Below are 139094 nucleotides of genomic sequence, written 5' to 3'. Positions count from 1 at the left end.
TCTGTGCTTGTGGATTGGTAAAGGCCTATAAAAAGAGAGGGGAAGCACCACTGCGCGGGTCATTTGAGGGTGCCGCACATTGTGTGTTTGCCGCCATTAAGCCATTAGACATGCTTGCGTTGGCTCTGGGCAGATGTTATGTTTTGCTTTGTGAGGGACATGTTGAATTCCTTGCGGGACTGAGTCGCTGTGTTTGCGATAAAGACAGGTTGTTATGACTTTCAAAGGGAATTTTGTCTCTGCTCACGCCAGTTGGGGGTTAACTGATAGAACAACATGTACAATTCAAAAGCCTTCAATTTGACAAGGAAAATAAAAAATGGATTTTGACTCAATTCTCAACAACTAACAACATTTGATCTTTTCCCAAGTTTTTAAGGACAATATAAAATCGCAGTATTTTGAATATACTTACTCTACCTAAATACCTGAAAACATGCACTAATGCTATCAACTGTGTTCTTCTCTGTGTGCAGTGGAGGACTGACTTTGTAAATGGTTTGGTGAAGATCCCAAACTCCCATGAGACTCAGGAAGAGTGCCTGGGCATGGCGGTCCTGGACATGACCAGAACGGCCAAGGAGAAACAAACATCACCGCTCGACATTTACCACACTATAAGGTACAAGAACAAAGACGGTTCCATTGGAGGAGACTTGCCTGCAAATATCTCTCCTGCTTAGCACTCTTTGTTGTAATGGTGTTACTGTTAACGTTACAAAACAGATTTTCCTAATGCTTTAATTTAGTTTTGTATTATTGACACATTTTCTTCTCATATTTTTTGATTTGTTTATGAAACCAAACCAATCCTCTTTAACACACAAATTAGCAGTGAAGGTATAACTAATACAGCTATGCATGAACTTTAATGATGACTAACAAATTGCCTATTTAGGCTTCTTATCAAAGTATTAGGTCAGAGAATAAGTTAGCACAACTAAGAGTATTGTAGAGTGTTTTTTACTTCCAATCCTGGTGACTTTTGTCTTGTTAGTCCAAGCTTGAAGTTTTTGGGCCTTAAGTTTTATGCTGTAACTTTAAAGATTTACCCTCTAACTTATCTCTAGCTATAAGTCCTTCTTGCCAAAGGACGTGAAAGCGCAGATCCAGGACTGCAACTTCCTGACCCGCAAGCGTATCCGCTTCCGCTTTAAGCGCTTCATCCAGCAGTTCAGTCAGTGTCGGACCACGGCACGAGACCTCAAGCTCAAGTACCTCATCAGCATGGAGTCCCTGGAGAGGGCTTTCTATACTGAGACCTTCCAGGTCCGGGAACCGTCCAGTGGACTGCACATCATCCTGGTGGCAGCGGACAGTGGCATCCAGTGGTGCAGAGAAAAATTAAAAGATACTGGCCAGGTTCGTAACAGTACCTTTACTCTCTTTATTCACATTTCTCTGCAGTGATATATTTAATGTTTGATCACCAACATTTGGCTACATCAGACAGAGGATCATTCTAGTTCACTGAGACCATGAATCGTATCTGAAAATGTACAAAGATAAAAGGAAGACCAACAGAATTACAGCATTGTGTTCCTGGGCATGCAGATTAAGTCAAACTTCACTTCACAGACTTGTGATGTGGGACTATGTTTTCCACCATATTTGTGTGTATGTTTTGAAGGGTAATGACACAACATTGTTGTTTGTTTGGTTCCCCAAACACCAAGTCAAATTCCTTGTATGTGTTAATATACTTGGAAATCAACCCGATTCTGATTTTGGGGACACGCGGGTAAATGTTGTTTTATATTTTCTTCGTTCAGGAGCTACAGACCTTGTGTGACTTTCCTGATGTCACTGACATCAGTATCAAACAGGCCAGCAAGGAGGGTGCTGCAGAGAGTCGTGTGGTCACAATCAACAAACAAGATGGCAAGATTCTGGTAAACCTCATTTTTGGATAGCTGCCTTTTACTCTGTTGTAACCAAGCAAGGAAACCGGAAAATCTCAACAGCCGTGGGCAAAGAAATACCAGAAATGGATTTCTGCATGATACAAGGAAATCTCAGCAGCTGTGGGCAAATAATTATAAGAATTAGGTTCCCATGCAAGCTTTTTATGCAACATGAGTTTTATAATACAGAGTTTGGGGATAGTTGGAGAGTGGTTAAGTTCACTTAGAAATAAAACACAAGATACTTGTGCCATAATGAAAAGGATAAGCCCTCAGGGAGGAAAACCCTTCTCCCCATGCTCTTATGCCCCACTGATCCGTCCATAACCTACCACATGGTCCTTAGTGACCAGCATAACTCACATAGCATTGACAGCTTCAACAGACCCGGGCTCTGTTCATGCAAGTTTCAAAGTAGAGACCACACAGATACTATCTACTCTGCCACCACCCAATGGGTAGATCCTCTGGAAGTGAATTCACCTTTTGTTTTGCCAAGTTAGGCCTACGACACCTCGTGGAGGCGTAACAGTTAGCTCCACCGTTCTGGAATCAACTCCCCCTGACGCTAGCCCTCACTGCCAGTCACACCCGTGTGTGAAATGGAAAAGAGAAACACAGAGAGAAGAGTCTGTGCTGTTAGAAAGTTCATTGAGTAGTAGTAGTTAGTTGACCATGCCATGAACCCTTACATCGCCCTTCGCCGTCCAAACCCTTACTTCCCATGTCTAACAGTTGTTTTTCTACATTTTAGGAGCTGGAATTCTCCAGCCTGTCTGAAGCCCTCTCCTTTGTGTCCCTCATCGATGGCTACTATCGTCTGACAACAGATGCACATCACTACCTTTGTAAAGAAGTAGCTCCTCCTCGGCTTGTGGAGGCCATCGCTTCACATTGCCATGGCCCAATCTCGTGAGTGAAGTATAAACCAAGCCCTTTTTATATTACCAAAATGATGGGGAAGTTTTTCTCCCATCTTATGCAGGTTTCTTATGCCCTCACCAGCTTACTTGTCTGACAAGCTAATTTAATTTTCCAACACTGTCAAACCAGTCGTCATACTCTATTGTAACAGTGATTAGCAAAGCTTGACAAATGGTGCAAACTGGCACAGCCACGAGTTATATGTATCATTATTCACACTCCTACATCTAATCTTTACAACTTAACTGCACCTCTTTTCAAATAAACAAGTAAGTCACCGACCTCAACTGTTACTGCATGTTGTGTTTTGTTTTACAGAATGGAGTTTGCCATCAGCCGGCTTCAAAAAAGTGGAAACAAGCGAGGATTATACATTTTGAGATGTAGCCCAAAAGACTTTAACAAGTATTTTCTGACTTTCCCTGTTCAGGTAAGTCAAAGTCAGCACTGGTATCTGCCATATCTTAATGTGCATTAATACATTAGAGGAGGATGAGTAAGCCTTGACACAGTTTTTACTTAAGCTTGAAATTGTGACAAACAGAAAACCTTGGCCTAAATTAAATAAATATCACAAAAAAATGTCATTGAAGTCAGTAGATATCTGATATATGAATATGTACAAGACAACAGGCCATACTAAGGCTTACAGTATTTTTACATACGTGCTCCTGAAAATATCCTGAAATGTTCAGACAGCCTGCCCCTGAAATCTTCCTGAATTACTTTACTGAGTGAGGGTCTCAGGAGGCAAGCCATGTCGTAAAAATAAAACGGCAAGATGTCAGACGAGCAACAGAGTGCGATGCTATGATGGCAGTTTTTGCCTTTATATCAGTGCTATGTGTAATTGGACACATTTGCAGTGTCAATGAAAGAGTTGGAAAGAACATACTTGTGAGCAGAAAACTAAGTGAAGCTGTTTCAACACATGCACAAAGATCACACAGGTCACGCACCAGTCGCGTGATTTGAAAAGTCATAACACCCCTCCCACTTGCATGCTGGGAATTTTCCAGTATATTACTTTCTGCGTTCACATATTTGTTGTGCCAAAATTCTTGTGGAAATTTGACCAGGGGGATGTAAGGAAACCTTTTTGACAAAGTTGGGGAGAAACATTTGGCTGTTTGTGTTCAGACATGCAGCTCACACTGAGAATTTTGGCAAATTCTCAGGAGTTGTGTGCATGTGTGAATATATTAAATAATAGTGTATAATTTAATATATGTATATTTGAGCTCCTTTCTCATTTTAATGACAAACATGGAGAGTTTTGCTTTAAAATGTGCTTAACTGTTGCGATACGTATGTGGCAAAAATACCTCCTAGTTTGTAGCAGCAGCTTGTGTATTAACCCGCATGCATCACTATGGACATTTTTGTCCATTTGGTCAAATTTTACCTCTTCATCTGGCCATCATTTTGTCTGTGTCATTGCATATGGCACCATTTTTTGTAAGAAAGACTCTCTTGACAAATTTTGGAATGCACATTTAATTTGTTTAATAGATCAATAGAACACTGAAACATTTTTACTACCCTCTTAAGTCATTAAGGACAAAAATGTCCACTTACAAAAAACTGCTATAAAAATAGAACAGATTGATATTTTTTTCTGCATACATCTCTCATCTCTCTGCAAACAACTTCAGCCCTGCTCAAAACTACCAAACATTCAATCATTTTTAGGAATTTAACCCTTTAAATGCCAGAATCATGTAATCAAACTGGCATTTAAAGGGTTAACTTCCTGATAATTACACAATATTTGATATTTCTGAGCAGGGCTGGAGTTAATTAAGAGATTTATGCAAAAAAAAAGTAGAAAAAAATATTAATCTGTTCTATTTTTATAGCAGTTTTTATAAATTGGACATTTTTGCCCTCCAATGTCCAAACAGAGAACTACATTTTAAATCTGATGCTACACAAAAACTAACAATGCATTGAAGTCAATATTTTGGATAATCTTTGAAATATCCAAGACTGATTTGAAAAAAAATCCCCCAGCCACCAAATATTTTTTAGATGGAAAATAACTAATTTTTGTGTTTTTTTTCTTAAATAACAACAGTGACATCAAGTAATCAAACTGGCATTTAAAGGGTTAAATTCCTAAAAATTATTGAATGTTTGGTAGTTTTGAGCAGGGCTGAAGTTGTTTACAAGATGTATGCAGAAAAAAATATCAATCTGTTCTATTTTTATAGCAGTTTATTGGCATGGACATTTTTTGTCCTTAGTGACTTAAGAGGGTAGTAAATTAAACTGATGCTTGAGGGTTAAATATTAAGTGAGTCTAAATAGAAGTGCTTCGTTCTTTATAGGCCTTCAGACTCGGCTCCCTGGTTTGTGTTTTACTTCGTCACCTTCAGAGTTGCACATGCGTATAGCAACACGCTTTTTCGGAAAGGAGTTCCTTTTTTAAAATTCCTTCTAACTGATTTCATCATTGAACCGACACCAGCTGGATTTAAGTCACTCTTAAAGTCTGCCTGTTTGTAGTAGCATTCTAATTTTTATTGATTCCTTAAATGAACCTCAAATGATTTCATTGTAATCTCTGCTCTCCTCTTTGTGTGTGCTAGGTGTATGATGCAGTAGAATACAAACACTGTCAGATCACCAGGTCTGAAAGTGGGGAGTTTAACCTCAGTGGAACCAAAAGAAACTTCAGCAGCCTGCAGGAACTACTAAGCTGCTACCAAAAGGAAACTGTGCGCTCTGAAAGCGTCATTTTCCAATTCAGCAAGTGCTGTCCACCTAAATCCAAAGGTAAAGCAGACGCTGGAATAAGTTTAAGAGATATGGTATACGATAATAAACGATAGGAGTGGGCTAAGCTCTGTTGTCAAATGCAACCATTGCTTCTAGCTCAATAACGGTTAAATTAAAGTTTGTTGCATGTTATAGATATACACAGGTGTCCCAGAGATGCTGTTTTGAGACTCTGCGTTAAATATGGCCGTAAACTGTACTGCATAGGGCAAAGAGGAATTGAAAGGGCAAAGAATCAAGCCAGTTCTCTGGCCAGCCTTTAACTTTGATTGAGAGTGTTAGTGAGTGAGTGTGTAAATATTGATTGAGTAACAGAAGCACAATGTGTATGAACTAGACACTTTGAATGTGGTGATCTGTTTTCTCTGTAAATGTTGGAGAAAAAAAAATGCAGACATGACATGTGTCTGCATTGTCTCTACAACTGTGGCTCAGTTGGTAGAGTCTGTCGTCTCTCAACCGGAAGGTTCTGCAGCCACATATTTCAATGTGTCCTTGGGAAAGAGACACAACCCCGAATTGGTCCCGCTGCTTCGTTGGCAGCGTATCAGTGTGTATGAATGGGGTTAGTTACTTCTGATGGTCACTTTACATAAAAGCCTCTGCCGTCAGTGTGTGAATGGGTGTGAATGGATAGGTGTGACATGCGGTGTAAAAAGCGCTTTACTAGCTCACGTCGATTTATCATTTAAATCTCAAACCTCAGAAACTCCTTCTCAGCTTCTAAGACTATTCCCACTTATCTTCTCTCAAACAGAAAAGTCTTGCCTCCTGGTGTGCAGGAGCAACAAAGGCTCTGAAGTGCCTCCATCTCCATCACTACATCGACACAACATCAGTCAGATGGTGTTTCACAAGATCAGGAAGGAAGATCTGGAATTTGTAAGCTCAGTTTGCCGGTTCTGGACAGTCTCATAGTCTTTGTCTTACTTATCCAAATATTCTGTACATGAAAATGTACAACACTCTTGAGTTATCTTGTAGTTTTGAAATACTATTCTTACTGTTCTTCCCTGCTTTAACAAATGCTTTAAATCCACTACAATAATCACTGGTGAAAGTTTAGGATTTTTTAATGTTAGAAAATGAATGACAACTGAAATAATGTCCTTCTTTTCAGATGGAGAGTTTAGGTCAAGGGACATTTACAAAGATCTTCAAAGGGGTCCGTAAAGAGCTGGGAGATTACGGACTGGTCCACCAGACTGAAGTAGTCATGAAAGTCCTGCACGAAGCCCACAGGAATTACTCTGAGGTCTGAAGCTTTGAAGCTCTTTCAAATTTGATTTCTAAATAGCAATCAGTATTTGGTAAAGAAAAAGGATATTTGATTATGATTGTGCATTTTCTCTGTCCTCCTACATTCAGGCTTGAAAAGCTTAAGCAAACTGAACTACAGCGCAAAGGCTGAGAAGTCATAAATTGCTATTTCATTCAGACAGAGGCTGAAAATGTATTTGAGATTGTTTTAGAAGAAAAATTCAATATCTTGGATACCACATTATTGTACAGGTGAATTACTTGTTGAGTAATTAATCAGTTTATTGACAAAAAAGTGTCCACAATCGATAGATTATTCAAAACTTTTTTAAAGAAAATTTAACATATTGACACTCTGGGTCTGATTGAAATGTAACTTTGGGCAGGACATTTGAATCCCTTTAATTTTGTGCTAAACATTTGGAGGACATCCACTTGATTGGTCAAACTGAGTCTTTTGAGGTTGTGGATGTGTTCTCCCTCACATGTATTAGAAGCTTGTTGTATTACTATTGATGATGATGATGGTAATGGTAATGACGATTGTTTTTGTTTGATAACGACGACTTATAAGATGGTTTCTATACTGATTAGAGCTCTCAAGAACTGCCGTCAATGTTGTGACTCTGGTCACTTCCTGTCAGCACCTGTGTGTCCAATCGGACTCAAAGCTGATCGTTTGCTCTTACTGACATTGTTCCCTTTTTTCTAGATCCTTGCTTGTGTTGTACTTACTCTCTGATGTACGTCGCTTTGGATAAAAGCGTCTGCTAAGTGAATCATAGAATTGTATTATAACTGCCAGTATGAAAAGGGAGAATGATTGCATCTAGGAATACCTGTTGAAATATTTGTTTGGGCACCTTGTCAGTATCTACAGTGAAAATATCTTATATGAATAAAAAACAACATTAATTGTACCTAACTAGTTTTTATAATGTAATTTATTTTTCCTGTACAGGCGCACAAATCATGTGTTTATCTTTTGTCTTCTTTTGTCCTGCAGTCTTTCTTTGAAGCTGCCAGTATGATGAGCCAGTTGTCACATAAACACCTGATCCTTAACTACGGCGTGTGTGTCTGCGGAGAAGAAAGTAAGTCAGCGTCAGAGAGACACTCACTGTACGAATAATGTATGTCCTCACACACACACACACACACATAGACACACTCACAACTCACAGTACGCATTCATTTGACTCATATTATAAGCTTATGTCATTAGGTTGTAATGATGTCAAGAGTTTACTGGTGACACTATAATCTTGACAAGACTCTCTTAGGCTCAGGGCAGTCAGTGATTAAAACCGTGGGCATGGTGGGCTATTTTGAGAAGGATTACAGTCCCCTACCCAGAGGCTCTTTGACCGGCCTCACCGACTCTTCACCTCAAGAGACTTCTGGACTGTAGCCTACTGTTGAGGCAGCTTTCTATCACAATGATCAGAACTGGCAGTGATCAGTTAGGTTATGTAGTAGATTGGGAATTATCTCCCGTTAAGTTCCTGTGAGCTTTTTTTGTTACCCTGAGTAAGAATGTGGGTGTAATATTTGGTCCTGATTGCCTTAGCTGTCCATTTTATTTGAACTGCACTTTTAGAGATACAGTCAATGTAAGGTGACATTGAGATACTTTCTGTGTAATTATTATAGAAAACATTTGACTGCTGTCTCGTCTTTTGCACAACACAAAAGAAAAAAAAAGTGTGACACAATACATTGATGCAAGTTCAGTGGAAGTAAGTAAACTTAAGAAAATAAGAAAGCACTTAAATCCATCAGTGGAAGATTATGTAAAAATTGAATCCAATCATCAGTTTTCTTCAGGGACTTTAAGCGTGTCACATCTATCCTACTGTCTCCAAAGTGGCTTTGGTTAACTCTTACAAAGTGGCTCATAAATATAACTTGCTGGCTGAGCTGAAATTTATATGTTTTAGAACGGTGGTAGTTTTCAAAATGTTTCAGTCATTTTTAACTCCAACTAATAAATGTGTTCTTATAGATATCATGGTGCAGGAGCTTGTGAAGTTTGGGTCTCTGGACACCTACTTGAAGAAAAACAAGAACTTGATAAACATCCTATGGAAGCTGGAGGTGGCCAAGCAGCTGGCCTGGGCCATGAACTTCTTGGTAAGAGTCTGTGTATACTGACACATTTACCTTTTAAACATTATTTAACATTCATTTTCTGATTTAAGGTCAACACAAATGGTATTAAAGGAGAAAATATTAAGGACAAGCTTATTTGTAATAGAACTGACTGAACAGAACGTTAAATTATACATGTGTAAATAAAGGGAATGAAATGTAACATAAAAGAATGATTGGACAAATGGAAAAGGAATAATTTCTCCCTTTCTGAACCTGCAGGAAGAAAAGAATCTAGTCCACGGGAATGTCTGTGCTAAAAACATTCTTCTGATCAGAGAGGATGACCGACGGGCCGGCAACCCCCCCTTCATTAAACTCAGTGACCCTGGCATCAGCATCACGGTCCTGCCGAGAGAAAGTGAGTTTATTTTTTTACCTCCATTTAACCTTAGTACATCTCTTTAATCAACAGGGGGCAGCAGTTCAACAAGGATGTCATTGCAACAAGCTTGTATGTCCTGGATCTCACATTGAATTGGATAACTTCCTTTTTAAATAATGAGTTTAATTTAAAATGGGTAAAATTGGTGTTCTTTAAATCATTTGCAATATGCATGCATTGCAGGAATATGTTCCATTTGTGCGTGAGAATTCGTTGAACCAGCTGATCTTCTGCCTGAAATTCTAGGGAAGAAATGTAAACTTGAAATCAGGTCGAGTGAAATGTTTGTGTTTATGATCAGTTCTGATTGAGAGGATCCCGTGGGTGCCCCCTGAGTGTATCGAAGACCCTGCCAACCTGAACCTGGCTGCAGACAAGTGGAGCTTTGGCACCACACTATGGGAGATCTGCAGTGGTGGGGAGAAACCTTTAGCAACACTTGACAACTCTAAGGTAGGGCAGAGTGTCATGAAAAAGAATATATATTGTTAAAGATATATTTATTTATGCTGTGTAAATCATGGTTAGTGATGTATTTAATAAATGTGTTTCCTGATTGTGTTCAGTTAAAAATAATTGTTGATGCAGCTTTGTTGTAACCTGCTATGCGTCTTAAGAAAACCGAAGACATATATTACATGAGTAACATGCCTGGGCAGGCAGGTTCTTCTGCATTGTGTACGCAGCCTCAAAACTTGAACTGTACGTTGTTGTCCAAACTCTGTGGAATTAACACACGAGTTAGGAAGCTGAAACTATTTTCCCTTTGCTGCAACATGAAATCCAAATATATACTTTCAACTGAATTTAAAATTGCCCATCCAGTTTTCAAAATAACAAAGCAAAATGTATTTCAATCATTTTGTACGTATCAATGTGACAATCCGGCGTTACGTTGTCACATTAAGGGATTAAACATTCTTGATCCAGATGTGCAAAGAAGCCCTGAATATTTTTGCACCTGGAGTAAATTGACGAGATATATTTGGTTAATTGAGATGAAAGGCTAAATGTGCATGTTTCCATTTTCCAGAATTAACCCTCAATTTCATCTTTCAGAAAACCCTGTTCTATGAAGACCACCACCAGCTTCCTGCTCCGAAGTGGACAGAGCTGGCTAATTTGATCACCAGCTGCATGGACTACGAGCCCACGTTCAGACCCACATTTCGTGCCATTATTCGTGACCTCCACAGCCTCTTCACACCAGGTTAGTGAAAACAACACCCATCAGCAGGCCAGCAAAACCACTGCTAGCATTGTCCCAACAGTGAATCTAGGTCACACCAGAGTAGAATCTCAAACGTCTTCAGACACACACATGTTGATCATGGTGTCCCGAGAAACTCCTCAGTGAAAAGACAGACTGAGCTTCTGCCTTCATCAGGCGACTCTTTGCTGCTTTTTTAAAGGACATTTTTAACATTTTGAGGATGTTTTTCTGTTGGGAGTTGGATCACAGGCTCATCATTAATTTTATACCTGAGTGATTGCTGAATAGAGTAGTCCAATACAGGAGCGAAGCTTGGGTAGTTCCAGAATACAAATCCAATTGTTTAAATGTTGACTAACTAATTCCTGAGCGGTCCGTTTCTTTCCTAATTGTCTGTGATTTCTGCAGACTACGAGCTCATCGTGGACAGTGACATCCTGCCCAACAGGACGGCTGGCACAGGCTGGGCGACTGGCGGCTTTGAGAGTCAAGAGCCTGCTCAGTTTGAAGAGAGACACCTCATATTCTTACAGCAGCTGGGCAAGGTATCAAAAAGTGTAGAAACTATGCTTTTGAGAGAAATCTTTGTGTTGGGCATGTTGTCAAGATGTAGACCTTTCTTTAAGAGTGTAACCTGAAATTAAGAATTTGTCAAACTGATTATTTGAAGGAAAACCACTTTTGAAGAAAGATTTAATATCTTAGAGGACAACTCCTGTGAAATGTTACCTAATTTTATTTGCAGATGCTTCCTTTCTGAAAATCAAGGGCTTTACACACCATTAGCTTTTTTCCCCAAAGTGAACCGAACCTGAAATCCCAGACTAAGACAATGCTGTACTTGCTCACTCAAGTTGGTTTTCTCTTCTCTTTAAGGGAAATTTTGGCAGTGTGGAGATGTGTCGATATGACCCACTTCAGGACAACACCGGAGAGGTGGTGGCTGTGAAGAAACTCCAGCACAGCACTGCAGAGCACTTACGAGACTTTGAGAGAGAGATCGAGATCCTCAAATCTCTGCAGCACGAGAACATCGTCAAGTACAAAGGAGTTTGCTACAGTGCAGGTACAGCTCACCTGTTGTTGACACTCTTACAACTACCTACTGATGTTCCTCAGATGAAAATGGTGCCTAATTTGGAAGGAGATTTTAAAATCAATGTAGCGAAACTACTTTTAATATATATATATATAACTTGGGGCACCATCCTTGTTAAGTAAGGAAACTAATATTACCTGTAGTAATTGATTAATCTATAAATCTGTCTCATATCATTGGGGTGAATTCTCAAGCAGTGAAACCATAAAATTACACAAAGTACTGAAATTTTATATGGAAGTTTAATAAAGAAAAATGATGAACATAAAAATGTTTTAAAGGAAATTAATAGTCAAAGAATATAATTACGACAGTGATATAACGTGAATAATAATATTGTGTTGTTTCTAAGTTGCCATGGTGAGATCCTTGTGTCAGTTTTGGAGTTAAAAGCGATATTGGTTGAGGGATTTAACGAAGTGGGATTCGAGAAAGAAAGTAAAAAAAAAAAGGGGGAACTTAATAAATTTGATGAAAGTTGACTTTGAGGCTTTGATTCGGATACGACAAGCTTGACTCAACACCCCAATCTCATAATCAGAACGCTTCCTTACTGAGACGTAGTGTTCAATTGAACTCCGCCGAATGGTGCCAAGGCTACCCGTCGAGTTCTGTCGGATCAGGAATGCCGGTGGCCCACGATAACCGCCGTAGCAGGTCTGGTCGGAGTCGATAATGAGATGGGTTTGAAGAAAAACACAGCGGTCCAATCAGTCGTCCGTGGGTCCGTCTTTCAGCGGCTCAAAGAGTCGTAATTAACGTTCGTCAGGATTGGATGATCGTTGATCCTCACTTGACTTGAATGGTCACTTGTAGTCAAGTGTGAGAATAGGAAAAAAATTATGTTCTGGAAGACGAATGATCAATACTTCAAAAACGGAAAAAACGAAAGCGGCGCTCAATCTTCCTCAGTCCTGAAACTCAGATCGGCCCCACTAGGGGGCAGTAGTGCTCCACATAAGATTCAGGGAGAGTTCATCAGGTAATGTGATTTACTCCTTAAAGGCTTTATATGCGATTTTTTTTTTTGATCCAGCAGATGTCGCCCTTGAGCACCAGCATGAAACCAAAACAACTCTCGGTGCATTGTGGGTTAGCATGCTAATGCTAGCGATCTTTATTATGATCGTATCTTCACACTGCATGTAAATTTACCCGAAATAAGCGTGATCTAGAAACGCAGTTAAGCAGTGAGTACAGTATGTTATTTTTCTTTTCTCTAGTCCCTCAATTAAACAACTTTTATTCGTGAGGGGAGGAGTCAGCCGTCGGGCCGGCTATGTCAACAAACAGAAAAAAAACTCTGAAAACATCACAGACAGCGGGACTCGGTGTTACACCCATTGTAGACAGTCATGATTCACAGAGTTATTTTCAGAGGATATACTTGATTTATATTATATTTAAGTGTGAAAAATCGCATATAAAGCCTTTAAATATCTAAATTCGTCATAGATGATCGTAGCGGAATCTAACTTGCATGAAAGTGTTAGTCTTGATGTCATGAATACATATATCCGATTCAGGGATTGAACCGAAATTCTTTTATATCAGAAATGGATTATGTTGGTTAAGACAGTTTGTTCAACAGTCTTCATGGATTGTTTATTGTGAAGTTGTTCACACGTATCCAAGTGGTCTGGTTCACCAACGTAGATTAAAGGCTTATTCCGAAAAGGTTTGTTTTATTTACCACGTCCTGTCCTTCACATTTCGATGCAAAGTCTCTTTCAAACAGTTAATCAAATGAAAGGCTTTTGTTATCAGTAAACAGGAAGAGTGTGGGGTTTTCATTTGTGTCCTGTGAGTTTGGGTTCCTTCAGGTCAATACATTACATCAACAAAACTGCCATCTTCACTTTCTCTACACTTTTCGCTACAGATTTGCAACCTTCAACACAAAATTCTGCCTAAAGCTGTCATTCTCTGCAGTTTCCTGACAAGCAAAACAAGAATTTGGTTTTCTTAGATATGACAGAATTGCATTTACTGAACAGTATCTTCATAAAAAGAGTATTAAAAAGGAATGTCCCACCAGATAAATATCATTTAAGTTTTGCAATTTGGAGCATGAAACTTCATATCTGTTCCTACATGATGATAAGCATGTTGTATCAAACAATTATAGTTTTTTGCTTCATCGTCTCAGTATCAGCCTTATTATGGGTAACCAAAGACAGTTTGAGCTGTACATCATTTTTCAAACTTTCAAATTCTTTGCAAGTTCAACGCTGTTGTGGCTTTAGGTCCAACAAATAATGAATGAGCTATTTTTGCCTTCTCAGGGCGACGAAATCTCCGCCTCATCATGGAATATCTGCCTTTTGGCAGCTTGCGAGATTACCTCATGAAAAACAGGGAGAGGATCGACCACAAGAAGCTTGTGCATTACACTTCTCAGATCTGCAAGGTAACTTCCCTTTGCTGGTTCACTAACATCCTTTCTGCGGCTGCTGACCGTTGGAAATATAGATGGAAAAAAAACATGTCTTCGTGTCCTTTGTGTTCACAGGGTATGGAATACCTGTCGAGTAAGCGGTATATCCACAGAGACTTGGCAACACGAAATATCCTTGTGGAAAGCGAACTGAGGGTGAAGATCGGAGATTTTGGCCTCACCAAAGTTCTGCCTCAGGATAAAGAGTACTACATGGTCAAAGAGCCAGGAGAGAGTCCCATATTTTGGTAATGCTCTGATATTTGTAAATCTTTCAATCAATTTTTCTTCTAATACACATTACCAGTGCATATTGCAAAATTCTTGTAATATAAACCGTACATTCATCTTTCTGTCTTCTAACCTAAACTGTTATTCATGACCTCTAGTTAAAGTCTATGGGAGCATGTTAAACTGACTGTAAGCTTCCAAATGAGAGACAACTGACTCCACCATTGAACCACAGCTGACCCAACCTACCTATAATCCCATAACTTTCTTACATACAGTCATACAAAGTTTGTTGTTTTGTAGGTATGCCCCCGAGTCGTTGACTGAGAGCAAGTTCTCCGTGGCCTCAGATGTCTGGAGCTTTGGAGTGGTGCTCTATGAACTCTTCACCCACAGTGACAAGAACAGCAGCCCTCCTGCAGTATGTGATGACATCACCTCACACACAAGCATACACTCTCTTTTAAACCATGTGTTTACTTTATGTTCAACACTTTTTTGCACACGCCAAACGCATGAAAAACAGCAGATTGAAGCAAAAGTCTCTTTATTTTCATCTCGCATACAAGTAATGATTCTGATGTCAGAAGACTGCGGGTTATATTCTGGGAAAAAAAAAGAACACACAACCTTGATTTTGAATCCTGCAGAATTCAGCTTACTGTATGTTTACTCCAGAGGAGGAATCTTTTTTCTCCCTACTGTTTTTGAACCGTCACACCTCCAGATGTGAACTTAATTAGGTTTAAGGAGGTAACCTCCTCTTTGCTGAACGCTTTATTATAGGCAACATTTTTCTGTGTTTGTTTGTAAGCTGTGGATATTTCTGATTTCAAAGAGCTAGCAGAGCCAGAAGTCTAGTGTGATTTATGACTGACAACACAACTATACATCATTTATTAGCTGCCATATTTTTGTCTCTGTGTTTTCTCAAACATAAAAGATTTATTATGGAGTTTTCAGGTCATAAATTGTGCTACATTTACCTGTTGAGATTTGTATCCAAACATAGAACATATTTTGGTTCTCTCTAAATCTAAAGTTTTTTTTAAATGTCTCTTTGTCTTCTCTGTCATTATTCTTTTCCTCAGGTTTTCATGTCCATGATGGGAAACGACAAGCAGGGACAGTTAATCGTCTATCACCTCATCGAGCTCCTCAGATCAGGCAGCAGGCTGCCTCAACCTCTGGGATGTCCCACAGAGGTATGAACATGTCACTGTTTTCTTTCTGATCGGATTCATGACTCACATGCGTGTACACTTACATACTTTAAACATATATGCTCACACTTATATTGTATGTTAATGCAAACTCAGTCATTTACAACATATGGGCACGTAAACCCTCTTAACTGATCTGTTGTTCTTTTCTAAGTAGTTTCCACTTACATTTGATCATCTTTCTTCTCGCTCTTTTCCTCACAGGTGAATGAGATCATGGAGGAGTGCTGGGACAACGACCCTGAATTGCGACCTTCTTTCAAGGAGCTTGCGCTGCGCATCGACTTGTTCAGGGACAGTAAAGAGTTTTAGACAAAAAAAAAAATCACCAAGTGCCCCGCTCCTTTTCAACCGAGTCGCTCTTAAAGTTATTGTCTTGTTTGTGACAAAGGGACAAAGGCCAAAAAGAGGTTCTTCTGCTTAGTGCCAGCGTGTGGCGTGTGACTGGAAGAATGGTGATTCAAATTTAGGACCAGATGAAAGACTACTGCCAAGGTGCCTTTTAAAGAAGGCACTTACAAGCCATTTCTGCTGCTAATTCACTTACAGCAGAATAGAAAATTGAAGCTTGGATGGAAGGAACCATTGACTGTAAATGTTGCTGAAAAAAAAACATTCTGTCAAACATACTGGATTAAGTTTTTTTTTTTTTTTTTTAAACAGTTTGTGGAGACCGAGGATAATATTGCCAGGTTCTGAAGCTAGACACTTCTGTCAAAGAAGTCCTCTGTGTGTGTTTAAGTGTATTTGTGTGTTAGTGAGAGAGAGAGAGGAAGAGTGTGTGAGTGGGTGTTGAGTCCATACAAACAGCTAGCCGGGCTAGCTTTCATCATCCCTTTTCCCTTCTTTTTCCGAGAAATGGACTAAATAGTGTTTCGTGTTTTCTATGTATGTGTGTATATACAAACAGTATATTTGTGTACATATGTCCAGAAATTTTTTATAATTTTATAAAATGAAAATACAGTGAAATACTCTATTTGAACTGCCAGCAAAACGTCAGTGTTAATGAAATTCAAACAAAGGTGATTTAAAAATCTGTTATTGTTTTTTGTTTTCATTGTGAGAGGTGTTGTCAACATAAAACTTGTATTCCAAAACGAAATCTGAAGAGCATTTTTGTATATCCATTTGAAACTACACTACTAAACTACTAATATCCTCCTACTCCATTAGTACACAAAATAAAAGCATAAATTGGTGTGATGTGAATACAGGATAATGTGACACCAAAACCAGCCCGGATTCAAGGTTTAAGGTTAATCTAGCAAAACTGATAAAAAAAATACATTTTATTTAAAGCGCTTTTTAAACACTCAAAGACATGTCAGTCTGACATGTTTAAACATTACTGAAGTTAAAATGTCCTTGTGGGAACATTTGTTTTTTAGACAGTTGAGGTGCCTGACCCCCTAAAATATACAAAATAATGAATAACTTTATAATAATACTAATAAAACAATACACCGTGAACTCTACCAGTGAGGGAGACTACTTGCACATCTTTAATAGTAGCCTACGGTAGGAGTCTTTTGATCATAATAATAAATAAAATAAATAATAAAAAAGATAATTTGATCTTCCTTGTGCTTAGTTATGTATATTTCTTAATAAAATCTTAGTATTAAACTATTATATTCTCGTTAATAATTTTAAAGTGTATTTCATCCTGCATAAAGACAAAAAACACGTTTTTTTTTTTTTTTTTTAACAAGTACAAAGTTTGTTAACACCGGCATAAATATGAGATGAATCCCTAAACTTAACCTTTGATCTTTCAACATAACAATTTGCTTTTCTTAAAATAGGCTCTATTTAACTAATTCACTTGCATTTGTGGTCAATTAACTTATTTACAATATCACTCAATTCAAATAAAATGCCGTTCATTCAGTAAATTATGGTCAATTCCGACACTTTACTTTGAAATCCGGATATTGCGTGCGCAGCGGCTTTCGTCGAAGCCGGGGAGGTCTGGGGGTTTGACATTTGACGGGTGGACGTCGGGTCCGCCAGTGATGGTAATATCTCACAGCTTAAGGTCGTGGGCGATGAGCGGCTACAACTCTGGGTTGATAAATATGGAGAAATGGGCGACATCACACCGCAAACATCGATGTTAATGATTGCTTGTTTTCTATTTTGTCGGTTTAATTACCGTAAACTTCATAATAAGATTGCACTGTAAGTATTGAAGAGTCTAGCTCGCTTCTCTAACCTCTCCAACTTGGCAGGCTCGTTACAGTAACCTTTGTATTGGCTTAATTTGAAGAATACAGGGTAGCCTAACTCCAGGGAGCATCTGTAAATAAAATAAAAAAAGGCAGTTCATGCTGTCTAATGTTCAATTGTGTAGGCTCAATTATTCGAGGCTGTAGTTACTGGTGCTTTTGTTGTTGACTAGTGTCATTGGAGTATTTCACAGGGAGGCAAGGCAGGTTCATTTATATAGCACATTTTAGCAACAAACAATTCAAAGTGCCTCATAAAAGACATCAAAAGCACCACGACAAGCATTAAAAGAACACTAAACAAATGTTTAAACAAACAATAAGCACTTACAGAGACGATTAAATATGAAATAAGTTAACATAGGCTGGTCTTGCCTCATCGAAAAGGATCCTGTTTAACAATCCACAATACAAGCCTTCCTGTAATACAGCTCATTAAAGCCAAAGTAAACATATTGTCTTCATTTTATTGTCAAAAAAAAATACCATGTAAAGACTAAAAGCAACAATGTTAGGTCATCCCTCAGTTCTGTCCATCTTCAGAACATTGTCTCTGTTCCTGACTCAGTTATGTGTCTTTTTTTAAATACAGTTTTTGGTCCAAAACAGAAGGCTCACTGTCACTCTGTCAAGTCACGGCTTGCAGTCTAACTCAGTCGGTGTGTTTGATCTGTAGACCGGTTTAATGGCATAGTCAACGTTTTAATTCCAATCAAACAACATGCTAGAGGCATTCTTTCTTAAATGAAACAAGTGTTTCCTGTTTGACACTGTTTCATGCAACAATGTGCATTTTGCATGCTCATTTCCATTGTCACCTTTTGACTCTTATCAGTTTATTGCATGACAACCATTCAGCAGCACACTGAGGAGTGCGGCCTGCAGGGCAGCAGCAGGAGATGAAGTCCAGGGGAGCTGCGCCTCCCGATGGGGGTTATGGCTGGGTGGTGGTCTTCTCTGCCTTTCTCATCATGGGCCTCACTGCAGCAGTCCTTAAGAACTTTGGCCTCTTCTTCCTGGACATCCAGAGTCACTTTGGGGTCCCGACCAGTACCACCTCGTGGGTCACGGCCACCACAATTGCCACGTTTCACCTTGGAGGTAGAGATTTGGGTTTCGGCTGGAAGGTTTAAGTCGTCTTTGTCCTTGGATGTTTTTATCGTGTTTGTTTTTTTTTCTCCCCTTTTTTCACAGCTCCTTTGGCCAGTGCACTGACATTACAGTTTTCCCAGAGAGTGGTCATCATAGTGGGGGGCTTGCTGGCCTCCTCTGGGATGCTGCTGGCGTCTCTGGACCTCAGTCTGCCCTGGCTCTACCTCACCATGGGCATACTGCAAGGTAACACACTCAGGAAATGCTGAACTCCAGGAGGCCTTGCTTCTCTTTTTCATTTTTAAAGTTTTTCTTCTCTCATTCTTATTCTTGAACTGTTATTCAAATGAAATATTTGAGATGTTTAGTGGATATTTCAAGCTTCTGAGATAACTACCCGCAAGGATTAAGAAGCAAAGCTGCAATGTTTCACTGTAATGTGTTTATTTTGACCCTGTTGTCCTCCCTCTTCGTTGCATTTTTGGCGGTTTACATGATCAAAGAGAGAGTGTGTTGTTAAAGGTTTCTATGCTCTGTCAACAGGTCTGGGCATTTCCTTCTCGTGGATCCCGGCCAACAGCATGGTGAGCCACTACTTTGTGCGATGGCGTCCCATCGCCTACGCCATCGCCAGCTCAGGGGAGTGTGTCTTTGCCGTGATGTTCAGCCCCTTCTTCCAGTGGCTGATCGAGATGTACACCTGGCAGGGCTCCTTACTCATCATCGGAGGCCTTCAGCTCAACCTGTGTGTGTGCGGCTCTCTCATGAGACCCTTGGACGCTGTCCAGAGGTCGCCGCGGGAAACCCTGGATGGCGATGCTGCCGCGCTCCCACAAAGAAGGACGTTTTTCTTCAAGTGCTCGCTTATGAGGAAACCTGAATTTTTCCTCTATATTCTGTTTGCTATCTTTGCGGCTGCGGGTTTTTTCATCCCTCCTCTGTTTTTAGTCCCCTTCGCCCAAAGCTTGGGGATGGATAAGTACTGGCCAGCCTTGATCCTCTCCACCCTCAGCCTAGCAGACCTGGCCGGGAGGCTGATCTGCGGGTGGATAGCTAACATGAGGCTGTTGAGGAACCTGCAGCTGCTCACCATGGTGGTCACTCTGCTGGGCGTGGTGCTCCTGCTGCTGCCCGTCAGCCACAACTTCTGGGCCATGGTGGTCTTTGCTCTGCTCTATGGCTTCCTGTTTGGTTGTGTGGTGGCCATTCACATCACCTCCATCGTGGACATCGTAACGCTGGAGGGGTTCGACAACGGGCTCGGGCTCTTCATGCTTTTCAGGAGCATCGGAGGCTTTGTCGGTCCACCTGCTGCAGGTGAGGAGTCTGAACACGTGAACTCATGAGCATGAGTTTACGAAAAGCAAAAACTTCTCGTCACTTAAATTATATATTTTTTGGCTTGTTTTGGGGCTACAAAACCAACAATAATAGGGAACAGAAACCCACACATTGAGGATATTAATTGGAGAAAAAAATAATTCAGACTGATACTAAAACAGTATTTAGTTTAATATCATACTTTTGGGGTTAAATGTATTATTCAATAGATTAAAGAAAGATCACGTGTTGCACTCCTCACCCTGATACCCAAAGCACAAGCCTGTCTCAGTAGTAGGACCTACATTCATATGCTGAACTATGCCAAATGTTCTGCACAAAAAAAAAAATCCCTGTACTATCATTTTTATGAGAATTCCTCCAAAAATATGAAAAAAAGTGTCTGTTGATTTTCTCAAAGTTTAATGAAGAGTCATTGCAAATCTGATGAAGGTTCTGACTCAGCATTTGTTGTCACGGTGCAAAAGATTCCTGTGACCTTTACATACTTGATGCATCAATGCATTTCTCCACTGTTTTGTTTGTTGTTATTCTTTGTGAAGTGTCTTTAAGTACTCCGAAAAATGCTACAAAAGTCTAACGTATTATTGGTAACCCAAACCTGCACACCCTGGTTTAGAGAGGGAAAGATACTGGTTTTTCTGACAAAGACATTTATGTTGACCTCCACATTGTTAACATAACTCTGCAACACAAGGCAGTCAGTGTGGGAGGCTTTTTCATTTTAGTTGCCAATAGAAAAGCAGACATTGATTTTTGTAAGCTAGATGGATTTCTGTGAAATGTTGTACGTACATTCAGATCCACCGGATCACTCTGGCTGACTTCAGGGACTCCCTGACTTTTCATCTCACTTCGGCATGAGGGTGACTTTAGTGGTTGTAACCTTGACCCTTTCCTGCAGTTCTAGATGCTCCTAAAGGAAATGTACACCCCTGTAAATTATTCATTCCTTGTTGCATCCTGTAATCACATTTCTTGTGTCTTGTGCAGGCTGGCTGGTGGACGAGACGCACGACTACAGCACCGCCTTCTACCTCTCGGGCCTCTGCCTCATCTCTTCTGCAGTGTTTGTCGTCCTGGTCGACCGCCTCGTCCAGAGGAGGAAAGTCTTGGAAGCTGAAGTTGATCAGGTGACCAACAACGAGCGGGAGGAGGGAAATGTCAAGTGAGATTCTGTTACATAACAGGCGACGAACCAGAAATACCCCTTGTTGGCCTGGTCAGTGTTTCACACATACAAGCTGCTAGTTGGTTTGACTGTTGTGTGAAAGCTCTATGACAAAACTACCGCTCCAGAAACTGTACCGTTCATACAAGCAAAATTAGTTTTGTTTTTCCCCCTTTGACCCCCTTTTTCTGTTTTTATTCCAATACAATCTCATGTGCACATCAACGTTTGTAGAAGAAAAACTTTTATTAATCTGCAACCAAAAGAAGATTGACCCTTTTTTTTACTTAATGTACGCCACATTACGGAACGTTCCCTTTGTTTTATGTGGACAGTTTTCTTTTATTTTGGCTCACTGGAGGTCAGGCTTTATGAACTCTTTTTTTCCTCCAGTGAAAGCTGTTCTAGAAAAGTTTTAAATAGATTAACTTTGCTGGTGTTATTGACACAACAGGAGAATGAGCATGTACATTTGTACAGTCAGGGCCATGTCAGCCGTTAAAGCCCGAAAGATTCTCCAAGGAAATGTGTGATCCTGTACAGTTTCCACAGCATGCTGTTATACATGTGTAACACTTACACAGGAAACTTACATAATACTGTCAGAAGCTCAACTCCAAACTTTCTTATAGTTCTGGAAAAGCTTCTGAATTGGTGAACTGTCAGCCATGCCCATCAGATTACAATAATACAGCTAACTATAGATACAGCTGTGTCACACATGTGCAGCAGGCCAAGCAAGAACATATTGTCTTAATTTTATTGTCCAAAAAAATACCATGTAAACACTAAAAGCAACAATGTTAGTCCAACATCCGTACTGTGTCTGTGTGCCTGACTCATTTATGTGTGTTTGGTTTTTAAATACAGTTTTAGTCAGAAACAGAGCCAAACAAAACAGAAGAATAAGCTACAAAAAGTGCCACTTTTTATATGGAGGACTCTGCTGAATCAACATGTAACCTTAAGTCAGAAAAAGTATGTGCATTAGTCGGTGGCAAAAGGAAAATATTTCTGAATCCAGTTTTGACTTCCATGAATCAAACGTTTCCTTTTTTACAATAAAAAAAAAAATGATTCAAGTCAAGCAAGAGGTGCTTATCCTAGTGTGTCGAGCTATAGGACTGAAAATAAATGATAAGACAACACACCCAAATGTTGCTTAAGTGATGAGAGTTTGAAAGGACTAGGATCCCTCAGGATAACTCTGCTTCCTAGCTTTAAAATCAAATTCAAAATGTGTCTCTGTCAATCATTAGATGTGTAATTCATGGTTCATTCAAACAGGCTTAAAAGAGAGATATATAGATAGATAGTCATTTACATTTTTTTTATTTTTTTTTAGGCATTTGTTTACAGTGAAGTGTTTGTGAAATAACTTACCATTGAACTCTTTTGCCTCTTCTGCAGTATCAGAAGAGATACTTTCAGGGTTTTATTCTTTCTTTTAATTTTTCAGTTTTCAGCAGGGTGAGGGGTTCCATTGGTTTTCTCAATTTGTGTAAGAGAAATTGGAACTTGTCATTTTTTTAGGAAAAGAAGGTTATTATTGATTTGTCCACTTTCTTGGAAGCTGTAGGAGTCGATAATAACTCAAGCGCTGTCGGGGCCTCAGACTCACCCCCAAATAACTCAGGTGACATGTTAAGTGTAGCCTTCTGATGTTACTGCTGTGTTACACAAGACTTGTGGCCTCATGAGTATGCTTGTTGTCACAGTCATGGTGCAGCCCTGTACAATCAAACTGTTTCTTTATGTGCAATAGAGAATAAAGAATGGTGCTGTTAAACCAATCACACCTTGCACCTTTGTATCTTCTGGTTAAATCTACTTTTTCAAGTCATTCCATTTTTTTTTAAGTTTTCTCACATTATCTTCAGGTTACTTTGTGCCTTTTTGATGTTTTCAGTGAATTATAGTTACGTGTGTCTCAACATGAAATGTTTATCATATCACCTGTTGTTGTAGACGTTAAAATGAATTTAACAAATAAATGACTGCACTGATTGTTTGAAAGCTTCAATCTCTTCCTGTCATATCTTATCTTCATCAAACTCTTCTAAAGAGTTAAATGCAGATCTCAACAGATGGCTAAAACACTCAGGAGCGGGAGCACAACACCTCAGAACACTGATGCTAGGATGAATATTGTAGTTTCTCTAAGAACCTGCAGTGTGTATTCTCCAGATTGCTGGGGGTTTAAAGTGCACTAATGTATCACAATCTTTATTTCAGTTGCGTTCCTCACTCAGAATATATCCATGGGGGAAAAACGCTCAAGCTCTTCGTTTGGTGAAAATAAGAAGCCTGTTTTTCCAGCTTCTGAGAGTAAATCTTTCTCAGATCTGAGCTTTAAGTCAAACAAAACAATATATATTTTAATGTGCCAGCTTTGAGAAACTATGATTTCAATTCTTTTTCATTTTTTTACGACTTGTTGTTGGGCAACGAAGTTTATAAAAGAAATAGAAGTCCCCAGTAGGTGGCAGCATTGCAAACTTGTCTTTATACATCAACAAATTTAATGACAAGCGTTTAATACAGAACCATTTCTAAAGACAACAATGTAGATTAGAAAAGAATTAATTTAACATTAAATCTATCTCCTATTCTTACAACATATGTCACAATGAATATTAAAACATTTTCAGAAAACAGATAACATATTTTTTTAAAAAGGCCTACAGTAAAGTACCTCCTATGATGTCAAGTTTTGGGGAAAAAAAGGGGGAGAGTCGAGGCAGTTTGACACGACAGAAACTGAGGCACTGAGAGCTTTTTTGATGTGGAGTCTAAAATTGATCGGTACCCTGCTTAAAGCACAGTTTTTCTGAGATGTGTTACAAAGCTGCCTCAGTCTGGTAGGGTGCACCTACTTAGTAAAAGTAGCACCTTTTGGTCCATTGAAAAAGTTCAAGGAGGGAAACCCCATAAAGCCTGGTCTCCATGTCCACCTCACAGACGTTAACACCCATTTGTGTTAAAAGTTTCCTACAGGCTCTACATGAGGGGATGAATCACAATTTATTGGGCACTAATATTAAAAAACAGACAAGTCTTAAATGATCTAACGAACTGACTTTGACAAAGCTGGAAAAAGGGAATATCAGCAAAGACTGTCTATTTTCACGACACACTAGGAGCATGAGAATATATGTTTTGAGATATCTGTGAGCAAATGTCAAAACAGTTTGACTGAGCTAAAAAATAAAGTACGAGGATCACCTTTTACCTAGAACAGTTCTGAGCTCCCACTTTCTTTTTACGGAGTAAATGGATGTTGAGTCTGTGAGGTTTTAGAGGTCTACGGCCAGACATCAGGATGTGGAGCTAGGGGAGCGTCTACGAGGAGGCTCTCTTCTCTTCGTACGGAGACTCGTAGGCCTCCATGGGCGGGCAGGTGCACACCAGGTGCTGGTCTCCGTAGATATCATCAATCCTGGAGATGCTTGGCCAGAATTTGGTCTCGGGCCTGATGAAAGGCTGGAAAGAAAGGAAGAATAAATGTAGAACGGTTTTGTAATTGGCCTGTTTTTTTCCACTATGTAGACACATATTATACTTCCTTGAAAAAACACGTTTTAAAAAACTGCTGGTCAAAAAAAAAAAAAAGACCTTTCTGAATCCGATCATCACCAACGTGACCCATTTACCATTATTGCTAAACTTAATACTTAAAGATATTACTAAAATAAATACTTATACATTGTTTCTTTTAAACTTTTTGTCTTGTTGAAAATAAATGAGTTGCTCCAACTTGAGCAGGCATTCACGTGTATTTTACAACTTGGAAAGTCGTTTTTTCCGATGTGTCCAACAATACATGAATGCACCATTAGAAATGAATGCGAAGGGACACATGTAGCTACTAGGGCAGGTAAGTATTAACATTTAAAACCCCATTTTCACCTCAAAGAAGTTCAAAACTGGACCCCAAACAAACGATCATGAGGAATTAGAGGCTGTTATAAACCCAATAAATCAACTCAGAAATCAGAAAATCATCATTGAAAACGATTATTTGACCAGCTTCATGTAAAGCTTTTATTTTTCTACAAGTTTTCCAGGAATAATATAAAGTTTAGTTTTGTTGCTGTTCTTATTTCTCACCACTAGAGGGCAACAGAGACAATGAATTGTTGATGTTAAGCCTCTTCAGCCTGCAGAAAAGTGGCAGCAGTGAGTAGAAGTTAAAGACCACACTCACCAGGGGGAAAGCAGCGTGCTCCCTCGAGTAAGGTCTGTCCCAGGTGGAGGAGGCGATGCAGGCCAGAGAGTGAGGAGCCATCTGCCAACAAACACAGAAAGACCTCAAATATCTGCTGCTACAATACATCCCCTCACCTCATACAAACTGAAAACAAATCAAAAAGAGTGCTGTACCTTCAGCGGATTCATGCGGGAATCCATCCTCCCTTCCTCGATGTCTGCAATCTCCTGTCGGATACCGAGCAGGGCGTCACAAAACCGGTCCATCTCTGCCTTGTCCTCTGACTCTGTGGGCTCAATCATGAGGGTGCCAGACACCGGCCATGACATGGTGGGAGCATGAAAACCTGGACACAAGAAATAAAATCATTAATAATGTGCGATGTCAAAACAAGACGAGACTCCGACACCAGAGACTAGAGCATAATCAGCCTATTCGGCATTACAATTACATGGAGAAATAAATAACACAGCTGACCATAATCCTGCAGCCTCTTGGCCACGTCCACAGCCTCGATATTAGCCGTCTTCTTGAATGGCCTCACATCCAGAATGAACTCGTGGGCGACAAAACCTGCCCGGACAAACATCAAGGAAAACATCCTCAGATTTGAACATAAGCTCATTTCATGTCACTTTATTTATTCCGATTCAGCGCTTCACACGGGATCAGTGTGACCACAAGTCTGTTCTCACAACATTGTGTGCATTTAAAACGGAGAAAATAGACTTCAGACCTCCCTGAGATGTTTTTGCATCCGTACCTTTTGTGCCTCTGAACAGCACCTTGTAGTGACCATCTAGTCTCTTGGCCATGTAGTTGGCATTGAGGATGGCCACCTCTGTAGCGTGAAGCAGTCCTTTGGAGCCCATCATCTAAACACAGAGCAGAGAATTGATGTTGTTAGCAATTTTCAATATATCTCCTACTTCTCCACAGTCTCTGTCCTTCAAAGAGATTACGTAACATCTGGATCTAGAGAAGAGAAGATATTCTCTCTGAGGCTCTGCTTAGACATTTTATGCAATCTGGAAAGTAGAATCCAACAATGTAAGCCCATTATACGTATGTTTACACTTTTGTTTTGTCTCTGTCTGCTTTGGTTGTGTGCTTCCCCCTGCCTCACAAGCCTTTGAAAAACACTCAATACAATGATTGGATACAGGTCTGGTGGGCTGGGTGGGCATGTGGATTAAATAGAGTAAAGTTGACCATCATTTGTGACAAAAAGAACCTCAATAAAGAAGATGAATCATCCAGTTAAGAAAAATTGAATCTGCTTTCTCTTAGCAATGATCTTGTCTTCTGAGTCCTGAAAACTTGTGTTGATAATGAGAGGAAGCCCAGCTGCTTCAAAAGAAGCCAGAAATATGCACATTGCTGAAAACACCTGCCAACTACAAGATTCTCCTGACCTTCACTCACAGTGAGTTTTAAACTCATTTACCGTTTGTGTGTGACTGCCGTGAAATTGATTTTAAAGCCAGGTTACTTCAATGACTTAAAAGTGAGGAAATTAGGTTTTAATGGCTGAAAATATGTACAGATCAAATGTCAAGAATCAGTTTACGTTAGATTGTTTTTATATTATCAAGATCACAACTCATATTTTTGTTAAACTAATTAAACAAATGTTTGAGATTTGATCTTTCAAAAAGCAGCAATGCTTTGATAGAGGTTGTAGAATTTTGATAACTTCAATAAAACAGTAACATTTTATTTTCTCAGTTGATTCAACAAACCTGGCAAGAACTAAGACTACTTCACTTCAGGGGATCTTTTTGAGTTTTTTCTTGATACCAGTTGTATATTTCCGCTCCTTATCGTCCTCAGTCAATCTGCTTTAGTTTCAGATTTAATAAATAAACCAAAAACTACCTTAACCTTGTCACTTATGTATATTTTTTGGCACATTTTAATGTTGCCCTGTGGGGATACAAACAACATTAACATCACTGATGATCAGTACTAACCTTGATGTAAGCCCAGGAGATCGGCAGGATGGCGCTGGAGCCCCAGGGGGCGGCGCTGATGGTGCCCAGCGAGCTGCCGGTGTTGACAGATTGCATGGCAACCACCGGGTGGCTCGGCAGGAATGGGGCGAGATGGGCCTTCCTGTTGAAGAAGACGGATGTTGTAACAAGTAACAGTTAAGTTTCAAACTCCAAATGAAGGAAAAGTATGACGCTGATGTTTTGCATTAGCTTGCTTTTACAGAATAAACATGCAGGTTTGTGTTTTTTTTTTTTTTTTTTAAATACTATCAAATTGTGGACTAGCGCAGAAAAGTTTGGATGGCCCTCTTTAACAGTGTTGGGCAAAATAGTCAAACTTGGGACTTACACTCCGATTGGCCCCATGCCGGGCCCTCCTCCACCGTGAGGGATGCAGAAGGTTTTGTGCAGATTGAGGTGAGACACGTCAGAGCCGTAATCTCCAGGACGACACAGACCCACCTGAAAACAGGATCATTAAACCTTATTTTATCCACAGAAGCTGGTAAATACATCTATTTTCTAACCATTTTGAAATCAAACTAGATTACTAAATCTGCTACATGAAAGTGTGAAATTAGTAGATGGTCAACGTTCTACTATATTCAACATTTGTCCTGTAATTTCACACCATGTAAATTGCTAATCTGGAGTCCAGAACAGCTCACACATTACAGAATACAGATGGATGCCTTTTAAAACTTAAAGGGTATTTGCTTTATTCATAGGGTTGTTCTCTATTCTTCGTAGAAGAAGGTACTGGATATTTGAATTGTTTTACTTGATCCCTTCAGTCCTGTTTGACAAATAGCTGCAGTGACTGCAATGCAACCGACCAAAGTTCACCAAATGTGCTTGGTTTAGCCTCCCATAGACTCAGACTGTTCTTGTAAGATTATGACAACATTATGAGTTGGACCCCTACTAATAAATACTTTTTCTTCAAGAGTTTGTTAAGACATGAGTTGATGCCGGAAGACGAGGATGGAAATGTGAGTCAGAGCTGGAGAGATGAGTCAGACTGAGGTCACAGTATATACATGGAGCAATGACCATTTATGTTATTTAAAATAATTTCAATATATAAAATAATCTAATATTCTTTCTAAGTTTATCTGCCCTCTATTCAAAAGTCATGTGACTGGATACAACCAGCTAAAAGAGAAGTCAATTCAATCTTAAAGGTTGATGGGGGCAGGGTCTCTAGGGCTGTCAGTGATTGGTGGAGGTAGTGTTGGTGTAAAATCTACCATCTGCATATTACAGGGACCAAAGGTTATCTATTTACAGCATGATAACACACATCTATAAACCTTTATCCTATTAGCCTTCAGTTTTTTTACAGACAAGAGTTCAGTGAACATTTCACTGCTGTTCTAGTTTTCTCACCTGAGCATTCATGTTAGCACCATCCAGGTACACCTGGCCACCGTTCTCGTGAATAAGAGCACAAATATCTCCGATACGCTCCTCGAACACACCAAAGGTGGACGGATAGGTGATCATCATGGCTGCCAGACTTGCCTTGTGTTTATCCACCTGGAATAGAGGACAGGATTTAGGACATAAGGTCACATTATGGAGTGATGGGGACAGACGAGCAACGATAAATATGATCGGACAAATAAAATAAAGCATAGTAAAACTAGTTTTACTTTAACTCCAGTTTTCAAACTCAAAACAAAGATGGTTAAGACTTAATGTCTCTGAGCAAACAAGTGATCAACCTGGTGATGTCATAAGGGTTATTAAACTTAACATTCAGCTGTTTTCACAGGGATGAAACAAAATAAAACAAAATCCTGCTCTCACCAAGGCCTTGAGGTGTACCAGGTCAATGTTGCCGTCCTTGTCCACCTCCACAACCTGAACCTTCATGCCAGCCATCTGAGCGCTGGCTGGGTTGGTGCCGTGGGCTGATTTGGGGATCAGACAGACCTGGAGTGAAAGAATGAAACATCACTGTAGCAGCAAAGTTTGGACAATAAATACCTTGAGGAGCCAAAAATAGAAATATAGAGGGTGAGGAAGTTGTGAGGTGTTGTAGCCTTTTTATGCAGGTTTGATAAAAACATTTTTTTTTTTAAACCAATGTCCTCCACATGGCAGGCCTAGTACCTTCATGTGTTATGACAGGGAGGTGATATATTAAAGCCAAAGGAATTATGAACCCATGTTCAACTGCATGACTGATGGTTAATACTACTAACTATTTAATTAGAATGTGTCTTTGAGTGAGTCTGACTTTATCTTTGGAAAAAAAACTAGGTTTCTTTACTGTAAAATAAATCACTTACAATAGTATTCATTGTTAAAAGAAAAGCAGGGATTGCTTAATTTAGTTAAAGGGAATGCTCTAGCTCTAACTCTCCATGGCTGATTTTTCATCCAGCCAACACCCACCACTGGCACTAATATGTAACCTGCCAGCAGGTCACTAATTGATTGTATCCCTTATTAGGGTGACACTTATGACATTTTGCAACTTAGTCACACAAGAAAACTGGGCACTTAGTCCTGTGTATTGGGAAACATTGACAAATGACTGACTGGGAAAACACAGAACAGCAAGTCACCGGCTCGGCAAAGTCTTAAAACCTCCAAATATGGAATCTTGAAAGCAGGCAGCCTATGGTGGGATCACAGCGATTTCAGCCCCTCTGTTTGCACATGCCGTTGTTAGTTTGGACCTTGACTGTTTCTAGAGATCAGGTCACTATCTAAGATGTGTCTATGAGGTAGCCATTAAAAAAAACAAGTTATCGTCTTTAGTCAGCCAGTATTTAATCAGCCTTATCTCTCTGTGTACTCATGCTACTGCAATAACAAAGTCAGGATAATTAAGGATTTTTTTAACCAAGATAATTATGTGGGTGTCGAAGTGACCTGTTGTAGCCTGGGAACAATAAACCTGACTGTCAGGCCCTCAGGCTGTATGTGCTTTGTTAACCTCTGTCAGCCTGAAGGTGAAGACAGCCAGCAAAATCAGACACTACTGGTGATAAACCATTCTTAGATATAACCCATGTATCCCAAGGTCATAATAATAGATAATACATTTGAGAAATGCAATGAAATGATTGCTTTATTGCTTTAAGAAGGGCTTTCATCGTCTCGAGAGTTTCAGTTTAAATCAGGATTGTTCACCAGCTGAGTTTCATTGATTTGAACTTCTGTTGATATTAAGGATTATTTCAGGGTTACATGATTTAGCTCCTTTAATTCCTAATAGTTCTTTAGATGAATACAAATGAGAAGGAAAATAGAGTGATCCTTTGAAATCTTAGGAGGGGGAAAGCTTATTTACTTTTATTGTTGTTGCCAAAAGTATGATTAGCTTTAGCACTCTAATGTGCAATCATGAAAGTCTAGCTATAGCCTGAAGAGAGTTAGCTTAGACTAGCTTAAGCACTGACTAACCTGACTCTCTCCAGTAGTAACATTATCTGGTTATTAGCTAGTTACTATCTGGTTAATCAACAAGATATTGGTCATTTCTTTATTTTCAAAAAAGACAAGTTGTGGGTTGTATGTGTGGAACTATTTTCTGGACAGGAGCTACTGTCATCATAGGGTTAACTGCAAAGTATCAAGAAAGTCTCTGTGCTGGGCAAAGACACAGTCTCACACATGATTGTATAAAACCAAGTCCTTTCTTTCTTTTTTTTCTTTTACTTTTTAAGTATTTCAGCTTTTATGCTAAGCAAGCAGCTACTGGATTCTGATTTATATGTCTTTCCCAGGAATGACAGTGTTTTCTTGTCAGAGTATTTCCTAACAGTATTTTTCTGTAATGCGGATAATGTGGAGACTGAAGCATAATCAATCAAACCAATTTATGTAAGGTAACACGATAAGATAAGCCCTAGAGTTTTTTTTTTAATACTGTTAGCTCTTACAAATAGCTCCTTAACATAAATGTAATGGTAGGGGTTCCAATAAGGCTTTTGTCTTTTGATAGCACACTTACACTTCTTGCACTCTCTCCCTTTGAGTTCAGGTAGGCTTTTATGGCAGCCAGACCGGCGTATTCTCCCTGAGCTCCACTGAAACACAAATCAAACACAAAGAGAGTATTACACACCTACACATGTCCTTACCTAAGCACAGTTCAAAGAGCAGCGCACACATTACCAAAAGGGGACTGCTTACAGCAGGATGGAAAACTAGCAGCATGATAACTCTTGGTCAACGTAGCATGGTGTACTATCATAAAGTCTCGGCTGCTGATAAATGGTGATAGACAGCAGAGGTGGGTGTGTGCATTATCAGCTAAAAGCTAATAAATGAAGCATGAAGTGCTAGATACGGAGTTTAGTCTGAAATAAACTACAAAAAAGTTAGACACCAGGGGAAAATCACAGTTCCAGTCTAGTGTTTCCAAGAAAAGGAGACCAAAGTGATTGCCTGTCTTCAGAGTTCATCTATTTAAAAACATAACATTGGTTTAATGTTAATGTTCTAGGAACAAATAAGGAGGGTAAAGATTTACATTAACCCCAGGTTTATGGTGGAATATTCTCATAATTTGTACAAAGCAAACAAATATAAGGAAAAAGGGGGCTTTAAGCAGCTTCAAAGCTTCTTCAGAGCTGCTTGAAGAAGACAAAAAACTAAAGGAAGAACCATTATTTTATCGGGAACATTTTCCCCAATGTTTTATAGCTGTTAATGAAATCTTGGACTAATGACTTCTCGACGCCTTGGTGTCGTTAACACCGCCGCCTGATGTGTGGCAGCATCCAGGTGCAGGTCTGTGATATGCACGTCTTGGCTTCAGCAGTTTGTTCTCACCTGTTTGGCTGGAAGGAGATGTTGTCGTAGCCCGTCACCTCACAGAGGTCCCTCTCCAGCTGTCTGAACAGCTTCTGGTAGCCGTCAGCCTGATCAAGAGGCACGAAGGGGTGGATGTTGGCAAACTCCTTCCAGGTGATTGGCTTAAAGAAGAAGAGGAGAACAATGAATGCAAAATATCTGAAAAGTAAGGTTTAACTCTTGACCATGAAAGAGGGGTTGTCATGTTGTAACTCAGACAACATGATATGAAATACTTACCATTAGCTCTGAGGAACTGTTCAGCTTCATCGTGCACGAGCCCTAAATAAGAAGAAACACATTGTAACACAACGTAACTCTCTGATATGGTTTGATGTGAGTTAAAGTTGTTTGCCAATCTGAGTATGCTGTCTTTGACTTTAGGTGTTACTGACCAGGGGGATCATGCTGTGCACCAGGGAGATGTCCTTGTTCTCCAGACGCTTCATGTATCGCACAATGTTGGTTTCAGAGTGATAACTGGAGACAAAGATTCATCAGACAGCAGTAGGATTACTTAAGGGCATAATATTCTCTAATCACAATAACAGATATTTTACAACAACAATGAAACATAACAGAAACCTGCGCACTGAGTTTGATCGTGGGAACTTTGAACACGCTTTTCTTTTTTTTTTTTAATGTCACAATGATTATGTCAGAAAGTAAACGGAGGACTTGGGACATTAGAAGCTTGGGACACTTGACTGTTTTTACAACACTAATAAAAGATAATATGCTCCTCAAAAAGGAGCCAAGGGATATGGCTGTGTTGCCACCATGGCTCTAATTGCCGATTTATACAGGACAAAACTTTCAAGCCAGATTTTGTAAGAAAGCATAAATGGGGTATAAAGACGATCATGAGCTCCATGTTTATGAAGAGCAGCAGGAGTTATTGGCACTCCTCTTGTCTAAGAAATGTAATGTTTAAGGACTTTTCAAACCAAAAAGGAAATAGCTGAGTATTTTACAAGCCATGCTCTAATTTATGTTTTGAGAGGCAACAAACATAAGAAATGTAACACCAGAAGAAAAACAGCACAGCTTCACAATAAATATTCAGTACTGAAAAAGCTGAACACTTCACTTCATCAGTTATGGAATATGGTAATAATAAAGTACAGCCACAATCAACATGGAACATGAGATTCTAAGATTTGATGCCAAACATATCATAAAATCATAAAACGTATCTTGTCTGGGCAGTTTGTGATCACTGGAATAATGCAACGCTGTGTGCTTAAGGAGTGGACACTTTACTGAATGTACCAACCTGTTGAAGACCTGATGGGCCAGGTACTTGCTGGTCCTCTTGAAAGGACTTCCCATGATCCCCTTCACCCGCTCGCCCATCTTCTCAGCTATCAGCTCCTGAAAAGCAGCATTGCATAAAAAGGAGATGACCTTGTTACTTTCAAGCAGCTTTCATAAACTATCACTTTGCAAACTTGAAGACAAAGACAATAATTCAGCTAAGGAATACATTTCAATGGCAACTGATAGAGTGTAACCACCAGGAAGTGAACATTTACACACGACTTACAGCTGAGGATTCACAGCCAAAGACCCAGAGCAAGTCATCCAAGTCCCTTTCAGTCACTGTCTCATCCAGAGAGACACCCACCTGTCCACAGAGAAAGTGGGAAAACACATTTCAACAACAGAATGACTCTGATATTTAAGCCTCTCGCCTTGCGATGCAGACTGTTTCAGATGTTAAACAATATTCAGGTGAAACAACAGCTCGCTTGAATAAATGGCAAAAGATAGATTACAATGTTTTGACTCGAGGCTATAATCTTTGTTCACTGTTTTTTTTTTTTTTTTGTTTTTTTTTGTTTTTTTTTTTAAATGGTAGAAGTTCTCACCACTCCCTCGTTGTAGACTCTCAGGTTAATCTCTCTCTGCACAGCTCTCTCATAGATGTCTTTGGCTGCGACGCTACAGTTGATCTTCAGAGTGTCGAAGAACATGTCACTGTGCAGCCTGTGTCCTGCTCGCTTTAGACCTGAAATGAAGAGTACAGTTACCTACAGAAACAGGGCATTCTCGGAGTGGATGAAAAAGAAAGAATGAATAAAGGAATCATTGGTCACCAGTGTGTCACATGTAGTCCAATGATTTCAGGTCAAAACATATATATATGTATATTTACCTTCTGCAAGAATTAGAGCAGCATTATGAGTCCGCTCAGCGATGTGTTTGAGTCCTTGTGGACCATGATACAGTGCGAACATAGCAGCCATGTTTGCCAGGAGAGCCTGGGAGTCAGAGGTTGAACAATAAGGATCAAGAATGATTAGACAAAATAACCCCCTGAAATAATAAATTATCTGAAATGAAGAAAAAAACCTCAATGCTGGAACATCGATTCATCCATTATTTCAGTATTTATTTAAAAAAAAAAAAATGATAGTATGTTAAAAGTATACCTGTGCAGTGCAGATGTTGCTGGTTGCTTTGTCTCTCCGAATGTGCTGCTCTCTGGTTTGCAAAGCAAGTCGATACACTTCCTTACCAGTTGCATCTCTGAAATAAAAAAAAATGATTTAGACTGCCTAAAGGACTTTTTTGAGTAACTCATATACATTACGTATAAATAACCTCTCAACTCTGTCTTACCTGGTGACTCCGACCATTCTGCCTGGCATCATCCGTACCAGGCTGTCCTTGACAGCAAAGAAAGCAGCATGGGGGCCACCATAACAGAGCGGAACCCCAAACCTCTGGGAGCTGCCCAGAGCGACGTCAACGCCGAACTCACCTGGAGGACGCAGCACACAAAGAGCCAACAGATCTGTGGCACAGCAGGCCAGAGCCTGGACAGAGAGGGAACCAGAGAATAATAAAGTCAGTGTGTTAAAAAAGACTTTTCTGTCCCATGAGCAATTCCTTTAGAGGAGCAGTACAACCCACAGTGGTTTATTCACATCCAAGCTCTGCACAAAGGAAATTCTTCTCAGTAAATACACCTCAGTGTCATCAGCATAGAGCTTTAAGTGGAGCTTAAGTCCTTTTTTTATTATTATTTACATCTGGCAATAAGAAAAAAGACAGTTTATTAAAATGTTTCCAGTGAACTTGCCATTTTCAGTCACCAAATTTCACAGTAGGCGGATAGCCAATTGGTTATGCTTGTACTTGTTTTTGCTGTTCAAGCTCTCTTACCCCTCCTTTGTGTGCCCGGTCCACGAGGGCTGTGAAGTCTTCAACCTTGCCATCAGTGTCTGGATACTGGAAGAGCACACCGCTCACATCCTTCCCACTAAAGTCCATCTCATGAGGCAGCTTCAGCACAGTTTTCACTCCAATGTAGCTGCAACATGAGAGTGAAAACATTACATTTTGTTGATCTCTGAGATATATCTATGTCATTTCATTTTGTTTTATTTTATTTCGAACATGTTTTAAAAATAAAATAAAAGTATACATTACAAACAAAGCAAACAGCAATCAAAGCATACTTTCTGTAGTGGCTCGATGTTCGAAAAGGGTGTAGGATGAGGTTAAATAATTTATCGAGTCCTACCCCTTTTATGGGGTAGGACTCGATAAATTAATCCAAAGCTAAGCTTTACAACATAAAGTCAAAGAATACAGATAACTAAGTAACAAATATAATATATTACACACATTAATTGGTAGATGGTACAGACCTTACAACTGATATTGATTCCATTTTTCTCACTGACTGTTAAATTTTATATTTGTTAAATATGTTATTCTTGAAAATGTGTTAAAACTGTCCTAACGTTTAACATGTTTTCATTTCATCACTGCAGCTGTTCCATAAAATTAAAACCCTTTGTTGTAATACAGTGTAGTTTCATGTTAGTCCTTACTGCTGTTTTTTTTTTTTTTTTTACATAAATATTCCTCTGAGATTCTGTTTACTTTCCCTCTTCTGAAAAAACTTTTGGATACTGTTCAGTATCTGATCATTTTTAACTTTGTACATGATTTGAATGGTTTTAAAGTTGACCAGGTCCTTCAGTTTCAGTGTTTTCAGTTTGATGAAGAGTGGGTTGGTTGGTTCTCTGTAGTTGGAGTTAGTTATAATTCTTATGGCTATTTTCTGGAGAATGAAGACTGGTTCTGTAGGTGTTCCCCCACACTTCCACACAGTTTGTCAGTGTTCAGACAGTTCTATTTTAGGTTTCATTTCAAATCCGGCTTAATTGACCTCTTTCGACAGAATCTGTACATTCTGTCTCATAATGCTCATTTGAGGCCTTCTTTGTCAAGGGTGTACAGCATTTTGCACAGCAAGCGTTGTTTTCTTCATGTAATATAATGATACTAGTATTGAGAAAAGCTGCCTGTAGTTATCCTGTCCCATCTCGATATCTTTATGTGTGCATAGCTGTGCTTGGATAGGAAAGCTCCTACATTGATTGCGTACGAGTATAATACATACTTGGCTCTAGTCTGCACCACAGCAATGGTCTGAGGATGGCATCGTGGGTCAATGTAGAACGTCCTTTTTTTGTTCTGTCTGTAAGGTGTAAACATGAAATAATAATTAAACTCAGTGAATAATTAAATTGCGTGGCAAAGATTTCTCTCCACCTCACGGATTAAGCGTGTCTCAAGTTAGTAAGCTTGTAAACACCTGTGGCAGAGCTGCATGGCCTCAGCTGCGGCTGTTCCCTCGTCCAGCAAGGATGCGTTGGCCACAGGCATGCCTGTGATGTCACAGATCATGGTCTGGTAGTTGAGGAGTGACTCTAGGCGACCCTGGGAGACCTCGGGTTGGTAGGGTGTGTACTGAGTCACCCTGAGGACATGACCGACACAGTAAATCAATAGAGTGTCTGGGCACAAGAACAATAGCACAAAGCTGGTGGTATTCAAGGAGTAGAGACAGGGCAGTGGAATGCATTGTACTACTCCCACGACCCCGGGGTTCTGGAGAAAACAAGGGTAAGGATGGTTGATTTGGATAAGGGGGAAGGAAGCTCTTGTGCAGCAGAAAGCAAGAGAGAAACACATCATCTGTTTCCCTATTAGTCAAGTCACAAGACCTACTATGAAGGGAATTTGATTCTGCATAACAGTTTTAAATAAGTACCAAACCTTCTGAATACACCTGATTAGTTATCTGTGATGGAATTAGAAAGTAAACCAGCTCAGCGCCCTTTCAAATTTATGTTAAGTCTTCCCCGGGGAAGGGTCACCTGAGGGCACTCACCAGCCTGAATTCTCCAGGAGATTACGCTGGATGGGTGGTGGTACTGAGCAGTTGTAGTAGCCCATCCCGATGTAGGACCTCCATACTTTGTTCTGTGCTGCAATCTTCTGTAAAGACTCCAAAATCTCATTCTCACCTGAAAAACAACATTTTAATTCTCATTATTATACCTTGGTCTTTTTATTGTCTGCTTTGTGTTGTTACATGGGGAGTAAGAATGACTAAACAAAATATTCCTAAAAAAAAAAAAAATGAAGTCTCCGGGGTTGAGAGATCAGAGAGAAATAGCCTGACATCACAAACCCTTTGCTTTAAATAAAATAAATTACCCACATTTCTGTCAGACACAGAAAACTATTGTCAAACAAGATTCGCAAAAAGATCTGATGACAGGCATTTTGTCTCATGTGATAAGCGTGCTGTAAAGAAAATAGGATAATGAAGATAAGTGAAGCATGCCACTACTTACAGTACACAATAAATCCTCACAACTTGAGCTTTTGACACCGAGATTTTAAAAAAAAGACATCAGAAGGTCAAAAGGAAAGAAAACGTAATAAAAACTAAGGATGATAACACAACGCAAATATGACATGTTTCTGTCAACACATTAAGAGGAGAACTAAATCCACGGTTTCTTGTCTTATGGACAGTTATTTAGCCCCATTCCCCGGTGCTATGAGGAATGTCTGCCAATGCACAACCAGCCTCTCAGATTCCTCTGGCCTTCCTGGCTGCCTAGCAACTCCAAGGAATGGACAATACCGCCCGTCTGAATCAAGAGTCCTGACAACTCCTGTTTTAGGAAAAGAAAGACACCTCTGAGCCTCTGGTGGTGAGAGGGACTGCAGCTAGAATACAAGTTATTACAGCTTCTTCATCAGCTTTAGTTTTGCAAAAACTGGTGAATTTGCAAAATGTGGCATAGTGGATACAATCTGTGCGTAGGGATTGTCAACAGGTTCAGGGTAAGCTGTTAATGTGTGTTTCTGTGTGCGTGTGTGTGTAGTTGTGTCAGTAGGGAGGACTGCTTTCCCATGGACTCAGAGTTCTGCGGGGCAGCAAAAAAAGCCTGATTCAGAACCATCCAGGAGGTCTATTGTTGAAGAGAGAGAATCCCTCGCTGGCTTTGCAAACTGAAGCCCTCCAAAGCTGAACAAGCAGAAAACCAGCACTGCCTTCAGTTTGTTCCTTCAGCATGGCTTGTCGCATTATGAAACATGACAGAATCGGGGAGGAGGGGCTGACACGAGGGCAGATCAGAAGGACAGGTGATATGGAAAAGCCAAAGTACCCGAGGATTTCTAACTTCTTTGCGAAGTGTTGGATCTTCTGGTGTTGAAGATGACTGACAGGTTTTACGGTTGTATTAGTTTATGGTTGAAGAGTCATGCACAAGTGCAGTGTCAGTGTTTATTTATCACCATGTGGTGTCTAAGGACATCTTAAATCTTTGCAAGTTAGTTAATAAACATAATAATTGATTATCTTTCAGTGGTTTCATGATATGGTATCATTTTATTAAGAGCTGAAGCATGTATTAGTCTATCAAAATAAAATGAATCCATTTTAAAACACAAGGTACATTATTACTTTATAGTTTTGTTTTGTATTTCCTGCAAAAAGGCAAAACAATACATGCTTTCGGCTTATCGGTTGTGAAATTATCTGATTTTCTTTGAATGATGTGATAGGAAACTGATCATGTAGAAGGAAACTTTTGCGCTTCAGCCACTCCACAAATGTAGACAAAAAAGTGCTCTCAGAGAAGGACTTCAGGTGTACAGCAAATAATTCAGTGGATACCTTCTTCAAGACAGGAACCAAAGAAAACACAGGAGCACATGAATCACTTAAGTGATCATTTAATAAAAAGGTGCAAAAGACTAACGTTATGACGCACTGCGTCTTCTTCAGAGTCAAAAAACAGATTATCTTTTCCTTTTTGGAAAGACTTTCATCACCATCTTTGATGTTTAAGAAAGTGGGACAGGCAATTCTTTGAGCTAGTAACACACACACACACACACACACACACACACACACACACACACACACACACACACACACACACACACACACACACACACACACACACACACACACACACACACACACACACACACACACACACACACACACACACACACACACACACACACACACACACACACACACACACACACACACACACACACACACACACACACACACACACACACACACACACACACACACACACACACACACACACACACACACACACACACACACACACACACACACACACACACACACACACACACACACACACACACACACACACACACACACACACACACACACACACACACACACACACACACACACACACACACACACACACACACACACACACACACACACACACACACACACACACACACACACACACACACACACACACACACACACACACACACACACACACATATATATATATATTGATCATCATTGATTTCTACAATGTTTACTTTTACACATAGTAGTCTCTCCTCCAGCATAAATCTATTTGCATTTTTTGTTAGTCATCAAATATTTATATTTCACCAGAGCTGAAAGATGACAGAAATGAGACTGGAGTTATATCTGCTACCTAATTCACTGCCATATCTGCTTCTTTGTTTGCTGTCAATCCCCTCAGATTAACCTGCGCCTATAGCTGGAATTTTATCAGAAGAATAGGTTAAACGGGATTACTGTGTAAATGCTGCTCTGATGTAGGACACACAATGCATAGTATAAAAATAACATCTGGAAAAACATCCAAGCAAATCCATGCAAAACACAGTGAAGTCACCTTATTAGGAACCCCCTCGGCTGTGATGTAATGTGAACGCTGTAACCAGATTGAACTGGACTTCAGACCGGAGCTCAGGGCTCAACTTTACACTCCAGTTGCCATGCTATGAGCATCGGCTTCCCAACAGGAGATTGGTGCCGCTCGCCGAGTTTCGCAAAAACAACTCCTAATATGTTCAAAGGAAGACTTAACAGAGGGGAGAGCGCTCCGCGGCACACAATAGAGGTGCAACCTACATTTCAGCCACTCACTTGTCTCCGTTCAACGCCTTACTCAACATGCAGAATAGATGGAGACGACTGGGATGAATATCTTGTATTTTGATGGAAAAAGGCCAACATGCAGCATTTTAAGATGGCCCTGTAGAGGTTTATCATGCCGCCCTTTCCATATTACAATGTAGCCTACATTTCACATAAAGAGGATTTTCTTTACAGGCTTTAAACATAATGAAGATAAACTTACAGACTGGATCATCCATTTTCATACTCCGCTGTATGCGGATGGATGCTGGAACTGTGTTTTCGATCAACTGGTCGATCGTCTGTGAGGAAACAAACATTTCAATACAAACAAGAAAAAAGGCAAAGAACACACACAAAAAAAATCTACATTCTGCTCAGAGAAAATGTGTTTATAGTCGAATATCTTTCAATGACAAAGCATGTTTTGCGTCCAATTTCAGGGGGGGGGGGGGATGAGTAGTAACTCTTACCTCAAGTCCCAGAACATCCAGCATTTCTCTCTTCTCCCTCTCACCTGGACCGATATGCCTCTCTGCAAAATCATCATGTCTGGGTAAAATCCTCTCTATCTGTCTGGAGGAGACGGTCGCAGACGTCCGAAGAGCCCGGGCTGCTGTTGTTACGGATGCCCCACTGTTTCGGATCCTGCTCTGAAGTTTCCAAGCCACGCGGCTCTTGTCACTCAGATGCCTGCACGGTGCGCTGGGATTCACCGACTTGGCCAAGAAGATCCCCCAGGACTTGGCGCAGCTCTGCATCTCTAAATCACTTTCCAAGACAAGACTACTGCAACAACAACAAAACAAAAAAAAAGTGACGCCTTGTCCTCCCCTCGCCCAGCACAGTTTACCCCCACTGAGGTTGATGCGATCCCTGCAGGAGGCTCTGCCAACTCCTTCAAACTGCAGAGTTTATACAACTGCACAGTGGTTCAAGAGCGGACCAATCAGAGAGGAGATGCTGCGTGACGCGGTGAGGAGCCACGGTCAAACAGCTGCTAAACTTTCTCACGTGCCCACCCTCCACTGACTACAAAGAAGACAAAAAAAAAAAAAAGAGAGCGGCAGAGAAGTTTCTCTGATTTATTACAAGAGCAAGGGTCAGCGTCAAAGTCCACTCTGAGCATGTCAGTCTCAAATTAACATTAAGGTGTGCTCAGTGTTAATGAGTGCATGTGGCTATAAAGCTGCAACAGACATGGGAAAGTATGACACAACACTCAGCGCCTTGAAGCATGTAGGCCTACCTAATGATTATTAGGGCCCGAAGCACTGACAAGTGCGAAATTAGTCGAAAAGTGGCTCCACAGCGCCCCCAAACGTCAGCCAGGGTACTGCGCTTAACCAACACGGACGAAAAATGGTGAGCATTGTGCATCTTGGTGAGACAAACAAAAAAGGTAAATTATGACCGCACTCTAAAATGTACAGGAAGTCCGCAAATTTCAGTTGAATTTCAAAATTAGACGATTTTTGCGCGACCTATCGAACCAGCCTTCATCCGATCATCACCAACTCAGTGTCAGTGTGTTCTACACACATTGAAGATCTCAGCTTGTGCGCTACACGATTCTACATCGTTGGGTGTAGGCGTGGCCTGCTGTCAAACTTTCATCTTTTTTTTTTTTTGGCCAATTTCAGAATCACTAAATGCCTGTATTTCTGCCATGCAAGGGTCAATCACCACCGAACTACTTATGCATGAGGGGAGACCCGCCCTGAACACATCCATGTTGTTATTTTCGCTTATAGTCACAGCGCCACCTGTTGGCAACAGGAAGTTACTGCTTCTGCATTATCACTAGCCATTGCTACACAGTTGATCGGACCATCCCAAGGCCTTGGCCATACTACCTTTTCAAGGTCATACGTCTGCCTTAAACGCTGTCACCATACAGATGAGGTGTCGCCATGAAACAGGACTATTTTCAAGGCCTAAACATAGTTGTACAGTCACAAAACTTACATACATATGGGGATAACATACACATTATCCCAGTGGAAAACTTAATAGTTCCATTATATGGGTTAACTGAGTGGGCGTGGCTAAATGGCTCAGTGGTGCCCCCTTGACATTTTCAAAAAGGCCTCCCCATAGGGGTTTTTTCACCTGCATGCATGAAATTCTTTCTGTATATTTAACATGTCAGGCCCTACATAAAACCCGCTGGCACCTATTAGTCAAAACCCAACAGGAAGTCCGCCATAATTTCTTTAACCTAAAAAAATGGCTAAATTTTGCTTTTCATAGGTTACCTATTTGAAAGAACTCCCCCGAGTTCGTCCATCCGATCATCACAAACTCAGTGTCAGTGTGTTCTAGACATGTTGATGATATCAGCTTGTGCTCTACACAATTGCAACCATAGTCATAACGCAAAAGGAAGTCCGCCATCATTTTTTGAATTTTGAAATAATGGCAAAATCTTGCGTTTCACAGGCTACCTATTTGAACGTACTTTCCTGAGGCACCATTCATCCGATCATCACCAACTTAGTATCAGTGTTTTCTAGACATGTTGAAGATCTTAAGTTATGAAAAACCAAGATGCTACATAATCTACTGTCAGCTGCGTACTGTCAAACTTTGATGTCTTGGTGCACCCTCATGAAATTATTTCAGAAAGCTCTGATGATGATGATTCTACATAAAAGGGCGTGGCCATGGTGTAATGTAAAACTTTGATGTCTTAGCGCGCCTTTCAACCTTACAAAAAGTCCTCCCCATAGAGGTTTTATTTACATACATGCATGATAATTTTTATGTAGGTCCTGACATGTTTGATGATATATGTTATATGCACCCATTGTCAAAACCCAACAGGAAGCCCGCCATCATTTTTTGAATTTCGAAATAATGGCCCAATTTTTGCGTTTCACAGGCTATTTATTTTGACAAACTTTTTCGGGCCCCGTACATCTGATCATCCCCAGAGTCAATCAGTGTACTCTAGACATGTCGATGATCTAAAGTTTCGATCTACACGATTCTACATAAAAGGGCGCGGCCTCGGCATACTGTAAAACTTTGATGTCTGGGTGCGCCCCTGTAATATCTTCCAAAAGGCCTCCCCACAGAGGATTTTTTCAACTACATGCATGACATGTTTTATGTATGTTAAACATGCCAGGAACTACAAAAAATCCTCTTACACCTATAGTCAAAACCCAACAGGAATTCTCCCATAATTTTTTTTAATTTGTTTTGAAAATTATAAATGTCAAGAAAATTCAAAGAAAAGGTAACAAATATATCAATTCAAAATATACATATCTTACTGCTTTGTAGTAATGAATTACTATTACCAAAACATGCATTTATGATGACAGTCTATCAAAATATTTACTAAAAAGGGTATTTTACATACAAATTACAAATTCTGTCCAAAGCTCTAAAATTAAGGCATGCTGCCATCTTGTGGTGACTAGAGAGGCTGATGTCAGTCAACGCTCCTTGAGCCCAGGAATATCCTTGAAACATTTTTTCAGAGAAATGAAAACAGAAAAACTCAAAGCAGTTATTTTAAAAGGACAGAAAAACCTCCAGAGGAAGCTAAATAAAACTTTAAGCCTGCGATTGAGCTCATTATTTATCACGAACGGCTGTTTTACTCCAAACTATTTTACTGTAAGAACCTGGGCTTTGTGTGTAACAGCTGACCCCTTTAAGCATACAGAACATTATTTTAGATCATAACTAATCAGTATGTCAGGAGATTTAAATAATCAATAACATGCTGGTGTGTCATATTCATACATGCACCCAGCACACGCACTTACAGTAGACCAGGCTACATGTGACATTAGAAAAAAGTCCTCTGCGAGAAAGCATGATGATCTGACTTTAAGATGCCCTTCCAGTGGAAAAATTTAATAAAGCTGCTCATGGTGTGTCCTTAGATAAAGCATGAATATTTGCCCTCTAAGAATCTCTCTCAGTGAAAATGAGAGGACAATGTTAAAATGTGCCTTCTCAGATGCCCTTGCATCCAATAAGGCAGGCTGCAAATCCTGCATAAGTTCTCTCAAGGTGGAGTGAACATGACCTCTAGGATGATATACCAAAGAAAAATTGTCATACATTTTCCTTCAAGTGTAGAAAACATAGTTATGCCCTGTGCCCCATCCAGTGGAGAAATGTAAACTTGTTTGATCACTGACATGACACTAGGATGTCATTATGGGACCAACCAGTTATTTTGAATTTAACTTTGGCTGAACAGGTTAAGAGTATTGAAAGTTTCTCTGTTTTGTTATCTCCATATTTGTGGTATCCGTAGCCTTACTGTATTATTATCTGATTATTAGGGCAAATTTAATCAGTGTGTTGTTTATTGTTAGGGTACAAAATGTCACCAATCAGGGGCTGTCACTGTCTTTTTATCTTTGACCTTTGTAACTTGCGTTGTTTACATCAATGCTGTTTTGCAAAGTGTTGTTATCACTTCTATTTATTACCACTGGCTGTGTAATGGGAACACCTAAGTATATATAGTACAGACAGACCTGCATTAAGCTGTCTGCATAATGTTCAACAAATATTCATGTTTTGCTAGAACATTACATACCAATAAAGTCTTAAAAAAACACCAAAACCAAAAATATATCCATTTTGGGAAAAATAATATATTTAATTCCTCTGTGTGCTTGAGCAAGATTGAACATATACTTAAAAAAGATATCAATGCCATGTTTCAAGATGTGATATTTTGATTTATTCCACTGTCCTGATGCCAACTGAATCACCAATGCACCAAAAAGGCACTAAATTTTCCTGATAGGAAAATAAATTATTTACTTTATCTTGAAATTTGGGGAGGTTTCTGCATTGGATGCATATATTTCTCAGTTTGTGGACAAAGATCAAAGTTAAACAACAGTTAATATCTGTTAAATAGCTGATGGCTTCTTTCTGCTCCCTAGTGTTGAAAATTGCTCAATTCAGCTTTGAGTTGTAGCCAATAAGTACCAATATCTATACACAGTATGGTTGTCCTTATTATGCATGTTTGTTCTCATAAAAACTTACTGTTACTTTTTGTATGTTTGCAGATACTGGAGCTCCGCCTGGATGACAATGAATCAAAGTGGACTATTAGTTTAAATAACACATAAAATGTATTTTATTTTTCACATTAATTTATATACTATCCAACAACAGTAGATGATGTAAAGTGATAAAAGACATGTATCAAATACTGTCCTTTGTGGGTTAAAATCATGAATTTTACAGTCTTCGTTTTGCTCCCACATGAAATCTTTAAGAACTCAGAAGAATCTCAATAGTGACAGTGCAATGTTGGTAGAGCGTTCCAGTGATATGAAATGACATTTATGCTGATCATCTCACTTATCTGGGTGCTTCCTCGTCTTGCAGCAAAGTCTCTTGTCTTTCTTTCCATAAATTGCCAGCAACTATTCCTAAAAATAGCAACAGTCCAAGGTTTCTGTTTGAGACAAACTTCTTCCAGCAGTCTTCTGGTTTGTTAATGTCCAATGTGTAAATCTATAAGAAAGGAGGAGAGATGTCACATTTGAATTGAAAACATGATTGAGACTGAGGATCATAACTAAGAAGAACTGTCACTATTCAAAAGATTTATCGTATTTACTTATCAAAAATTCACTCAGTTGTTTTTAACATGTTACATATTTGAAAGAAATAAAACTGTGCACTGCAATAATTAAACCTTTGACAGTGAAAATGCTACTTGTTCATTACCTGATGTGTAAGGTGAATGGCCACAGCAGACAACACAGCATAGTAAGGAAGAGTCTGTTCGGCGTTGACCCCAGCAGCAACAAGTCCTGACATCATGGCGACTGTAAAACCACCGAGCCAAGTTTTCGTCTGCTCCTGGAACCTCAGAGCAGTAGATTTGACTCCTACCTTAACATCATCTTCCTTATCCTGGGTATCAAGAACAAGACAAAGGGAGGCCAGATTCAATAAACATTATCCATCTTTAAATTGCATTAAGCTAACGATTAGCCCCAAAGTGACTGAAAGTTAAAGCAACATAAATACAACTAAATACAATACAATATATACAAAGTTTAAGTTTCACTGTTTTTACCCTTGTCTTTGTCAATCTTACTCCAGTGTTTACACGACTAGAAACTGATAGATAGATAGATGATAGATCATTTATTGATCCCGAGGGAAATTCATGTGTCTCTTAGATAATCAAGAATTTATTTTTTAAAATATGAGCTCACTACACTGCCTGTCCAAATAAAAAGTCGCCACCTGGATTTAACTAAGCAAATAGGTAAGAGCCTCCCATTGGATAATAACTGCATGGGCGATTATCTTTCAGCTGGCAACAAGTTATTTAACCCCAACTGATGCAAAGAGTAGCTTCTCATTTCTTAAACTACTATGTTGAAAGACTCATCCTGTGGTCATGTAAAAGATGTTAAGTCTGTTTGAGAAGGGTCAAATCACTGGCATGCATCAAGCAGAGAAAACATCTAAGGAGATTGCAGAAACTACTAAAATTGGGTACTGGAAGAACTGTCCAACACATTATTAAAAACTGGAAGGAAGATTTACCCTGTTCCAGAGTGATCAGGGTAAGAAGTGAGGCAGATGAAGTGATGCACCCATCATGCATAGTGCCTACTGTACAAGCCTGTGGGGGCAGTGCTATGATCTGGGGTTGGTCAGGTCTAGGTTCAGCAAAAATATGTGCCCAAAGAATGAGGTCAGCTGACTACCTGAATATACTGAATGATCAGGTTATTCCATCAATGGATTTTTTTCTTCCCTGATGGCACGGGGCATATTCCAAGATGACAATGCCAGGATTCATCGGGCTCAAATTGTGAAAGAGTGGTTCAGGGTGCATGAGACATCACTTTCACACATGGATTGGCCACCACAGAGTCCAGACCTTAACCCCGTTGAGAATCTTTGGGATGTGCCGGAGAAGACTTTGCGCAGTGGTCCGACTCTCCAAATCATCAATACAATTTATTGGTGAAAAATGAATGCAACACTGGACGGAAATAAATCTTGTGACATTGCAGAAGCTTATCGAAACAATGCCACAGCGAATGCGTGCCGTAATCAAAGCTAAAGGCGGTCCAACGAAATATTAGAGTGTGTGATCTTTTTTTTTTGGTGCCGACTTTTTTTTTGGCCAGGCAGTGTATGTCTATGTCAAATGCTCATGTGCTTTATACGAAACAAAAATAATATCTGTGGAGATCGATGAAACCCCTACTTCACCTGATGTGCATATATTGTGTCATATATCAGCGTCCACATCACTCCTGAGAAATACAGAGGGAGGCACACCGACCAATCACAGGAGCCCTTGACAGCCGCCCAGCCGAGAAGCGCTCCCCAGTTAAAGGTGAGACCTGTAAGCAGAGGTTGTGATAGGTACATGAAAAAAAAAAAAAAAAAAAAAGCACATCTGGTTTGAGAAGATATTACTTCAGCAAGTTAAACATCACAGGATAACATCATACATACCCAACACTAACTGCGGCCAGTAAGTGATTCTCTTCATCAGAGGGTAGGTGAAGACAAGAGATAGTGAAGCAGCACCCAAAGCTATGCTGTGATAAGCATTATGAAACAATGACAATCAATACATGAGCAACTTTCAAATTGGTTATTCTCTGTCTGTGCATTAACACAGATCCCTTTCACTTCCATATCAATAAAAAAAAAGAGGTAAACACTTTAAATCAGTGTTTGTTTGAAGAAGAGCACATTTTCAAAGTTGTCTTTCAGTTGTTAAATAATAGTCCGCTTCCCATATACACATCAAACAGTGTTTTCTTGCTATGCTTATGGGATGTGATTTTAGACAAACTTTTTAAAAAAAGGATTGTACCTATCCTTTAAATTGCACCATTCATCCATTCTCTCTGCTCAAACAGAACTTCATACCAATTTAAAGAAACGGTACCTGTAATAGTTCAGACACAAGAGCACGCCGAGAGCCAGTGAGAGCTGCCCTCCAAGAAAGACGAGCGCCTGCATGCGAGAAATCTCCCCTGAGGCAATCGGCCGAGTAGCCGTCCGGGCGACCTGCACAGAAAATATCATCACTTTCTATCGGGAAGAACAGAAACCATAATATGAATGTATACCTCTTGCAGTGATACTGTTATAAGCTTGTTTGTTATTGACAGTGAGTGTGCAAGCAATGGTCACAGCATCTCATACTGTGTGTGTATTTGATTTATCGTTATATCCACACGTGTGGTTTTCAGATACCTTTCGGTCAAAGTCTTTATCCCACATGTCATTGATGGTGCAGCCTGCTCCTCTCATCAGCAGAGCGCCTGTGCCGAACAAGGTGAGTATTCCCAGATGTGGGAGGCAGCCAGGGTCCGCAGCCAAAGCGATGCTCCAAGTACACGGAAGGTACAGCAGCCATGTCCCTATGAAACAAAAAAACATACCATAACTTAAAAGGTAAACCAGACATGTCTAGGTAGGACTATTTGATTTATTCCAATTGGTCTTTATATGCAACTGGAATGCTGCTGTGAAAACCGACGATAAAATCAACGTGTGGCCTTTTGAAGACCAAACAAATACATGTTCATGAACAGTATCAGTGATAAGCATTAGAAATGAATGTACGCACCAATAGGTTTGTCCAGCCTCATCAGTCGAAGGTATGGTCGAACAAGTGCTGGCGCTGAGTTCACAATTGTAGCGGCTGATAAACTAAATGACCTCCTCCCATACCGCTGTGTGTCGTACGGTCTGTGCATCGGGCAGATTGCACGCCGCTTTGGAAACACCCTTGTCGTCAGGGTGGAAACATCGCGGCGATCACCTCTCGTCCTCCCTCCATCCGCGTGCATGAAGCAGCTTGGAAGACCAGCTCCGAGGTGAGTCGTCCTCCTCAGGGCATTCAGAGTTAACCGGCAGGTCAGGTGGGCAGGTAGCATGGTCATGCTTTAGGTCAGACTGACATGATCCTTTTTTTGTCCACTGAAAGAGTCAGCTTGAACACACCACACACACACACACACACACACACACACACACACACACACACACACACACACACACACACACACACACACACACACACACACACACACACACACACACACACACACACACACACACACACACACACACACACACACACACACACACACACACACACACACACACACACACACACACACACACACACACACACACACACACACACACACACACACACACACACACGATGGTTTGTCATTGCCTTTGTCACAGAGAAGGACTGATTTGCTGCTACAGGCATTCCTTTTGTATAGATGTGAATCAGCTGCATAAAGACTGAAAGGTTCCTGTGCTGCAGAGCCGCAGCATTAAGTATTACTACAAAGTTTCGGGTTAGAATAGCTGCTGTTGGTAAAGTAAGTCAGCTTGTGCATCGACAGAAACAACTACATGAACTGTCAATAACTTCAAACTGAACAGCTCATGACTCAAGACACAAATCAAATCTGTTTCTAACTCTCCATCATGATCTGTTTCTGATGATCTGTATCAACAATGTGATGTTTCCGTGAGGCAAAACTTACCCTTTAGGTTACAGTAGATCCAACACGTTTACTAAATGAGACGAGCCACTGTGTGCCTTTCCTTTTGGATCACAGCTGGTGCTTTCCTGTTGTAGTACGACGGATAAATGGCTCCGGAGGAAAGTGTAACCGTATGCGGAACCAATGATAGCGGCGGTGGGAACTGAAAATGACCAATGGGTGCGTTTAGATCATAGACTGTGAAAATATTTTTTAAGATTAGTGTGTTGAAAAACACATTTCGCATGTGTTTTAATTATAATAAATATTGTTATTGTTATTATTATTTTTTTTTTACTTTTTTTTTAAATGATCTAATATTTTGCAAACTGGATTAGAGCAACCTCTTATGATATCTGCACTCGTGTTTTTTTGTTTTTTTTTTTAGCAGTTTTTAATCCACCTACAAGATAAAAGAAATCTTCAAAGGATGCCTCTATTATCTTCTAGAATAAACATCGATGCCAAATGACTAGGACGTTATTCAGTGTCTTAGTAAATGATCTGTTATGTTCTGCCAATGCTTTCCACTTGCAGTCTTGCAGATTAGCAGAGAGAGAGAGGGGGTTTAGAAGAAGGAGTTTAATCTGATAGATCTGGTAATGCAACACGTTATCTTTATAACTACATCGAGCCACTTTCAACCATATAAAACATTATAAGGCATATCACAATTTGTGGAATTTAGTAAAGTTACGCAAAAAGTGTTTATTTATACAGATAATAAGGATGTGAGGGGGATTCAATGTATTTCCTGCAAAATTGGTGTCGGATTTCAGAGTAAGAGCACGTGTTTGGTTTTGTTGCAGTATAATTCGCATCATCGGTGAAATAATCAAACCAAGCGTTATTATTTTATGAATAACAGTAACTCTATTATTTTTAAGATAGGCTTTATTTACTGGATTATTATTTGTATCAGCAAGCCCTTTGTGTAATCGTTTCTACTGAGAAATGGAAAAAAAAAACACATCACGTTTGACACATCGACATGTTGTACTCAACATTTACTTTTTAAGTAAAGTTTTAAAGGGACTCCCGTTAAGAAAAAGGCTGAATAGGACTCGGTGTCTTTGACTGACTGACAAGCTGCGAATTATTGAAATAGAAACAATTCAGTGACAAAGTCAGTGAAATGACAACGTGTTTATTTATTGTGACCAGTGTGGCTACTACTACTACACGTGTATTAATACGTCTACGCGATCTAACCTTTTATTTTGAAGGTTTAGAGACTATAGGCGGAAGTCAAAGCGGAGCTGAACCAGCACTAGCTGGAGAGAGTGGTACTCGCGGGAAAAATGGCGGAAACGTGAAATGCTCTTCACGTTATCAACATCAGTGTTTCAAAACATTGCCTTTAAAGACGTCCCCTGTGCTCGTCAGTACACGTGAGTACAATCGAGTTTGTACACCGACTATTTGATTAAATCTTGTTCGTTTACTCGTAGATTGCACTGTATTTTAGAAAAGTTCGTGCCAGTGTTGTCCGCAAAGGGACTGTAGTCGTTTTTACGCTTCCTGTTGAACGTGCCTCACTTGGAGTTAAATACCGAAGTCACGAAGTTCTTACCTTTACTACTAAATCTCTGTTGAAGAGCAGTTTATGTCTTGCTGTCAGTATTGAATTGTTTTATAATTTCCGTGCTGATTTGGTTGTGCACATCATTGTGACACTGTTCCAGGTAACCACATTCTGTAGTCTACCTTTTGTACCTTGTGACAAAATGTTTTCAATTTTCCAGGTGTGACACACCTGCGTTATTTGAGACTCTAAATAAAAAAAGAGATGCAAGATGCAAAAAGGTAGTTATAAGTGCACTTTCTGTACAGTAAAATATTGTTTCAGTTTTGTTCATCAAGTTTTGTTCTCAGCATTTTCTTATACTTGTTATTTATCCCGTTAGATTCAGTGCACATCTCCACCTCAGGCACCTTGACACACCTTCAAGCCGCCACTCAAGAACCCCAGCTCAAGTCTTTACAGTGTAGTCACTGTTCTCTCGTCTTTAACTCCAAGGTCTACCTTTTCGAACACCTCAACAAGGTTCATGACTTCAGTGTAGATGCTGCTCTCACAGATGCCAGTTTAAAACAAGCTGGGACTGACCAAACCGAAACTGACATCAAAGGCAACAATTCAGGAGAATATTTTGAATGCCAGCGTTGTGGTTTTAAGGCTTTTAGTCTGGATGTTTTAAAAGAACACGAGAAACGGTGTCAAAGAAAATCAGAGAATCAGAATCTAAGTCAAGTCATTTCTGAAAACCAAAAGTGTCAAGTTGTTCTGAAAAACCACACAGACGCTGAAGGAGCTCAAGAGATTCCGTCACTTAATCCAGTGAAGTCCACCGCAACAACCAAATGCACACCAAACTCATCAAAGGACCTGAAAACATACAAAAGGCCGTTGCAAACCATCACCAAGTACTTAGTGGCGTCTTCTGGAATTAAACGGGAATCCCCAGTACAATCAGATGATTGCTCAATGTCTCTAGATGGCTCAAAAGAAACCCTCCTTTTGCAAGAGTCTCCCTCAAACTCCAGCCCAAACAGCAGTGGTGTGTTTAAAGTCACTGCAATGCCCACGATTGATATCACGGAAAGGGATTCTACCCGGTTCTTGCTCGATGATCCCTTTCCTGGTGCTAACCTGAAACCGCCAAAGCTTCAGGGACAGTTAAAAAAAACAGTCTTGAACTATGTTGACAAGAGGCCCAAGAATGGAAGCTCGGGAGGCCCTCCTGTGAAAAAAGCAAAGTCAGACAAAAACCTTCCAGAGAAAGCAAATGCAAGTAAACATCAGTCATCAAGCAACAAAGAACTGTCACTGGAATTCAGCGAAGGTGAAGAGGAAAGGAATCTGGAGGACATGGATGTGGAAACCTCAACAGTTTATAACTGTAAGCGTTGTGATTTCTGTGCCGTTGGCATCAGACCTTTGTCCACCCATTATCAAAACAGTCACCCTCACATAAGATATAATGCTGTCTACCTCAAGGACCCAACTGATCAGAGTGCGACGTTTCGTTGCCTGGAGTGTCCGATTGAGTTTTCAAATGAAGCTGAACTCAAAAGACATTGCACTGAAAATCATCCAGAGGCCTTGCGTGCACTCACAATGCAATCACATGGCCACAGTTTGGTTTTTAAATGTTTTGTGTGTTCATTTACCACAGATGCATTGAAGGCCTTAAAAGAACACTACAGGGAAAAGCACCCAACACAGGAAGTGGATAATTCTTTGATGTACTGCAGATATTCTGCAAGTAGATATCAAGAAGAGGATGAATCTCGGTTGGTTGAATGTGAAAAAGTACCAAGCCCTGAAAGAACAGAAGACATTTCTGCAGAGAGTGTCCATGTACCATGCAACAAAGTCAGAAAAACACCCTCGCCCCAACATCCCAACTCCATTGAAGCAGACATGTCATTGTATCATTGCAACAACTGCAAGTTTAGTCATAAGTCACTAATTGTGATGCATGTCCACTACCAAAGAAGCCACCCAGATGAAGCTGTCACAATAGACACAATCAAGCAGTCAGCATCCGTCTCATCGCATACAAAATTGCAGATGACTTCAGGTAAGTCTCCGGACTCTGTGATGGAAAAGTCTACACCCACAAAGAGCAACACAGATTCTGAGACACCAAAACATAAAAACAAGCTGTCATTGAAAAGGTTCAAATTGTGTTTGAGAAAACCTATGCGCACCCAAGAAGCTTCCAAAACCCATTCGGAGTCTCCCAAAAGCACGAAAGTGGAATCTGCAGAGGACAGAAGTAAGGGAACAGTATCACCTACCACACAAGACACAGAAAGGTCTTATGATTTGGATAGTTTATCAGTTGGCAATTCACCAGAGAAGTTGTTCTACTGTCAGCGTTGCTGCTATTCCAGTACCAATATTAAAAGTGTTCTTGGACATCATAACACAAAACACTCTGGAAGTGAAAGAACAGATATTATAGAGATTGCATTATATAGTACTGAAATGCAGAAAAGGAAGCAAATTCAGTTAAGTCCAAGTTCAATCCCCGCTGATTCTGAAGTCTGTGAGCAAGTTGAGGTTTGTGGTGGAACAGAACATCAGCACATGGAGGGGAATTCAACGAAGATATCAGTGGTGGAGTCCAATGCTTATGCACACCCGGACAACTTGTTCTACTGTCAAAAGTGCAACTTAGGAAATCCAACCATAAAAGGAGTACTGAACCATCAAAACAAAGCTCATAGAAACATTAAAACCAAAAGAGAATGTATTATTAAACACACAGCTTTGGTCCGTGATCAAATCCAAAAGTCAAAATCCCAAGAAAATGGCTCTGCTTATCGTCTACCTCTTCCTGTATTAAATGAGGGGGAAACAGATGTGTTTTTCTGCCACTTCTGCAATTATAGACACCGTTTTTTGAAAGAGGTACTGCGTCATTATGCCACCAGACATCCTCGATTTAAGGTAAAGGATGAACGAATTCGCCGGTATTCTTCTCTGATCCACGAAAAGATACAGAAATCGCCCCGAAAATCACCCGAAAACCAAGAGGTCGCGCATGAATCCCTTGGTGCAAAGGAGGAAAAAAAGATCAAAACAACGGAGGGTAGCAAAGTGTCAGAATCACCATCAACGACGGCCTCACAAATACTGAGGACCCTAAAGTGCCGTGCATGCCAGTACAAAACTCAACATGTGTATCTTTTGAGAAGGCACTTGAAGCAAATTCACAAGGCAAGCCGCACAGTCACTGAAATTTTGAGAATGTGTTATAAACAAGGAGCTATACCGGCAGGGTATCACTGTGACATGTGTGTATTTTCTCACCAAACAGCTAAAGCAATCTATGAACATTACAAGGACAAACACAAAAAACAACCAAGCCTTGAGTTTGTCAGTACTCGGTTACATGTAGGCCCAAAATCAGGCCTATCTAAAAGGAAGGAACAGCAGATTGAGGGAACTGATATTTTAATAGATGGGGATGTCACTGATGACAGTTTAGCACCTCAAAGATCTAGACCTAATGAAAACAGGGTGTATTCCTGCAAAGCATGTTCTTTTAAAAGTCACTCAATGTCAAATATCACACAACACTACCGGGCGGTCCATCCTTGGTCTGTGAAAGAGGATGGCTCAGTCCTGGATGTCATCGACAGCAGGAAGCCTGGTGCAAACAGGCAGGTGGAAGACCCCAGTGACATACCTGTTGCTCTCGACAAGTACCAAGTGCCACTTGAATTTGACAACTCACCTGGTACACCTAATAAAGTGACAAAATCTTCCAAAAAGATCATCAATTATTGCCCTGCAAAGTTTCATACCCAGCTCCGCCTTGATACCCACATTGGACTCAAACACCGAGAATCTGAAACTGAAACTGAAAATTCAAATGAACACGGAGAAGAGCAAATGCAAATCCAAACAAGTTTCCATCTTTTCTCATGTCCACATTGTCCCTATGTGAACACCATTTATCATGGAGCGCTCAATCACTGCCAGATGAAGCATCCTGGCGCTGAATCCAGTGCAGGTAGTTTTCTTGTGGATGGCGATGATTTAAAGAAGTTAAGGGACTGTTTGAAAAGAAAAGGTCCGGGTGTGAGAGTCAGTGGGTACATGTGCAAAACCTGCCCACAAATCTATGCAACACTGGAGAAGGTGGAGAGGCATTTCAGGAACTTCAATCATGGAAATGTGGCTAAAGCTGTGCCAACGAAGCTCAAACCGCCTCCTAAACTATCAGCTGTTATGAAACAAACAAAGGCTAAGCTCCGTAGCAATAAGGGATTCATGTCGAAAGCCCCATTTTTTAAGAACAAACAGTTGATGATAAAGTGTCATCATTGTGCTTACAAGTGCACCACAAAACTTGGGCTTGGTCGACACGTTCTTCTTAGCCACAGTAATGAATCTGCAGCAAAGGCAGATGATCCTCCCTACAAGTGTGCCCTGTGCTCCAATGCCTATTTCAGAAAAAAACTTCTTGGAACCCATTATGCTAACAAACATGGAAAAGAAAGCCTCGTCAAATACTTTGTACCGCTAAACAAGCAGGTTGACATGAAGCCCAAGCCAGCATCTGCGGACTGCTCTTTAACCCAGCATCAACAAAACGATGTCAAAGCAAATAAACAAAGAACAACGACGGAGGAAAACAAAATATGGATGTTCAAGTGTCCATACTGTACCTATGTGAATGCAAGCTACTTTGGAATTCTCACTCACTGCCAAATGAGCCACCCAGGCTCCTCAGCCAGGGCAGATGATCTTCAGGTGGAGGAAATCCTTGTTACCAACATGGTTGGTTTTTCAAAGGGAAAAAGCCCTAATGTCCGAGGTTACAGGTGTAAACGGTGTCCACAAATTCATGTATCAATGAAAAAACTAAAAACCCATTGTGAGAGCGACCATGGTACGACTGAGACAACGTCTTCCAAACTTGTACTTACAATAAAAAAAACACAAAAACAACAGGATTACAGCTTCCAGCATTCGGTATTGGAGGCTTTCTCTTTAAAAAATGACACATCAGCTGTGAGCATCATAGAAACTGACCGCAGTCCCCAACTGGACGCTCCTGAAATCGGTGACGCGAACACAACATCAGTTCAGAACAAGGAAATGCCATACGAGTGCCACATTTGTTCCTATAAAGGCAGCTTTCGAAGATACCTGCAAAGTCACTACAGGAAATGTCACAAAATTGATGCATTGACTACACACAAGCTGCTGCAGAAGTATAACAAGCGCACACACAAGACGGAAGACCAGTTGGAAGCTCGACCTGAGGAAACTGCCGCAGTCGAATGTAAGATGTGTCCAAATGTAACGTTTGACTCCCCTGAGCTGCTTATTGCCCACTTTAGAACCGCTCATAATTCAGATCGCATTCTGGACTTCATTATTTTATCAAGAGGATCAAAGAGGACCACTGGGCTTTACAAATGCCTCCACTGCAAAAAACAATTGAACGGAATTAGTAAGATGTGCTATCATATGGACCGCCACAGAGAGAGGGAGAGTATGAAGTCAAAGGATGCAAAGATGGAGACATCAGATGTCGTAATGACGATCCCCGAGGACAGAGCCGTCGAAGTAAGTGAGCTCTACCAATATACAATTATATACAAATACAATTAATATCACTTTGCTGTACTTAAAAGTTTAAAATTTGTTTTTGATTCTACTTTCTCAGCAAGGTGAACTGCCTGTAGTGGAAACTTTGGAGGAACTTGAGTGGGATGGGGCACCAGTGGAGATCATGACTTTGCCAACAAGCCCTCTGTCGTCACCGACAAAACCAACAGATCAGGAGCAACCAGAGGAGGATTCAAGAGACGACCTCCCTACCTGCCAACAGTGTGGGCGGACTTTCATGTCAGTGAAAGGTTTGCGCTCACACGAGCGTAGCCATGCAGCATTTGCGGCCATCAAGAAACACACACTGCCTGCGTCAGTCCCAAGGCACAAGTAAGGAAAAACATAGATCATTATTTTTTAAAGTCATGTTTGCACTCTATGTCTTCCATATGTGAAAGAATATTTCCATATTTTCCAGTCCAAATCACCAGAGTCATTAGGCATTTAAAAAAAGTCCCAAATATCCTCATGTTAAAAATTGTTTCTAATAATTGTATAGTTGGGCTTTACAAATGGTCTTTAGATGTCTTCCTTAAGCTTCACAAATCTGATCAAAGTATTTGTTTTTACAGCATTATTGGTACTGCCTTTTAAATATATATATATCTGACTGTATTTTTTTTTCATTCTTTCAACAGAATTAACAAGTACATCATCTATAAATCTGGTACCACAAAGCCTTTTGTGTGTAGTTTCTGTTCTTATCGGACAAACGTCATGGGCCTGTGGAGAAGACATTTCATGAAAAGTCATCAAGGTGAGTTATTTTTATATTATAATCAACATACCTCGCAGTTAAATTAGCAATAGTATCATGTTGCTGAGAAATTAACAAAGATAATATTTCATGAGTCAGGTCTGAGAAGACTGGAGGGGACTGAGATTTGACCAAGGCAGCACTATGTATGATCTGAAAGACAGCCTTAAAAAGATCAACTCTTGTGTGACAACTGAATTTAAAGAGTATCTTTATATAGAGCTTTTATATGACAGTGATCAGTCAAAACATCCTCCACAGCTTTGATACTGATCACTTGGATTTGATGGGAAAGAGTGACGGCACAACTCAATCAACAACTCACACTGTACTCTATCTTTCTGAATATTACAACTAGCCTCAGTCCAGATCATTTTCTCTTTGATAGAAACTGCATTTTTATTAGAGAAAAACTGAAAAAGTTCAAATCTGCAGACAGCTATTAGGATTTACTAGAACTAGTGTCCTTCCTGCCAATAATAAACTGGTCAGATTAAACCGAGCTTGTTACTTCATATTTTAAGTGGTGATCTGTCATTCCTTTCACATATGTATATTTACGCCATGCATGTGCTGAATGCCCAGATATTCTTGAGGATCCGACTGACGCTGAAGACCAGGATGAGGGCGGCGCTCAGAGCGACGTGGAGCCCAATCCATCAGAAGAATGGAGCGATATTCCTACACATGATGAAAAACCTGAAACGAATAAAAGCAAGTCCAACCTGTTGTTCATTTTAGTCAATCATATTTCATGTAGCTGTTGAAATGTACATTAAACACACTTTTTATTAACTTCACCAGGATCCCTGTACTCGGAGCCTCCAAATGTGCAGCAGCAGTTGAACCAATATAACTTAATGGCACAGGTCGGTGCGTCATCAAAAGTGACCATGAAGGTAACCAGGTTATCTAACAGCAGCGTGCTTTATTGTGAGCTCTGCAACTTCAACACCGAACACCTGAGCAGTATACGACGGCACTACTCAAATCGCCATGGAAAGAAGCTCCACAAGTGCAAGGACTGTGAATTCTTTACTTGTTCAAGGTAACAACCGCTTTGAGCATTTTTCTGAATACTTGAAAGAATGTTGGATTTTGAAAACATCTATAACTATTTTTCTTGACTTTTTCATGAACTGAGGAATGCAGTGAATTCAGTGCATTTATTGAATCTGTCAATGTCCTCTACATAACATACAAATATCAACATTTGTAATATTCCTTTTTTTGTACAAATAAAGTTAGATATAGCACACAGAGCAGGTTCTCCCAAACTAAATTGGGTACTCAGATGTTCCAACAACAAAAAAAGTGGAGAAAAACCAAAAAAGATTTCTAGCTCTATGAATGAATGGCCTTTTATACTTTTCAAACCATCCTGAGTTCCTGTACCCGGATCATTTATACCAAGGTTTTATTGGTCTTAAGTTTTCCTCCACTTATCTTTTTGAAGTAGTCCCTTCCATGATGGTTTTGAGGGACACCAGCAGCGCTCCTGATTAGATTAGATTCTTGAGTTGTTTTTTTTTTTTTTTAGGAAGAATTCTAAAGCGCACAATGTAGGAAACATAATTAGCACTCAGAAGTCAAGTTTTTAATGCAGCATGTTTATTTTTGTTCATTCAAAATAAAATGAGCAAAAATATTTCTATGGAAGTTTTATGTTCATAAAAGTATATGATATTACAGTATGTTATCCATGCAGATATAGTGGGACATGTACGGTATTAAGGATGTGGAGCTCATTTTACTAGTGTTTTTTTCAAGTGCCAACAGTTGAGTCTGAACTTTGTTTCAGTCAGAGAAGTACATTTAAAATGTACTTTCAGGATTATGTCGGGGAAGCTGAGTCATCTGTTCCAAACCCTTTGTGACTAGAAACATTCCTCCAATTCTGTCACTGACATGTTTGGCTGTCACTTCCTTGTCCTGTCCGTTAGGAAAACCCTGAAAGTGCACATGGACAGGGGCCACTCAGCATGCCCGTCAGAACCTACTCATCAGAAAGACATCTGCTGCCCTTTCTGCCTTTACCAGACCAAAAACAAGAACCACATGATCGATCACATCATCTTGCATCGGGGTAGGTTAGACACTCGGTAGGATTAAGTGCTCCTACACACTTTGACCCTTTCCTGTCACGGTGCGTCATCCTCTTTGTTTCTTTCTTTCTCAGAGGAACGCTTGGTGCCAATCGAGGTGCGACGCCCGAAGCTGTCGCGTTACCTTCGAGGCATGGTGTTCCGCTGTCACAATTGCACTTTCACATGCGGCAACGCTGAAAACCTGCATTTGCACATGATGAAGCACGATGACGTCAAACCCTACAAGTGTCGACTGTGCTTCTTCGACTGCACTCAGCTCAGCGACTTGGAGGCACACCTGAGTGATAAACATCAGGTGAGGAGCCAAACCCCCTTTATGCTTCACTGGAAGCCCTTTGTGTCTGAGGGAAAGATACATTATCTACTTACTGCTGGAATTTGCAAAGTGAAGAGAACTATACACAGATTCTTTGTTTCACATTGTCAGTAACTGATGTAGAAATGCATTTCAGAAAATAACAGAGACAGTGAAGGAGTGACACTATAGCTCCTTTTCTCCAAAGAGTTTCTTGCACCAGAAGAACAGAAGAACAGAACTCGACACTTATTCACATTTGTTTACAATATGAGGTTTACAATATGAGAAATGTTTTAAATAAGATGTTTCGGCCACAAAGTCTGTATAAATACGATGCTTTCTGCACTACATATTTGATCCTAAATGATATTTGTTAAATGAAGAGTGCTGCCTTCAAAGCAGGGAGAGGAAGGATCGAGAACTACATTAAGCCTCAAAATTAATTTCTTAGTTCTTCCGATTAAAAGACTGGTATCTGGCATGGTTCCTGTGCACCTTTTTAAAGTTCTTTGGGGTCAAAATTGGCTTAAAAGGTTCCTGTACAGTGTTTCAATTTGTTTTTGATTTTATTTCTGCAGGTCATAAGGAATCATGAGCTTGTCGGTCAGGTCAGCCTGGATCAGCTAGAGGCGAGGGGGAGAAGGACGCCAGGAGATGAAGAGGAGCTCTCGGATGACTCGAAGCGACACAACAAGGAGACGATAAAAACGGAGGAGATCGGCACAGACTATGATGAAGTTCAACAGCAGATGCGAGCTAAAAATCCTGGAGAGAATGAGATGATGGAGATAATGACCTTTAAGATCGAGGACGATTACCAGCAGCAGGATATGGATGGCACCAAAAGAAATGAAGAAGGACCTGAGAGTTTATTATCAGACCTGGAAAATACTGTGGACCAAAATATTGGTGAAAGCATGGAATTTGAGGACTGCAAAGGTCCAGAGAAAGAGATGCAGACGAAGGAGAACACAGCCCGCACCTCACTGAGAGATTGTGGAGGCAGCAGTACGAGGAGCACGCATGAAAACAAACAGGATGAGAGCTTGTGGGTGAATGTAGCCAAAAACTCACAACTCCATATTGAGGGGCTTCAGAAAAATGTGTGCATCACCGAGGACAGTGTAAAAAACAACACACTTGACGAGAATCTTGAGATTCACATGATGGTCGATCCGGAGCGAGAGATCAAGACGGAGCAGGAGATAATGTATGCAGAGAGCACCATCGGCTTTGCCAACAACCAAAACAGTCGGTTTAATACGGAGGCAAACAAAAGTCAAAGACCAGAAACTACCGCCAGGGCTCAAGAGAGTTTTACGTTTAATAATGATCTGCTACCTTCAGTGTCCAACTGTGCACAGTTCAGAATAAGCCACCAGGAGAGCTTAGGTGTGTCATTGACACAGTGCAATGAAAAGCAAATGCGCGAGCGGCACAACAGTGAGCAGCTCGGAGACCAATATGGAGAAATGCCCGTACTTAAGAAGGAATATCTCCGAGAAGAAATGGACCATGTAGGCTGCTACTTGGCTGGAGATCACAATTATTATCGAAAGCAAGAGCAGGACAAAGAGAAGATGATCCGTGAAGATGATGCAGATCAGGAACATGTGGAACGTGATGGGATAAAGGATGCAGATAAACCCCATGTGCCCAAAGGTGAGCCTGATTTTTTTTTTTTTTTTAAAGATTGTGATGGAGATAAGCTCCAAAAAGCAATCACTTCTCAGGATGACTGCTGGATATATTTTAGAAGCAAGTTCATTCATAAATATTTTTCAGCCTTGCATCAGCTCTGTGTGTTCTCACACGAGACAAAGGTTAAGAGAGACCGAAACATTGTGATTGATTTTTTTCTAATAAATTGGTGATGCCGAGCAAGAATAGTGTTAGATTGTTTTCTTGTCAATGTGATAGTTAAATGTCCTGGGCACCTAATTCATGAGAAAGTTGGATGTGCTATCACCTCCTTTAAACATTGTATCCCCAATGTAACATCTGAAGGTCTCCTCCTAGCCTTGATAGGCATTTCTCACCAATCTCAACCATTTTCCAGACTTACTAAATGATGTTTGGGAACCTTTGTTTTGTCTTGAACTTTAGGTGCACTTCCTGTCACAGATGGAGCTGCTGAAGGCGGCTGCCCTGTAACCACAGAGGACAAACGGTTTACCTGTGAGCTTTGTGGACGAAACCTCATGAACAGCTTTGATCTACAGCGACACGTGCTGCGACATGGAATATAACGTCTTTCTTTGTTGTTGACAATAAAGAGGGCTGTCCACTGTTGTTTATGTGTGGAGAGCTACATCTTTTAATAAACAGTCATCTGCATATTTACTCTACTGTTTATTTCTGAGCAATCCGGTTTAATTTTTTTTTTTTTTTTTATGTCTTAGATTATTAAACCTTTTCTAATTATGTATTTTACGATAGCAAAGGATCGTAATTACGTGATTCAAGGAATGAGCTTCAGAACCAATATGAGGGGACTGTTAAATGTGTGACACATTGTCATTATGATCTTCTGAGTTATATTATTTAAAGACACTAAGGAAAATCTTTGAATAACCATGATGCAAAGAATGTCATTTTCTACTCCTGTACTTTGTTTGAAGGGAGAGATGTGATAGTGTTCATTCTGTTAAACATGCAAAAAAAACAAGTATTTACACTGAATTACTGTTTCAATGAACTGGACCAACCTCAATACCACAGATTGTGGAAACGCTTATGCTGCATTCAGGTGCTGTTGGTTATTTGAATACAAGTTGTCTACTTTGCCAGGGAGCAAGTATTTTTTTATTTTATTTTTTGCCCAGTGGCACAATGTATTTAGTCTTATTCATATCATGTAAATATTAAACTTCTATTATGTTTTTAATCTTTTCATCCCAGGATAACATTTTATGGTTCTTGTATGTATAATTAAAGTGTTATTGTTGACTGACAGATTTGCGTCTTCATTCTGACAGTGAGACAAGAACAAGACGAGACATAATGAAGCTGCCACTACTCATATTTACAGCTAATTGTTAGGTGATCTGAGGACTCAAGATTGCTTTGATAGTTAGAAAAAAGGTGAGATTGTAAACTAATAACAATTCTCTAAAGATAACTTGTATCTTATTGGCATCTGTAAATTATTAGTAGAGACTAGTGTTCACAGTTAGTGTTTACAAAGAATGTCCTGGTTACTGTAATGGTTTGCCTTATACTCGGGTTAAATAGTTTTCTTGCAGCTAAAATGTTTAATCGGGACAGACACTAGACCCCTTGTTGTTTAACAGAATTCATCTGAAATTACAACCAGCTGCTGGATAACAAGACTAAAATAATTTTTTTATAACCTATATATAGGTTAGGTAAGGTTTGCAAAGGGAGAGCTATCCAAAGTAGGCCTCTGTAGGATATGGGGGGGGGGGGGGGGAGCTGAGGTCACCCACGGGGAGATACTTGAGCCAAGCAATGAAGCAGGAGGGTGGAACGCGGAAATACGAGCTTACGAGAATCACCCGAAAGCAGCATTTTCTGACTGTTCGCGTTGCGGTTGCTTACGACACATCTTGTCATCCAAGTGTAAGAGGACACCGCTTCCTGGTGCGGACTAAATATAATGGGCTGATGATAAAGTGAGAAGGTGGAAGAAGTGTTCGAGTCGGGTAAGTCATCGCCGCGATCTCTTTGATTTAGAAACGTACGGACGTAGTGCCAAGTGTAGAAGCTGGAGCATTGTTTTCGCCTGGTTCAGTCCGGCACTAAATGTCCCACAAGAGTTGATGCTGATAAAAAAAAAAAGAGACTGAATTTACAGTCTATCATACTCTGCTGGACTACCTGTAGGAAATATGATTTATGTTGTACTGTAAGACACACAGTTTCAGACTTAGTGCCAGTTCAAATGTGTGTGACAGTTTTTACCTTTACTTTACTTTACTGACAAGTTCACACAGACAGTGAACAGGTTTGATTTGAGCTTACATGTGCAGCTCAATGTGATGTTGAAACAACTTCCTCCTAAGCTTTCTGAAAGAAAAATAGGCTGTACTTGATTGCACCTTTACTTGGACACATTTACCCTTTTTTTTTTTTTTGGCTTGTGGTGAATTCCTATATCCACGATTTGAATATGTGATGGATATGCATGGAAAATATCTACAAGGTGAGTATTGGAGCTACTAGATTTCCCCATCAAGCTGGGATTACTAAATGATTGCCTGTTCAGTGGCCTACTTTTTTGTAACATGCGCCATGGGTTCTTGGATTTTATTCTGAAGTGAGCATCAGGGAGCCGTTCATATTTTGAAAGTGTTATGGAAAATGTGGTTCTTATTATCGAGAAAATGGATAGCATAACCTACACAGTAAACATCTGTCCAGTGGAACAGTTTTCAGATGCAAAAGACTTGCAATCGAGCAATTCAACATGTACTGATACCACAGTTTGATTATACATTACTTAAACACCTGGACATGTAAAAAGTAGTTTAATGAAAGTTGAGGGAATTTACAAATTCTAACTAAAATCTGTCATCTGTCATAATCTTATCCTTAATTCCACGTAATTATTTCCAAATATCACATTTCTTCCAGGAAAGACTTTCAAGGACAAGAACTATTTGATAAAAGTGTTTACCTTAGTGCTTAGCTGGTCCTGTTTCTTGAGTGTAGAAGTCTTATTTATTGGTACATTTACTGTTCCTTTAATGAGTTTTTAAGTTTAGGTGGCACTCTTCTAACCTATGCTACGTGTGTTTTACTGACAAGCAGGAACAGAAGAGGCACCGTATTCAATTGAAGGAATGTCAGCTGTAAACAAATCTGCAGAGGATGACGGCTCCTTCTCGTCGAAGGTCATCAACATTGTGTTTCTCCTCCTGCTGTTGGACCTGCTGGGATTTACTCTGATCCTACCTCTGCTGCCTTCCATTTTGGACCATTATGCTCAGACAGGGGTTAGTGTTGGCTTTTAGGTTTTCAGAGCACATTTAGATCTGAGATATATATTCATTTTTTAAATAGGGAATTAAAAAAAAAAAAAAAAAAACTGATTACATGTTATGTCACACAAGACAACATGTAAAAAAGAATGCCGTTATTGAAAGACAGACAGAATGACACATGTTGAAAACTGGTAGTTATATAACTTTGCTGAAATCGAGTGAAAGAAAACTTAAGTAAAATCTTGCTCGTAAGTATTTTACAGAATTATTCAAAAGATAACTAAACCCGTTGGACTGTAAAATAAAGAAATACAAATTATTTGATATGCTAGTTTTATCATTTAGAATCACAGTACTTGGTTTGAAATAGTTGCTGCACATTAAACTCTGTCCCATGTGTCACAGGTGGAAGCAAACATATTTATTGTTTCTGACAACAGAAAATGATCGTACTTCTAGAATAAGAACATTTGAATGGGACGTATTGAACTGAAGATGCGCTGTTGAACAAAGGGATGCTTTGTGTGAAGAGTCTGTTCCAAAAAAAAAAAAAACTATAAGAAACTTGTGAGTGGTTAGATTAGACTGTGTGTGGGACTCTGATTGCTGACTCATGCTGAATTGACCTCTTTGCTCCAGGTGTCTCAATGTAAATATGTATTTTCTGCTTTGTGTTTCAGGATGTTGTCTACGAGTCCCTGCAGGGTGTTGTGGACTGGTTCAGGGACGCTGTGGGGATTCCTATGGAAAAGAAATACAACACAGTCCTGTTTGGAGGTGATTGATGGTTAATGACTAGACTGATGTTTTTCGTTACACTGTGAGAACATTTTAGCATTATTCATTTTGCAAAGACACTGCTTTCATTTATTGTTTTTGCCTTCCAGGTTTGATTGGGTCGCTGTTTTCCCTGCTGCAGTTCCTGGCCTCACCCATAACGGGGGTTCTAGCAGACCGTCATGGCAGACGGCCCCTGCTCATCCTGACCACAGTAAGTACCACTACTTATTTGCAGCTTTATATTATATATATATAACTATCATTTAATATTAAAGGACATATTTTATGGGAAGCAATTAGACACAATTTTCCTGTTGAATCATGGCGTCTTTCTTTTTGTACAGTTCATTCACCCTTCCAGTGTTTTCAATCAGCGCTGATTCATCAGGGTTTAATTGGGTGCCTTATTTTCCAGTTAGGGCTGATGTCCTCCTACGCTGTCTGGGCAGTTTCCCAGAGCTTCAGCATGTTCCTTTTGTTTCGAGTAATTGGGGGCATTTGTAAGGGAAACGTCAGTCTCTGCACTGCCATTGTGGCCGACTTGCCTTGCCCAAAAGCCCGGAACAGAGGAATGGTAGGCACACATTCTTCTTGGACCATTACTTTGTTTTTAAAATGTATCATTTCAAACACCATAATGGGATGCATGCTTTATCTTCCAGTGAAGGTTCATATGTGAAAACAGTCTCTGTGAGTTTTGTGTCTTCCTCTTTTCAGATACCCTATTTGATCAGAGTGAATTTTTATCCTGATCTTTTCTCAGGGCTCTGACCCTCACATTGTTTTAAGTTGTGCATAATACTGCTGACAAGCCTCCATGTAAAACAAAAAGTAACTAATGTTATCATCTCCAGGCTATGATCGGCATTGCCTTCTCTCTGGGCTTCACAGTGGGACCTCTGATGGGTGCTTACTTTGCCATCCGCTCCAGGACAACAGGAGGCGTCTTCTACCAGACTCCAGCTCTGCTCGCCTTGGCCTTTAGTGCTGCTGATCTGCTCTTCATTTGGCTCATGCTGCCAGAGACGCTCACAAAGGATGTCAAGGTTAGATATAGGAAACCTTCAAGCTGCCAAATGATTTGCTTATCTGCAATATGTTTCCCAAAACTTTGATTTCTTGCTGAGTCCTGGTACTTTTCAGCAGCTACAAGTACCAGGTCTCTAAAAAAAAATGTTGGACATTTAAGGATTTTGGTTTCAATAAGAAGATTGATATACCTCTGTATGTCTGTTTTGTAAATTTGAAGCTACTGTCAGTCGCCAGTTGGATGAACATAAAAAACTAAATTAGAACGCAGCATGTCTGACTGTAAAAATGACTGGGTGTCGTTTTTTATTAGGATATTCACCAAACTAGTTCTTGGCCAGGAGCTACACTTCCTGGAGTCTTCTACTGATTGCCTGGCAACTTCACAGCGAGGATATTTAGCCCTCTTGTTGGGCTGACGTTGGATTGAGCTTTTCTAGGGATTACATTTAGGTGATAACAGTGATAACCGTGTAAACAGACCTGATGTAACACTTCTACAAAGTTAAGAGTTAAAAGGAGCTGTCAATCAATGCAGTGGGGACACGCCCACACAGAAGAGGTCTTATCAGGCAATATGAATGAAAACATGTACGGGCGAACTTTGGGCGTGTAGAGACTTTAAACTACGCTTTAACACAATTCAACACAGATCAAGTTACAGTAGGGCTGAGTATCAATACTCAATACTGTTTAAGGTGTTGACCAAAATAACTTAGTAGTAGTTGAAAATCTACTCTATTAAATATAAACTTGCATTCAGTCCTTTTTGTATCCAGATATTGAAGAAAAAAAAACTGCACACCTTTGGAGTTTTGATTTAATGCACTTGTATTTGGCGCATTAAGCCATATTAAGTAAATGCAGCTTCATCACCCCCCCCCCCCCCCCCCACGTAAAGCTAGTCTTAGATTTTATATGTTAAAGATACATGTATGTTTTTTTCCTTTGCTTCCAAAAGCATTGCTGTTATGTGTTTTTAACATTTTCTTTCTTTATTCAAAAAAGCAAATTCTGGTTTCCATTGCCTATAACCTTACTACTTTTTTTAACAGATTTTTCTTCACCAATATGTAAGTTATTTGTCCATGGTCTGTCCCCCTTTCTGCTGAGATTTAGGAAAGGTGGTTTCAAATAGTCTGAGTGTCTTTGTCCATATTGCTTTTCCAAGACTTTTCTTTTGCAAAATAATTCATTTACTATAACATATGAATCGTCCAGACATCAAGCAAAGAGGGGGGAAAACAAGATGCAGAGGACATTTACGAACAAATTACAAATAGAATCAAGTACAATCCAGTCTAGTTTTTATTTGATCGGCATCTCTGACAACAGATATGTTTTCTTGTTCTTAATAGGCTTCCTCTTCAGAGTGCGGGGACTCCAGAGACCTTCTGAGTCCATTATCTCTGTTCCGTTTTTCAGCTGTTACAAAGACAAAAGATTCACCTTCAAAAGAAAGTGAGTATGGCACATCAGCATAGATTCCTGGCAGGAACGTACACCTGTTTGACCCATTTATGAAGTGCAATTGACCTTTGGCATACTGAAAAAAGGTCTGTATTTATTTACAGGAATGAAGAAGCTTCAAGTACTGGGCCTGGTTTATTTCTGCTACCTCTTCCTGTTCTCTGGTCTGGAGTTCACGCTGAGTTTTCTGACTCATCAACGCTTCCAATTTACAAGGTGTGACTGACAGATAAAGCTGTCTACTCTGTGAGGTAAAGTCAACGCACCTGAAAATCATCATAGTCTTTCTAACAAGCATTTCTTCTTTCACTAGTATGCAGCAGGGAAAGATGTTCTTTTTCATCGGTGTCATCATGGCTTTGATCCAGGGAGGTTATGCTCGCAGAATCAAACCTGGGCACCATATCAGGGCTGTTCGTATGGTATGAGTGCACACTATTTACTTTACCAATAGTTGTACAACAAAATACTCTTTGAAGACATGATGTAGCACTGCATAATTATCCTTTCTGATAAACCGTATTTCTCATTTTTAGGCAATTGTTACATTAATCCCTGCATTTATTCTCATCGGACTCTCGTGGAATATGACAATGCTGTATGTTGGCTTGGCGTTGTACTCATTTGGTGAGCTGACTGAACACTGTATGATATCTGAAGCCCAGTTAAACCCTTGATTGTACACAGGGTTGTGAGAAATGTGTGTAACATTGTTTATAACAAGTGATATGATGTATATTAATACAACAGAGTAAAACCAGGGCATGAGGGATACAAGGAAATGGCTTGTAAACTTTTTTTTTAATCTATATTTAATCCACAGATTTTAATGACTTTGCAAGTAAACTAGAAATAGTAGAAATAGTGCTCTGATTATGTTTTAAATATACCACCTTCAAGAGCCAAAGGGCTGAAAATGCAGAGTCAAAATGTAAATAGGAGGACTTGAAAAATTAGACTGTGTCCAATAGTGTACCCATGTTTTATGATGTGCATATCCTATGTTGTTGTGCTATCTGTAGAGTCAGTTTCTATATTCTGATCTTGCATTTTTTAGACAATTTATACTGAATGTGGCTCTCGAATTCTTCTCAATTTGTATAAGGTTAAACTTCCCCCAAAAGTGTGACTAATCAAAACTGGAGGTCACCTTACAAAAAAGTAACTATGGAACCATCTCACAAGAAGGCTAGATGTCGTGTGTACATGATGACCATGATGACTAAAGACCCCATATAACACAATATTGCTGAAGTGTTCATTACATAAACACTTCCACATAGTTGGGGCAGCCATTAAGTATATAAATAAACTTTCTGGTTAAATAAATTTAATAAAAACCTGCATCCTCAGGCAATGTACCTTATGAAAAATGTAAAATATGCATCTGTATAACGAATGTATTCATTCATTTCTGTTGATTTGTATTACATGTTCACATATTTTCCAGCGGCTGCAATAGTAGTTCCATGCCTGTCCACTCTTGTTTCTGATCATGGTGAGCTCCTAATCATTTTTATAAATAAAAACATACTATTTTGAATATATAATTATGAGGACAATGTTGCTTATTATTGACTGTGTCTACTCCTCCAGGCTCTGCTGCTCAGAAGGGCACAGTGATGGGAATCCTGCGTAGTTTGGGAGCTCTAGCCAGAGCACTGGGACCAGTGGTGTCCTCCTCTGGTAAGAGAGACAGATGGCAGTGACGGCAGCATATGCAGCCAAAACCTGACTGACTGTGTATAAAATATTTTTGCTTGATAAAAATGTTTGTTTCTTGGTTAACTATTATGTTTTCTGCACAGTTTACTGGATAGCTGGAGCTCCGACCTGTTTTCTCCTCTCGGCTGCTTCTTTTATTATCCCCCTGGCTCTCCTGAGAACAGCTGGAAGGCTAAAGGAGGAGTGAGAGACACCAAGACTTGAAAGAGACATTTTGGTGTTTGTTAGTTTTAAATGAATGTTATGATGTTTGCGTCTGTTTGGGAAAAAACACTGACTCAGTACTTTGACACATGCAAAAAAGGAGATGTAGAGTGCTGAGCTGTTTCTGCCAGGGATCAACACATGAAGAAAATAATGCAAGCAGAATGTGCCAAACCGATCAACATTATTGAAAATATCAGATATATTAGATAGATGGTACATATTGTGAATGACACAGATGTGGGTTGGTTACAAATCACATTTATCCTGGAACATTGATATCTTTTTATAATGCAGTATTTTATCTATCTCTCAGATTATTTTTTTTTACATTGTGGCAATTTATTTTTGATCACTTCAGAAAATGTTTATATTATATTTTTTTGTGATTAAAAATAAGTAAAAATGAAATTTCACACCTGTCTCTTGAAATAAATTAGTATATTCAAGATAAAAATGTTATTGTAGTGATGAAAATGAATGAATTACATGTACCTAAGTACAACTAGAAATCAAATACATATATGGTACTAATTTTTGTATTTTAATTTTAAAAAAATTATTGTCAATTTTATTTAATTAAGAAAACAATAAAGTTAAGAAAAACAAACAAACATAAAATCTCACATTTTGAATGAAAAGGAGCAGAAAGAAGATTAATCTTATAATATCTGCCCCTCTTTTACAAAACATTAATTAAAACAAAACAGAACACTTAATTCAAAAACAATTTAAATTAAATTAAATTGGCTCAGAATGTCAGAATGTTTAAACTCCACAACATACGTTTTAAAATATGTATTCATTATTATTAACTAATTCATGTTTTATATATATAATACAATATTATAATATTTTATTTGGCCCCGGTGGTGCAGATAGAATAATCCGGACATATTTGTTTGAAATATTAAAATAATGAACACTGAATGATACTTTTTAAATTTACTTTGGTACTTTTATTTGTTTATAAAGCTAGTAACACAATGACTCGTCAGGATAAGATGAAAACTAAAGAGTTGTTTTTGTCTGTTCCGCTGTGAGCCGGAAGAGGTCGCTGTTGGCTCGTCATGTAAACATCAGCTGTTTCACGCAGTTCATCCAGCTAGCTGCTAACTACTGCTATGCTATCAAACAGGTTGCAGCCTACGCACCGTTGCCGCTGATACATGTAATGTCGTTGTAAAAGGGGACTTTGACAACACATGTAAGATCGGTTGAACATGCGGAAACTTGACTGTATGTAAAGAAAATCTTGAAAATGGACAAGGTAGGCACCCAAAAGTAAAAACAAGGGTTGTTTGTAGCCAGCTAGCGAGCTAGCCTGTAACGTGAATGTACGATGATGCACGAAGTTGAAATCAAGTTATTTTCCGCCAAACTTAATCTGTTTGCAAAGTTGATATGACACCTGATGTGACCATACGAGGAAAAAAAAGCTTACGACATGAGGTATTGTAAAATGTTTTGATGGGTTCCCCTAAAGTTGCGACAGTGCAACGTTTGATGACAACATGTTACTTTGAGCTGTTTTATGAACTGAAATGTTAAATAACAAACTGCGCTGAACACACTGTAAGTTTCATGTGTTTTGACGGCGTGGTCGCACTTTGGCGAGACAGGAATTGAGTTGAGCTGCAGCCAGCAACGTGATTGTCAAAGGTCGTATTTCAGCACACAGTCGATGACAGACCATCTTTACTTTTTCCCAGCATCTCAAAGTGTCGTCGGCTGGTCAAAAGCATCAGATGGGACAGAGGAAGGACTTTGTGGAGCCGCACACAACACCTGTGGTTTTACCAAACCCCTATTTGTCCGACCAGGGTTTAAAAGGGTAGGAGAAACAAATCACACATCTCAATGGATTTTGTCATTATTTTTGTTTCATTTTTCATGTTCTCATGTCTCTCTGTTTTCCTAAAGTCATTTTCCCACTAGAAGCTCTCCGATATTTAACAGCACATGTTGTTAAATATACTTAAATATATTTATTTTTTACTGAAGGTGTAGACTCATGCAGAAAACGAGGCTTATAAAATACATCCATATTTATGTAAACACTTAATTGTCAGGCTCTAAGGGTTACTATCATTATAAGCAATTGGCAAGGGTTATCATCAAGATATGTATTTCAAATGTAGTTTGAATGGTAAAATATTTTCTGTCATTGTAGGGTCAGTAAAGCTGGCTGCCAATTTGAGGTTGTACGCTATCTAGAAATATAACAACTGAAAGCTGATTTAGGTGATTGTTACATTTTGACCCGAGGAAACGTTGAACATTTGACCAAAGTAACAACATTTCTGAGAACATAAACCTCTTAAATGATCCTTTAAGGGCACAAATGGACATACTTGTGGATTTATGTTTATGTTCTTTTACGTGTCACACTAAGAGGATATAAAGCTTGAGAACACTGTGAGTTTACAAAACGCCTTGGAACACAGAAATGCCCTCGCCTGAGACACACCTTTAAACCTTAAATTTATTTTTTACATTTCTGAACATTGTCAAGGAACAGGCCAGGTGTGAGCCTTAAGCAGAGTCCATCTAAAACAAGTGGAGCTCCCGCAGGAAGAGGTGGAGAAGTGTCGAGGACTCATGGCTACAGCAGCACCCGCCGTGTTAGAGAGACCAATAATGGTTTCTTGCAGAGAGACAGGACTGAACGGGACCCACAGGTAGGGTTTCGCTTCTTTCGAGTACCAGCATTTTGTCTTAACCATCTTAATTCATCAAATGAATGTCAGCTATTTTCCATCTACCTTCATAGACTTCAAAACCCAACAACTACTCTCCTGCTCAGGGTAGAGTAATGGGTAAGAACCAACAGGATGCACATAGAAAGGGTAGGTATCACATACACTTTGACTGATGTTTTTTTCCATAATGACCAGATATCATGTTGTAAAAATACCTGAATTCACCATATTTCCCGGCTTGTGACTTGACAAAAGGCGTCCGAGGCGCCAGATCTGCCCCAAACTCTGCCGAGAAGTCAAAACCATCAGAGCCAGCCTCGATTCCATTTGAGGTGAAGATGACTGATTTCCCAGAGCTAGCTGATATTACACGAAACAAGGCAGGCCCTCCTCATGTTCAGAAAGAATGCTGGGGTCCTACTTCTCAAAGATTGACCTCTTCCTGGAAGGTGAGTTTACCAGAAATGTCAGATGTGGTATTGAAATGTTATTTGTATATAGAAAGTTGCCAGTGCTGTAGGATAAAGCTGCAGTACAAATTTTAAGGACACTCATTGAGTTGATGAAAGACAACATTTGAGAGATTTGCATGGAACAGGATTGTTTTAGATTTGTTAATTGTTGTTGCTGGTTTTGTTTGTCTGGAACATGTCGTTGTAGAATGACGGGTGGTACATGAAAAAATAAAAAAAGGTTTTGTAATCTTCTTCACAACAGTCTGGAGAGAGAAGTTTCCCTACACAGTCGGACCCCCAACAAACTGCCACTAATACTCAGCCAGATTCCTCTGCTGGTGCATCAGGTGGGTCTCTAAGCATTCCTTTAATGACTTTAGTGCAGTGTCAATTACACATAAGGTACTGATCATCAATTTTACTTTTTTTTTTTCTCATTGTTAACAGATCAGCCAGTGGTGACTTCCTGGGCTAATGTCGCCTCTCAGCCTCCAAAGAAACCTGTCCCTGAAGAAAAGACAATCAGCAGTAAAAACATTCAGGTTAGATGACATGTTTGGTTTAAATTCTCTGCAAATAAGCTTCATTTTCAAAGTGGACCTTCAGATCCTGTAAGTCTTCAAAAGTATTGAATATGACTGAATAGCATTCTCCTTTTAAAGGAGTAGAAGGAAACAAAAAGATTGACATTTTATTTACAGAGGACTTCAACATTTTTCATGTCTACAGTTGTGTTGGTTATTACTTTTTATTGGCATCTGATATGAACTGTTGGGGGACATAATGCTTCTAAAACTAAAGATGACACTGATGTGATAGTAGAAGTGTCAAATTGCAATTATGTGTGTTATTAAAGTATTTTTTGTCCAAAGTGTAAGATCGGACACAACAGACCAGCACAACAGAAACCATTTTAATTGAAACTAGGAATATGTAGGAAGACTTTACAAAGCTTAACTGTGAAAAAAGAAACCTTTCGGTATCATAGTTGTAGGAATTGATACACTGTATTATGTTTTAAATCATTTGCCATCTTAAAGGTGAAGTCTGTAATATTATTCACATCATGAAGTCAATGTGTACTGGTGACCAACCTTACTTAGTAGCAACTCTTCACAGTCATAAAAACTGATGCCTCGGCCAACCGGGGTTATTACATGATCAGTCACAACTCAAAAATGACCCTCAAACAAATAAAAGCTATATCTATTGTTGATTTGCATCAGCTGCTTTGGTAGGTAATTAAAGGCACGTGTGTTTTCTTGTGCTGCCGAGTCTTTAAACGTTGTTTTTTGTCTCTTAATTCCGTTTCTTGTCAGATGGAGGAAATGAATGCCGAGCAGGAAGACGAATCCTCAGGAAAGAAAAGACGTAAGAAAAAGAAGAAGAAGGCTAAAGGTGCTGGTGAAGATGTAGAAGCTCAGTCCGAAGTTACAGCAGTTTACCAAGAGCCCCCAAAATTTGAGGTGAATACAATTTATTTCTCAATATTTATTAATTCCATGCAAAAAAGCACTTTTTGTATTTGAAAATATTGATGAAGACGGTTTTGTTGGTCTGTTGTCTTGCCAGGATGAAGAGGAGTTTCCAGGCTTGAGTGTTGGTTTTACTGGAACGAATAGATGGATAACAAGCACACATGCAGTAAATCTATGCAATGAGGTAAATATCATCCGTTCAAATCAGTTCAAATGTTTTTTCACAGAGCAAATAAAATACTATATTAAGTTGGTGCAACAATTGCATTTTGAATTTTTTTAAATCATGTTTCATTTTCCAGGAAAACCAAAGAGGAAGTGTTCAGCATCAAAGTGCTGGACAAACCAAGGAAACACCGACTGCAGCAAAAACTCTGCCCACAGAGACAGCTAAAAAGGCACAGGTTGGACATTATTCATGTTTAATGTAGACAGAAGACATTATCCTGGAGAAAAGAGTCAGGATTCTGTTTGGTTTTAGCCCTGTTTCTGGTTTTGTAATTCTTTTAGAAAGCTGAGAAGGTGTCTGGGAAGAAGAGCAAAGTTCCTGTTCAGCTGGACATTGGAAACATGTTGGCAGTCCTGGAAAAGAAGCAGCAATCTCAGAAAGCCAAGCAGGATGCCAAGCCAGTAATTCTTTCAGGTGGGAAGTGGTCAGCATCATGGACTTTTCTACAGTAGCTTCCTGTTGTTCTTTGCTTTGAAGCCTAGTCCAGAATAAATCCCTTTTTTAAAATATAAAATCATTTTTATTGTAGTTGGTGGAGGACTTCCTGTAGTCCAGAAACAGCCATTAGTCCAGAAGAAGGTGCCGTGGCAGCAGGATAAAATTGCTCACAATCCCCTGGACTCCACCAGCCCTTTGGTAAAGAAAGGGAAGCAGAGAGAGGTGCCCAAAGCCAAGAAACCCACTCCCCTTAAGAAGGTACTTTCCCTCACTTACTATGAGATTCATGAAGATGCACCATATATATTAATGAATGTGTTTCCGCTGTATGGCTGCCTCGGTTTATTTCTACCTGATCTTTAGATCATTTTAAAAGAAAGGGAGGAGAGGAAACAAAGACGCCTGCTGGACGAGAGGGGGCTGCTGCCTGAAGATGAGTTAATTTTGGACAAAGCTGCAGAAGAAGAACAGTGTGACACAAATGCCACAGGTAAGAGAAATGGACCTGAATTAATGGAATGAATTGGGTCCTGTCTATTATTATACCTAATATTTGATTTGTATTTTGTGACCCTGAACATCAGATGAGGTCGGGAGTCCTACAGAGGAGCCTGTAGAGGATCAGTCAGAGTTTAATGTCTCAAGCCAGATGGAGAAAGACATCGATCAAGAGCCCGACAAAGAAGAAGAAGAAACTGCAGAGCAACAAACCCCTTCAGCCAAGACACTCCCAACCAATAGACCAAAAATCCACAGCAGAAAGTTCAGGGAGTAAGATTGAAAAGCTCTTCATTTTCACTGTATCACACATATTTTTTGTGCTTAGTTTAGAAATAAGGAAGCATTCAATCTGAATTCAATGTTACTTAAATGTATGCTAACTTGAGATGCACATTGCTTCACTTCAGCTATTGCAGCCAAATGCTGAGTAAAGAAGTGGACAGTTGTGTGACGGATCTGCTGAAGGAGTTGGTTCGTTTCCAGGACCGCCTGTACCAGAAGGACCCCATGAAGGCCCGCATGAAGAGACGCATTGTGATGGGGCTCAGAGAGGTCCTGAAGCACCTCAAACTCAGGAAGGTCAAATGTGTTGTCATCTCACCCAACTGTGAACGCATCCAGTCAAAAGGTACCAACTCTCTGCCTGGGTCTGATTCAAGTTTTTTTTTCTTTTCTTTTTTTCTGGTGAACATAAATGTCAGCATTTTCTTTTTGCTGCTGTGCCAATCAGTACTTTAAAAATGTGTAGTTACAACGTGGTTTCAATAGGGTTCATCTCTGGTTTTAGTGGTGGGAGAGTTGAGAAAGGAGTTGATTTGTTTTTTCTGGGCTAATAATTATAAGCAGATCTTTAGTCCTTAAAATGTATGAATTTTTGTCCTATGAATGACTGCAAAATGGGCAAGAGGTGGAAGAAAGTTTTATTCATACGTTACCACTGTGCAGCTTGGTTTCAGATTTAGTGATGCCAAAGCACATTTATGAATAGGTCTGTTTTCATGTGAAGTTTGGACAAATGGCCAACATGAAAAACTAGTTTTCAGCTTAATGTGTGCATTGTCAGACGATGACAGATTTAGTGAGACCTTGCCTCACATTAATTTACTAATAGGTTAAAGATGTGAAATGCAAAGTTCTCAAATGTGTGATACTTGCATTAATGGAAAAGTGTCTTATTCTGTTCTTATTCTGATTTGCAGGAGGCCTGGACGAGGCTCTATACACAATCATAGACACTTGTCGTGAACAGGGGGTGCCTTTTGTTTTTGCCCTCTCGAGGAAAGCTTTGGGCCGATGTGTCAACAAGGCAGTGCCTGTGAGCCTGGTTGGCATCTTCAACTATGATGGTGCACAGGTCAGGTTATTATTCAGTGGACACTAATCATACAAAACACCTTTTTCACTTGAAGTGAGCTTTAAGTTCTTTTACAGTATGCATTTGTAAATATGTCTCTCTTACCTGCAGGACTTCTACCATAAGATGATCGAGCTGTCATCGGAGGCCAGGCAAGCATATGAGGTGATGATGTCGAGCCTGGAGCAGACAGCGAACACTGAGGAAGAGCTGGAGATCAGCAGTCCAATTGAGGAGTCTGAGACCGGTGCAGACACCACACAGCCAGAGGAAGCAGAATACAGTAAGTCACTTTCCAGAGGCAACATGGTTTTGATACTTGGTCTTTAGTTGATTTAATAACTACAAAATACAACCAAATTAAAGCTGTAATTTCATGACCTAGATCAATTAATTCCATGCAATATATGATCTCTTCCTCTTCTAGTCAACATTTGGAAGAAAATGTTGGAGAAGGACTACAACCACAAATTGTTGAACTTGGAGGAGCAGATGAGCTCCATGTGCTTGGACAGTGAATTCACTGAAATCCTGAATGAAGATGAAGAGAGTTGACAGTGGCCAACCTTCTGTGCCTAAAAGGAAAACAACGCGATAATCACCAGCTTAGGAAAAAGTAGAGTGGACTTAAGCTCAATCTGGAGATTGTGTCAGGAAATGAATCATGTTGATAATGTTTTCAATTAATCATGAAATCCTATGTTTTCATTTTAGGAAGTTTACATGAGTTTATATTTTTGTGTTTGAGTTCAAGATAATCAAGATAATTGAAGATAATCAAACCGAGGCTATGAGAGGGTGCTTGTGGGTTATAAACTGGAGAGGTAAAACGCTGACTTATTGGACCAGTCCAGTCATTCAAAGATCCCGCAATATGAATTTTCAGTCATTAATCTTTGATCATGTCCAGAGGATGTTTAGAGGTTTACGTAGTAAATGGGAGCAGAATGTCAGTCAGTTATTAAATACTAAGGCACTATCAGTGAAGTTTTTACACTGTGGTTTTGAACCTGGAGCTGTTCGAAGGCATTTGTTTTTCTTCTGTTCATAAGCTTCCTTTTTCCTTTTTAAAACAACAAAACATGTTTGCTTTTGTTTGACTCGGACAGAGTGTGACCTGGAAGTGAAGGGAGACATAGGACAGTGGGCATTGCAATTCCATGGTCAGGGTCTTACACAGGCTCATATGAGGACCAATCAGTACATCCCACTGTGGAAAGACGTTTAAAACAAACATTTTTGGGGCTTTTTATGACCTTTATTGGGTAGGAGATGTAGAGTGAGAGGAAACGTGGGAAGTTGGGTATTAAATGCACCAAATGGCATCAGGACCGCGAGTCGAACCGGCGGCCGTAGTGACGAGGACTTTAGCCTGAGTGCGTGGGGTGCCTCCTCTACCAACTGAGCTAACACTATTTTCTTTGCATTTCTTTGCCTAATGAGTCAACACTATACATCAATTGCCTCCTTAACCAGCTGTGAATTGGTTCATAGGATTAGTTACTTCAGTGTAACACAGTGTGAGCGTATGTTTCACAAATAGTTTCTCCTCTTATTCTGTACTCAGATCTATGCCAAAGCACTTCATTTTATAGCTGTCGGGTGCATTTTATTAAGGTTAACAAAGGTGTGTTTCACAACCAGTGAAGTATAAATTATGTCTGAACATAATTCCATTGTGTTACTCATCTTCATACATCTTGTGATTAGCTGTAAATGGTATCATTTCTGGAGTATCACGTGCACCACTGTGATTATCAATTTTCTAATCTGATTTTCCAAAATCAGGAAGTGATTTTCTCTAAGCGGTGAATTGAACGTATCCATAATATTCTTTACTTTGAGGTGGTTCAATAAAGTCTGTGGTAGTGAACAATTCAAACTGTGAACAATAGGAATGTAGGACCTGAATGACACAAAAGTCGTAATGTTCTTGTGAAGATATATTTTTTGATTCAGTTCTTTAATGCATCCATTAATATGAACTCTTATTTAATATGGAGTACAGTCACGTTTCCTGGGAAAATGTAAATACATACCATAATGCACTAATGTCATTTTTCTGTTTATAATGAAAATGTGCTGATTGTTTAGAAGAAAAGTCGATAAGTGTGATTTGCAATGAGGTCAAATTCACAACCTAAAATTTCAGACTGTTTCAAAAATTCATCTTTTCTTTTATCATGAAACAAACTTTCAATAAACATTTTCAAAGTGAATATGACATGGAAACTTGATATGTCAAATACACTCCAGCAACAGTCATTCTCTAATATGAATGTCTGCTTTAAGGGTCAAGACTTCTGTTTTTTTTTTTAGTTTTCACTTGGAATTAAAAATGTCTCCCTGCTTGCGGTGCTTTAAAAAAGTCAGAAGATCACCAAAAAAATACAGACAGATCACTTTAACACTGAATATTAGAATGCAATTACTTTTTTCTCGAGCAACAGTCAATTGCGATGAATGTGTGTTGCTTCTGTCATGATACTATTGTATATCATTTTCAAAAATTTTACACCCGAGATCATTTTCATTTGGATTGGACACTGCACATAAAAATGATAAACTTCACATCAAATGTGTAACAGGAGTAGTATCTACGTATCCACTGTCGAGTTCTGCGCACACTCCCACTTTACTAAATCCAGTCAGGCCTCTTGGCATCTGCAGGTCACAGTCTGTGGAATTGTTGCCATTCTCTTTATAGTAGGTGTCAGAAGACAAGATTTGTTTCTGCACGATGATCATACTATCACCTTCCACCTCTTTCACTCTGCTGTAGCCCTCTGTGTTCTCCTGTCTCTGGACATCCGTGTAGCCAGGCCTAGAAACATTTTCTTTCTCCAGGATGAGAGTATTGTCAGAGTTCATCTCTTTCACTCTGCTGTACTGCAGCGTTTTCACATCCACCTCCTCTGTGTTTTCCTCATGTCTCTGAATATCCACATAACCGCTGTCTGTGAGCGGTTCGACAGTGTTGTCGTGGTGTGACCGACTCTGTTGTGTTGCTTCTGTGATACCAAAGTTTATAATTGTGCCCTGCTGTTTGTGACTACACTGCTGTGTTTTCTCTACGTTTGATAAACTCGTCCCTGAGAGAGACTTGTTGCTTTTTACAAAATGTTGTATTTCATGCTTTCGTTTTCCTGCTTCCTCCTGCTCGTTTAGGCTGGGTCTTGAATCCTGGCTTTGGATTTCAGGGTGAAAGCAGAAACCAAAAGAAGAAAACGTTGAGCTATTCTTCCTTTTTTGAGAGATGAAGGGATGTGGCTCAAGTCCGATGTCATTTTCAGTGACAATTAAGTAGTCCTCCATCTGATCCTTCCAGGCCACCATAAGAGGAAAGTTCTGGTTCAGGGCATTGATCACGTCTTCGGTTGGCCCACTCTGAAATGGTCAGTTAAAGGTTATTCAGTATATTCTCCATTCACCATTGTTATCGTTTAATTGTGTCGGAAACATAATGCAGATTCACTGTTACCTTGAGAAGTGTAAAATCAACTCCAGTTATCTTTGGACCAGGAACAGGTGGCAGAAAACACTTCTTCAAGCTTCAGGGACAAGAGGGACTCATGAGCCAAATAGTCATCTCGGTTTTATACAAAGAGTATTACAGACATTTTTCTGCAGGAGTTACTCACTATTTTCTCTTCATTACCAAGATACACATTGTTGCTATAAATGTGATTACACAGAGGGTGGAAACCAAAATCCCAAAAGGTCTCTGGTCCTGAAGATCTTGTTTTAATTTTTTTTTAAAAGAAGAAGAACAAAGTTTGGATAATTATTTATAGTTCTTGTAAAAGCTGCCATGTCACTATAGAGCCAAATACAAAACAAAGAACTTTTTAGACTTACAGTCTGGGATTTTCACATAGGAAGTGTTGCTCCACTCACTCCAGAAGCCGTGGTCTAACCTACAGCGCACCTGAACTGTGTACTCCACCCCGGGACTGACGCTGTACAGGCTGAAATGAGTTTGTGTGCCTGACATGTACTCCTACAGAGGAGAAAAAGATCATGTCCTGTCATTGCAAATACATTTTTCTGACTGTATCTAATTAAATTAAAGGTGCATTTATTGCAGGTATTCATGGTTTATGTTCTCATGTTCTAGTATGGAATTGGTTCAAAGTAATTGACAGCCTTGGGTGGAGGCTCATTGTTGCCCTCTACTGGCTAGCTAGCTCAACTTGCTGCCATTGTAGTTTTACATCTTAATCTTACTTTGCTTAAAGGTCATTACAGACAAGACTATTGCCTCACATACTGCAGGGTTGTTCCAGGGTTCAGACTGCCTTTGCATTGAGTAAGTCTTTGTTGAAAAACAAGGGAGTGCTTAAACAAAGGTAAAACTAAAGATGACATTTTGATCGACTTATCAGACAATATACGGTTTTTGTATTATTCCATACAATGTCAGGAATAGTCAATCAAAACTTCCCATAGCCTCCAAATTCTGTTTCTCCAAATTTAATAGAAAATTCCCTTTTTGTCTGGGAGAACTGAGAAAATTTCTAACATTTAGTTTTGACTTTATGGCATTTCTACTAAAGAAATTAAAAAATCAAAATGTTGCAGATTAATCGTTTGTTAGTGTTTTGGGTTTCGACTCTGAATAAAATCAAGAGTAGAATCACTCAGTCATCACTAGTGGCAAGTATTGATCCTAAAGTAAAGACATGTCAATATATTTTAAAGTGATAGCAGAACACAATCTTATACATTTACAGTGAGGCAACCACTTTGTGTTCAAACCATGGCGTGTATTTAAAGAATTAACTGCACTGTCCCACACAAGAGACACAATGTTTAGAAGTCAATTCAAATAAAACGTTTTTTGTTTCAGAAAACAAAAAGTGAATAAACAAAGCTGTGATAATATTTCACCTGATGCTGAATATACTTTTTATGTTTAAATTATTTAAGATTTTGGCACAAGTTCATTTAAAAACTCACCTTCCACTTCTTGTTGTTTTCCTGTTTGACTCTTAGTTTATATTTAATTGTGACCCAGCCGGACTCGGTGTCTGTGTTTTGTGGACGCTGCCAACCGACATGAAGATGTGGACTGTCCTCCATGTCCTTCACCAGCAGAGTCACATTTTCAGGAGGGTCGGGCTTCACTGTAAGACAAACACTTATAGAAAGCTAACCACACCAGAAAAATATTGCCTAGTAAAACATTCTAACTTCAGCATGCTAATTTCCTCACATTGACAATGATTATATGCTGATGTTTAGCAGCTTTGATGTGTAACATGTTCAACTTCTTTCTAAACAAAATGAGTCCTAACATTTGCTAAATAGCACAAATGTAGAGATGTGAACATTATTGGTTTTTCAGGTGTCTGGTCATGAACACCTTATTGGACAGATTGAAATGTGTAATCAATAAATGGTAATAGCTAAAAAGGCAAATATCACCAAAGTCATTTTTTCCATTTAACAAGAAGGTGTGGGTCTATATCTATTATTAGATCAATACATTTATTTGTTGAGATCCATTCAGTAGTTCGGCTGTTTCAATTTGGAGAATGTCGACAGACTGCCAACTGAAAACATGATCTCTGAGAGAATCACATCAGTTACCTGTATCTATGTCTCGTACTGTACACAGGGGCTTTAGGGTTATACAGGGACACACATAAAACACTTTGAAAATACTTAACACCTCTATTTTGGAAGTATTTGATTATTTGGATTCATTGGCCATGTGAGCTAACACAAATAGTGTTAGGACCAAACTGTGCTTCTTAAGTGTGGTGCATGAGGATAAGAGAATGAACAACCTGCATAAGCAAATTTAAAAAATATGAAATCTGATCGCAGTCTGAGCACAAGTTTCAAACGAACACAAAACAGCTCCTCTTCTTTCTGTTCAAATTTTAATTTGTGGCCTTGTGTCTGTGTCCTTTAAGAAGGCTCAGCGGGGATGCATGCCCAATCAAACTGTGCTGATCATCAGCTGATTCAGTACACATTCTGCTGTGTTAACATCTGCTCCAAAGAATGCACAGATCACAGTGTTATAGAGGGTGTTTTTTTTATCATAGTGACACAAAGACACTGTTGAAAGCCTTTTATTTACTTTCTGAAGGGATTTCTCTTTGAATTAAACTTTAACTGAGTAATTCTTTATCTGTGATTTTAGGCATTGTAAAGTTATTAAAGTGCAAATCAAAGAACACAGGTATTATATAGAACCCAGAAATAAACATTTAAAAGCAGAATAGAGAATATTTGTAGTGGATTGAAGTTTGCTTAATAATTTTTCTAAACAGTCTTTGTTATTCTGCATTTTAGTTTTCTTCCTTATATACCGTCTTAACTTACATACATAGGACATTGTGTTTATGTTTATCAATGTCTTTTACATATAGAGGGAACATCTCTGTTCTGAATCTTGTACTCGATGTTTCTCTCCTTTGGTTTGATTGATTCTTGTAATCTGCTTACCAATTTCCATCACATCTATCTTAAGGGGGTCTGAAGTGGCATTTGCAAGGTCATTAAAGGCCACCACCGTCAAGAAGTAGTCCACCCAGATGGAGGTGTGGTTCTTGTCAAAGAAACAGGAGTTCTTGCCGGCAGACTGATAGTCTGGACACTCGTGTATTCCCTCCAATCTGTAAAAAGACAAAACAAGACTTTAAGTGACCGAGAAATTAGTTAATGCTCCTCTGCTGTTAACGTGTAACATTAGCAAAAACATTTTTTTTTTTTTTTAAAGTTGACCATTTTGATCTGTGGGGAATCCAGCCAAAAATAGTGTTGGACTACTGCAGCCATCCTTGAAACAAACAACTTTCTGCCAGGTTGAGTCAATTTCACACAGCTGAAGCATTCAGAGTCTGCAGGTTTCTCTGAACTGCAACAACGGTTTGTGCTCAGTTGACTGAACACAAGTGTGTGAACAAGGGAGCTGGTATTTTTCCACTCACCTGCCCTCCAACAGCTTTACTTTCACTTGCTGTAAGGGTGGGTAAAAAAAAAACATATCTGAAACTTAAGGGGGGTACGGTGGCCTATAGGGTGTAAGTGAATAAAACCCTGGTTTGACTCTAGCTGGATGTCATTCCCCTTTCTTTGCTCCCCAAAATGTTCTGTATCTTTATTGTGACTTGTTGCTGGAGTAGGGGATAATGCCAAAAAAAATAAAAATAAAAATAATAATATCAATTCTGAACTGACCTTTCTCTCTCATAATAGAGGCGGTGTGTTGTGGGCAAACCTCCGTCTGGACCTGGCTCCCACCAGCATGTAAATGTCTCTTTCTCAGGGGACCTGCAGCCCAGCAGGACCGGCTTGCCTGGTGGAGACATACCTGGCAACAAAAAAATGTTACAAACAAGCTTCCCATTTTGGCACAAACAGAATTAAAAATCACTATACTTGATCACCAAGTCAAATCTTATCCCCATTAGACTGGAGAAACTTAAGGCTATAATGTCTAATACCTCTTTTAAACGCAATAAGTGGATCAGAAAAACTGAAAGTTAGCAACACTGTGATTCATCTTTCCGTAAAACCAGAAGCTTACATAAGCATGTAATGTTACACAACTTAGAGCTACAAACCAGTTAGCTTTATACGTGTACTTTTTTTAAATGCTGTGAAATAATAAAAACCTAACTACCTGTCAAAATGTCACTTTCTTTTGTATTATGATCCCATTGACACTTTTAACATCATATTATAAGCCAGACAATAGATTGTCTCATTCAATCCTTTGCACTCACTGTGGGACTCTAAAGCTGCAGACAGCAGCAGGAGCAGGACCAGCCTAAGATCTCTCCTCATCCCAGAGAGCTGTGTGACCTGAAAAGGAAGTGACATCACCAGCATGCGGTTAATGAGGTGACAAAAACCGGTGACTTGGCTGTGCACCTTGTTTTCACCAAAAACATAGGAAATATGAGGGGAAAACAACATGAACAACCAATAAATATTTGCATGTTGTAGACGAGACTTGCGGGACATCTGCGGGCGTCCCATCCTAATGAAGCACATTTTTACAACCAAATATTATGTTATCATTATACATTACAACATTTATATTATATACTACAACAAGGATGATAGATTTCACTGATATCAAGAAACAGTCCTTTTATGTAAACACAGACAGATCAAAGGTGAAGAACATTTCTAGAGGAACTGGATTTAACAGAATTATTTAAATGGTGAAAATGATTTTGACTTCTTCTGGTGGCAGAGTTTTAAATTTAATCAAAGTTTTAAATCTGTTTAAAAGTCTAGTAGTGTAGTCTCAATTATAGACTCATTATACTTCGATACGGGTCAACATTAGAATATAATGTAATGTATTTTAAGTTCAAACACATTATCATAAACATCATAGACGGTTATGAAACCTTCACAATGACTTTTTCTCTTATCGTCCATTCTTGGACTAATTTATTCATTTGTAAGTAATTATTCAACTTTAAATAATATGTAGATCAACAAAAGTTATTTTAATATCAATTAATACATCAAGGCAATTAAAAGATACTGACTACAGGTTTCTTTGTGTTTTACTGTTTTTCTGTCATCAGGGAACAGCATCTATCACAAACAATATTTAACTACAATCTATTTTCATCATGACAAAATGTGGTCGTAATAAGGAAACACAACCATTTAACAAAACTGAACAGGACCCTACTAAGTTACACAAGGATTGTTGAACTGACTCATGTGTCTCTGAGCTCTGGAGGGAGGAACATGCACACCTGAGCTGACTGCAGTCAATCATACACAGGTGAATCCACTCTCACCTCAATCAGGATACATCCTTAAACAGAGGATGAGAGCCCACCGTGCTCAGTTTGCTCTTCCACAAACAAGACCTGTGTTCACCTTTACCTGTCCAGTCCGTCCAAAGTGAGTTATTGTGAATTGTGAAACAATGCCACCAGCAAATGCTTAACACAGCCAATAAGAAATGCATGCAAACTGCAACAAGGACAGCACAAAAAGCAAAGTCACACAAAAGGTTGTTTTAACCTTCCTCAATAACTCACCTGTTTGGGTTGTCCACCTTCTCTTTGTTGTTTTAACTACATTAAAAAAGAAAAGTTGACACACCAACATGGAAAACGAAGCCCTCCTAACATGACTTCAGACGACCTTCTCTCACCTGGGCCCGGTGTGTCTCTGACACAGCAGGTATGGAGAGAGGTGCGCTCACAGTGTGGAAGGGAGGGGTTTGTTTCCAGAGAGCGTGGCCAGTTCAACATGTCGCACTACTGCATGATTTCGTTTTGTTACGCTAAATTGAATGAAGTCGACAGTTCATAAATATTAGCTAGATTAACTCTGAATTAATTTCGGTTTCATGGAGCACAGCGATGAACCTGTACACTGCCCTACAAAGGCAAAAGGCAGTAACTTCAATTTTTTCGAAAATGAGTTTTTGGTCATTTTTGGAACATTACAGATGTGCTTTATTATGTGGACAGATATTTTGAGTCAATAGTGCTGTTTTTTTGTTGTTGAGAAAATAGTAGGTTGTATTTGCCTTAACTTCCAAAAGCCCTCGAGAAACAAAGGCAGAGTCCAGTAACTTCCCTCATAAGGGTCTTTGTACTGCAGCATTCAGGAAAGCTCAAACTGAGTTAAGGTCTTCTGCCTTTTGTTTTGCTGCGGATCAAAGTGAAGTTACTGTTTTACTGCAGTGGAGTTAAGGTGTTATGCCTTTGTTTTAATATCTGTCATCAAGCACTTAATTGTGCCATGATCACTAGATTTCCTGTATATGTTATCATTATTATCATATACTGATTTAATATAGTGATCAGCAACCAAGGGAGCTAACAAATGGAAGTTAATGCTTTTTGCCTTGGCATGACCCTTTATTATTGTACTTCCAAATAAGGGTCAAAGGTCATGTTTGACCTCAATATTTTGATGTACATTAATAACCTTTCCAATATTCTGCCTGCAACTCATTTGGCTGGACAACAAAAAGACTTTAAAGTCATTTATCTCAGTTCTACACTCTGGCGAGTTAAGGTCTTTTGCCTTTGTAGGTCAGTACAGTCCCCTCATTTAATCCGTCACTCCTCCGAATAGTAGCTATGTCCTAATTAAAAACCGATCCTTTAAAAAGGAGGGTTTCCGTTATGAAGCATTTTACCAAAGAAGGACACATTTCCAGTTCGCCTACTTAAAAAGAAATAAACCGAACTTTTTGTGACTCATCTTGATGCATACTCAATCTTCGGAGCATGCAGTCTGCAGCAGCTGCAGCTGCGTGGGGGAAACCACGACGGAATGGGTAAAGTGGGTGTGTCTGTGAATCACTTTTGCACTTTCAGGAAGTAGTCTTTTTTTTTCATTTGTTGAGGGGTGTTGTTGTCAAGTGTAGTAACGACGACTCCAGTCTGACAGCAGCCTAAATAGGTCAATGGTAAACTTTGCTTTCTGGCTGCCATGTCGGAATCTCTGGAGCGATCCACGAAGATCAACCTGCTGCGGGAGCCGATTGTGAAGAGGCTTAGTGATGTTTTGGACAAGTCCAGCAATAAAGGATGGCGAAAACTCGGAGAGATAGTCGGTAATGACAGACGATTCAATGTCAGGTAGGTTGAGGTACGTTGTTTAAACAGTCCTAAACTGTGTTTAACCAGCAGTTTAGGCTATAATGTTAAATCTGCTACCTGTCAAATGATATTTGCATAAATGCACTGTATGGCAAGGTGCTGGATTGTGCCTCTAGTCTACTTGTAAAAGTTACTACAGGTGCGACCAAATGAAAATGCTTGATTATGAGATAGAAAAATATAGCCTATAAGGTTATTGTCATAGTAATGATAAGCAGTTTAAAAAAAAACTAGGCTGATGCTCTAGAGTTATGCAGTTCAGCGACACAAAGATTCAGACAATGTAAGGCCTACTTTCTTATTTATTGATATGTGCATTACAGGTTTATTAAAGATTGTATCAAAACTACTAAATCTATGAACAAATTCAGTATTACAGTTTCCAGTCTTGTGTTTTGTGTCTTGTGCTGGAGCCAATATCTTATTGTCCAATGTTTTACATCATCATTTTTAATATTTACCCTGTATATATCACCAAGATACTTGTACTATATATAATCAAATCATTTTTATGTCTGCATTATCTTTATTTTTAATTTTTAACCAGTTTTGTATCTTTCCGTAAAAATATTGAGAAATACTGATAACTGGCTCAGAGTGCTTGAATATGATTCTTACTTGGCCAATCAAGTTTTCTTCTGATATCTGAAGTATGATTTCTGCCAATCTCCTGCCTCGTCCTCCAGCTCAGACGACATGGAGATGTGCTCCCTAAAGGTGCTGGAGATTGACGGCAGCCCAAGCCGCATGCTGCTGAGGCTGATGGGACAGCGAGGCTGCACCACAGGTCACCTAGTTGACCACCTCCAAACTCTGGGGAACCCGGAGGCCCTGCAGTGCCTGAAACCATCAGGTAGAGTGAACAAAAACACGAGCCTGTTAGGATAATGTCAAGGATCAAACTTTGTTGTCTATTTTCTTTGTGTTCTCTTTCTAGCTGAAAGGGAATTTATGTTGTGGATGACATTTACAAAACCTCTTCACTGCTGCTTGTTCAATCAGTCAGGATTTTTAAAAGAGGAAAAATATGACAATGTGTTTTTTCCAGATTTACGTCATTGGTAGTTTGAGTGGAAAACACCTACACTCAAATAAAACCCGTTTCTAACCCACTGGCCCGATAAAGTCTGTCTTTGATACGGTGCTACCCATCTCTAATCAGTCTACAATGTAAACATTAGATGACACAAACAAAGTGAAAGTCTCCTACATGTACAGCCCTGCAGATCCTCATCCAGCCCCAGTCTGTCGCTCTTATATCTGGACACAACCTGCGTCTCAGCTGTAATGCTGTGGGGAAATCTCCAGTCCAGTACCAGTGGTTCAAGAGCAAGGAAGAGGTGAGCCATGAAAAGTTCCATCTGGAAGTATTCCTTTTTTCTACTTTTCATACTTTTAGAATCTCAATGACTACAGCGTGGATTGCCCCTTGTTTTGTTTTATTAAATGTACATGTCAGTATCATTTTATGCGAGTCCAGAATAAATATCTAGGCTTGAGCTAACATTTCATTCCCTTCAGACATTCAGCTTGTCCACTGATGTCAGAAATGATTTAAAATTAATATGAAAATACAAGATATCCCGCACAACCAGGATGCTTATTTGGATGTTGTTGTAGTGTGAAATCTATATTAAATGCTTAAACTACTGGCTAGTTGCTCAGCAGATTTAGGTTGAAAATATTTATATGTTGGGCCACAAAAACAAAACTGGACACTGTCGAGCTATACTCACTGTTCCCCTTTTCAGCTAACATCTGAAACCAGTTTCTTTACAGCGTGATGTCCAGCATTTCAAAAGCAAATGTTACATGGCTTAAAGACATAAAAGTACTTTTTATTCTCATGAAATAAAGGCTTGACTTTAATGTATTTTAAAGGATGTACTAACCCTAAAACTTATATAAAAAAAGCCTTTTATAAAACACTGGTGTGTGTTTTTAAGGAGGTTTTAAGTATTTTTTAATACACATTGTCCCCCGAGTGCCCATGCCCCTCGGAACGCTGCGACTTAACCTAATCCTAACCCTAACCCTAGAGGATATATTAAATAGTCAGTGAGTTTAACTAGGATACAAATACTTTGACTAAATAACTTATTTTAGCTGTTTCTCTTCTGGGCTGTGAATAATGTTGAACCTTGCTTATGAGTGTTTCTGCTTATTCCATTCTCAGGTGCCAAACAGCTTTTCTCCAGACCTGGTGATAAGTCCAGTCCATCTGAAGGACACTGGCTTTTATATCTGCAGGGTCAACTGTGGAGAAGCGTTTGAATTCAGCCAGTGGGCTCAAGTGGACGTCCTGGATGTCGCCATGTCTTGCGGTAAGAAATCGAAGGTTTAACTTGTGACCTCATTTGACTTCTTTGTGTTTTGGAAAGTTCATGTTTACTTGTGTAGTGTATCTTATTCTTGTGGGACTTGATTCTCTGCTATGAGTAGTTTCCCCTACGAAGCAGTAAACTTTCGACTGCATCTAGCAAGTTTACACCAAAGATGTGTCCTCTCCCCCCCCCCCCACAAAACCAGGGCAGAGTTATCAGTCCTTAGGCGGCCGTCTGAAGCTGGTGATCCAGCCTCAGTCCCAGCGGCTATATGTTGGGGAAAACCTGCAGCTGGAGTGTGGAGCTGTTGGAAGGCCAATCCCTCGCTACCAGTGGCACAGAAATGGAGTCCCGATCCCCAACGCCACTAAGAGGAAACTCATGGTGAGGAGAGTTTATAATCTTACTTTCACAAGAGTTATACCAGTTTTCACTGTTTGAATAGAGTTCAGACATTACAAGGCATGAGCTTTCTGTTTATGGCAATGAATAATCAGAAGGTACCTTTTCACTTCTCTAAAGTGTTGACGATACTTCTCTTGTAGGGAAGGTATAATATAAAAAAAATCTCTGCGTTTCAGATTCCTCATGTGATGCAGGACCAACATGGCAGGTATCGCTGTGAGATCAGCAGCAGCACTGAGCGAATGTGGACCAATGAAGTTGACGTTGTGATAGGTATGCTGCACTTTTTGACTCTGCATTTACAGTCAAGTAAAAATCAGCTTTGTTGTCGTTACGTTGGAATCATAATTTGCTTTGTTCTCGACCAAAAGCACCAAGGATATCTGTCCAGATTTCTGGGGCAATGGAGTGCTCTGAAGGTAGAGTTGAAAGGACTGGTGCATGGTGATTTAAAAAAAATAAAAAAATAAAATGGCTAACCATTAACTGCATGAGACATTAATCTAACCATTTTTCATTTTCTCCATAAATTGTTCCTGCAACTGCATGTGGGTCATGGTCTCGATTTCCTTCAGATAACCAGCACTAACTCCCTATGAGGTTTACAGGGACGCACTAACATAATATCCATCAATAAATTGGATATGGATAAGGATGGTTGTATTCTTTGTTTTTCTTGTTGTCAACAAATTCCCAAAATTAAAATCCTAATAATCTAATAATGCAGTTTAATCACTTCTTTTGTTTTTTGAAAAAACCCTTAACTATAAGAAGCCAGCATAGAGGACATGTTTTGAGTTTACACCATCCTGTTGACACCATCAACCACACCGTCATTTATACTAAATAGTGTATCAAATGAGTCTTTAGTGCGCCATTAAATCGTTTCCAACAGATGCACAAGTGACTCCTGTTTGAGTAACGTGTATGAAGAACTATAGTCCCCAGTGTTTTAAGAATCACATTTAAAGCCATATATTGTTGTTGCTTTGAGTGTTTTTATCGGATTTGTTGACAATTAGAAGTTTGATATTAACCTTAATCTACATAAGCTCTTGTGAGGATTTTTTTAACTGGTTATGAAATGGACCTAAATTCACACGGATGCCTTTTTTCATCCTTCAAAAGCAAAAAGACCACAGTCACTCATGAATGTCTGGAACCTGAAACTCGAGGTAGCTTTCAGATGAAGTAATTAGCTGGATGTTGACAAAATAGCATTTTCCACAACAGATATTCAGAGAATGTAAAAATGTGTCTGAGATTTTGTTAGTTACATAACTCTACTTTCAGAGGAACCATGACTAAATCAGCAAAGAGATAAGAGGTACCACTTTGTCCACAGGGGTCGTCAAAAGCTACACACATTAAAATGTCCTCACAGGAGCTTTAATTTGAATTGTTTAATTCAGTTGATTAAAAATCAGACGTTTCTTTAATTACTGGAAATCAAACCTTCTCTGTTGATTGGTCATCGTTTCCACTGACATTGAAATGCTCTTCTTACATGATGGTAAAATATGTGTCATTTTGATTCCTAGATGATGTTTACGCCATCGGAGGAGGTAAGAGTAATCAATCTCCTCGAGACTTATGCACCACTTCTGTATTTCTTATACAGTGTCATGGTCCTTTGTTGTGGTTTCACTGCGACTTTGCTTTTCAGGTTCCAATGATTTTCTACTTAACAGTCTACCAGAGCAACTTTATGGTGAGTGTGTTTTCACACATTTCTTCATGTGAGTGGTGATGAAAAATTCCAGGTGATGTTGGTGGGGTCTACACAGGATTTGTTAATTGCTGATTTTTGTGATGATACTGCTGATGCAAAGTTCCTCTATAAGTCGACTCTGTTACCATGTGTAACAAGACCACAGGTAACTGAACTCAAAAGCACGACTCACAAAAAACAGTCTTTGGTTGGGGGGAACAAAAAACAGTCTTTACTTCTAAAGCAGACAGAATCCAAAAAAGTGATCCAAGAGGAAACAAAGGGCTTGTACGCTTCTCACAGGGGACAAAGACGAACTGGCACAGAAGGAAGGGAAGCCACAGACTAAATACTAAGGTGAGGGGGAAGACAACGAGATGCAGCTGGGAACAATCAGGGGCGGGGCAGACAATCACACAGGTGGGAAACACAGGAGGGCAGGAAGTGAAGGATCTGAAATGAGAGGAGAGGTTAGTGACCCAAAACAGGAAATAATACAAGTAGAAATGAAAACATAACCTGAGACACAGAGCTGGACATGACACCATGCAGTATGATTCTATTAAAATGTTCAATCACCAACAGAAAAATAAAGATGTGAAACTTGTAGCTTTCTTGTAACTTAAAAAGCCAGCAGCACAACTACCTTAGGAAGCTGGGAGGGTGGGGGTTGGGAGGGTAAATGGGTGTTTATTATTTTATTGTCTTGTTTTTCTGTTTAATTGGGGCTTTTTGTTTTACTCTATGTAGATGTGACATCATGTTGTACTGTCTGTAAAAATGTAATAAAAAGATTTTGGGGGGGGGAAGCCAGCAGCAACACAAGTTGAAAAAATGACACTTGAAAGCTAAATGCAGTCCAGAAGATACTTTTTTTTAAAGAAAAATGACAAGCTTTACAGAGGTTGGTGTAAGAAGCACGGCTTGCGTATGATGTGACGCGTTTGGTTTCCAACCTGATTCACGAAGCCGCTTCCTTCCTGCTTTCTATGACACCTCTTGTGTATTTGTGCCTTTAAAAGATTATTTTCTTGCACGCCAAAAAGGAAGTTTTAAAAAGTTCATCATAGATTAAAGCAAGATAAAAAAAAAAAAAGATAACAAAAACAGAAGACACATTGTTTCAGTGTGTTCTGAAAAAAAAAAGATCATGACAAAAAGAACTTGCTTTTAGGAATATTGAATGTTTAAACATGAAATGTCATACAGACATTATATATTCACAGCAGAGGCAAAAAGACCCATCCATGAGCCGATGTTCTGCAGTGTGACTGTCTCCTAATGTGCTACGCTGGTTTCTGTTGATATTCACGCATCGCAGACAAATTGTGTTTTGGAATATCCAACGGCTAAAGCACAGAAAAAAAGACAGCGCCACATATTGTAACTTGTTTCTCTCTTATTCTCATATATGTACTATATCCAGGAAATCATTTGAGTTAATTTTTAAACCAGATATTGTTTACTCCTTCCTGCTTTCATACAGTTTTCCGCAGTCCTGACTCTCATTTCATGGACAAGTCTTAACTTGAATGAGTTGTTTTCCTTCCAGTCCTTGAACAGTGTGCTTTATCTCCCCTACAGCGACTGACAAAGTGGCCCTGCTGATTGGTAATCTATCTTACCAGAACCACCCACAGCTCAAAGCTCCCATGGTGGACGTGTACGACCTCACCAATCTCCTTCGGCAGCTGAACTTCCAGGTGGTTTCACTGCTGGACCTCACAGAGTCAGAGATGAGAAACGCTGTGGATGAGTTCCTGCTGCTGCTTCACAAAGGAGTTTATGGTGTGTTGGATTTATACAAAATCTGGGAGTTGAAAACGAATTAAGACAAAATATGAATATGTTGAATTTCCTTTTGAGTCTGTCTATTGTAAGTTTTGTTGAAGGTGAGAAGATTTGAAACGCACATTTCCCCCTTTAGGTCTGCTCTACTACGCTGGTCATGGATATGAGAATTACGGCAACAGTTTCATGGTGCCCGTAGACGCTCCAAACCCGTATCAGTCAGCCAACTGTTTGTGTGTGCAGAGCATCCTCAAGCTGATGCAGGAGAAGGAGACCGGTCTTAATGTTTTCCTGCTGGACATGTGCAGGAAGAGGTGGGTAAACTAAAGACCTGACTTATACTCCTATAGGTTCAAATAATTAAGTTAATAAATCTGGAGAAAGTTTAAAGTTCAGATACACATTAAATTTGACTAAATGTGATTATTCTGTAAAGTTGAGTAATCCAGCAAATGGCCTATATAGAAAAAAACACCCACATATATTAAAGGTTCTTTAAACAACCCAAACACACTAAATCTCAGTGTAAACATATTCAAAGAAGCAGTATTTAATTTAAACTGGAGGAAAATGGTGAAAAAAAAGAACAGATATAATGCAGTAATATGGTTTAACTAGCATTTTCTTATGCGTTTATTACTGTTTCAAATTGTATTTTCTTGTACCTGGACAATTACGCATAGGGATGAATTAAATGAGCATTTGTGTTCCACTTTTGTTTTTGTTTTTTTACATTGTACACGTTATGATTTTCCAGAAATATTCATGATGACAGAACTCCAAATGTTGTCCTGAGGGTTACAGCCAACATTGTATTTGGATATGCGACGTAAGTGTCAAATATTACAGATCCATCAATACTAAATTTACACACTTTTTTTTTTTTTTTTCTTTCTAGTTTTCAATAATGTAGACTGTTGTGTTCTTGGTTTGGCTCCTCAGGTGCCAAGATGCGGAGGCCTTTGAGCTGAGCTCCAGTGGCTTCACTAACGGTGTGTTTGTCAAGTTCTTGAAGAAGCGACTGCTGGACGACGAGAAGATCACCGTGGTGCTGGACAGAGTGGCTGAGGGTGAGAGAGGATAAGAGAAACAGTACAGAATAAGAACTAAAATAATTCAACACATGTTATAATGTATGCAATAAAGGTAGATTATTAACTGTTGTCTTTTTCAATCAGTTATAGAAACTGAGATGCAGATATTGGAATTAGATTAGACAAGCTGTGAAGTAAAATTTACAATTCTACATTTCATTTAGCAGACACTTTTATCCAAAGCGATGAACATCAGAAAGTTAGTACAACACAGTGAATGCTGACATGTATTTTTTCTATTCTCTATTTGTATGTGTGTGTATGTGTGCAGACATGGGACAGTTTAATGCCACTAAGGGAAAGCAGGCTCTGGAGATCCGCAGCAGTCTGTCAGAGAGGAGAGCTCTCACCGATCCTATTCTGCCTGGCGACAGCGTTGATCTTGCCCACACTCTCAGCCGCCAGTGGGCAAAGGCTCATGGTTAGTTTGAAATACTGTCAGTTAGAATATACTGTATATATACTTGATGATTGAGCACAAAGCAGCAAATCCATTAACGTCATATCTGTTTTTTTACTGTGATCATCTCTGTCTGTTAAAGTCAAAGCAGCTTTATTTGTATCTCACATTTACCATTCACTACACTAAGACAATTTAAAGGTCCCATATTATGCTTTTTCTGGTTTTATATGCTCTTTAGTGTGTTTTCTAAGTGTCCTGTGCATGTTTAGACACATCTATGTGCAAAAATTCAAAGTCTGCGGAAACGCAGCTTCTCCTACGTCCTCCTGTTAGCTGCAGCATTAGCTGCATGTAACGCTCGGTTCTAGCCCCCCTCGATAAAAATGTGTCAGTGCAGCGTCATTGTCAGTGTGAGATCACTGATCTAAGCCCATTGGCTCGTTGTGGCAAGCCCTGCAGCTCATGTTGAAATTTCCGAGAAGCGTGCTGAGCAACTGACCAATAACGACAGAGCGGATCGGCAGACCAATCAGAGCAGACTTGGCCCACGTGGGGTCTAACAGTGTGGGCTCAACAGAGCGTAGCTGACGGACTCAGAGCGTAGAGGGAGCAAGGAGGAGCATTACATGAAAACAGACACTTTTTTCGGACTTTAACTATTGTGAACGTACAAAAGTAGGTACATAGATTAAATATATGAACCCCAAAAAGGGCATAATATGGTAAATCACAGACACTAAAATAAAAGGGCCAGAAATACTAAACTATCAGACTAAGCAGTGGGTTGTTCCCTCTAACTTAGGTTATTTGGCTCTCTTGCTTATGATCCTTCTTAGCTGCAGTTTTTGGGATCAATCTAGCGGGTATAACTTGACTTGTTTGTATTTTGAATTTGAATGCAGAGCTCCCTGAGAGTATGTGTCTAAACTTTGACTGCGGGGCTCAGATCAAGCTGGGCTTTGCTGCAGAGTTCTCCAACGTCCTTGTCATTTACACTCACATCGTGAAGAAGCCCGAGGACATGTCCTTCTGCCAAGCCCACGTCACCGACTTCTCACAGGTGAGCCGTGTTGTCATGGAATCTTTTGCCCCAAGAATCATATCAAGACTGGCTGATTGCATGTATTTTCACAAACGATACACTGTGATGTGTTTTTCTTCTATACTGCAGGAGCTTGACGTGGATCCCAAAGAGATGAATAGAGAGACTCCAGAGGAGACTGGGATCTACTTCCTGTCCGGCAGTCTGCCACAGCACTGCCTTTACACCAGAGTCAGCTCACTGCAGAAGCTCAGGGTGAATATACTCATCATAACTTTCTCATTATTAGTTTATGTGAAAACGTAACCTCTTTCAAACAAAACAACAGGTAACCAGCATTTATATTTAAAAAAGTTCTGAAAGGTTTACAAAAGGGTTTTACAGTTTTTCCATCCTGTGAATAAATAATTTCCTATAAGATGAATAAAAAGACTTCTGACTATAGAGCTTAATGCCAATATCGGAATGCTAACATCCTCACAGTGACAATGCTGTTATGTCCGTGTTAAGAAGGTGTATTTTAGAACACTTTTACCATCTTAGTTTTTTTGGGCCGATTAGCCCTGAGAAAAAGCTTTGACCTGCAGGTGGTGCTATGTGTAAAGTAAGGGGATCCATGCTGTGGGTTAGAGTCATCACCTGAGCTCTTTCATAAATGTCTTAGGTATGGGGACCAAGCAACAGAGTACGCTATACGTTGCTATGATGAGAATATTTATCTTTATATAAATGCTAAGAAAACATAATGCAGCCGTTGCACAGAGATCGTAGCGTGCATACACTCTAAGCACCGTGCAGCAGTCACAGTATATAAACTTCACTCCCTCAAGGTGAATTCTCCGGAGAATATCCTGCTGCGTTCTCTCATCAGCTCACTCGGACTGGCAGGAGAGTGGTTTACGTTCACACATACAGCTCCTCCTGGAAATATCCAGATTTTTTCAGGAGTCTTCTGAAAGTGTGAAAGCCCTGTATGTTTCTTAATACTACTTCTCATCCTTCACATGCCACAGGAAGAGCTGGTGTTCACCGTTTGCCTTCAGGGCACCTTCCCCGCTATGGACGACGATCCCGTCCACTGGACCAAAAGCATTAACATTGGCAAGCCGCTGATTGCACGACTCGACCTACACCGGCCCGTGAGGAGAAACAGCTGCCTGCAGACCTGCCTAATGCCCCACAGCCCCTGCCACAGCCCCTGCCACAGCCCCTGCCACAGCCCCTGCCACAGCCCCTGTCACAGCCCCAGACCAGAACACCACCTATACCTAAACCTTCAACACGGCACGCACCAGGCCCAGGACTACAGCCGACTGTCCCCCCAGCAGCACTACCTGGGTGCAGTCGGAGGCGGTGGGGATACCTACGAAAACCTCAGCCAGCCTCACTATGAACCTTCGTATGATTCAGCCGCTGGGCTTTCAAGCTCACCGGGGAGGCTCAGCACCCCCATAGAGGCCACCGCCAACATCGAAGAGCTGCATACTGCGTTTAACGACAGCCTTCAGCTTCAGCAGCAGTAAAAACAGCTGCTTGATGTGATGTCATTAATTCTCAGGAGAGGAGCTTTAAAAGTCTAGTCTGGAATAATGCTGCTCTTTCTGTTTAGCTTTTTTAGATTATATTCTTCAACGTACGTATAGCTTCTTTTTTTATTTACCTCAACAAACTATACACTGACTGTACTGTAGTTATATCTTAAAGAGTTTTTTCAAATAAATTATGTTTTACCAAGTGCCACATTTTCATCACAAGAGCTTAATAGTGCGACAATGTTATGTAAGAAGTGTCAGCTATCAAAGGTTCTCCGACTTTTTAACAAACAGAATTTACTGGATTGTAAATGTTAAGCTCAGATCAAGTCACCGTCCTTTTGAAACATATTTACAAAATGCTTTTGATACTTCATACAATGATAAAAGTTAAAGGTACACAGCGGAGTTGGTGCGTCTGTTGTCCTTTTGATTTCATCTCCACTTTAGGATCATTCATTTAGGAACATTCATGCCATACATGTCATGCTTCATTAGTCAGTCACTGCCATAAAATGAATGGAAGAAGGATAACCAGCTAGCAGGACTGCATGTAAACAACACTGGTTTAAATTGTTTGACGAGGAAGGAGAAACTCAGCAGTTTGGTAAGAAGCAAAGGACATAACTATGTTTGGTCACAAGAAAACTCCACAAGATGAGGGCCTTTGGTTAAGAATATAGGATTGGAGTAATCTGAACATAAGGATTTCAGTAACATGTCCTAGTTTGAAAAACAGTAAGAACATTTATAAGTGGAACCAACTGACAGCTGAAACTGAAAGAGCTCCCTCTGCTGTAAAACTAGTGTAAATATCTAGAGCTTTTGGCAGTCAATTTTTTTTTATAAATTATCTGACACTAAACATCCACCCTAACTGATATTACCCATATTACCCCGTCAAGCAATGCCTTCTCTCTCTCCCAGTTCTCTGAATCAGCCCCGCAGCACCAGGTGTCATCAGCTCCTCTTACGTCCTTATTCAGCCCTGCAGTGAACCGTGAAACTTTCCTAGTGGGATTTAAGGGGCTGTTCCCTTTATTATCCTCGAGATGTTGATGTTGCTACTTTGGGATTAGCCTGAAGGGGAGAAGTCAAAAACTGACAGCGGGTTGGAAAACTTCACTTCACTCTGTTGGCATTATCCCTGTAGTTTGAGGTTTAATGTAGAAATTAACATACAATAATAACAATCCAGATTTCAATCATTGAAGTCTGTACACAAACACAATGGGTTTTTTAGACACAGATATGTGCTGACTACACTTTACATGAGACAATGCATATGTAGACTTGATCTCCCCCCCACCCCCTTGCTCCCTATCCTTCTTCCTGCATCTTATCCCATCTCTCCCCCTATCCCTTTCCAAGCCTGGCGCAGTCTAGGCCTGTGAAGGCTGTTTCGTCAAGAGCCGGGGATCCGGCCGAAGATTTCTGCCTTTTAATAAGAAAGTTTTTTCTTACCACTGTAACTTTTGCTGCTTTGCTAAAGTGCTCATGATGGATAGGCCGGATCTTTGTAACATAACAATGAGTAAGGTCTTTTTACCTGCTCTTTTGTAATGTTAACAGACAAAGAGTAAGGTATTTTACCTGCTTTTTGTAAAGTGTCTCGAGATAACACTTGTTATGAGTTGACGCTATACAAATAAAAATTGATTGATTGATTGATTGATTGATCTCCTCCTTATATAAGACAAGAGCTCCTTGCAAATTTTTCCCAGTTAAACAAAGCCAGTATGAGCAAACAGTACCTTACATTTTTTTGTCTCATGTTAAAACATTTGTCTCACACAAGTCTGGAGATGAAACTCATGAACCTTCATCAAAGAAGTGTGTGAGTGGCAGTAAATGTGTGTGCTGTTGTGGTGCACTTACTGTACACCTTTAAGCCTGGATACATAATGCCAAACATGAGGGTGTTTAAGTCAGTGTTGGCCGTAAATATTGGCCACGGGAGTTTTCTCTAGGGGTGGAAAGAAAGAGCTCAAATATCTCTTACACAAGTGCAGTGACAGAATGTAACTACACTTTGTGAAAATTCTTAACAATAGAGGTTTCAAAACAGAAGGTCATGTGACATTCAGCTGCCAGGTCCTCTCCTATCCACAACAGGATAGGGCACCTTGAGGAAAACTCCTCAGAACCGGCATAACCCAGCCCTCTGATTTATTTTTTTATTTTTTGATGAAAGTAGACACACAAAGCATCATAATGCTTCAAAGTGTTTATCACAGCATGTTCTGTGTAAGGCATTACACGGCAGTGCAGCATCAAGGAGGAACCCTGTCCGTCTGACTGAATTATGGATGGAGTACGGCACCCACAGGCTGCAGGGTGATACCATATAGCTGCGTCACTTCTGCAGCTGAACGAGGGGGGTGGGGGTTGCTACACGATGCAGTAGGAAGGAAGAGTAGAGAGAGAAGCAGTGAGAAACCTGCACGTAGAGAGGACAGAGGGATTATAATCATGTCAGCGTCCTGGAAGCAGCTCTTTTTTCAGGTCCTCCTGCTTCTCATCTCCTGCAGACACATCAATACAAGTAAATGACTATATTTGAGTTCAATTTTGACTGTGGGGTTCTGCAAAACCCTTCTCTGCCTTATTTTCCCCACTAAATGATATTGTGAGAATTCAGAGAAAATATCACAGGATGTCCACACCATCATATATTATTGTATCAGCCTTATTTTGGTTTTAGTTGCCCTATGTCAGTGTTTGTTATTTTCTAATTGTCCTATCTTATCCTGCAGTAAGCTATTATTATTATTAGCTATTTACGAATCAAAAATATGTATGTATGCAAAAGAAAATAAATATTTCAGTTATAACGTGGGTGGGATCAGTACATCACATACACATTTAGGTAAAATTATTATTCATCTTTTGGGGGCTGATGTAATTGTACCTCTGATGTAACCACTCAAAGAGGTTTTTTTTAAGAGGAGCATGGCGGAGATAAAAGAAGTTCCTTATTTATAGTTCGCTTTCTACAGGCTGCAGGAAATGAGCAGCTGCAAACTTCTGCAAAATAGAAAAAGAGAGGCACCTTATGAGATCTTTTTTTTTTTTTTTACTTTTTTTTTTCTGTTCAGTTCTGTATCAGATATCTGTTTTCATGGTAGTTTTTTGTTTCAGCTTGTGCGTTTTGTTTTTATCATTTTGGACTCAGAAATAGTTTTGATTTTGATTTTTCTATTAAAAGTACTCTATGAAGATTATAAATACACACAACTACAATGAAAAAATAAAGCACTTAATGAGACCCAGCCATCACCTTTTATTACCCTTTTATTACTGACCTGAACAACCACATAAGAACCACTTATTGGCACAAACAACCCCATACTAACACATTAAATACCCAGCAAATACTACTCTCAGTCAAGTTATTACACACAGAATGCCCTTTAGCAGGGCTGTGTCCAGACTTTTTGGACCGGGGTGGCCCAACTGGGGCACTGACTTGTGCAGGGGTGGCCTGAATTTTGTGTGGACACACATGAATCCAGAGCATTTATTTATCTTTTCTATCTGCACTTATTACATCGACTTTCGAGTAACACAAGATAATGGCAAAATAAACATCTTCTAAGCGTAATTCTTCAAGGACTAAAACAATTGTAGGTTAAAATTTCCAATTTCGGGTATTTTATCAAAATGGCAAACAAACAAACATCTGCACACTGAAAACTATTAGCTGTCTGTGGATTTCAACAGAAGTCCCACCTCTGCCAAGGCAAATGACCAATCACAGTTAATCAATTTGGGATTGCACCTGGAGTTGCCAATAAGATTTCAAAGGGGCCCATTCCAGGCCTGGTCACCCCAGGTGGTGCAGAATCTTAAACAGTAGGTTATTTCCTGGGAACTTTAAAACAGCCATACCCACCTATGAAACCACTTATTGCTAACTTTCATTTAAAAAAATAAAAGGATGCAACCTAGTTATACAGCTAGCTAGTGTTTCATTTTTGGATGTGTATGTTTAAAAATAAATTGTTTTCCTGTCAGAGACACCTGGCCCAACGTCCCCTCCACTGGATCGCATCAGCCCCCTTCCAACTCTTGAAAGGAGTTATGTTCTTAAAGGTAACTGTCACCATATTGTCTTTTTCATGTTTACATGTTGTTATAGGAGTCCTATAAATAGAGCTTTAGATTAGTTATGATGTGATTTATTGTCAGTCATTGACTTTTTGTCTGGTGATGATGAGTTCTGGTTCATAGATTAAGATATGTAATCACTTTTGTTTAATTGTGTTCAAAATCATTTTAAACACTGCAGGTGTGAGTCACACTGAGAGAGTTGAACTGTTGAACCCGGTCAACCTGTCCCTGATGTGTACCTGGGCTGGCAATCAGAACAAACCCTCAAACATAACCGGCTTCTGGAAGAAAGATGGAGAAGAAATTGAGAACAGCCGTGTCACAGTGCAGTTGGAAAATGAGCAGTATAATCTCAAACAAAAGTATGTACTAAATGATTCTGTCTTTATCTTCTGAAAATGTATTTTTACACAAACTCATCCACATTTATCAGTGCATCCAGTAGTGTAGTGCTGCCTTAAGAAGTGGACACATTTTCTTTAAGTGACCAGTCCAGCAGAGGACAAACGGCCTCTGTTATAAACAGTAACATGTAAGACTACTCTTGAATATTTAGTTAGTGCATACTAGTCAATTAGAGACAGAAGGGTCATCCCTTCACCATCCTAAAAATATTGTCAATCACTCATTGGTGTGAATCAGAGGACATTTAGAAGTGGGTACCTATGGAGACTGAAAAAGAAGTGGGTATACGCCGTATACCTGCGTATACCTTGCACTACACCACTGAGTACATCCCACAATAAACTGTCTGAAGAAGTCTCATTATTCAATCATACAGGTGTGCATTATGGTATAAAATACTTGATTATATGCATATCTACTTATAATTCATCTTAGTTTAGATTTTCTCTACAGCAAACAAACTAATTTCTTTTCCCTTTGCAGGTTCAGTATTGTCAGAGAAGAAAACCTTGGAAGTTACTCTTGTGTTTTTGGAGGTGAAGCAAAGATAGTCTTTGATTTGGCAGGTACAGATCACATCCTTTCATGAGTTATATATATATATATATATATATATATATATATATATATGTGTATCACATTATACAAGAGTTCTTTTCTCATTTTAATGCTTTGCTCTTGCTCTCCACCAGCCCCACAGATTGGTGATGTCCGGGATAAACCCATTGTCAGCTATGTGGGGGATTCTGTGGTGATGACATGTAAAATGGAAGAAAGCAAACCAAAACCCAACACCTGGAACTGGTATATGGCAAATGATACAGGAAAGGTGGGTGAGCAGCTGAAAGCTTTATTTGCCGTGTGTGACATTTTTGCCACTGTTGACTCGAACTGACACTTTTTGAAAATGAGTTTGGGCTAACTGAATTATGAATTTAAAATCAAACCACTTATAATACATAATTCATAGTGTAGTAAGGTTTTTGTATTTTAATTCTTTTTGTATTAAATTACCAAATAGACACCTTCGTTATCTGATGAGCAACGACATGTTAACAAATGTATGACCTCTGATCCATTGGACTGATTTTTACCCTAGGAGCAGATTTTCCCTGCTGCAGAGCCTCAAAGGTATGAGATCAAAAACGATGGATGGAAGACCAAACTGCTGGTTTACAACCTGACGGAGGCTGACTCTGGTTTGTTTTACTGCGGTGCAGTGTACGCCATCAGCACCACGATGAGCCACGTGGAGTTGAAGGTCAGTGTGGAAATGAACTAAGTACTCAGGTAACCTAAACTCACCTAAACCTAACACAGTATTTAGAGTTGTGAAAGCGTCATAAACAGATGATCTCGCGCTCTGAGGTGCATGTGTGAAATTTGAGTTCTTGAAAATATCTTGGCCTGAATGTCCTGAAACTTCCAAAAGATGTGTGACAGAAATGGATCTGCCCCATTATTATTATGAATCCACAGGTTGAGTAAAGTGGAAAGGGGAGATTCTTTATTAAGTTGATATCTTTGGTGTTATATCCAAAAAGGTTTCTGAATGCAGAACATTCCCTTTTAATTGAATACTTAAACATTGTTTTCAGTCAGTTGGTGATTGTTGTTTTCTGCTGAAGGTCATCAGTTTCTACGAGCCTCTGAAGCCCTTCATAGCCATCGTGGCTGAAGTGATCGTCCTCGTCGCCGCCATTCTGCTCTACGAGAGGAGTCAGTCCAAGAAGGACTACACAGCAGCAGGTATGCAGAAAGCAAATGGAATTTTTTGTTGATGTATGTGTGTGTGACGTGTTGTTTTTACGATTCATTTTGAACTTAAAATGTCTGCCTTGTTCTCAGGAAATGGGCCAGGTGACCAAACCAACTCACTGTGAGTACAATGGGAATGTTGATGACTTCTATTAAGATTTTGTTTTACTTTTATTCATGTTCATTTTCAGTTTTTCACGATGTACATTTGTATCCCTTCATTAGGACACCTGGTGAAAATAATGCACTCGAGGAGAGCTCTTCAATGAGACAGCGGAAAGTTTAAAGGTAGCAATAACTACGGTTCAAAATGTCCACACAAGTGTGAACAGAACAGAGCTTTAACGCAATAAATCATTTACTTTTTTATGAAGTTATCGAATATTTTCACCCAAAAAAAGTCAAATAACCACCACTTAGATTTGTACACAAGTAGCCTCTTGTTTGTAAGATGTTTTATAATTCACTTGATTTCACAGCAGGACGTTGTGATAGTGATGTCATAGTAGCTGAAAGAGCAAATCATGAAACTGTGCTCATCTTCATTTCCTGTGGGAAAACACGTCGCTCTCTGTCAAAAGGCAAATGTTGTTTTTTTTCTTTTTGGTAACAATTTAACCACTGTCCCTCTTTACTTCTGTGAGTATGCGTTATGGTTTTTTGAGCAGTGCCTTACATTCATTTAAAGCACTTGACAATTTTACTGTCCTTTAAACAGCTTGGTCACTTTCCATTTTTTTGGTCTTGCTGTAATGTGTGGTTAACATACTGAATATCTGTAGTATCTTAATAACACGTAAAAAGATATATTATCATATATGCAGATGCTTGTGTGTGTTTTAGTCATGTACATGTATAATGGTGGTCATAAAAATCATCATATTGTCTGTATCATGATTTCAACTGAGTCTTTGTCAACTTGCATTTCCTTTTATGTGCCACTGTATATGCAAACTAGTAAATTAAATGTACATCCCTCACTGTCATTCTGCTTTTTTATTAAATGCTTGTGATGACCATCTACCGTGTTTAACATATTTTGAGGAGGTTTTTCTTTACGCTGATAAAGACGACCAGACACAGGACTCACTTTTGAAAGGGAGAATGCACGTTTGAAAAACAATTATCAAAACCTTTTGCAGCCCTAAACAAAGATATGAAAAATCCCACAGCTGTGCCTCATTTCGGAGGTAGCCTACAGTAGGATCCTTCCGTGGACCTGTCCTAAGAAGGACACAGCCTGCGTTGACAATACAGGCTGAACTGAATGAGTCTGGTCTCAAATGATCCCTGTTTGTCTCACCCTTACCCCTTAATTTGGACAGGTGGACAAAAGTCACTCATTTGGTTGAGCGAGACAGAGAAGGGGAGTCAAGCAGAAGAGAAGCATTTGAGGCAGCACACCTACTGAACCCTAGGCAACCGCCTTTAGTGCCTATTGAGCCAGCCTGGACTGTAGCTGCGGCCTGCAGGTCATGTGCTCGACACTGGTGTCATCTTTAGAGTGCAGCTGCTCGTGCATCAGATGTGGAAGGTTACTCCACATGATGGGAGGGAATTACATTCAGGAGGATCATAATGATAACGTGCCAAAAATTCCAAATAAAAAAAGGTTGGAGATTAGTCCAAAACATTGAAACCGAATCAAGTCTGAAGTCTTAAAGAGGCGAAGTTCATCTCTGAGGGAAAACCTCAATAAGGCTCCACTAGCCGATCCCTCCTGTGCAGACTTATGTCAGCGCTGTGTTTAGCATGTATACTGTTTACTGTGTAAAAAGATACTATATATACAGTCAGTGGTTAGGGTCCTCCACAAGGGTCTTTTGGCTTCACTTTTATGCTACCAATGGAGGGAGACATTTAACGTCCATCTTTATGTCAAGTCAAAGGCAAATGCAGTTGTGCATCAAATGATTTAATTCACATACATCTGGGTGAGTTAGACACCGTCTGATACGACAAGACCTGTGATATTAGCTTCAGGCTAACAGCTTAGGCAACACTGGCACATGGAAATAGTGTGTCACATCAAGTGACACACTATTTCCATGTGCTGTTATTATACTCAGGGGTGCAAACTGATCAGGGATGAAAAAGGTGACATGGATCCAAACCACCTAGGGGGGTCCGGGGCATGCTCCCCCAGGAAGATTTTATTTTATTTTTTTAAATATCAGCTTTAAAATGTGAATTTACAAACGACTTTTAGCATTCAGGCAAAAGAAGCGGTGCAAACAATAAGAAAAACACAATTGCTTGTCGATATCTATGTTCTGTTCTAACTTTTTGATAAAGCTTCAGTGAAACATGAAACACACGTGCTCCCAACCTTCAGTCCCTTTTTATAAATGGGATGAATTTGCAGAACAGGGCTTACCATGTTCTACTAAGGGCTGATGTGAAGGGCAGTCACTATGCAAGTAGCTTTCAGGGCAAGAGTCTGAGAGAGCATCATAATACAGTCATCAAGTATGGCAACATTGGATCCAAAACGGCGAATTTCGCCGAAAGGTGACAAGTTTGCACCCCTGTATACTGTATGTGCAATATTCAAATTTCATGCACACAGCATTCACAGAACAAGTTGTTGGGGAAGAGTCTCTGTAGTTAAAAAAAAAAAGTGATTGAAATATGGACAGCAGTGAATATCTCTGATGGGCCACCAGTGCACCTATTGTTCAGTTTTAAAGAATAACAATGAAACACATTCTTTATTTGAAAAGCATTATTTTATTTATGCATCATTATAATCTGCACTGTGAGCATATGTCAGCACTATTTTCTGGTTCATTGTTCAGTCGTACATTGCTTAACACAGATCGAACTGCTTTTATGAACATTACATACTTTACATTTTGACAGTTCTCCTCTCCTTTCTTTTATTTCCAGCATCTGTAAATTCCTTGGAGAACACCCGACTCGAAGGCAAGAAGAAAAGACAGGAAATCTGATAAACGCCTACGGCTGATTCATCAGGAACTGAATGAGAAGTTTTATGACGCCGTCGTTCAGTCCCACCACCTCTCCGTCCTGCACACTCTCATACAGTCGCAGGCTCTCGGTGCCCCACAGAAGGTTTTTCCTGGGGTTGTTAGTGTCGGCCTCCACAGAGAGGGCCAATGTGTTCAGCTGGTAGCAGAAGAAGGAGAAGAACTGTCCATCGGTGATCACAGCCTGCGACACGAAGGGCCTGGTGACGTCCTCGTTGTTCCAGAAACCTACAGCGGGCGAGAGGGAAGAATGACTTTAAACTATGTTGACATACACGCCTTAATTTGATAATAGGACACTACCTGATACTGCACTCTTCTGCTACATTACAGCTTGGTCAGAGAAACGAGGAGATCAACACTATCTTCTAAGTTTTTCTCCAGTTCATTTGTAACTTTACTGCAACAGAATTTCCTTTTTTCTTGCAATTTAAATCACACAGATCATCTGGATTTATTTATTTATTGTATATTAGTGAGTTTTAATCAGAAATTAACAATATTAATCAAAGAGAATAGCCATGTTTTTTTCATGTCAATTTAAAACTTGTATCTCATATATTGTGATTATTTATTCAGAGTATGTCTTCATGTGCTGAAGTTGCATTTCAACTCGTATTTTAAAGACATATACGACAGAGTTGGGGTTCTGCCCTCTGTTTAGAGAAACAACTTAAATCTGATACTACTTTATTCAAATAAATATGTATTACTTATTTGTATTAGGCTCTTCTTTAGTCAGAGATGTGTGTGTTGGTATCTCACCCTGGTACATGGCCTGAGCTCCGGTCCAGGCAAAGAGGCTGGCGAGTCCATTGGCTCTGAGAAAGACCTCCACCTGATCAGACTGCTTCTGTCTCGCCATCCGGTCTCTGTGGTACCGGTCTGGTACCAGGTGGAACTGGGTGTGACCGTAGCATGCCGGATCTGGCAGCTTGGAACCTGTTTAAGAAATCAAGAGGGTGGTGTTTTATACTGACAGAGAACACATGATTACATGAAGTGATTACAGAATCGTACACTTTCATTTAAACTCTGATGGTGTTGTAACGGGGTGAAATAAGACCAAGACGATGCAATATGTTGCCTGTAGTTGCGTTACCTGTAAATATATTGTTGTCGTACTGTCTCCTGAACAGAGGCATCACGTTAGGAGCTAATGTGACCTCTGGAACTTCAGCCGTGTAAGACGCCTCCAGTGGGACAAACTAAGAGAATAAAAAGAAAGTGATAAGAATTACACAAAAACATATTATATTTAACTGAAACCATCACTTATATATATATATATATATATATATATATACAGTCTATAATGTGAAAGACTGTCATGTGTAATTTTTTTTATGTCTTTTACATCCTTGGGTGTCTTTTCTGTTTTAATTGAAACAAGCCACATACCTGTGGAAGCTGCTGAGTAATCCTAATCTGAGTGTTTGGTTGGTCATCAATTTGGAACCTGGTTGGCTCTAGTCGGCCTTTTCTGTGCCCTTTAGGTATGATTCTCTCTCCTCTCCTCCAGTAAAAGTGTACCTTTGGATCAATATCTGACAGAGAAGCAGAGCACAAAAAGTCTTAGCATGTGATAAATAAATAAAAAAAGCTTGACTGGTGCACCAATTTCAATACTACTTTAAATGTAGTTTTACAAAAGCTAGTAACGAAAGTCTGAGCATTGATCAGCTGTCATAGAACTCATGCATACCCAGACTGGAGAGGAGTAACAGGGGGTTGTATTTGACCAGGCTGTAGGTGAGTCCACTCGCAAGGCTTCTCAGAACAGGTCCAACCACCTGCTCCTGCTGTCTGTACAGGAAAGGTCTGCGCTTCTTTAAGTGCCAGTGCTCCTGTAAAATCACCCGGGTCACCAAGGTGCGGATGTCCGCGAACACATCATCTCCAATCCCCGGCACCGAGGTCTGACCTGCGGCTGACCCCGAGCTGTCCTCCCCCGCAGTCTCCTCCGGGGTTAGGATAAACTTCTCGGGCAGACCCGGGATAAATGCGGTTTTGGTAAAGTGCTGGTACCATTTGTCTGCGTTGCGTGCAAAAGTCTGAGGGTAAACGACAAATTTCTTACGCTGGATGCGAGTGAGGAGGGAGAGTTTCTCCTGCACTGTGGAGGCGGTGATCTTCTTCACTTGCTCCTCAACCTGTCGCCGGCGCGCAGATTTGCTTTTAGCCGTGAGAGAAGCGACGTTTGGGGGGTAGACTGTCTCACTGAGCGCTGCTTCCGTGTGGACGAGCTTTTTGTTTCTAAAAGCAGGCAAGCTCTTTGGGAACAGCAAGGACAGTCGTGTGCAGGCCGCCATGTTTCTTCTGTGACTTCAAAATTGTGCTTAATTTCCGCTGACATATGAACTAGCAGGCTTTCACGACAGCGCCCCCTGTTGCAAAAACAAATAAATACGGAAACGCATTATATTTGAAAACGTTTCAGTCGTCAAAAAAATCTGTAATTATGTTTAGAACTGACTTACAAAAAAAACAACGCTATTTTATTTAAGTTTAAAGCCATTGTACATGATTTTCTTAACGCTAATTCTTGAATAAATTATTAGCATCGGAGAACGTTGCGGCTCTTGAAGCGACCCTACATGACTCCTTTGGACCACAATTTTAAACGTCGTAAATTTGGAGATTCATGGAAGCCAACTAGACTTAATGAACTTAGATGTGGACTGTCGTTTGTAAAATTCAAAGAAGATGAACAATAACGTCATATATTACATCTGAAGGGCAGCAAAGTTAAAGCTATGACCAGTATTTCCGTGTATATTTCAGTTTGCAACACAGTTTAGTTTGACTTTTGCGTGTGTTATCAACATTGTGAACGAAAAACATAATTTACATTTTTATCTGATAGATCAACGACTTAATTTATCTCAGTGGTGTCTTCTTTCTTTTGAAGATTACAGGACACGTCATGTTGTATGCATAATTCAAGACTGGCATCGTAAAAAACGGATGTCATTGAAGGCAACATTAACATACAGTGCAGAGTTTTCGCGTCTGTAGCTCAGCTCGTGTGTGCTGTCAAAACCCGACATTAGACTTGGTTTATTATGGTTTATAATATCTAGTAACCTTACTACTAGGTATGCATTTTCGTCACATATTGCGGACGCACTTCATCGGGACCAGAGTTTCTCACCTCAGCCGTATACACCATGTTTGTCGAGTCGAGGTATCTTAAAATAAACCATCTCATTCTCATAAACATTTTCTTTGCGATTGCTGCAGCTGACCAATTTGACAACAAGTTTCCTACCAGCCTTGGTGGTGGCTTTGGGAAACCTGGTGTGCCCCACCACCACCAAGAGGTTTGGTTCATTGTGCCCCTCATTAAAGTTGTTTTAATATGTTGTCGCTATCAGTCCCAGGCTGTTATTGACCTCAGTGCCGTCCGTGTGTTTGACCCACACAGAGACAACTGTGCACCAGAAGTGACGAGGTGAGGCTGGCAGAGGAGGCCAGCAAGAAATATGGCTCCCCAGCTGCAACCATCTTCTCCAAAGTGATTGACAAAAGCATCCCTGCTGACATCATTTATGAAGATGAGAAGGTAAACAAGCGTCTTCAAAACATGTTGGGGTTATCTCATGAGATAAATGAACACAAACGTGTTCAGATATAGATAAAGACATTCAACCCTCATTCATCTGTAAATTATGTTTTTGTGTGTGTTTCAGTGTTTGGCATTCAGAGACATCAGCCCACAGGCCCCTGTTCATTTCCTGGTTATTCCCAAGGTCCCTATTCCCAGAATAAGTGAGGCCAAAGATGATGATGCTGAAGTAAGTTTGTCCGTCCATTTTTGCATTCAATAGAAATGCCATTGATCTTATAAAAATAACACATTTGCATCAATCAGATGTTAAAACAGCCAAAGCAGTGCGGAGAAGAGTGTCTACTTTGTTTTTCTGTTTTTGTTTTTAACTGGATGCAGGAGTTTGATTCAGCTACATGCTGATTTGTAGAATTAGACGTTGGTGTTTGATACTTGGACAATACGGTTTAAAGGGTTTCCAGGTGTAAAGGTTTAAATTTACGATTTAACTGGTAAAATATTATTTTGTATAAAAAAAAAAAACTACTGTGCTACATTTAGGACTTTTTTTTAGTGATAGTCCTTGAAGTGACACATTTTCTTAAATAATGTAACCATAAATAATGTAATGACCCTGTGTAAATAAAGAATCATCCTAACCCTTGCTGGGGTCCATCTCAGTCCTCTGTGCAGGACAGGTTTAGTCCTCACATCAAACCCTGGAAAGACTCATTTTTAATGATCAGTAAAGGGTTGTTGCAGTCACACCATAGTCCAAAATGTAATGAATTTAAGCTGCTTTAACTTTTCCCCAGTTAATTCCTATAATTGTTTCCTTACTCTAAGGGACCTAGCTCAAACCATAGAGAACATAGCCCCAGACCAGACGTAGACAAACATACAGTATGTGGACAGGTATGTCAACGTACTTCAGGTGATCATATTGTAATGTGTACCTGCAAACTTAAAAATCCTCAAGCAAACACTGGTGGGACATGTAAACTCCTCCCAGCTTACCCGCAGGTTCAGACCCCTGCAGGTTCAGACCCCTGCAGGACCAGTTGTTGTGTGCAGAAAGTCTGTTTGCCGTCACTGTCTCAGAGTGCAGCCTTCAGGACATGTTACACTCTGCAGATGAAGAGTCTCCCTTCAACAACTTCATCACTAGTTAGGACTTAAAACCCCCATGCAGCTGATTTTGTACTCTTTTTTTTAAGGGATTGAATTATATTTGAGTTTGTCTTTATAAGCTCAAGTGTCTTGAGTTTTGTATTGTTATTTTCATTCATGAACACAGACTAAATCAAATATTAAAGTGTAGCAGCTTTTGACTTTTCAAACAATTCGTCACCAGCTAAAATATCATCTTTTTGTGTGTGTGTCAATTTCAGCTCTTGGGGCATTTGTTGATTGTCGCTAAAAATGTGGCAAAGCAAGAATCTCTAAGTGAAGGGTACAGAGTGGGTAAGTTATTTAATTTTGTAGATACAAGTGATGTGTGTTATGCTGTTGAGATTTATGTGGAAATACAGATCGTCTGTTTACTTGCACATTGAGTTCTCTTTTGTTTTTTTCTGTCCTCTGCACAGTGATCAACGATGGGAAACACGGAGCTCAGTCTGTCTACCATCTTCACCTTCACATCCTGGGAGGCAGACAGATGACGTGGCCACCTGGATAATATACATATACATATCTGTTGATATGTCTTCTGTCTTTTTTCATGCTCATTTATCTTTTTAATCCAGCAATCTTGACATTTTTTTTAGGATTGAGAACGTAATCCCGTTTGTTGGGCTGATGCTCTCTTCAGTGATCATAATGTGACGAGTAAATACGTTGATCGAAATGTAAAAACAAATGTAAAGACATTATGTTTGATACCCCTGATTATTACAATAAACAAAAAAATCCTATATTGAAGACTGAAAATTCAACCTGTTTTTGTTTTTATCAGCACATTATATATAACGATTTCCAATTGCAAAATATTTTAGAATACATTTAGGTTTAATCAGTATTTTGGACTGTATCCTCATTTTAGGGTCAATGCAAAATGAGGATCTTATATATCAGTGTTTTACCTTTGGAGCGATCACTTGAAGTTGTCTTCATGAAGTACACACATTCTCAGAAATGTTTCCTGATAACTGAATATCTAACACAGCTTTAACTCTGCATTTGCAAGCATAGACCGCTGTTATCACAACCCCAAGTCTCAGTGGAAAAAACAACAACTCTTGCTTTCCCATTTCTTCAACTAGTCGACGTAATCTGGATGTGCTGTTGGTGGTAAAGGTCAAAAGTTCAAGACCCCAAGGAAACATGAGTTCAAGGCTTGAATAATTATTGTGGTCTGGACTCTTCTGCTTCTTAATGTTACGCAGTGGCAAACCTGAACATGTATTTTATTTCTAAAGATACATTTTTTTATTGCTCCATATAAAGCTGTTTTTCTCAAGTTAAAAAGCAGAACATTTTTCAGATAGTGCCATAATGTTTGCAGTGGGAACCCTGTTTTAAGGCACATTATATATTTACAAGTCCTTCTAATATTTGTTTAAGCATTAATGGCACTGATGGATCTCCTCTGTAATCATTCACCACCCCCTGCGGAGTTTAAGTGCGGGTCGGAGTCAGGACAGACGTGGTGTGACTGGGTGGTATGATTCAGTGGCCAGGGTGCCTGTGAGGAAGGTAACTGTGTGCTATTTGAGGACAAGAGGGTGGATTTGAACTTTCTCCTGTATTTACCTAAAAAAAAACGAACGACGTGTGCAGCTCCGTGGAAAAAAAAAATCCTGTGTTATTAATCATGCGTCAAAAGAATATGTTCGATTTTTGCTCATTTAAAACTGCTTTCATGAGGTGCACCTGCAAAATAACCCCCACTAAAATAAGCCTCCTCCTTCTGCACTTGATGTCACTGTAAATACTTTGATTTGGATCAAGAACACAAAAACCTTTGAGATTCTTTATCCCAACACAATATCGATATATTTCATTTGTTTAAGCGATATGTTATCACATGTTTCCTGATGTGTAAATCTGGTTGAAAAGTCAAAGTTGCACAATTTTGGTCCAACTATTGAGTAACTTGTTTTATGGGTCAAAGTGTCATCCTCATGAACCTGCGAGAACTTATCTGGTGTTATCATTATCTCTCTGACAGGCCTCGTCTTGCATATATGATCATTTCTGTCTTAATAATCTAATGTGCAAATAAACATGTATCAATAAAACCTACTCCAGCTTCATAGGATCTTTCTGTCTTCATCCTGTTAAATATAATAATCATATCATTTATATGAACAAAGTGGCTGCAGACTGTTTGAGTGTCAGAGGGGACGTCAGTATGTACTCATAAAAGTCCCCTATAGGCTGAAATCTTCTACCAGGGGGGCTGCAGACGAGCACTTGACTGGAGCTGTCAAGTACATGCCAAACAGCAGCACAGAGCAGGTAGCTATCATTTCAGCATGCTTTTTTATTATCCTTAAAGAAAAGTGTTTGTGGTGTAGAAAGATTTGCATAGGATGTCTGTAGATTCCTTTAATTTCTAAGAGGAATGCATGTGTAGTATTTTGATTTGAACAAAGAAAACGCTAAACAAGTTAAAGTTATTTATTTGGTCGTTTTTTAGTGGCCGTACACAATAAATGAATGTCAATGTTGAATCTTTTAAGAGCGAGACAAAGCCATCTTCCTGGAAAGTTTTGAAGCTCTTGACATGTTGACAGAAGTCAATAACCTCCAGGGGTGTTAGGTAAATATGTGTGAGACAAACACAGTTTTAGAGAGAAGTATATAGCCCCGGTTTGATGTGCGACGGCTTTTCCACTTGAATGTTTGGTAAACAGGGACAGGGTCTTTCTGTAAGCCCTCCTGTAGTTAAAAGGCTAAACAAACAGCTGCAGGTGTGAGTTGTCTCCGGATGGACTTTATCTAAACACACTGACACTACACATCTGTAACCACTGTGGATCCTCTCCATGGGACTGTAGGTGTTTTTAAATTATCATCTTTACCAGAGGATTGGACTTTTACACGTTTATTTCAAAGGTAACTAGTTCTTTGATTAAATCCAAGTCTTTAATGAGGCGTAAATGTATTTGTGTGAAGTTTGGGTAACTAAATGAATCATTACATAATCCAGAGTGAAGGTCTTTTGGTTACATCTTGAGGTTACTTCACTGTAGTTTAGTAAGATGTATGAACTGTGGTTAAATTAAAAAACCTAAAGAATATAAGACAGAACTTTATTTATCTTTATTTTGTTTTTACAAATCACTCATGTTAAGTGTTGATGAATATGCCATTATTTTCTCTACGTATATTTGTCCAGATGATTAATAACTTGTGGTTGCTTTTGAACATGAAATCACAACGTGCGATTAATAAGTCTTGGCATCTGAATAATAACTGTTGCAAATTATTCACACTAGATGTCATTATTTCTCTCTCTCCAGGACAAGAGTGAAAACCTTGACCCATGTCTATTTTTTTTTTTTTAGCTTATTCAAACCAGAGAGTGATCGACGACAGATGAGTTCTGTGCTCACTTTCTGCCTCTATGTGAGATTATTTGTCTCACTAGTTCTTACATTTTGAGATGATCATCAAGAGTAAAAGCATGCAGCTGTCCCAATTCTTTCTGGCACAGTATTAAATGTTTTGACATTTGGACCACTGGTGTGTGTGTGTGTGTGTGTGTGTGTGTGTGTGTGTGTGTGTGTGTGTGTGTGTGTGTGTGTGTTTGTCTACTAGCTTTATTGGCTGTGACCTGTTGCAGTGACCCTCATGACTGTCAGTGTCGTATAAATAATTGGTTTCATAATAGATCAGTGAAAGGACATCCGCTAGTTTGACTTCACATCCAATCTATGTTCCTCTGTTTTTCCAAAGACATAATGAGTGTCAAAGAAGATTCAATGAAAAGCAACGGCGTGGCAGTCATGAATGGTAATCCTGAGAGGTATGCAAAGCTTGGCTATTTTCAATGTTGTTATGTTCTTATGTACTGTACAATCAGGACCAATTGATTTTAAGATATATTTTCCATCATTTGGATTTCTGTTCTCCTTTCTTAATGGCTTTTCAAAGGGTCCTTACCAAAAACTCCTCAAAGGACTCTTGCATCCTCAATGGAAATGTCCCATGTGTGGAGCTCAGTGCAGCGTCAGACTCAGAGAGCAAGGAGTCTCATCCTCCCAGTAACTCTGGAACTCACGAGAATGGAGCTGCGGAGGAACTTTCAGGTAATGATCTGAGTGTATGTGGTTTGAAAAACTACAACAAAGTTGCGAGGAGCAATACCTTCCCAGGTCCTCGTGCGTTACTAAATCTCATTCATTGTGAAATCTAAGAGACATGAAAAAGGTTTCCCCTCAAATTCTAACTTTTTCTGAATTTGGAATTCTGCAGTGTTTTGTCTCTTCAAACCTCTGTAAACAATTCAAATGGAACAGTCTGGCAATGTATACATTTTAATCTGATTGTGTGATGAAAGAAAATAGGCCTATGCCGCCTTTAAAATAAGGATTTTAAATGGACAATACAGCCATTTACCTCTTTGCTTCAGGTTTGTTTTTTTATTTATGTATGCCTTTATTTATAGGACATAGTACATGGGACATCTGAGATATGTGCTAGGCTACCATGCACCCCATTCATTCCCTTCTTAAAGGTCTAAAGCAGCTGTATTAGCATCCATACACCAAATCTAAAGTTTACATGAGACTTTCCCTGTTTATTTAATCTACACACTTGTATAAAAATTACAAATATTACGAAAGACCATCTAAATGTGAATAGTGAAAGCGATCATATAAGTTGAGTGTGGAGCACATATTTAAGGTGCTATTCATTCTTGGCATTTTGTGTCAGGTTTTTCCACTTTAGCAAGCTTCCTTTAAAGATAAAGATAAAGATAAAGATAAACTTTATTGATGCCCGTGGGGGACATTTGTGCATTACAGCAGCTCCAGAAAACAGGGGACGGGAATATAATTATTAAAAATAAAAATAGAAGTTTACATTTCAGACTTGATTGTGTTTGTGCTCTCAAGAACTGCCGTCAATGTTGTGCTTTGCCTCTGGTCACTTCCTGTCAGCACCTGTGTGTCCAATCGGACTCAAAGCTGATCGTTTACTCTTACTGACATTGTTCTAGATCCTTGCTTGTGTTGTACTTACTCTCTGATGTACGTCGCTTTGGATAAAAGTGTCTGCTAAGTGAATTGTAGAATTGTACAAAAGAGTCACTTTGGGGATATTTCCCCATTAAGAATAAGTTAGAGAGACTATTTTAATACTTCTGTCTCCACTCTGTGCTTCTAGAAACATTAGGTACTTATTGACAAACCAGTCCTAGTGTGATATCATCTGCACTCACATCGTCTACAGCAACATTCTGGAGAAGCTGAAGATGGTTTAACCTCAAAACGACGCCAACAGATGTAATCATTTAGGCCAGGAAAATCCCATGATAAGATAAATCAACACAGAACAACAACAACACTGCCTTATCTTTCCATCCTTAAACAGTTAATCTGAGAACAATCTCTGGCTTGTTCAGCCAAACAAATGTTACGAGATGTCCGCAGGGGCCACATTGTTTTTGACATTTAATTCTTAAAGTCTAAAGGGCTCTCAACAAATCTGCCTTTTGTGGGGAAATATGTCAGTGTGTCGCGCAAAACACAAAGTGTCCTGGATAAGATACCTCGGAAAATAAAGTAGGGAACATGAATCAACTCGATCATGCACTCATCACACTTTAACACAGGAAGTTTCATGAGCTCTGTTTGATAATGTTGCAGTGTATTGGTGTTTATTATGGTATTGTTGATGTGTTGCACTTGCTTTGGAGATATTTGATGTTACAGCTTTTTTTGTAGCATATTAATGGATTAATATTGTATGGTTGATGCCAGTGTGGAGGAACTTGGTGCTGCTGTATATAGCAGTTATGTATTGTGTAGTTTTTATTGTGTAATGCTCTTAGCCTATTCATTGCTATTGGCTTTATATTCATTTGACTTGCATTGTATTGTTGTGTAGATTACGATAAAATACGATGCGATTCACTTTATTGTTTGTCTTGGACTCAAAGTGCTGCAAAAACATTCAGCTCCTTCAACTAGAATCAATAGAAGAACAAATCCAAATGTAAACAGAGAGGCACATACCAATGCAAAACAACGCAACATATTAGTGTATAAGTGGCTGTACACTGTCCCTGTCAAAATAATAATAATAATAATGATAATACTGAGGAGAGAAAGATGGTTAACAGGTTATGCACAAAAAACGATCGTAACCAAGTCAAAGAATGCAGCTGAAAAGCCTCAAGGTGATGCAGGCAGATGCAGTAAAGAGACTGATTTGTAGAAATCACACGATTCTCCGTATCAAATGATGCACCAAGATCTGAGGACCTTGTGCATCACAGACAGTCTTGACCTTTCTGTGAGGTTGTTATAAAAGCAGAATGAAGTTATAATATTATTAAATTCATTAGTCCTTTGAGCTAAGCAGTTACAGTCACAAGCGGCGCTTTGAAGAGAAGAATGCACCTGAGGTCCGAGAGCTGTAACAAAAGATACAACGCTCGAGGGCTTTAAGTGTTGAGAGCTTATGGCAGTTTTGTTCGACACTGACGGCGAAATTAAACAGAACCTTTTAAATATCTAAGCAAACACCAATTAAAGCAGAAGGATGGAAAAAGAAAAATGGTTTGTGCCGTTCTGGAGTTACATGTCAGTCTCTAGGAGAGAGGAGACGATGAGAAGAGAAGATAAAGAAAATGTTAAAAGGCAGGATACTGTGAATAATTGGAGAACAATTGCAGCATTATCGTTTGTGTTCTTTCATGCTTTTAATCCAGTAACCCAACTCTGCTGTGATGTATCCAACCTATTCTCCTTTTTCTAGCTAAACCAGATTGGTAGGTAGGCATAGCATTTCTATTGCTTCCTGTTTAGTCTCAGGTATCGGCATAGCCTTCCCCTCTTCATGCACAACCTGCAAATCATGTTGCACTGAGAACGCAGAGCTTACCAGGTCATAGTCAAGAGATGTCTGCAGTCCTCTCTTACATCAGACTCTTCTTCTAAAGGGAAAGCCACGCTGTGCCTTAGTGTAGTGCAGGTGTTTTTGGATTTTCTTTAAATGGCAGGTTATGGCTGCCCCTGTTGTCCAACAACGACCCCTAAAGATCCTCTGTGGCCATTTTTTGGGGAAGCAGATCTGGCTCCAGCTGATGAGCTATGGAGCACCAGCAGAGAGAAGGGGGTCAAGCTGAGGCTAGAGGCCTCTGGACCTGGCTCGGAGACTCCCATCACCATCCATCAGATGTTCAAGAAGACAGTGGATACGTACGGGGACCATCCAGCCTACGCTTTCAAAAAAGAGGGTCAATGGGTGAAGGTGACATGGAAGCAGTACTATGGGCAGTGCCGGGCAGCAGCAAAAAGTTTCATCAAGGTTTGTGTTTTAAGACTTTTTTTTTGAATGACTTTTTTGCATTCATTAACCAGAAACTATACTATTACTTTAGTGCAATCAGGGAATGTTTAGGCAATGATTTGGTATGTCGACTGCAGCACATTGGAATTTGAATCAAACATTGACTTTAATGTTACAGCAGGCTTTAAGCTGCAATTTAAAGGTGTTCATATCTCTTTTCGTACTGTATTGTAGGAATTAGTGCCTTTTTTTCACACTGCAGTCCTTCAGTTTTACTGAATGTAAGCTATGTATTGATAATTATATATATCTGCTGAACTCTAACACAGAGGCAGTTTTAAGTCATTAAAAAACGTTTGTAAAAATTACCAAGGTAATCTTATTTTATATTTCAATACCAAAGTATCAGCACATATTTAATCTGTCTTTCTAAATGATAGTTTTCCAGATTCAAGCAAGCTTTACTTTTAGCTTGCTTTAGGGTCTTTTTGGGGTTTTTTTCTATCTGGACTTCAGCATGAATCTCCCCTTTCAGCCTGTAAAAACACATCTTCTATTTTGCCATAAAAGAGTCAAACTAGTCGACTATTAATAAAAAACCTGCTGTGTTTCTGAGACCAGGTTTGTAAACAGTACCTCAGTATGTTCCCTCTCTCTGTAAATCACCTTTGCTGCTGTAAACTAACACTTGGGTGCGTGAAATTCACAGCTTGTGTTACGTCTCCTGTTTCACAGGCATTTTTATGTCTCATGAGCTGGAGTGACTTTTGAGGCAAGATGTAGGTCAATAGTAACCGAGTCACTCTGCTGTTGTGTCATTAAAGATACATGCTCTCTAAAAAAACAACAACATCTTTTCTTTTTTTGCAGTTGGGCTTGAAGCGATACCATGGTGTGGGGATTTTGGGTTTCAACTCCCCTGAGTGGTTCATTGCAGACATCGCTGGCATCTTGGCCGGGTAAGACCACATTCAAGGATCTGAGCCAGCTCAGACTATTTGACATTCCTCTTTTTTGTACTTGAGATGCCTCAGCCTCGTTTCACCTGATACTGACAAATACATCTGCCCATGCTTATCTCACAGTGCCTCTCTGTGTCTCTGCCCACACTTGTTTGGGCGGTCTCAAGAAGCCATGATGGGGGAGTTTGATTTGACCATTCTTCTTTGCTCTCTATCTAACTGTGGACAAAGCAAAATAGTATATTAGGATTGTCAAAATACCCAGCAAAAAATAGAATTGACAGTGAACTTGTGTAGTTCTATTCAAATATGCACAAGGATTAAAAAATGTAAAATTGTATTGAAACAGGAACTAATTTAGCTCTTAGGTTGTTTTAAACTGTCATTTTTTTGTTTTTTAAAGATGTTTTTTTTGAAGGATAAAATGCTTTTTATGATTGTGTGAAAAACAAATAACGTTGTTGTTTAGTCATGACCACATTTCAGTTGTATTCAAATTTGTTGCATTTCTTCTGTTCTTACTATAAATACAGCCTATTTTAATCAGGCAAAGGCAAATCCCTTTTGTTGTACACTTCTAAGATGAGAGTTTAGGAGACACATTTGAAAGCAACTAAACACTTATAGGGTTCCATACCTAAAGCTCCTGTGAGGAGTTTTTAGATTGTTATGAAAGAGACTAAGTAACAATGATGTCTCTATATGACCTACAAACTCAAACAAAACTGTCAGTAAAAATATTTATTGTTTCTATATTACTATTTTTAATGCCTGCAAATGCTGCCCTGGGGTTCAGCACACTGCAGAAACGGCCTTGAATACGCAGCCGTTTAATTACGTGCACGGAGATCATAGTGGTCGCATGCATACAGTCTATGCACCTTGCAGCAGTAAAAGTGTAGAAACGTCACCAACCTTCCTATTGGCTTGAGGTGAATTCTCCGGAGAATACCCTGCGGCGTTCTCACACCAGCCCAAATTGTGTGTTAGTTTAATGCAACTCAAAATTAGATGCACGCTTCAAATGAGTTCCCTGAAAATGGGGGAATAGTTTTTCCATAATCTTGCTGACAAACAGACAAATGGAAGGAATAAATTGTGTGTAGTTGTTTGCATTTTTGAAATAAAACCTTCACACTATGCACTCAAATAAGGTTTTGTCCACTCTGTCCTGCAGGGGCCTGACATCTGGAATTTACACCACCAACTCCCCAGAGGCTTGTCACTACGTGGCTGCCAGCTGTGAGGCCAACATCCTGGTCGTGGAAAACCAGAAACAGCTCGATAAAATCCTGCAGGTCAGGAGCTTTGCAGCACTGGCCCCGAGTGTGTCTGTCATAACATTATTCACAAAAAAATCTCAGCTACCATGACTTGAGTTTAATGTGTCTTTCCTGACAGGTTAAAGATCAACTGCCTCACCTGAAAGCTATTGTCATGTATAACGGCGAGCCACAGCAGAAGGCACCATTCCTGTATACAGTACGTTCACTCAGCAAACATATTGATTGAGCAGATTAGTCACATGGGTTAGTAGACTGTTTGTGATCATACAGTTACAGTTTTTTTTTTTTTTTTTAACACAATTTCTGTATTTCTGTAGTGGGAAGAGTTTATGAAGCTGGGAGAGGATGAGCCAGATAAGAAACTGGATGATATTATTAAAAGTCTTAAGCCAAACGAGTGCTGCTCTCTCATCTATACCTCTGGAACCACTGGCAACCCTAAAGCAGTCATGTTGAGCCATGACAATGTAAGTGATCCAAACCACACACTCACATTAGCTTATAAGACACACATGTATTTACTTTAGATTGTTGTCCTCTAAGGACTACGGATTACAATTATCTTCACAATTTGCCATTTCTCCTCTCACCCTTTCTTTAATGCAGCTGACATGGACAAGCAATCAAGCAGCTGTCACATTTAATATAAACTACGCTGAAGAAGTAACGATCAGTTACCTGCCACTCAGCCATGTGGCCGCCCAGATAATTGACATTTGGCTGGCTATTAGCTTCGCCACCACTACCTACTTTGCAGACCCAGATGCCCTCAAAGTAAGGCTGTTTCTGTTTTATACTACATCTACTACTACTACTACTACTGATAATAATATTAATAAAAAAAAGAAGAAGAAAATGAATCATCTTTATTTTCAAGAGAACTTTTCTAAACTCACATAACACAGTGCTTTACAAAAAGGAATTGGGCAAGCGTGGAATTTGTAACAAAAGTTTCTTTTATTTTCCATAATCCCCTTTCATGTTTCCAGGGCTCCTTAGTAAACACGATGAAAGAGGCTCGTCCAACTTGTTTCCTTGGGGTTCCTCGTGTGTGGGAGAAGATGCAGGAGAAGATGAAAGCTGTGGGGGCCAAAGCATCCCCGATGAGGAGGAATGTGGCAAGTTGGGCCAAATCCATAGGCCTGCAGTACAACTACAGCATAATGAATGGGTGAGACACATGTTTGATTTTTTTTATAACAATACCTATCCAGTGTTGATATTACACATAAATACTTTCATGAAAAAAGCACCTTAAAAACCTCTGTATGAAAACGTTAAACTCACTTATATACTCACTGGAACACAATCGAGCCTAAGACAAGACTTCCTAAGACACTGGCGTACTTTTAGCCCAATCACATCTACAATCTAATCCACAAGGATGTCATCATGAAGTGAATATTCCAAAAAAGCATTCATAATTTGTTTGGGATAATTGAACAAACAACCATTCTACGGCTATGTTAAATGCGCTAAGAAAAACTTCTTTGATGCAACCATTCTTTAAATGGACAAGGACAACGCCTCTCCACCTCCTCCTGTTGCACAGAAGTGAAACCTAAATACCCCTGCGACAGGTGCTGACTATAGACTGTCTAAAGCATGGACAACATCACTTAAGGAGTGAAGCCAACATAATTAGAGTTCCCCCTGCTGACTGGCTGCAGTATTGGTCAAAAGCGCTAATCTACTCCATTTTAAAATATGGAAAATGGGTCAAGGTAGAAAATAAAAAATGCAAGTCAAATGAATATAAAACCAGAGTCTGCGCTGGTGGAGTTGCAGCATTGAAGTCCTGCCCCTTCTGCTCAACAAAAAGATACATTTAACTGACAGATAAAACAGTAAGAAGGTCAGTACAAAGCGTAAATGATTCTTGTGCTAAAAGCAGGTTAATTGTTTACCCTGCTCACCAAGGCAGCAAATGAGCGAACTAAAACGGGCAAGTGAGGCCAAAACATTAAGTAAAGTTGAGGTTACATCATTGTTCTGTACATATTTTGTCATGCACCAGGAAGAAACAGCAGACAGCGACAAAATTGCATGTCAAATATCAGAGTTTTGACTTTGATATCTCAAAGTTTTCTCTCAATTTCTTGAAATTGGCGCTGAGGGAGCCACGTGACTTGTTTTGCTTTTATTTTCTTACTGGTTTCTTAGAGTAGGCTATATATCACTGATTAATGCTGCTACACTATGGTTTGTTTTACAGGGAGAATCTGGTGCCGTGGGGATTCACGTTGGCTAATGCTCTGGTGTTCAAAAAGGTGCGTGCTGCACTGGGCTTAGACCGCTGCAAACTCTGCCTCACAGGCGCTGCCCCCATCACTAAAGATACCTTGGAGTTCTTCCTGAGCCTGAACATCCCTCTGTTGGAGCTCTACGGCATGAGTGAATGCACTGGCCCACAAACCCTCTCCTTGAACCACCAATACCACATCACAAGGTCCGCAGCAAATCATTAATGACCATGTCAACTGTATTTATGTTCTTGTTATGGATTTACTACACAATACTCTATAGACGTGTTCTTTTCCTCTCAATCCATTTTGAAAAGTGAAATTCCTTAAATGTTAAGCATTTTTTTTCCCCAAATGATGTTGCCTGAGTTCGGGCAAAGTGTGATAATGAAAAATGTATAGGGAATCAACCACTGCACGTGAAACAACAGCGAGACCATGCTTTGTAAATGTGTCATTATACATCATATGCTCACATAGCAAAGAGACAAGTCAAAACCCAATATTCACCGTGATATCATAAACGTACTGAGAGGCAGAGAGGTGAGTGAAGAGTTATAATACCCCAAATATGTATTGAGTGTTTAGTATTCATTACTACAATGAATATTAAACACTCAATACAGCATCAGTTGGACAATTAAAGTCGATTAAAATAAGTTTTCAACCTCATTTAACATCTCTAAAATTAAAGAAAAAAGATTGTTGTGCAACTAGATTGAAAGTATCATCCCCTCCTAATGACGCTCGTAGTAGTCATGTACCATTCTTACACTTGTGTAAGTAAGTATAAAAAGTATTACAGACATATTAGCGTTAAGAATGAGGAAGTATGTTAAATCTTCAACAGCTCATTCACATTACAAACACTACCACTATCTGTGTTTTGTTGTTGATATGCTCTTTGTAAAAGGACATTGGTTTTAGTTTTTTACGTGTACATACACATTATTTTCACAGTTTTGTACTCATGGTGCAATCGAACAAAGTAGAGTTCCAAATATCTTCCCAATCAAATACAAGTGTCTGAGTTGTAGTCCACATTCTTCAAACATTTTATCTTTGTTAGTCTTGCCATTTGTTTCCATACATTGTTTCTTAAACAGTTTTGAAACGCTCTATAGGTTCAGTTTTTCATTCAAGACGAGAGATTTTGATGTAATAGCTGTTGGAATGTTCTTTAATAGATTTCTAGCAAAAATTATATTTGTTAAGATGTCAAAAGCAGCAAAGAGGATATCGCAGGAGTAATCTGTTATATGCATAACTTTTTGAACTGTTTTTCATGGTAAGCTAATATTTTCTAATTGTGTAGCACTTTAATGTAAATCAGGGGTCTAATTGTAGTTTCAACTTTTGAATCAGGCTGCAAAGTCTTTATGAACATGTGGTTGACTATTTTTTCCTCTCCAGCTGTGGAAAGGCAATCCCAGGCTGCAAAACGAAACTAGTCAATCACGAAATGGAAGAGAGTGGAGAGATCTGTTTCTGGGGTCGGCACGTCTTCATGGGCTACCTGAACATGCCGGACAAAACTGCAGAGGCGCTTGATGAGGACGGCTGGCTGCACTCTGGAGATCTTGGGAGACACGACCAGAAAGAATTCCTCTACATCACAGGAAGGATCAAGGGTGAGCTGCAGTTTTAATAAAAAAATCTAAATTGGGACTATTTAGATTGAAAAAATGCACAACTTTAATTATTTTGGAGCATTTTAAGTATGAAACAATGATTCAGAATGGACGTAGTATCTTTTTGTGGTCTGAACAAAGATATGAATCTTATTCATTTGTTATCAACAATCCTGCATTAAAAGTCATTCATGTCTGGCCTAATTTGGCTGAGCTCCACTTCCTTTTGTTGTTCTTTCTTACTGAACATCTTACAACGCCTCAGTGTTATTTTTTAGGAAGTGCCAAGGGGCCGTGCAATTTTGTCAATATATCACTGCTGTAGGAAGTTCTTTTTATGTATATTTGGAATTGTTACATGTTTTGTATGATCTCTATTTATGTACCTTTTAATTTATTGTAACTGCAGCCCCTTTGGGGACAATAAAGTATATCTTATCTTGATACCCTTATGAAAGTGTTTGTCACTGTGTGCAAAGCACAAGACAAAGGTAAAAGGTTACTATTGAAATGTTTTTCTGAAAAGACTTCTTTCCTTTTACTCATTGAAGATGAATGCATGACTCATAGCATGATGTACAGCAGTAGATTATTTTTAGTATTAGAACGTTGGCCTTAGGAGTTATGGGTTGATGATAACTGAACATCTATTTACTGCTGGGTTAAAAGTAACATTTGCCATTCTGTATATACTCAAGGGAAATAACACTGTGCAATACTTGTTCTAAAACCATAAGCTAAGTCATAATAGAAAAGTTACAAACAAGTGACACTTTTAAAAGTAACCTGTCCAATTTCACAGAGCTGATCATCACGGCGGGTGGAGAGAACATCCCTCCTGTACCTATTGAAGACGCACTGAAAGCCGAGGTTCCCATCATCAGCAACGCCATGCTGCTGGGTGACAGGCTCAAGTTCCTCTCCATGTTGATCACGCTCAAAGTAAACCAACCTCGGATCCTTCACACAGCATCCTTCGCTCCTCAATACATGAAACAAACACAGCAATGACACTTTTCTGTTTCCTCAGTGTGTCCTAAACGAGAACGGTGAGCCCACAGACGAGCTGAGCCCCGAGGCTTTGGACTTCTGCAAGCAGAATGACGTCAAAGCGACAAAGGTGTCCGAGATCATAGCCAATAAGGAGCCAGCGATCTACACAGCCATTCAGGAGGGTATTGAGCGCGTCAATGCCAAAGCAACTTCCAACGCCCAGCGGGTCCAGAAGTTTGTCATACTGGAGCAAGACTTCTCTATCGTAGGAGGAGAACTTGGTGAGTTAAGAAGTTTTAGGTCCTCTTACTTTCCGCTCATGATTAACTGTAATGCTACTTTATATAAGGACAACATTGGGGGGGCAATTTTTCATGTGTACGTTCATTGAACAGCTTTTTTCATAGTTAGATAATTAAAAACAATAATTACTAACTAATAATTGAGTATATATTATGATAGAATATAACAAACTGGAAGTATGTGAAGTAATTATAAGCAGCTCTACATTTACCAACATGAATATTGAAAGGGACCATTAGCATAACAAATAATTTCAGCTTGATCCATTTATTGCTTAACAAAGTAGTGATTCACATACGTGAAAGATTTTGTATGCAGGAATTTTATTTGCGACAGAGTTTTTTGACATTGCGGTATTGCTTACTGTATTGATACATACTGTATATTACATGTTTTTGTTTATTTGATCGGAAAATAAAATGTTAATATACATGAGTAAAAACACAGGAGGTTAACATCATGGAAATAGACTGATAATTTACTTTCATTAGCCTAGTAAAAAAAAAGAAAAGCTACAAATCTGACATCATGGTATTTGGTTAATCTGAACTCCAGGATGGCATTATCAGTGTTTTTGGCCCCTGATCCTGTGTTAGTCGCCCTTCTGTCAAGAATCTCGGTTGGATTTTTGACAGCTCTTTGACTTGTTGTTTGTATTATTGTAATCCTCTTTATTGTGTTGGGATCAGTCGTACCTGCTGCGTTTACAACTGGTCTAGAATGTAGCCTCAAGCCTTCGGACTAGGTACCTGACCTGTTTGATCGTCCCACACCTGTCACCACTTCTGGACCCAGTTCAAGATTGTATTACTGGTTTGTAAAACGTAACATGGGTTGGCATCTTCTTGTTTGTCTGAGCGGTCACACCAACACGCTCCAGTTTGAGCACTGCGGTTAACACACACCCAGTGCGCTTGGATCAAAGCTTCTTCAGTTCTAAACTAACTGGAGGGCGGAGCAGAAATTCAAGCCTTTCTTGATCATTAGCATGTTAATGATCAGGGATGGTCACATAAGAGTCATTAGCTGAGGTGTTGACCTAGTATCGCCTAGAGCTGTTAACAACCCCGGTCGTCAAAGGGTTGTTGGGGTCACATGTTCCCAGTCAGAACTGGAGCTTCAGTTGCTGTTATATTCAGGAGAGAGAGAGAATTCAAAACTGCATCGCAGGTAGGTGATAGATGGTGTCGGTCTGAGACAGACAGGATGTGCACCATGTCAGCCAACCAAAGGGGTTCCAACGATGAACGCGGGCAAGCGAACTGGATCAGATATAACTGATTCTACCCGACCTAAAACGCCTTGGCATTTTTCTAATAAGCTCATCGACCAAAAACATGGTAAAACTCGGAGGAAAGTTAGAGATGCTTTGGAAGACTGGAGAGAGGTTAGAACGAAGAGAGGTTTCAAAACTGATGCAGAGCTGGCTAAACACTGAAGCTTCAGTGTCCGTGACAGAGCAACATGTGTGCATATTGACTCTAGGGAGAAGGGAGCAGGGTAGATAACTCTCTCCGATGTTTCAAATTTGGACCCATTTTAAACACCACATGTTATAGTTACATGTTGTACAGCACTTTGGTCTACTGAGGTTGTTTTAATTGTGCTATTTAAATCAACTTTAACTCAAATAAACTTGAGTATGACAACATTCACAGACAGATATGTAATCCACAGGTAGAAAGCGACAACATGCATGTCCAGTTATAATGAGAGTGCTCCTCCTTAAATGCTCTTGTGACTCATGCACTAATTTCCCCCATCGTCATCGTCAGACCCGTCATGTACATACCTGACAACATTCCTGACTGATTGAAATACTACCTCTGAAATGTTTTTAAAGCTGCAGTGGATCAAAAATGTGCCAATATTCAGCATTCGATTAACTTGAATATCCTTTTTTTTTGTTGCCTTACGTTTGTGCAGGACCCACTATGAAGCTGAGGAGGCCCATTGTTGTGAAGATGTACCAGGAGACAATAGACGAAATGTATCCGGAGGCGAAACAATAAACTGTGCTGCACTTAAGAGAGACGGCTATCAGGAAGTTGACTGCAGGTTTATAAACACTCTTTGTTGTCTAGGTGTCATTTTGAAAAGTGTATAAAATCATTTTTCACCGGGATGTTAAAAGTGCAAACTAAAAAAAAAAAATAATGATTCTGATTGTGTTGTATTAAATGCTTTGTTTCAATATGACACGTTTCTGTTGTCTGTCTCAAATCGGTATTTAAGCTGTGAAATGTTCATACTCCACCACAGCAGTAAAGCACATTGGGTAAATAAAACAACTCAATCAGAGCCAATATCTTGCCACTTTATTTAATGTCGTATACAGGTGAAGTGTCCAGAACACACAGGTTGGAAACACTTGATTGTGTCAGTTATTATTATTCACATAAGTACATTTTTACAGTTTTTAAGGCAAGTTCTGGGAAACATAGTTTACTGTTGTGGAGTTTTTTAAGGTCATAATAATGTGCATATTCTCTGTGAAGCAGCATTATGTATTTATTTTCCTTTTGACTGCACAACACAATGTTGTATTTAAAGGATTTTACAGCATTCATTCCCGATCTCCAGCCTCATGTTGTGTACGAAAGACGATCCTAAACTTATTAATATTCAGACATTGCCATTTAATTATTGAATGTAATGTTTGAATGAGTGTTTGCTAATGTAAAGAGAATACGACCAAAATGATCTGAATAAGTGCAGTACCAAGACTGTGCAACTTGTAAAGCACAACTTATGCTTCTCCGTGTACAGTTAACAGAAAGATGCTTATTATCCAATGAGATGTTCCATGATTGACAATAAAAAGAGTGATTTGGATTAATAAAGAAATTATTCATGTTGTTTTTGTGGTTAATGTTTTCAATAAAACATACATAAAATAGGATAGATGATGAGCATGGTGCCAAAACAAAAAGACAGCAAGTCCTTTTTCTCTCTAGAGAAGCAGGAATCGGCTAATTTTTGGCCATATTTTAAAAAAATAATACCTAATGGTTAAACGTGCAAACATTTTATAATTTGTTTTAAAAAGAGTTGCTGGAATCTCCTGCAGGAGGATCTGCTTCTCCAGACGTGATTCAGCGCAGAAAGTCTATGGTTTATTAGCGTTATTTAGCATGTTAATAAGCCTAGCTTGGATGAGCATCGTACACATGATATCTGTTAAATTGCATATTAGCATGACAATGCTAGGTGTTAGCTTGTAAACAGTGAATGGAACAGGACAGGGTCACAAGAGTCGATGGAAACCAAAAGGCAAAAGGAAACCTGGGAGGCCAAGAACCACCTGGTGTAAAACTGTGACACAGGAGCTCTAAAAAGATTAACCTGTCATGAGGAGTAGAAGACATGTTACCAATAAAAGTACAGGAGGGAGCTCATTGAAGTTCATACGTCCCACAGGGAATGGAAAGGAGTAAGTAAAGTAAATTAGCTTATGCAGCCTCAATGAGCTGCTAGCACAGATTTAGCCAATTACCTGTAAGTCTTATTTATACAAATTTTTGATACTCTTAACTGTGTTTTTCATTTTCCATTACTTCAATAAAAGCATAGTAGAGTTGGAAACATATAAATATTCTTAACTTAATACTTTTTCATAACCTAATACTTTAAGGACACAAAACGAAGCAGTAAGTCCAATTTCACAATTTAAAGTATGAATACAATGAAATATACCTCATTGAATACAAAGACAACTATAACTCAATTTTTTGGGCCTTTTGTTTTATATTTTTGAAGTTACGGCTGGTGCGAATATTGAACTTTGCACATAAAACACAGGAGAACTATAATGTATTTCCTAGTTTCAGTGTGTTTTGTTATCATCTGACATGGTGCAAAAATCATTTTTAAGCTCAATGCTTCCTGGACCTTCAAAAATATATTTTTTTTCCATGAGCTGATCACCTATGACTCTGTATAAAGTTACTGTTAAAAAGCTAAAAAAAATATTCTGCAGCCTTAAGTTTAACCGTTTACTTATTGACAACATCCTTACCATAAAAGATCCAGTTAGATGAATTTAGAAAGTGGGCAGCCGTTGGTATTATACAAAATTCAGACATTATGTGTAACAAGCCTGAGGGAATAGCTAAGAAGCAAACCTGAAGGATAATAGTGTTAACTTCCTCAATGTGTCTCTGCCTTCCAAAGGTCTTTACATTAATCAGATGTACACTTGGACAACCGGTTATGATGCTGCTCATTTCAGAGCACTTTTATCAGACGGAGTGACGACGGGATTCGATGCAACGTCCCCTCAGTTCAGCCAGAGGTAACACACAAATATCTAACAGATCTCATCAGTCAGCATTCTTGAAGTACTTAAAATGTTTGAATAGGGTTGGGTTTTTGTGCTGTAACTTAACCACAGGCTTTCTGACATCTGACAATGTTTGATGATGATGATGTTGGTGATAAGATCCTGCATGCATCATCTGGGACATCAACAAAGTCTTCTCTGAACACGACCTTTGTTCCATATATTATCTTTCACTTTTCTGTGGAGTCAAGGTTCAAGTCAGGCGAAAAGCATCTATAATTATTGTGCTTTTTTAGGATCAACAGGAAAGCATGTTCACATTTAAAGGTCTACACACACATGCATAAACGTAAGCAAAGAAAAAAAGCAAACAGGAGAGTTTTTCAGAAAAAAAAGTGACCAAACTGATATTTCTTTCTCTTTGAAATGTAATGTTTCATCTCGTATGCCAAAGGTTATCAGTACTCATCGGATTACGTGCATTAGTTGCAAAGTTTCAACTCATAAAGGTTGAATGAAAAATAAAAATAAAGTTTCACTCACTGACTTCTGTTACTAATGAGTTGTTTTCCTACATTTTCAAACAAAACCAGTATCGTTCAAAATCACGACAAGAATATAAATCTCTGTTCATTACTTGTAACAAATGTAATTGTCTAATTTCTCTACAGGTCAGTTTAACTGATCTACGACGTTCATGCCTTGAGAGACACATGAGAAACTGTCTGTTAATATCAAGCAGACTTTTTTTTTGCCCTTTAACCAAATAATTCATGAAAACACAGTTAAGGCTTCAGTATTGAATGTTGAATTTATAATGTTAAAACTGAAAATAATGAACCCGTTTCAGAAACAAAGGCGTCAAAGCCCATATTCAAAACATTTAACTTGTACAGTGGAGTCCCATAAACATTGAACAAAGTCCTCCCAATCAGTATTATTATTAGAACTGATACAGCACCAAGAGGAACACAAAGTACCAATGTGAACACATGGTGCAAATTTAGTTTACCTATCAGTGTTCATCGTCCTTTAATTATTCACTCGTGAGTTTATAATAGAAAGTAAGAGGTTGACCTCTGATCATAGACGGTAAATATTACGGCTCTGATGCACAGGTATGGCACAACACTGCCCCCATGTGGCTAACATTGTGTATTACAATCACATGAACGTGCACTGTACAACAATCGAGTAGTTTTCGATCGCATAAACAAAGTCATGTAAAACAAGAGTAGTTAAAAGGCATTCATCATATATATTAGACCATGTAAGGCAGTTGTTTAATTATCTCCAATGGCAAGCCGACTGATTAAGGGCCAGTTTATCTCAAACAAGTTGTATCTAACCATGAAGATCAGGAACAATATCTGCATGGCTAGATTCCACCAGCTTAATGAGTAAAATGTTGCATTTTCATTGTGAAATGGCCTTTTTTCCTCATCTTCTCATTTTGTTGTGATAGCGACTCCCTTCTTCACCCAGGCATTGCTGTTGAGCAGAGAGAGCATGAAGCGGGCCACGTCTCCTCTCGCCACCGCACTGCCTGCAGGGTTGCCACTGTTGTCAGGCACAAAGTATCCCTCTTGCGTCAGGAACTCTTGGGCTGTAAAGAACACAGGCATTGAAAACATTTAAAAAGCCATCAGTTGAGACTCACACTGAAACCTCTAGGAGAGAAACGACCTTGACCCGGAAAAAAAGAGCTCATTCATTCTCAGCGTGAAGTAATGGGGGCACATGCTAACAGGCTTGAACTGTGTCAAAATGGTATCCTGAGGCAAAAGGAGCTCCACAATCAATCCTTAGTAAGGTTTGTTTGTGCCTCCTTGTTGACTGTAAATAGTCTGCTTTTACCTGAGGCGGGCAGGTTCTTGAGGCCCGGTGGACGAACAACGGTCCAGTTGATGTCGCCAGTCTTCTGCAGAATCTGCTCCATCTCATACATGTTGGTGAGGACGCTTCGGATCATCGGCAGAAGGAGGAAGCGGATGAGATAAGACGACTTTGTTCCGGAGTCCGCTACAAAACAACAGAGGAGAACACAGAGAAATCCTTCAAAATTCACAAAGACACTGATTTATCCACCTCGTTACCTTACGAAGGAAAAGGCCAGTTTTGCAAGATAGAAAGAAAATATATTAATAGCAAACCGCTTTTGTTCTCACATGAACAAGGAACAAATTTGGCAAGCTCAAGAATGAGTGTCTCTGTCTTTATGTTTTTTTTCTACCAAACTTGAAACCCTATCATTGATAGAAAGACGCACTGCTGACACTAAAGAAAAACAAACAAATAAATGAGGCTACATTGTAAGACTTGTCAATGTCAAAATACATTGTCCATGTTATTTATATCAACCTTTCAACACCTGTCATTGTATAAAAAAACATTTTAAGACAAAACAACAACAGGTTTTTGTATATATTTGTATTAAGCTCTATAACCAAACAAGAGATCATCATTTTAGTTCCTTCACTTACGCTCAGTGTACCAGGAGGTCATGGTGATGATCCTGCTGACTCGGGCCTCTTGCATGGCGCTGATCACACCCTTCATGGACAGGGTGTAACCCGTCACCGCCGAGAAGAAGGAGGCCGGGAAGCCGAGGCAGGACATGATTACATCCTGACCCTTAAAGTGAGGCTTCAGGCTGTCTGCTGAGAAAATGTCAGCCTCCACGACCTGAAGAAAGACGAGAGATGCGTTTCAAACTGGAAGCTTTACATAGCTGTGATTCACTTGATCCATGAATGTATCTTCAAAGTAAAACAGTAATAACTGGATGAGGCCGGTTTTATTCTATTTTTAAAACCATGTGTTTTTATGTCTGCCAATATTTTCCAACTTCCCTACAACAGTCAGAAACTTCACTAAACTCTTAATTGACAAGATTTGTAACACTTACAAATAATCAACAGATGTCGTCACAGTGAGGCCATTATCACTCTTGTTTCTCATTTTTTCTTCTGGTTGAGCTTTTTGCATCTTCAAGTTTTTGTCAGCTTTTCTATTCAGGGGAATTTAACTACCAGTATTTCCAGTTAAAGTTTTTACTTCCAGTTAATAAAAATGTATGTTAGTTATAAATTGTGCTTACAAGAGAGAAATAACACATGAAACACAAACACAGAATGATATAGTTATATCTGATTATTACAACTTCTTAAAACTGTGAGGAAAAAACACAACTACTTTCCAACATTTCCAGTGTGTGTGTGTGTGTGTGTGTGTGTGTGTGTGTGTGTGTGTGTGTGTGTGTGTGTGTGTGTGTGTGCTCTACAACACAACCAATATATAGGGTGCTCCCTCTATTTCAGGTTGTGGGGGCTAGTTTTCAGTTAATGCTATTTAAATAGGAGTCCCATTTGTGGGTGATTTTTATTACATAGTCTGTGCTGTAGAGAGTTTGAACAACAGCAGGATTTTGTGTGCAGGATTGTACTGAATGAACCAAGTCACCAAGCACCATAATTCAGCTCTTTCAGTTTTTCCCCTCAGATTTTTCACTCCAATGGAGCACAGAGGAATCAGACAAATCAGTTAAAAAATGTTTAAATCATCCATTCATTGTTTTTTTCCTTTTAATTTGATCTGTTAATATAGAACGATTTCAGGCGTTTTGTTGCACAGTTCAGTGTCAAACTGTTCAGATGTTAAAATGTGTACTACACAATAAAACCTTACTCAGGTGATCTGACTGGACTCTGAACCCAACATGCAGCAAACATCAACCAGAACAAAAGACTCTCCTCTGTGTTGCTTTACCTTGAGGTTGTCATGATGCACGGTGAGTCTCGCCGGGTTCCTGACGATGGCGGTGACTGTGTGACCCTGCTGCAGCGCCTGGTTGACCAGATACTGTCCTGTCTGTCCAGTGGCTCCTAGCACGGCAATCTTCATCCTCAGACTCTGACACAGAGCACTCAGTGACGGCCGATCAATGGACGAACACACTAAGTAACAGCTGGGAAGTTCCCTTCCTGTTACGCAAGTCCAAGTGTAAAAAAATGATTATTACGGTGCAATAAAGAGACCCTCTTTAAGATACTTAGGTGAATCATCTGACAGACTTTAAGTTTAAAATGTGGATTAATGCTACACTGAATCCTGTTCATACATTAGTCACACATTGAACTTGGTTACATTAAAGACTGCATGCATAGCAACGCATGATGAATGCATGACTTAAAGCTTTTATCAATATCTATTCATTTTGTCATTATGTGTTTTTTTAATAGATTAGTTTCTCAGTCTTTAAAATACCAACATGCTAGTATTCATAAAAGCTAAGCTAAGCTAATTTATAGCAAGAAAAAAGTCTTATGAATCACACTGGAGGTCTTTGTGGTCTTCAAGCCGGGCTGAATTGATTATTTCTGCATCAGTAAAAGATGAAGAGCTCGTTTATGAGATGCTCTTTGAGGATTTTAGACTGATAATGATGACTCGCTTAACAAATGATGTTGGTTATGACACTTTTCAGAGAATAAAGATGTTTTCTCATTCGTTTTTCTTGGAAGTTGTCACAGTTGTTACTTTATTTGAACTTCTTCCATTTTTTTCTATCGTTATAGAAAGGTTAGGATTATGTCCCTTCATATTTTAAGGTTTGTTTTTTTTTAATGTGTGATTAAAGAGGTTTATAAAACGTTACGTTGGAAAGAAAACATTTTCAGGATTTTTTTTTTGCTGTGGTTGTTTTACTTTGATGATATCTTAATATATGTTGTGTTTTAATATTAGATTTTCTTTTGCTTAGTGTCATATTCCTTTTTGATGTTTTATATTTGAATGTCTTACATCTGCTATATGGCATGTCTTTTAATGCCTATAGTGTTATAAATGTTTTGTTTTTAACCCTTTTTTAATTCTATCTACCAATTCTGCTGGATAATATGTAAGTGTTGTGAATAACAGCCTTCAAAATATATTGAACTCAAACATAAAACTTTGTTATTTTGGGATGTGTAGGCTAAACCAACAATGTCGATGGTCTGTTTTCAGTGACAAGGACTCACTGCTAAACTCAATTATTGAACTCTTAGATTGAGACATCTGAAAAATAACTTTATCAAATCAATAAATTAAGATTAAATAAGACATTTCATTCTGTTTCATTATAATTATTATTTTGATCAATGCTCCTTGTTTCCTGACCAGTTGAGAAACAGGATAGGATAATACTTTATTGATCCTCAGAGGGGAAATTCGGGCGTTGCAGCAGCACAGACAAGTAAGCTCAAAATACACATTAAACAGAATAGATAAGGTAAATAAAAATAAAAATACAAGTACAAAATGAATGATGAAGTTAACTATGCAGGGAATTGAGACAGTATTTGCAGAGAATGACAAGATAAAGTGACAAGTGATGATTAAAGTGACTTGGTATGATAAATAGCAGCAAGTAATGTAAAACAGCAGAGAAGAGAAGAGAGGCAGTGTTGTACCACAGTAACTCAGGAAATATTGATTTCCCCTCCAACTAGCATTTTGTAATTAAATGGTCTGTTGTCAAACAAAAAGGAATTTATTTATTTATTTTTTACTACAAAAGCTCACCTTTGTCTACAGATTTATACACTTCATCCAAACTTACATCATGACTAACTCAAATTAAGAGCTTTCTCTCTCTGGGTAATGATTAACATCGTAGCCTCCTAAAAATAGGATTTATATCCGGGCTGTTGCATTAGATTAGATCAGTTTAAAGTAGGGTAACCTTTTTAACTTGGCAGGTGAGTGTGTGTGTGTGTAACTAACGCATTTAGATTAAAGAGCCCTAACTTTAATATCCAGGCAGACATCAGTTCGACCTATCCCCTTAAACGTAGACTATTTAGGTTATAAAATTGCATTGAAGAGAAATCACAGTAAGTGTATAAATATGACCCACCTGTAATGTGTACCTAGTTCTGCCTGTCACTTACACAATTAATGAATGCTGAGCATGATGCAGACCGACCGACAGCCAAAGTTAGATAACTCACCGCCGCCATTCATGTCCGCCAGGGGTCTGTTCAAGAACCACAGCGTTCAAGCACGTTTATACAGCAACGGTGTCTTAAAGTTATGAGCTGGATGCATTTGCTTGAAATGCATCGTTGCAACTAAAACTATTAACTAGGCCTATATGTTTTAATGTGTTGTAGGCTTGCTTAAACTATCTGGTTTAATTGGCCTACTGTAGCATTACTTAAAAACAGCTGCTTATGTCTAATATTGTGTAGTTATTGTCTTGGCCTTTCTTCTGACCAATTTCTGATTAAAAAAAAACAAGCATACAAATTATGTAAAGAATTTATTAAATTCACTGGTTATTTATTCATTAGCTAAAGGTTTCCGTTTAAAGGTAAAGGTAACTTGTGTTTCAACTATGAAACCCTTATATTTTATTTAGCCTGTTGGACTCAAAGCCAAACCAAAAAATATTATTATTATTATTATTATTTGCCTGTAAACATGGGTTCATGACCGTGTTGTCTTTTCTTCTTCCAGCCTACAGGTCTGAAACATCAATGCTTACTTTGTTGCACTGTAAAAAATGTAGGTTCTAAATATTGAGCTCATCAGGACACCTTTCACTGGAAACAGGTCTGAAGTCTCCTTTGGAATTGAACGCTTGAGTCTTATTGGTCCAAAACAAACACACCTGACTACACATGTACACTTAATCCTGAACTCTAAAGCACCTGTAATCAAAAATAACTCTAAAAACAAGACCCAAAACAGCTGGCCTCCCTCTTGCCAGCTATGTTTACGTCTGCACTTTACCATTATCCTATATAAAGACCAGTCTGGTCGCATCAAGTCATTAGCTCAAGTAATCCACTTGTAGCTTGGTGCCTTGATTATGCGACTAAACCAGCCACAGCTCAGTCTGAAGGAGCTGCACTTGCAGTACATTTTGCCTTATGAGTTACTTGGTGTTGCTGTCATTCATCCGCCCACAATGAAAAGTCTGTTTGACATCCTGCAGTCTTTGACCTGATCCTGGTGTACTGGTGGAGGACAAAACTGAGTAAATGGCTGTTTGAAAACTCATCGAGCAACTGACAGACTAAAAAAACTTGGGAACGGGTGACTGGGAAGAGGTGGTGACCACGTAAGTTAACTACTGATTTTAAATCGCAATTGCAGTTTATGACTATGTCATCTACAACTTTCTGTTAATTTTAGTCGACTTTCATGCCAGGTTAGCGATGTAGTCCATTTCTGTGCTGTGATAACTAAGGTTTCCTTCAGAAATCAAAATCATCTCTGATTGGATGCATTGACCTGCTGT

General features: G+C 39.4%; 14 protein-coding genes across 21 annotated transcripts in view; 9 read left to right on the top strand and 5 right to left on the bottom strand.

Annotated features, from left to right (window-relative positions):
* jak2b (Janus kinase 2b) overlaps positions 1-15933 on the top strand; it is a 34453-nt gene extending 18520 nt beyond the window's left edge. Inside the window, exons 5-24 of the mRNA XM_061038478.1 lie at positions 477-622; positions 1071-1362; positions 1773-1892; positions 2659-2816; positions 3147-3258; positions 5420-5606; positions 6367-6491; positions 6730-6864; positions 7876-7963; positions 8875-9002; positions 9243-9381; positions 9707-9858; positions 10465-10615; positions 11027-11163; positions 11495-11684; positions 14003-14127; positions 14230-14402; positions 14689-14806; positions 15477-15590; positions 15813-15933. Coding sequence (XP_060894461.1) covers positions 477-622; positions 1071-1362; positions 1773-1892; positions 2659-2816; positions 3147-3258; positions 5420-5606; positions 6367-6491; positions 6730-6864; positions 7876-7963; positions 8875-9002; positions 9243-9381; positions 9707-9858; positions 10465-10615; positions 11027-11163; positions 11495-11684; positions 14003-14127; positions 14230-14402; positions 14689-14806; positions 15477-15590; positions 15813-15920 — 2898 coding nt within the window. The 3' untranslated portion in view covers positions 15921-15933. The remainder of the gene's footprint in view (positions 1-476; positions 623-1070; positions 1363-1772; positions 1893-2658; positions 2817-3146; positions 3259-5419; positions 5607-6366; positions 6492-6729; positions 6865-7875; positions 7964-8874; positions 9003-9242; positions 9382-9706; positions 9859-10464; positions 10616-11026; positions 11164-11494; positions 11685-14002; positions 14128-14229; positions 14403-14688; positions 14807-15476; positions 15591-15812) is intronic.
* A 1696-nt stretch (positions 15934-17629) lies between these two features.
* Positions 17630-22898, top strand: zgc:114041 (uncharacterized protein LOC574425 homolog). 2 transcript variants are annotated; one of them, XM_061038475.1, is made up of 5 exons: positions 17630-17792; positions 18698-18940; positions 19034-19177; positions 19475-20248; positions 21266-22898. In XM_061038475.1, the coding sequence occupies exons 2-5, from the start codon at positions 18739-18741 to the stop codon at positions 21442-21444; spliced, it is 1299 nt and encodes a 432-aa protein (XP_060894458.1). In that variant the 5' UTR covers positions 17630-17792; positions 18698-18738; the 3' UTR covers positions 21445-22898. The 2 variants fall into 2 exon arrangements, with proteins under 2 accessions (XP_060894458.1, XP_060894457.1); XM_061038474.1 differs by having other exon boundaries at positions 18675-18940.
* Positions 22899-23653: 755 nt separating this feature from the next.
* On the bottom strand, positions 23654-41657 carry gldc (glycine dehydrogenase (decarboxylating)). The gene is made up of 25 exons (XM_061038472.1): positions 41214-41657; positions 40964-41042; positions 37657-37792; positions 37078-37242; positions 36883-36960; positions 35634-35781; positions 35088-35284; positions 34898-34994; positions 34621-34726; positions 34334-34473; positions 34009-34089; positions 33739-33836; positions 32858-32942; positions 32703-32744; positions 32442-32584; positions 31618-31693; positions 29460-29585; positions 29037-29186; positions 27997-28109; positions 27627-27768; positions 26417-26528; positions 26131-26226; positions 25827-25999; positions 25651-25731; positions 23654-24926 (listed from the first exon to the last, which is right to left on the bottom strand). The coding sequence occupies exons 1-25, from the start codon at positions 41499-41501 to the stop codon at positions 24786-24788; spliced, it is 3093 nt and encodes a 1030-aa protein (XP_060894455.1). The 5' UTR covers positions 41502-41657; the 3' UTR covers positions 23654-24785.
* A 4184-nt stretch (positions 41658-45841) lies between these two features.
* On the bottom strand, positions 45842-49768 carry coq2 (coenzyme Q2 4-hydroxybenzoate polyprenyltransferase). The gene is made up of 7 exons (XM_061038476.1): positions 49355-49768; positions 48979-49145; positions 48668-48789; positions 48226-48311; positions 47977-48110; positions 46465-46653; positions 45842-46248 (listed from the first exon to the last, which is right to left on the bottom strand). Exons 1-7 carry the CDS (start codon positions 49668-49670, stop codon positions 46093-46095), a joined length of 1170 nt encoding a protein of 389 aa, XP_060894459.1. The 5' UTR covers positions 49671-49768; the 3' UTR covers positions 45842-46092.
* A 1807-nt stretch (positions 49769-51575) lies between these two features.
* Positions 51576-63553, top strand: LOC132974415 (zinc finger protein 462-like). The gene is given in 10 exon segments (XM_061038471.1): positions 51576-51685; positions 52040-52100; positions 52202-57390; positions 57491-57765; positions 58074-58192; positions 58778-59240; positions 60136-60278; positions 60372-60595; positions 61177-62260; positions 62705-63553. Coding segments are annotated over 9 exon segments (7650 nt in total). The 5' UTR covers positions 51576-51685; positions 52040-52090; the 3' UTR covers positions 62848-63553.
* Positions 63554-64054: 501 nt separating this feature from the next.
* Positions 64055-71168, top strand: mfsd10 (major facilitator superfamily domain containing 10). Of its 2 annotated transcripts, none has more exons than XM_061038470.1 (13): positions 64055-64263; positions 65369-65556; positions 66225-66321; positions 66432-66535; positions 66740-66898; positions 67179-67370; positions 68712-68814; positions 68928-69039; positions 69137-69245; positions 69360-69450; positions 70274-70321; positions 70420-70509; positions 70632-71168. In XM_061038470.1, the coding sequence occupies exons 2-13, from the start codon at positions 65404-65406 to the stop codon at positions 70733-70735; spliced, it is 1362 nt and encodes a 453-aa protein (XP_060894453.1). In that variant the 5' UTR covers positions 64055-64263; positions 65369-65403; the 3' UTR covers positions 70736-71168. The 2 variants fall into 2 exon arrangements, with proteins under 2 accessions (XP_060894453.1, XP_060894452.1); XM_061038469.1 differs by having other exon boundaries at positions 64056-64263; positions 65372-65556.
* A 668-nt stretch (positions 71169-71836) lies between these two features.
* LOC132974412 (selenocysteine insertion sequence-binding protein 2-like) lies at positions 71837-80128 on the top strand. 2 transcript variants are annotated; one of them, XM_061038466.1, is made up of 18 exons: positions 71837-72022; positions 72465-72586; positions 73274-73433; positions 73526-73601; positions 73710-73903; positions 74172-74256; positions 74357-74451; positions 75229-75375; positions 75482-75571; positions 75690-75791; positions 75898-76030; positions 76146-76312; positions 76418-76544; positions 76639-76825; positions 76963-77183; positions 77755-77909; positions 78021-78192; positions 78337-80128. In XM_061038466.1, the coding sequence occupies exons 1-18, from the start codon at positions 72014-72016 to the stop codon at positions 78462-78464; spliced, it is 2370 nt and encodes a 789-aa protein (XP_060894449.1). In that variant the 5' UTR covers positions 71837-72013; the 3' UTR covers positions 78465-80128. The 2 variants fall into 2 exon arrangements, with proteins under 2 accessions (XP_060894449.1, XP_060894448.1); XM_061038465.1 differs by having other exon boundaries at positions 73268-73433.
* prlrb (prolactin receptor b) lies at positions 80062-87084 on the bottom strand. Its single transcript, XM_061038467.1, has 9 exons — positions 86939-87084; positions 85652-85730; positions 85104-85236; positions 84369-84538; positions 82869-83035; positions 81768-81909; positions 81551-81647; positions 81391-81460; positions 80062-81296 (listed from the first exon to the last, which is right to left on the bottom strand). Exons 2-9 carry the CDS (start codon positions 85710-85712, stop codon positions 80478-80480), a joined length of 1659 nt encoding a protein of 552 aa, XP_060894450.1. The 5' UTR covers positions 85713-85730; positions 86939-87084; the 3' UTR covers positions 80062-80477.
* Positions 87085-88302: 1218 nt separating this feature from the next.
* On the top strand, positions 88303-99029 carry malt1 (MALT paracaspase 1). 2 transcript variants are annotated; one of them, XM_061038463.1, is made up of 17 exons: positions 88303-88498; positions 89206-89372; positions 89738-89859; positions 90696-90843; positions 91049-91227; positions 91425-91521; positions 91620-91667; positions 92790-92813; positions 92915-92959; positions 94544-94747; positions 94887-95064; positions 95508-95579; positions 95693-95820; positions 96116-96265; positions 97150-97307; positions 97419-97544; positions 98303-99029. In XM_061038463.1, the coding sequence occupies exons 1-17, from the start codon at positions 88350-88352 to the stop codon at positions 98810-98812; spliced, it is 2505 nt and encodes an 834-aa protein (XP_060894446.1). In that variant the 5' UTR covers positions 88303-88349; the 3' UTR covers positions 98813-99029. The 2 variants fall into 2 exon arrangements, with proteins under 2 accessions (XP_060894446.1, XP_060894447.1); XM_061038464.1 differs by lacking the exon at positions 91620-91667.
* Positions 99030-101122: 2093 nt separating this feature from the next.
* Positions 101123-106118, top strand: emb (embigin; the record flags this gene model as incomplete). The annotated part of the gene is made up of 9 exons (XM_061039063.1): positions 101123-101366; positions 102839-102916; positions 103113-103296; positions 103823-103905; positions 104032-104168; positions 104439-104600; positions 104968-105088; positions 105188-105218; positions 105323-106118. Coding segments are annotated over 9 exons (1101 nt in total), but the record flags the coding sequence as incomplete, so codon positions are not given.
* A 1686-nt stretch (positions 106119-107804) lies between these two features.
* On the bottom strand, positions 107805-110423 carry mrps30 (mitochondrial ribosomal protein S30). The gene is made up of 5 exons (XM_061038462.1): positions 109793-110423; positions 109489-109634; positions 109190-109295; positions 108853-109029; positions 107805-108315 (listed from the first exon to the last, which is right to left on the bottom strand). Exons 1-5 carry the CDS (start codon positions 110397-110399, stop codon positions 108056-108058), a joined length of 1296 nt encoding a protein of 431 aa, XP_060894445.1. The 5' UTR covers positions 110400-110423; the 3' UTR covers positions 107805-108055.
* A 691-nt stretch (positions 110424-111114) lies between these two features.
* hint2 (histidine triad nucleotide binding protein 2) lies at positions 111115-113574 on the top strand. Its single transcript, XM_061038461.1, has 5 exons — positions 111115-111274; positions 111515-111652; positions 111780-111884; positions 113029-113101; positions 113227-113574. Exons 1-5 carry the CDS (start codon positions 111188-111190, stop codon positions 113316-113318), a joined length of 495 nt encoding a protein of 164 aa, XP_060894444.1. The 5' UTR covers positions 111115-111187; the 3' UTR covers positions 113319-113574.
* A 145-nt stretch (positions 113575-113719) lies between these two features.
* LOC132974407 (long-chain-fatty-acid--CoA ligase ACSBG2-like) lies at positions 113720-130382 on the top strand. Of its 3 annotated transcripts, XM_061038460.1 has the most exons (18): positions 113720-115099; positions 115324-115403; positions 115498-115699; positions 116152-116212; positions 116543-116612; positions 116741-116895; positions 119886-120124; positions 120977-121065; positions 122246-122366; positions 122470-122550; positions 122672-122821; positions 122961-123128; positions 123344-123525; positions 124570-124803; positions 126011-126228; positions 127031-127170; positions 127259-127502; positions 129451-130382. In XM_061038460.1, the coding sequence occupies exons 5-18, from the start codon at positions 116548-116550 to the stop codon at positions 129534-129536; spliced, it is 2172 nt and encodes a 723-aa protein (XP_060894443.1). In that variant the 5' UTR covers positions 113720-115099; positions 115324-115403; positions 115498-115699; positions 116152-116212; positions 116543-116547; the 3' UTR covers positions 129537-130382. The 3 variants fall into 3 exon arrangements, with proteins under 3 accessions (XP_060894443.1, XP_060894441.1, XP_060894442.1); XM_061038458.1 differs by lacking the exon at positions 116152-116212; XM_061038459.1 differs by lacking the exons at positions 115324-115403; positions 116152-116212.
* Positions 130383-132216: 1834 nt separating this feature from the next.
* On the bottom strand, positions 132217-137827 carry LOC132974406 (flavin reductase (NADPH)-like). Of its 2 annotated transcripts, none has more exons than XM_061038456.1 (5): positions 137800-137827; positions 135575-135789; positions 134290-134491; positions 133664-133828; positions 132217-133412 (listed from the first exon to the last, which is right to left on the bottom strand). In XM_061038456.1, the coding sequence occupies exons 1-5, from the start codon at positions 137810-137812 to the stop codon at positions 133255-133257; spliced, it is 753 nt and encodes a 250-aa protein (XP_060894439.1). In that variant the 5' UTR covers positions 137813-137827; the 3' UTR covers positions 132217-133254. The 2 variants fall into 2 exon arrangements, with proteins under 2 accessions (XP_060894439.1, XP_060894440.1); XM_061038457.1 differs by having other exon boundaries at positions 137706-137818.
* Positions 137828-139094: the final 1267 nt, after the last annotated feature.

This window comes from Labrus mixtus, chromosome 5, assembly GCF_963584025.1.
Source record: "Labrus mixtus chromosome 5, fLabMix1.1, whole genome shotgun sequence".
NCBI lineage: Eukaryota > Metazoa > Chordata > Actinopteri > Labriformes > Labridae > Labrus > Labrus mixtus.
This window is presented reverse-complemented; position numbering and strand designations above follow the sequence as displayed.

Excerpts from the sequence above, each read along its gene's own strand:
- zgc:114041 (XM_061038475.1), top strand. The coding sequence starts at position 18,739 with ATGAAGTCCAGGGGAGCTGCGCCTCCCGATGGGGGTTATGGCTGGGTG. Across the intron at positions 19,178-19,474 it reads CACCATGGGCATACTGCAAG|GTCTGGGCATTTCCTTCTCG; the intron begins GTAACACACTCA and ends CTCTGTCAACAG. Across the intron at positions 20,249-21,265 it reads TGTCGGTCCACCTGCTGCAG|GCTGGCTGGTGGACGAGACG; the intron begins GTGAGGAGTCTG and ends TGTCTTGTGCAG.
- gldc (XM_061038472.1), bottom strand. The coding sequence starts at position 41,501 with ATGCAGAGCTGCGCCAAGTCCTGGGGGATCTTCTTGGCCAAGTCGGTG. Across the intron at positions 34,727-34,897 it reads GCAACATCTGCACTGCACAG|GCTCTCCTGGCAAACATGGC; the intron begins GTATACTTTTAA and ends TCTGACTCCCAG. Across the intron at positions 26,529-27,626 it reads TCTCCTGGGCTTACATCAAG|ATGATGGGCTCCAAAGGACT; the intron begins GTTAGTACTGAT and ends CTCTGTGTTTAG.
- coq2 (XM_061038476.1), bottom strand. The coding sequence starts at position 49,670 with ATGACCATGCTACCTGCCCACCTGACCTGCCGGTTAACTCTGAATGCC. Across the intron at positions 48,790-48,978 it reads ATAAAGACTTTGACCGAAAG|GTCGCCCGGACGGCTACTCG; the intron begins GTATCTGAAAAC and ends TTTTCTGTGCAG. Across the intron at positions 46,654-47,976 it reads ACACAATATATGCACATCAG|GATAAGGAAGATGATGTTAA; the intron begins GTGAAGTAGGGG and ends CTTGATACCCAG.
- mfsd10 (XM_061038470.1), top strand. The coding sequence starts at position 65,404 with ATGTCAGCTGTAAACAAATCTGCAGAGGATGACGGCTCCTTCTCGTCG. Across the intron at positions 66,322-66,431 it reads CAACACAGTCCTGTTTGGAG|GTTTGATTGGGTCGCTGTTT; the intron begins GTGATTGATGGT and ends TTTGCCTTCCAG. Across the intron at positions 69,040-69,136 it reads CAACGCTTCCAATTTACAAG|TATGCAGCAGGGAAAGATGT; the intron begins GTGTGACTGACA and ends TTCTTTCACTAG.
- LOC132974412 (XM_061038465.1), top strand. Across the intron at positions 75,376-75,481 it reads AAGAGCCCCCAAAATTTGAG|GATGAAGAGGAGTTTCCAGG; the intron begins GTGAATACAATT and ends TTGTCTTGCCAG. Across the intron at positions 75,572-75,689 it reads CAGTAAATCTATGCAATGAG|GAAAACCAAAGAGGAAGTGT; the intron begins GTAAATATCATC and ends TTCATTTTCCAG.
- prlrb (XM_061038467.1), bottom strand. The coding sequence starts at position 85,712 with ATGAGGAGAGATCTTAGGCTGGTCCTGCTCCTGCTGCTGTCTGCAGCT. Across the intron at positions 84,539-85,103 it reads CTCTATTATGAGAGAGAAAG|ATTGGAGGGAATACACGAGT; the intron begins GTCAGTTCAGAA and ends GTCTTTTTACAG. Across the intron at positions 81,910-82,868 it reads AAAACAACAAGAAGTGGAAG|GAGTACATGTCAGGCACACA; the intron begins GTGAGTTTTTAA and ends TCTCCTCTGTAG.
- malt1 (XM_061038463.1), top strand. The coding sequence starts at position 88,350 with ATGTCGGAATCTCTGGAGCGATCCACGAAGATCAACCTGCTGCGGGAG. Across the intron at positions 91,522-91,619 it reads TGAAGTTGACGTTGTGATAG|CACCAAGGATATCTGTCCAG; the intron begins GTATGCTGCACT and ends CTCGACCAAAAG. Across the intron at positions 97,545-98,302 it reads GCTCACTGCAGAAGCTCAGG|GAAGAGCTGGTGTTCACCGT; the intron begins GTGAATATACTC and ends CACATGCCACAG.
- mrps30 (XM_061038462.1), bottom strand. The coding sequence starts at position 110,399 with ATGGCGGCCTGCACACGACTGTCCTTGCTGTTCCCAAAGAGCTTGCCT. Across the intron at positions 109,635-109,792 it reads GTTACTCCTCTCCAGTCTGG|ATATTGATCCAAAGGTACAC; the intron begins GTATGCATGAGT and ends CTTCTCTGTCAG. Across the intron at positions 109,296-109,488 it reads TTACTCAGCAGCTTCCACAG|TTTGTCCCACTGGAGGCGTC; the intron begins GTATGTGGCTTG and ends TTATTCTCTTAG.
- hint2 (XM_061038461.1), top strand. The coding sequence starts at position 111,188 with ATGCATTTTCGTCACATATTGCGGACGCACTTCATCGGGACCAGAGTT. Across the intron at positions 111,653-111,779 it reads TCATTTATGAAGATGAGAAG|TGTTTGGCATTCAGAGACAT; the intron begins GTAAACAAGCGT and ends TGTGTGTTTCAG. Across the intron at positions 113,102-113,226 it reads AAGTGAAGGGTACAGAGTGG|TGATCAACGATGGGAAACAC; the intron begins GTAAGTTATTTA and ends TCCTCTGCACAG.
- LOC132974407 (XM_061038459.1), top strand. The coding sequence starts at position 116,548 with ATGAGTGTCAAAGAAGATTCAATGAAAAGCAACGGCGTGGCAGTCATG. Across the intron at positions 121,066-122,245 it reads ATCGCTGGCATCTTGGCCGG|GGGCCTGACATCTGGAATTT; the intron begins GTAAGACCACAT and ends TCTGTCCTGCAG. Across the intron at positions 123,129-123,343 it reads CAGACCCAGATGCCCTCAAA|GGCTCCTTAGTAAACACGAT; the intron begins GTAAGGCTGTTT and ends TCATGTTTCCAG.
- LOC132974406 (XM_061038456.1), bottom strand. Across the intron at positions 133,829-134,289 it reads GACCTCCTGGTACACTGAGC|CGGACTCCGGAACAAAGTCG; the intron begins GTAAGTGAAGGA and ends GTTGTTTTGTAG. Across the intron at positions 133,413-133,663 it reads CAAGAACCTGCCCGCCTCAG|CCCAAGAGTTCCTGACGCAA; the intron begins GTAAAAGCAGAC and ends TGTTCTTTACAG.